At 47.9% G+C, this 144,179-nt stretch overlaps 2 protein-coding genes across 3 annotated transcripts; both read right to left on the bottom strand.

The window, feature by feature from the left end:
• Positions 1-4,738: 4,738 nt before the first annotated feature.
• ATP9A (ATPase phospholipid transporting 9A) lies at positions 4,739-120,011 on the bottom strand. 2 transcript variants are annotated; one of them, XM_087819167.1, is made up of 28 exons: positions 119,725-120,011; positions 93,807-93,951; positions 92,334-92,447; positions 83,176-83,284; positions 70,940-70,998; positions 69,157-69,208; positions 67,364-67,458; positions 64,238-64,318; positions 63,239-63,314; positions 58,204-58,280; positions 56,795-56,955; positions 53,947-54,089; positions 52,880-52,992; positions 46,708-46,920; positions 34,281-34,442; positions 25,652-25,744; positions 24,337-24,420; positions 22,819-22,989; positions 21,277-21,375; positions 19,156-19,245; positions 18,932-19,076; positions 18,053-18,117; positions 15,609-15,764; positions 12,179-12,243; positions 10,691-10,799; positions 9,938-9,995; positions 8,089-8,292; positions 4,739-6,694 (listed from the first exon to the last, which is right to left on the bottom strand). In XM_087819167.1, exons 1-28 carry the CDS (start codon positions 120,009-120,011, stop codon positions 6,558-6,560), a joined length of 3,363 nt encoding a protein of 1,120 aa, XP_087675293.1. In that variant the 3' UTR covers positions 4,739-6,557. The 2 variants fall into 2 exon arrangements, with proteins under 2 accessions (XP_087675293.1, XP_087675294.1); XM_087819168.1 differs by lacking the exon at positions 119,725-120,011 and adding an exon at positions 119,366-119,541.
• Positions 120,012-131,834: 11,823 nt separating this feature from the next.
• Positions 131,835-138,882, bottom strand: SALL4 (spalt like transcription factor 4). Its single transcript, XM_016211711.2, has 3 exons — positions 136,318-138,882; positions 135,226-135,503; positions 131,835-133,206 (listed from the first exon to the last, which is right to left on the bottom strand). The coding sequence occupies exons 1-3, from the start codon at positions 138,635-138,637 to the stop codon at positions 132,790-132,792; spliced, it is 3,015 nt and encodes a 1,004-aa protein (XP_016067197.2). The 5' UTR covers positions 138,638-138,882; the 3' UTR covers positions 131,835-132,789.
• Between the last annotated feature and the right edge of the window lie 5,297 nt (positions 138,883-144,179).

The following is a 144,179-nucleotide window of genomic DNA, read 5'->3' on the forward strand; positions in this document are numbered from 1 at the left end:
AACATAAATTTGAAATAATATATGAACCCCTATATTCAAGGCAGCATTATTTACAATAGCCAAGATATAAAAGCAACTCAAGTGCCCATCAATAGAGGAGTGGATAAAAAAGTGGTGGTACATAGACACCATGGAATATTACTGAGCCATAAAAAAGAAGGAAATCTTACCATTTGTGACAGCATGGATGGACTAGAGGGTATTATGCTAAGTGAAATAAATCAGTCAGAGAAAAACAAACATCATATGATTTCACTTATATGTGGAATCTAAAGAATAATATAAACAAAAAAACCACAGATTCACAGACACAGAGAACAGACTGATGGTTGCCAAAGGGGAGAGTGTTGGGGGACTGGGTGAAAAAGGTGAAGGGATTGAGAAGTACAGGTTGGTAGTTAAAGAACAGTCCTGGGGATGTAAAGTACACCATAGAGAACATAGTCAATAATATTATAATAACTATGTATGCTGCCAGGTGGATACTAGAAATATCAGGGGGAACACTTTGTAAAGTACATGATTGTCTGACCACTATGCCGTACACCTGAAATGAATACAAAATAATGCTGAATGTAAACTGTAACTGAGTAAAATAAAACAAAAACTTAAATACAAATATCCAAGGTCAAATAAATATTCATTTCCCACCCTCTACCCCATTTTTGTGTGTTGTTTTTTTTTAAGTTCAGCAAAATAGTCTGGTCAACAACATAAAAAGAAATGTCTGTTTTTAACAGAGCTGTTGGCCATGAAATGAATTCTGAAGCTATGAAAGCGGCGTCTTGGGTACACTGGGTCTGCCTGGTGGTTGAAACAGGAAACAGAAATGTCTTTCAGGCCCTGTCCGGGTAGCTCAGTTGGTTAGAGAGTTGTCCTGGTACATCAGCGTTGCGGGTTCGATCCCAGGTCAGGGCACATACAAGAATCAACCAATGAATGGATAAATAAGTAGAACAACAAATCTCTCTCTCCCCACCCCCCTTCCTCTCTCTCTAAAATCAATTTTAAAAAAGAAAGAAATGTCTTTCAATCCAGGAGCTTGACTGGAGGAGCGTTCGCACATTTACGGAATTTCACCGCCAGCAAATGCAGAGTCCGAGACTTCACACTGAGAGCACAGGTTTCAGGAAAAGTATTGTCCCGCTGCACCTCGAGCCCATGTCACAAGAGCTGAGAGCATGCGTCCCTGTTGCTCAGGGAGCCACTGTGGATGGAAACGGTTGACTGACAATTGATAAACTGAGAACGCCTTCCGGTTGAGAGCCGAGGAGAGGGAACCAGCAGCCCACACCACAGTAGCTACTAAGTAAAGCATCTGGCCAGGTGGATGCGTACGCGGCTGAAGCAGGAGTGTCAGATGCTGGGCTCCCTTGGAAATGAGGAAAGACGCCTATAAATGGTAAAACTGACATGTGCAGATTCTATTGGGGTTCCGCAACCTCAGCACTTTTGACACTTGGGGTGGAATAGCTGTTGTGGGGGCTTTGTGTGCCGCAGGGTGTCCCGCAGCATCCCTAGATTCTCCTCATTAGAAGCAGAGCAACCCCTCCTGCTGTGACAACTGAAAATGACTCCCCACATTGCTACATGTCCCCTAAGGGACAAAGTCACTCCTGGATGAGAATCATCAGATGGAATTGATAAAACGTCCTCTGCTTCCTACACAACAGCTCAGAAACCTCATCTGCCTGAAACTTCAGTGACCGAGTTCCTAAATCATCTATCACCTGATTTAAAAAAATACAAAGGTATCCGAAGCAATCAGGATATGGATCAGCAATCAGCAATATGGATCTTGTAGAATGCGTTTCTCCCTTTTTCCTATGTGTATCGATCACTTTTTGAAATTGACCTGCCTGGAATACACGAGAGCACAGGATAATAAATAATGCACGGGTTTGGGGTGGGTGGGTTCTGTTTAGTTTTGTGGCAAAATAAAAATAATTGTTTTAAATGGAGAAAAAGCTATTTACCATTTATATATCATGAGATCTGCGCAAAATAAAAGCATTAGCATAAAAAACCCTCATTTTGACACCAGAACTCGTGTTTCGGCACAAATTAAAACAACCCCCAAAGGCATAAAGTACACAAGCTTTATTGGGCAACAGTAATGGGCCACGCTGGCAGACAATGAAAGCAGAACCGCTCGGAAACACGCGGGATCACATGTGTGTCATCACAGGATTGAGAGTCTAAATCATCTGGGAGTTCCTGCTAAGTTAAAGCGCTCCAGAGCTCCCCTCTAATCAGAAAGCGCTGCCCAGTGAGGGTTACATACAGACCCACTGATGAGGAGCTCCTGGAATCCTAGGGGACTTTACGGTCAGCCCCATCGCAAGAAAATTAATTAGCCATGATTTTTTTTTTTTGGCAAACACTGCACCCCCACCTTTTCCCCACAAACACAATATTCAGTGACAGTGTCCAGCGACATGGACAGACTGCACCTCCAACCGCACTGGGCCGAAGGCAGTTTCGCAGGGAATGCTGCTTTGGCGTCAGGACATGCTACGGGCTCAAGGTCTTAGGAGCGCTGCTCACACAGTGCTGTGCTTTTCAGTTCCATCCAAAAGCATAACGTACATTTTTCCAAGGTGAAATGGACATAATTAATGAAAATATTTCCCAAGAAGTATGTACAAATGACAAAAAAGCTTTACATTAAAAGAAGGGGGAAGAAATAAAATCTGTTGTATTTACAAAGCTCGTTGTATTGTTTTTTTTAATGAATACAAAGCTGGGCATGACGGGATGTTAACCCAAACCAAATATCTCTTCCAAAACCTTGAGATGACATCATACATTCACACACACACACACACACACACATATTTCAAACACACACAAAAAGATCAAAAATAGCTGATAGGTGTTTGCCTTAAGAGGTCCCATTTGCAATTTTGGTAAAGGTTTAAAATGCTGCCCCTTAAAAGCATGAGAGTTTTGCCATCAGAACCCAGTAAAAACAAAAAATATGAAAACAAAATCTGGAGGAAGAAAAATAGGCATTATCATGTCAATTTCCAATGAGCACAAAACTCAAAATGCATTCCAAAGTTGTCAGAATGACCTTAGTTTTCAGCAAAGCTGGGGAAAGGGCGAGCAGATTCTGGTATCTAAGATTACTGCTACAAAAAAGGGTTACACGAGCTGATCGAAGCTTCTCTCTCACCATTGATGTTTCTCTCTCTCCCTCTCCCTTCCTCTCTATGAAATCAATAAAAGCTTATTTTTTTAAAAAAAGTTTTTTAAAAAATGGGTTGCACTAAAGGGAAGCTAGTGTGGGATCTGGCTATAATAATGCTAACAGTGGGCGAAATCCCAGCTCCTGGCCTCCTAGCCCCAGGTGGCTACAAACAGGTGATCTGCTCCGTGACGTTTGTTCCTGGGACGCCCTTCATTGCTTGGTGACAAAGGCCTTTGCCCCAAGCAGCCCGAGTCAGTGCAACCAGCCTCACCTAGAGCCTCACCTAGCACCACGGCAACACACAGGTGCGCATGCATGCTCTGGAAGTTAGAGCCAAAACTCAGACATAAGACGGATAAGCTCAAGACGGAGAAGCTTGTCTGGTCATTTTCTTAGAGAAAGGAAGGAAGGAGGGGGGAAAAAGAAAAACCAAACAGAAACCATCCCCCCCCCCATACACGCACACACCGATCACCAAAAGATATAATAAAAATAATCATAAATAATAAAAGTGCTTACTCTGACACAAATACCCAGTGTTGTCGGAGGGCGGAGGGAGTTGTCATTTTCACTTTAAGGAGTGTTTAAACAGCTGACTGTGGCCATGGGGCCCCGGCCTCGGAATAAATTGGCTCTTGGAGCCTGAGGTCCCACTGAGTTCCAAGGTGAAGGGAAGATCTTTCCAGACTGATGAACCAAGAACACAGTCAACAGAAGCCTCCTGGTTAAGGCTTACGGACTCGGGAGTCTTCCGCAAAATAGCCTGGGTGTTCTGTTTGTTTCCTGGTCTCCCCCACAACTACGATAACCCCAGAAGTGCGCAAGTGTGCACGGGCTCTCTGCTGGGATTAGTCTCAGGTGTGCAGGGAAGGATCGGGCACTCTCACTGGCCGAGTTTGAGAAGCATGTGTGGGCATTCCTAGACACCCGGGGACCCCAGCAGGGGCGTGAGCAGGCTGCCCACCGGCAGGGTGGCTGGCTTACCACACGGTGGTCTCCACTTGGGTTTCAGTCCCTCTCGCCCCTGACTGCCTCCACTAGAGTATGGCTGAGAATACAGAACAAGGACATTTTGGTGGCACTGACAAACATCCTTCACCTCCCAGGGATGGCCTATTTGGCCCCTCTTAGAAGCTTTCTCCCTTCAAGATGTCAAGCAGTATCTTAAAAGTCAACTCACACACCCTGATCAAAATCGGGAATTAAGGAAAAAACCAAAAGAGTCCACCTTCATCCCTGTGTCTGCTGGAAACAGCTGAAATTTCCTAACAAGGAATCCACGAGACCTACCTGCAGGAGCCACCACCTGTCTGAACAAGGCCAGGTGCCGGGTCTGCACACTCGGAGTGGAATTACTTAGGACTCCGGTGTTACGGGCTGACTCCCATCAGGACAGACGGGGGTGCAGACACCCGAGCACAACGTTCTCCCTCTGCCTTCAAAACTGCATAAAATAACACAGTGAAGAAGTCAGACCTGCTCGACCTCTCTGCAAGTTCTGGACAAAGACCCAGTTCCGAAATAACCATGCTCCACCGCAATACGGGGGCGGGGGGGGGGGTAGGTTTATAGTTGTGAGTACGCAAAACACAGAGTTTATTCTTGTACTATTATTTATTAATTATTGTATTACTTTTCCATATGAACTGTAAACCTACTTTTACCCCACCCTATATATATTCTCTAGATCTCTGTGGGAGGGCAGAAATGGCTGGAACAGAGAGGGGCAAATACTGTAGAACTGCAGAACCTTCAAACAAAATAGAAGTGATGTCAATAGCCAATTTACCAGTGCCTGCAACTTCCTGTCATTTTATAAATATGTAAAAGGGTAACCTAAATGCACGAGCATATATCAAGGGTGCTACAAAGGCAAGGGACGGCTGGCTCCTCCTGTCCCCGGCTCTCCAGGAGCAGGATTACCCTCAGATAGTGAGTGTCAGCCACAGGCCGGAGCTCACTCTCTGAAACACACACGGGAAGTGTCATGCTGACGGGTGGAAGGGTATGTACTCACAAGGAATTAATCACAAACCTAAGATCTCAAATACAGTTGGCTCTTGAAGATCGACCAACTGAACCCTTACGGCATGCATACGTGGCCGCTGCCAGAAGTGACCGCAGACCCGAGCGCGCCTTGCCCTGCCGCGTCCAGTGCCCGAAAACTCCTCTGCTGCCTCGAAACTAGAAGCCACAGCTGTGTAAGAAACACACACGCATGGACCGCATCTGGTGGGGAGGGGTCTCGGGCGCTAGCTGCTTTCTGGAAGTCCCCCTTAAAACCTGTGGGCCACAGGACAGAGCCCAGGCCCCAGCGCCGCAGGCTGGGCCTACTCCACGGAGGAGCTGCCGCCACCCGTGGGCACACGGCGAGACGCGATGCCTCTGTCCCTTCATCTTCAATCACTCCTACTAACAGGAAACAGGTCTCTGTGGAAGCGAAGAGCCCCAACCCCTGACCTTTCTGCTCTGGACCCAGGGTCCGAGCTGCACGAGCTACGTTGTCTAAAGAATTAGTTGCGTCTCTTATCACCCTGTCGACACATTTAGGGGCTGTTCGGTGGCACATTTCCTGCGAAAACAACGCTCCTGAAAATGTCTGAGGGTGTCCTCAGAGAGCCATGGGCTTTATAATTGTTACCAGGTCTGAACAAAGCAGAGTGACACCTTTGAGATTCTTTTACGAGGTGGCAGGTGACAGGAGCTCCAGTGCTGTGGACGTTGGGTCAGACGCAGGATAACATGGGATTTATGGTGCGCTCTCCCTCGCCTCGCGTTTGCTTTTTTATAATCCTAGGAAGCCCGTGTAGCTTCGATAAGCGGGATTGCCTTAGAGAGGATATCTGGCATTTCCAAATTGAGAGTAGTGTCTGGATAACTTTTTACCAAATGCCACTGTCTTTCCTCCCAAACCTCCATCGAGAGACAGCTTTGCATTTCTCTAAACCAGTTTTTAGGAGCAGGAAAGACTTAAAAAATGCACACACGTGAGGACTGTTGGGGGGTGGGGGAAGCCAACCCAAAAATCCTCTACAATCTTCAACTGGAAAGAAACTTTTATCACGTGACAACAAAATTCAAGTCATAAGGAAGCTTTGCACAGTGACCCACGTGCAAATCTCTCAGCTGAGCCACCCAGTAGGACACATTCACGTTCACGCTGTAGGAATCGGGGGTTCAAACAGGCCCGCGTGGCCACCTGCGGAACCTCCCTCCTGTCTATCCAGGGGCAGGACCCCGGGCGGAGCCTCTTCACGGTCGAGCTGCACGCGTCGGCAATTCCTGCAAAGTCCTCGGGTGGCGGTGAGACAAACGGAACCTGAACTCTGTCCGACGGGAAAGCGGAGCCCACCGAACGCACAGCCTACGACGTGAGCTTGGAGTAGCTGGGGGGCGAGAACCGTCTTCGCAGGTACTTGAGGATGTAGAGGGGCAGACAGCTGACCAGAGTGATGACAGAGACCTTCCACAAGAAGGACAGCGTGGCGATGAAGTACACATCTGCGAGCAAAAGGGAGACAGCGGTGAGCAGAGAGTGGGCAGGACGGTGCCACAGGCGGCCCGGCCACGGCCAGCACCGTGACCGCCCCGCCCGGCCACACACGCGGCCTGCTGGCCCCGGCCCCTTTCCTCCCCTCGGTCTTTGGGGGACACGTGCCACTGGCTAATAGCCCACAAAGGCTGCGGGCCTGACGTTCCTCACTCTCCTCTCCCCGACCCGCTTCTGAATTCCTGATACGAGACGGCTGCCCTTGTCCACACCAGGAGGAGACGCTGCGTGAGCCAGTTCCTGCAGGTGTTTCTGATTTGGGCTCTGATAGCTGGCATGTTTCTTTTTAAACACAGCTGCTGGGGAGCAGAAAGTGACCCTCACACACACATTTCTGCTTCCCAGTGGCTTTTCCCTTCGTCTGAGTGATGGTCACAGAAAGCCATGGGACGGGTCTGTGGGTGGCACGCGGCAGGCTGAGCCCCCCGGTCAGAAACAGTGTCAGCTCGGGGCTTTGACCCAAGAACAGGCTCGCTCCCTCTCCTGCAGGTCCGAGGTCTTGGTGGTAGGGAGACAGCTTGTGGCTTCAACAGTACGTGCAGTGGAGGGCACAGTAAACACCGTCCCCACTGCCTGAGCACAGGATGGGGAAAATGCAGTTGGCATTGATTAAGTACCTACTAAGTGCCAGCCGTAAGGCCCACCATATGCTGCCCACCCAGTCCTGTGGCGGGTCCACACGTAAGACGACCACCCACAGTTTCCTGAGGGCAGAGCTCACATCTTCCAAGTTTCTGGGACCCCCCCCTTCCAGCCTCAAGCCACTGAGCACACAGTAGGAACTCACAAAGCCCATTCTGAGAACTTTTGGGTACAAGTGTGAAACTGTTCTAAGACTTTTCACTTCTCACAAAGATAAACTTTACCAAAACCTTTTTAAGGAGTGTTTGCTGATACACAAGAGATGTGATCAAAGACACTTTCATGGTCAGGCAGTTTCTCAACAGAATAATGCTAAGTTCTGCCAACTGTCCTTCATTCGAGAGCAAGGCCTAGCTGCTGGACATCTCGATAGCTGCACAGAGCCCAGCACAGTGGTCAGCTCCCTGGACAAACCCACAGGGTCCTCAATGAATTAAACAGGATCCTCTCCTAAGCCAGCTAGCATGGCACAGTTCTAAAAGGAAACACTGCACCGAGATCTGCCCGCCGGGCTCAGTTCTGATGGCTGACTCACAGCCGCCGCTTGTCATCCCAAGGGGACACCGATAAGTAAATGGGGGCAGGCAAGAGCAGAGCCCTGCTGGACAAAGATCCCAGGACCCGAGTGCGGGAAGGCTGCTTCCTTCACAAGCTGTGACACCTCTGGACCTGACAGACAGGCTTCAAATGCAGGGGGTCTTACCGATGAATTCGTGTAGGAACACCAGGGAGGCGATGTAGCAGGCAAGGCTGAGCAACTCGGCCACCGTCATAAGCCAGTGCCAGGTCTGGATGGTCAGGGCCACCATCAGCAGCTCGGTGAGGATCAGCGATGTGAAGGAAATCGCCACGATGTGGACAAATTCTGACTCAAAGAGCAGCAGCGCCCCATACATGATGGTGCTCCCTGGAGATGCGGAGAGAGGTCCAGGTTGGGGGGGGGGGGGGGCGCTGGTCCCCTTGCAGCCCTCTCCCCACCAAGGGCGCACTCTGCTCACTCATATTAGATGCCTTTTCTTGATTTTTTTTTTTTTTTTTTTTGCGCATTTAGACATGAAAGGTACCACCTGTCAAATGAGCGGTGCTTTATGCAAGTTTCAAAGTGGCATCACATTCTAGTTTTTCCTAGTTTTCCAACTTCCCCTCTGACCTTATATAACATAGAACCTATAACTGCAGGGGGTTTTGGGGGGAAGCAGGAGGGAGGGAGAGGGTAACTATCTGAAGTGGGTTGAACAGGAAATAGAAATTTAAATATTTTATTTAAAATGATAGACGCAGGCAGTCACAAAAACAAATAGGTATGATTCCCCTTACACGGGGTATCTACACTAGTCACAGTCACTGAGACAGAAAGCCAAAGCCGACTGGGGTCCCTGCAGTTACCAGGGGCTGCCAGGAGGTGAAGAGAGGAGTTTGTGGTCGAATGGATACGGAGTTTTAATTTTGCCAGATGAAAACGTCCGGAGACCTGTCTCACAACAACGTCAATATATTGGACGCTACTGAACTGTACACTTCCAAGGAGTTAAGATGGTAAGTTTTATACCAAATGACAGAAGTGATCAAGAGAGGCACTAAAAGAATTATGCACCACTGAGGACAAAGGAAAGTGGGGGAGGGTATAGATCAGTTTTTATCCAGCATGGCGGGGACAGGACAGATGTGTGTCATGCTGATCAAGCACAAGAATAATTTGCAGAGACAGGGCCAGGTGGGGACGCCCTGGACTCCGCGAATGACTGCCCATTATAACCGGGCTGAAGGTGGAGGCATGGAAAGCAGCCCCACTGCGTATGACCAGGAACTTTCCTGCAGGGTTTGCTTTCTCCAACTAGATGTGTGTATTATGCCTTGATATACTCCTTAAAAATAACCTTTCATTTCCTAATGACAATTTAAACCCCCTGCCAACCACTGGGTCCCCACACTCTTTGCACACCCCCCCCAGTAGAAAGCACTAAAAATGAATCCCAATAGTCCGTGTATATTTGTAAATGATATATGCGCATTGCAATGGAGGGAGACCTTAGGGCCGCTGTATATTATGTACATTATAAAACATACATAAAAGTAGAAATTCTAAAAAGAGGAAAAATAAAAGCAAAGAGAGGCTTTGATACTTTCTTCTCAGGCTTCAGTAAGTGGTCTTACAAAGCCACTAGTCTCAGGGACCCTCTCTGGAGGCCGCTGAAATAAATAGGTTTTTCAAAAACTGCAACTTGACCTCAGAAGAAGTATCAGAACATTCCGGAAAGTAATCGCCTTCTGTTACGATGGCTCAAACAACCTCGGCAGGTTTTGATTAGTATCGGTTATTTTTTTCTCTGACTTCATCGCACTGAGCTGACAGCACCATCTCACATATGGGACTTTCACTGTGCGGATAGTCGAGCCCTTAGGACACGCTGAGTGGGGTTTCCCCAGGGGCTCACTGTCACGCTCCTTACTGCTATTTCAGGATTCCAGCTCCTACAGACAAGGGAATAGTAAAGCTGACCCGTGGGTCAAGGCCAGAGCACAGGAAAAGAGGTGGTTTCACCCTTCCTTACCTTGATAGATGCTAATCAGAACCCATATTAAGAATGTCTTGTAGGACAATGGTCGTCCCTAAATGAGAGAGAGACAGAACAAGTTAGTGTGCGGCGCCTCCAGGGTGCCCGCTGCCTCCATGCGACTCTTCCCCCAGTGAGACAAAGCCACCCAACTGTCCTCATCAAAAGAAGTTGCTTACGTGCATCTGAATACATTAAATTATGTTTTTAAAGAGAGCTGATCTTAGATAGGAATGAGTCTCACCTTTAGTAGAAACCCCTCGAGAACACAAATAAATGAAATTACACACGCATGCACGCACACACACTTTTCAGACATGCGCATAAACATTTCTAGGAGCAGACACAAGTTGCAGGTGCAAAATGGAATTGTCAGGGGCTTTTAAAAACGTTGTTAGTTGGGTTGTTTTCAGTCTTTATATTACTGTACTGTTTAATATTCTTTACGTGTACGTATGTTACTTTTTAAAGGAAAAATACAACTCTCATGCCCTCCTCACTAAAGCCACCAGTTCAAGTGTATTCAAATCCAGTACCTTCTATATGAGATGTAGAAGAAGGAGGGGTGGAGGACAGGAGGGAGGAAGAGAGAAGAGGGAGAGAGGAGAGGGAGGGAGGGAAGGAGGGAAAGGGGGAGGAGAGGGGGGAGGGGGAGGGAAGAGAGGGAGAAAAGGGAGGAGATGGAGGAGAGAAAGGGAGGGAGAGGGAGAGGGAAGAGGGAACGGGGAAGGGGGAAGGAGTTCAGTGAACCTTGAGGAGATCCTTGTAGAGCTCAGGATACAGCATGGCAACTTCTGACTTGACATCTTTGTCCAGGACCAGAGAAAACACAGGAAACATGGTGTAGATGGTGGAGTACCTAGAAGAGAATTGCCACAGGTAAGACCCAGCCACTGGAGCCCATTTCCATTCACCCATCAACTGTCATGTATTGAGTGTCTATAGGTGCCAGGACCAGCTCTAAGCACTGGAGATTCGAGATGAAACACTGACAAAAACGTCTGCCCTCTGAGTGCTAGTCAGTGAGTCAGTAAAAAAATTCCAGTAACTCTGTGTGTTGGAGGTAAGTGCTAAGGAGGAAAGTGTAATAGAAAAGAGGGAATAAGACACCGGGTGGGGGGTGCAATTTTAGAGAGGTGGCCAAGGGACGTGACATTTGTAAACAGCCACAAGAGGTGAGGGGGCAGCCATGCTGGTGTCAGAGGGAAGAGCATCCAGGCAGAGAGCACAGTGAGTGCAAAGGCCCTGAGGTAGGAATGTGTCTGTCCTGTTTGAAGAACAGTGAGGCGGTCGGTGTGGCTGGAGCTGAGTGGGCGGAGAGAGGAGGAGAGGACCGAGAGGGGATAGGGGACCAGATCACGGAAGGCCACGTGGAACACGGAAGCCCCTGGCTGTATTCAGGCTTTTTTTTTTTTTTACACTCTTCCAGGATCTGATAAAGGACAGTCCACTTTTCCAATGAGAATTCTAGTGCATACTCTTGGGCTGAACTGGCAAAACATAAAAAGATGGAAGGCGTACTTTGTCACACTGTCCCCTGGGGCCAGCCAGCCTTTCTGCGCCTCTTCAGACCCAGGAGTGCGCCCTGTGTGCCTCTCTATCTAGGGCATACGGTAACCAAAGAACACCTACCTGGGCAATTCAAAGACTGAGCACCTTCTCTGAAAAGGTCAAAAGGAATGTCATGAATTCCAGGTCACAAATGGGGGTGAGTTGGTGGCAGCAAATGTCTAAGTAACACCCTAACAGTTGAGTGGCATGCAGGGGTCAAGCTCTTAGGTCCATCCACCAACAGAGCGAGGCTCTGGCCTGCCCTGCAGACTGGACAGCAGGACGTCCCACTGGGTCAGCCCCAAAGGAAGAGTACTTTGTAGACCCCACTTTTCTCTTTGTCCAAGACCCCAGTGGAATCGCTGAGTCTGTGAACCTTCAATCTTGCTCTGGTTGCCAATCAGGCAATAACCTCAGACTCTCGTGGGCGAGCATTTTTCCTTCACCAGGTACAAACAGCCAAGTGCTGTGGACCACAAGCCTATCAGACTCTGCTTCCTCAACCTGGTTATGGGCTCAGCAGTTCAAAAACTTAGCAATTCCAAAAAATTTCTCAACTGCATTGCTGGACCTGGCTTGACTGGCAACTTGAGGACTGAAGGGCCTTTATACAACATTTCTTCTCTCTGTTGTGGCATTTCAGGGTGGTTTCATAAAAAAATCAATACCTTGCCTGGATTTCCTTACCCAATGATGAGGAATCCTTGGTATAGAGGAACGGAGGCAAAGTAAAACACGGAGGAAAAGACAGCCTGTGCCAAGTAGAAAGGAGAACGTTACTAAAAATCATGACCAAAGGCCCTTATGTTTATGTTTATAAAAACAACACCCAACTTACAAAGCCCTTATTTTATACCAACACTGGTCCAGTGCTTTAGGTGCATTAGCTCATTTAATTCTTACAACAACCTGGGTCCAGCTCATGGAACTTAATTAAATGTTCACAAAGGGGCTGAGAGTAGACTCTGGAGCTAAACTTCCTGGGTGATTCCTGGCTCTGTCACTTATGAGCTGTGTGATCTTCGGCAAGTCACTTAACCTCTCTGTGAATGAGCTCAGTGAATCTCCAGAACCACTCATGATCCAGTCCTGATGTCACCTGAATATTACAGATGAAGAAACTGAGCAGGAAAATGGCACTTCGGGACTCTAGCCCACCTGCCTCCAGGGCGCACACTCCTGACAGCTCAGAATGACCGCCTGTCTGGACATGCAGCTAGTAAACAAGTTGGCATATGTATGGAAACTGACATGGAAAATATTCTCCGCCACTTACCTGGAGGGTGGGGTTGAAAAGAAGGCTTTGCTTCTTTTTTTTTAATATATCTTTATTGATTTCAGAGAGAGGAAAGGAGAGGGAGAGAGAGAGAAACATCAATGATGAGAGAGTCATTGATCGAGCCTGCAGCCCGGGCATGTGCCCTGCCGGGGAATCAAACCCTGATCTCCTGGATCCTAGGCCAACGCTCAACCGCTGAGCCATGCCCGGCCTGACGGCTTTGCTTCTTTTACTACATGTTTTAATATTTCTGAAATTTTTACAAATTGCAATTTGACAAAAGCAATAAAGATATTTACAAACCCTTTCTGAAACTTCTTCCTCATTTGGAAACTACTAGCTACTGGGGGTGAAAATACAGACTGGGGAGCTCAAATCAGGCCTGATGCTATGCTACCTCCTTCTCTGGACATCTACAGGCCAACAGAAGGAAAGAGGCCTCCAAGCTCATTGCCATCAGTAGGAAATCGAAGGGAAGCCAGGGACAACTGTTGCCTGGAGGCTTTCTAAAAACGGAATGCGGAGAGAAAGGCTGAGCCAGCCTAGTGACTAGAAAGAGTGTGCACCCCAGACATCTCCCCGACAGCACCCGCTATGGGTGTCCACCTGGCACAGAGCTCAGAACACAGGTGTTACCTAAGGCCACAGTCATTGGTAGCCTGGTTGCACCCTGGCCGTGATTTCAGAATTGAAAGGTGAAAGTCACTTTTCAAATAACTTCTCACTCAGGCTGGGCTGCTGCAGAGAAAGGATGGTTGCAAAAATGTCAAAAATCTGGTGTTTAGTTTTGCAAATCGCCATGGAGAGGCTCTTTCTCCAAAAGCGCTGGGCTGGCCATAAAGAGATCTCCTTGAAAAGAGCACCTGGGGGGGCAGGAGGGGGCAAGACAAGGGGGTGGGAGGGGCAGGGGGGAGTCAACAGGGGAGAGGACATCCGCAATACTTTCAGCAATAAAGATTAAACCTATTTAAAACAAACAAACAGCCTGGCCGGGCGAGGCTCAGCAGTTGAGCATCGACCTAGGACCCAGGAGATGAGGTTCGATTCCCGGTCAGGGCACATGCCCAGGTTTCAGGCTCGATCCCCAGGCGAAGGCGTGCAGGAGGCAGCCGATCAATGACACTCTCATCATTGATGTTTCTACCTCTCTCTCCCTCTCCCTTCCTCTCTCTGAAATCAATAAAGACATATTAAAAAAATAAAAATAGAAAAAAATAAAACAAAAAACCCCACTGTGTCTGTATCTATCATAGCCAAAGTCAAGGTCCAATTCTAAAGGGACTTGCTCTGGGCCAGCCACTTTCAGCACAGTGGACAGGGGTCAAGAGCATTTTTCTAGCACAAAGAATTTCTCATCACGCAGGTTTTTTCCTGAAGGGATGTTCACGGTAACATGCGAGCCGTACAGAAGTCAGCTCACCCAGGCCAGCTTTTGTGTGCCTGCTCAGGGACGGGCTGATTAATCTCCCAGTGATTAAAACCACAGTCCTATCCAGTTCAATTGATGAGCGAACATAAATTAAAGTACAGATGTGGTCTGATGAACCACCAGCTGTGTGGCTTTAGATCATGTTGATGAAAATCACTTTAAGGCTCTTACACTCATAAATGTAGTAGATATTGAAAACATACAGTCACCCCCAAAAGGCATGCATGGAGGAGGCCGGTGAAGGGCAAATTCTCATAAACACAGAATAGTACCACCCGACTCACTCTAAGAGGCAGAAAGCCTTATGCCTTTCATATACGATTAAACACCTTCCCTACAAATTTAAATGTCACTTTACTTTATACGTCATCCTGTTTTGTTCTTATTAATAATGGTAAGGATCCCTCTAGCGCTTGATCCCTTATAAAATTCTCTGCTTTTCAAAAGAGCCCTGTCTGAGAGGCAAGGCAGGTCTTATCACCCCCATGTTACAGGTGGGAAGACTGAGGCCCAGAGTGATAAAGTGACTTGATCAAGGTATCACAGATACAGTAAGTCCTCACTTAACACTGTCAATAGGTTCTGTGACTAAGTAAAATGATGTATAATGAAACCAATTTTTACCATAATTTAACTGATTTAAAAAAGAGTTAAGTGGTTAGGGTTTGTCACCAACGTTATAATGAAACAATGTTGAACAATCAACATTATTCTAGGGCCTCCTGTACTTGGTGATTTGGTCAGAAAAAGACATGGGTTCCAAAGACATATCATATTTTTGCTTAAATGCCCATGGAGTAAAATCAGTAGATAGTTTTTCAATACCCAAAATGTTTTCCTTCATTCCCTTTGGCCTTCTTCCCAGTACACAATTAACTGCTACGGCCCTTCTGTATCGAGAGCACTGAGGAGGAGAGATCATGGCTAAGAGAACCGGCTTGGAGTTCCTGTCTGAGTAGGTTAAACCCGAGGGATACTACACAAATTCCTCATCTGAGCCTCAGGCTCCCCATCTGTGAAATGGGCACAGGATATTGTGAGGATTGAGACACTGCATTGTCAACACTCATACCGATGTCCAGTGTGCAGGAAGCGCTCAAGAAAAGCAAGTTATTCTCCACTGGCCCTCACTTCTGCATGTGGAAAACTCGGTACCCACTCAGCACTAAACTCTGCGTTTCTTCCTCTGGCAAACCAGTTATAACTCATTCTAATTCTAACAACTCCAGTCATTTACCTGACATCCCAAGAAAGGCCTTCACCACCTAAGGGGAAGGATCTGGGACAATCAGGTCTATCAGCTGCCATGTGGCCTGGAGGGGGTGGTCGCTCCAAGATATAGCCTAATTCCCAGGCTTTTTCCAGGACAGCCACACACACCTGTGCAGAGGTGCCAGGTGCCCACCCACCTGCATGGTGCTGATGCACAGGCTCCTATGGATCACGAACTGGCTGAGGGCAGCGGAGCGCTTGTAGCTGTTCCGGCCGTGCACCATGAGCAGCCGGCCGAGGTGCTTGAACTGCGTGATGGAGAAGTCTGCAGCCAGGGAGGCCTGCTTCCCTTCCTGAAATCCGATGAAATTGGGCACCGTCAGGAGCACGAGAGGTCAAGGCAGACACATTTGTTTTAATTGAAAAAGCAAGACCCTGTAAGGAGATCTTTGCAGAACTTCAATAAAGGGAGTCTTTGGTTTCGAGCTACACACAGTTGGTGGTCCACGGCGAAATTTGATTTAAAAAGAGGAATTGATTTAAACAAAAAACATTCCGAACCACAGATAGTTATAATTTGGAGGTCGAATGGATCTTGTATTAAGCCTTGGGGGTAAGGCCCACCCCGTAATGTGCATCAGAAGCAAAGCATCTTTCAAAGATAAGCGTTTATAATGCTCAGTTCCCTTAAATGTTAAACATGCCGGGGGGCATGGATCAGATGCTACTAACAATATTAAACAGAACATTCCTGAACATATATGAGGCTTTGCACGTTTATAGAAGTGGAAATGACTTACAGGGCAACAATATAACGGAATTTTATAATGTTAAAAGGTACGTGATGGATGCCATTCGTGGGACAGACGAAATGATTTCATCAACAGGAATACACAAGTTCCCCTTAGGTGCTACTCACACCAAAGCACAGAATGTGAATGAAATCACCCTCACCCACAGGTACCGTGGGACGCTCCACGACTATCCCAAATGCTTCAAAAATATCAATGTCATGAAAAACACGCCCCCAAAAAAAGATGGAGAAACTGTTCTACGTTAAACATGAGAGAGACATGAGCGCGTGCTAATAAATGCAATGTGTGAGCCTTCGTGGGTTCCGGGAGATATTTGTGTTAAACATTTTGAGGACAACGGGGGAAAACTGAACTATGAAAATTATGTAATATTATATCAACACGGCACTTGGGGGTGAGATGATGTTACTCTGCGCACGGAAAAGAATCCTTTTCTTAAGAGGTCCGTGCTGCAGTTCTCAGGGTGACGCGTTATACCCGCGACGGACTTGCATCAGATTCGGGGGTGGGCAGGAGACAGAGAACGAGGCAAATGCTGAGGCAAGGGGGAGACAGGTGCTCACTGTTCTATTTCAACTTTCCTGAGGAGTGACATTTTCAAAATAAAAAGCCAGAGGGGAGGTAAAAAATGATGGATCTACATGTTCTGATGTAGAAATTCAAAAAATAACAGATTTCAGCAAGTTGTATTACAAATGCATAGTGTTTCTAATTTAAAATCATACATGAAACTAATATATACACGTGTATAAGGTATGTGTATGTTTATACGCATGTGTGTATAAGTGTGTATGCAATATATATGCACATACATACACATAACCAATAATACGCACAAAAATTCTGAAGGATACCAATGTTGCTAGTTACATGAGGCTACCTAAAAGAAAGACACTTCATCCATCTCTAAATTGTTTTAATTTTTTACAGTGGCTCCCTCCTTTTATACTCCGAAAAACAAAGGCATCAGAGCATAATTTTAAGGGGAAATGTTTTAGTTCTACATAGACACTTGTAAAGAATTCTATCAAACTCAAGTGTGCTTCCTAAACCTGCACTGAAGGAGTCTCCACAGATTCAGACACAACATCTCATTCCAGGATCATTTAACTGCCACCTCAAGTAGCTGTCAACTTGGATGAAAACTCCAAAACCAGGAAGGGGGTAAAAAGGGCAATGGATTAGCCAAATTCATGAAGATATGGACCAAAATGTACAAGGGAGCCCCTCTGGCCCCCACTCAGGGCCTTGGACTCCTACTTTGCACCCAGCTCTAACAAAGTTGGTGACCACTAGTCTTGCGGATAGTCCCTGAGAAGGCACAAATTCGAGGGCAGAGTAAACAAAAGGAGGCAAGCACAGTCGACAAGGGAGGAAACAGAAAAACTGTTGTAACACACACACTGGAAATAACTGCAGCTGCCCAGGCCTCTCGGCGAGGGGCCGACCACGCCACATTCTCCCGTAATCCACACACAGTGTGACCACCATGCTGTTCCTGACACCACCCCCCCAAGGAAAAGTCTGAGTACATTCACTGTACCCTAAGAATATGGCAAAGACCTTTCTTTCCAATTTAGGTCTTAGCAAGAAAAAAATCCGTAAGACGCAGTGATACGGATTCTGACTCCCAGGTAGAAGGCCAGGCCATCAGGATACATGGTTCCTTCCAGTGTACAATTTCTAATGTACAATTGCCAGAAGCACTAAAGCTGTACCTCTGAGGGAAAAAGAAACTCCAGCTCGTGAAGCCGAGCAGCTCTCGCCAACCCCACGCCATCCGACACGGCCACACCCAGCACTCGGCACCCCCGTCACGTGCTCACCTTTCCCTCGACGCCCACGCCACAGTCAGACTCCTGAATCATACTGACGTCATTGCCTCCGTCACCTGCGGGTGACACAGGTCAGACAGAAAAGCAGGGAAGTTGGGGAGAGGCAATTGGTTACTTTCCAATCCTACCTGTTCTGAGTGCTTACTAACTGCCGCTTTTGCTCGGCTCCACTTAACACACCAACAACCTGCACTATCGGGTTCCTATTTTACAGCAGAGTCAGAGGGACCAGGTGACTGGCTGAGGGTCCCAGCCATCCAGCAGGGGCAGGAGGACTGTGTCCACACCCCACCAGTGTTTATGACCACCTGCCCTGCCTCTGAAGTGTGCTGTGTCGCTGTTTATCAGCAATGACTGGCACTGCCCTTATTGGACGTTGGGCACTACGGCACGTACTTTTAAAAACCTACCCCGTTTAACCTCATAAGCACCACTGGAGAAAAGCACTGTAATCCTCCCATTCGACCAACAAGGAGACTGAGGCTCAGGTGGGTGAAGGAAGCCACCCAGGCAGCCAGCCAGTAAAAACCAGCAGAGAGTGGGACCCAGAGCCAACTCCCTGGTGTGTGGTCTTCACCCCTCTGTAATGTTGCGTCCTGTGTCACTGGCACTGGCAAAGAAAGTGCAAGCTAAGGAGAGAAGCCCTTGGCATACTTATCTACTCTTTCTCAAAGGGAAACAGTAAAAATAATTATAGCAAAAATAAAGCCAAGTCCATGGGGGAAGAATGATCAGGACCCGAGCAAAGTGGCCTGGGGAGTCTGAAGAACACAGCAGCGGGATCCAATTATCCAGCCAAAAAACGGACCCAATGTACCAGTGGGACAGGCTGGGCCACTGCCTACCTACTGCCCAGGTGAGCTTGCCTACCAACTGCACAGGTGAGCTTTCCGGTGCGTTCTTGCAGCAGGCGCACGATCTGGGCCTTCTGGGTGGGGGCACAGCGACAGCAGACCACGGCCGGGCACTGGCAGGCCAGCTCCATGAACTCATACTCATAGTACTTGAGGCAAATCTGTTAGGGGGAGGGAGGGGGTGGGTCAGCCAAGGTCACTTCCACCATGGCTACAGGAAGGGGCACCATTCGATCCTACCTCCAGGGAGTCTCCAGAGATGACCAGGGCGCAGTCATGTTTCCTGCGGAAGGCGTTCAGTTCGAGGTGGGCCTCGCCGCGGTTGGTCACCTGGAAGGGAACGGAGGGGTGAGGAGGCCTTGCTCTTTGGAGACTGCAGAACAACAAACAGTGGCTTCCTGGAGCCCGTGTGAAGACAATGGCCACCCAGGCCAAGGACCCCGGCCCCTCCCCTGCCACCAGACCCAGAGCCAAATTAAATCCTGTTTGTGATGACTCTGTGGGAATCGGAGAGGCCGTATACCAGCCTCACCTTGCATTTCCCCAGGACGGCTGTGACCACATAACAAAAATGTGCTAAGAATGACTGCACAGTTCCCTGTGCCCGGCCCTGCGCTCAGCACTCTTCACGGATTTTCCCATGTATTCCTCACAAGGACTCCACGAGGTGCAAACCATAACAGCTCTTTACATGTAAGGAAACCGAAGAGGACAAGGTCTGTTAGCCTGCCTAAAATGACACAGCTAGAATGCCGTGGGGCAGGCATAGCAGGGGAGGCTGGCTTTTCGAGAAAGGACCAGATGTTAACCACTGTAGGATCCGCAGACCAAAAAGCAGCCTCCATGTAAACAAATGGGTGTATCTGCGTTTAAATAAAACTTTATTTACCAAAACACGGGGCCAGCACAAGAGCCACAGTTTGCAACCCCTGAATTCCAGAACATACAGTCGATTCTCATGATCTGTGATAGTTATGTTCTGTCTATATGGTTGCACTGAAAGCTGAATTAGCAAACATGGGACCACTGTTCCTAGGGTGAACACAGGGGCTAGGTTCCTGCAAGCCTCTGCTCACAATATTTTTGTCAATTGATCAATATATAACCTCCTGTTATGTGTGTTTCCGCTTAACAACATCTTTTTAAATACATATTTGTTGACTCATGAACAGTGAACTCATGGCCAACAGCACTGAACTCATGCCTAGGAGAAGTTTATCTAATCCACATATTTTCTCCATGGGGCACATCACAGCTTTCCTGTGCTTAGGAACAGTAGCTGGCACCTCATCACTGTGCTGGGGACCATTTTAAACACTGAAATAGTTCACAAAAAGCACAAAAATGCAAAAAAGGTGGCATTTAATAGGCCGTGAAAAGGACACTTGTGTACAGTGTGAGAGCTGAAACAGGCCAGCGAAGCACCACTTTGTTCGACCTCAGCAGGGAACATGCACGCCGGCGGACTGAGACTTTACACCACGTGCACCTGTCCACAGATAACTCTGAAAGCACCTTGAGTATTGATTTTCAGGTTACAGATAAGTTTTAGTGAGTAGGCAAATTTGTAAATACAGACTCCGGGAACAATGAGAATCGCCAGTATCTGCCTCTAAAGAATGCTGTTTGCGCTGTTCTCCAAACGGCCGGATTTATTGAAGCTTCTATGTGTTATGGACCAAAGGCACGGGTGAGGGGGAGACCCCCCAAAACATCTAGAGTCCCTGCAGTTGTTTAACATGGCAGCTCTGACTTCAGATAGGTGGCACATCCTGCCCCAGAGGGGACCCAGGGCTCACCTCCCAACTCAATAAGGCCAGTCACAGCCCTTGGAGTCCACTTTGGAGTAGCTCCTAGGGCCTGCACTATGTGGGGCAAGTGCCTGCCACACGGTCAGGAAATTTCTCCTATGCCCACCCAGCACACCTCCTTCTAAAGGCTCCTAAAGGTCTTCCTTCAGGGGGGCAAATAGGGCAGTATCTAAGATCTGGGATGTACTTCTTATCCAAGGACTTGACCTTCAAGCGTTCAGTGAAATCCTGGATTTGTGTGTGCAATCTCACGGGTACAAGTTTATCTGCATCCTTCACGCCACCATGTTTAACTTTCGTCAGCTTCTCAAAGGGACCACGACCCAACCAGGTTAAGAACACGATGTCAGCACAGGGCTGGAACGAGGTGCCCCTGAACCAGCAGCCTCACCTGGGCCACCCAGTAATTCCTCCCAAACCGACGACGTAAGCCCCCACCCAGGTGGTTAACGTGCTCCCCTCCCCACCCTGGGGCCCCCGCTCGAGGTTATGAGGTTACAGGTCAAACGGCAGCCACACCCCGGGAGGCCCAGCGCAGGGAGTGCTTTACCAGCCGAAACACGTGGATGTCTTGGTTTCTGGTCACCAGATGTGCATTCTTCGCTGTGCACGTCGCTGTCTCCAGCTTGTCCCCCGTCAGCATCCAAACCTAGAATCACAGCATGAAGGAGGTCCCCTTTGTGAGTGTTTGAGGCGGCTGTCACCTGCGTCAGCCGAGTTTCCAAGAACATCAAGCTGAACTTACTGTGTCCCATTTACCTCCTCAAGGCTCATGGTGTCCCCCACACACCCCAGGAAATGCCCAGTTCAAGGGCTTCAGGACGCTGAACAACCACATCTGGGGGCAGCATACACTAGTGCGACACTTTCAGAGAACGGCTGGGCCACACGCTTCAGCAGACATCACGAAGCTCGGCCTCTGACCTCAAAATCCCCCTTCTGGGAATTTTTCTTAAAGTAGTAACTACTCTCTAAGAAAGGGAAGCCTGTATGGATGAGGGGTCACTCCCGTAACACTGATTTGTCACGTTACACATGGTCTTTCTACCTGGATGCCTGTCAGGAATCTCGCTGGATTAACCCTAACTATAAACTGCTGGTGGTAAACGTGCCAGGTTCTAACCCCGTAACAGATCATTCATTGCTGTGGGTCAGAAAGGTGACCTGCCTCAAAGCCACACAGCTAGGTCCCAAGAGGAGAGGTCTTAGAAATGGCCCACAAACAAAGTTTAAACACCACAGTGCAATACAAAAAGGCCCTCCGACATCATTTCTTTTCCAAATATGGAATCTCAGCAATTTCCTGTGAACCAAAGTTACACGACAGCATTTGGTTTACAAAAACCCATGCACACACACGTGTGAACCACCCCCCCATGGGCATGGACACGCCCAGGGCTCCCTTACTGCAGGTCTAATCCCCAAGCTCACATGGCCCACATCACATGCAATGTTGCCAATGCAGGCCCAAGGACACAGCCCAGAGTTGCTTTTGGGTGGAGGCAGGTGGCAAACACATACGTGTTCTCGGGAGCTTTAAGCAAATGAGTTTGCTGATCCTTTGCTAGGGTCCATTAAGGTGCAGCCCGCTCCTCAGACGCCCTCTACTGGCCTCTCCTGATTAAAGTACTGGATATATATTTGGGGGCCCAAACAGTCGAGTACAAAATGTAAACACGGCAGTTCGTTGGGGCATGAAGACACTCTGTTGGGTGGTCACCATTCACTCAGACCAACAGACGGCTGGCTGGTCACTCAAGAACATAAGGAACACACTTGGTTCTGAGGAATAAGGAGACACCTGCGGTCCTGCCTTCATGGAGCCCGGCATGCTCAGGAAGGCCAGCCAGGAAAAGCAAACACTCGAGCCAGCTTTCAAAAACCAGGGCTATGAGGGCGGGAAGTGACGACAGTGGCCCACCTGAGCCAGGGCTAGAGGCCCCACATGCTTGGCTTCCACCATTACAACTTCCACCTCTCTCCCGTCTCTCACTCTTCCACCCCCACTCATGGGATAAGTGGTATAATTCTGGAGCTCACTACCCCTGGGGGCAGTTATTTCCGCGGCCAGGTCCCAGGCAGGCTCACCTACCTTGATGCCGGCGTTGCGCAGCGTCTCCAGGGTGGGCCTCACGTCCGCCTGCAGCTGGTCTTCCACCCCCGTCAGGCACAGCAGCTCCATCTCCATTTCCAGGCTCTCGATCACGGTGGCAACCTTGAGAGAGCGGTCGTGCACGCTCAGCTTGGCCTGGACATAGCGGGCCTGGGAGACAGCAGAGACACATTCACTAATTAGGGCGGGGAGGCGCAAGGCTGTCTGACACCGAGAGTGGAACGGGCCATGCCTGATCCCACCACAGCATGCGGTGTAGACCTCAAAGGGATGAACTGAGGCTTCCAGTCCCCTTCCAGGTTCATCAGTCCAGACATTGGAGTTCGGCAGAGCTGAGTTCCACCCTTTGCTCTACACTCACCTGCTGTGCAACTTCCAGCAAGTTGCTTAACTTCTCTGAGCCTCTATTGTTTTCATCATTGGGGTGTTGCAAGGATTGGCACAACTCAAGATCTCAAAAAAAAACAGCAGGTTCTCCCACACAAAACATACACCTCATAGGCACAGATCCTTGACAAAGTCCCACTTCTGAAAACCATCGGCCCAACCCTTCTGTTTATCCCCTCTCGACAGTGTTGGCAAAGACCTAGAAGAAAATCACAACCCCCTCATGGGCCAACTCAAAATTGATGCCTTCACAATGGAAAGGAAGGTAGAACTGATCAGGGCTAGAACTTGTGTGAATTAAAACTTTACAAAGAACTCAAACGTAAAAGAGACAGAGACGAGCATGGCTTCTCCGGGTGGACAGGACAAGGGCCCAGAGTCTGTCCCCTGACCTCACCTCTCTCCCTTCCCATCACACATGCATGTGTGGACTTGGCTTTATGCCAGGACTGGGGATGTAATGAGGACACTTCCCTTCAAGGGACACACAATCTAAGGGACAAGATGACATTTATGTTGGAACCCTTGGCCATGAAAATCAATGATCTGGTTCAACACTAACATTTTTTACAGCTTAAAAAAAGTAGGGCCCCTAGAGGGCGATTCATTCCAAATTTTCCAGGACGTATACTCTGTGCCAATGACCATCCTAAATGTTGAGGATACAACTGCCAAACAGACTGACAAAGTGCTCTCAGAAAGATTTTATTCCAGAAAGGAGATATTAAGAATGTTAACACACACACACACACACACACACACACATATATAAGGTCATCATAGATGTTGATAAGTCCAATCAAGAAAGTTAAGTGGGGTGATGGGTAGAGAGTTGCCTTAGATGAGGAGTCCAGGAAGACTTCTCATAGGAGGTGGCATGTGAGCTGAGAGCAAAAGGAAACAAGGGAGTGGGCCATGGAACAATGTGAGCGAAGAGAGAGTTCCATGCAGACTGAAGAGCAAGTGCAAAGGACAAAAGTGAAGCTGATTGTGCTCAGAAATGACGTCAGGATGGCTAGAGCAGAATGACCAAGGGCGAGCTGGGAGGAGGTATGTCTGGGGAGGCAGACAGGGCTGAAAAAGTAACAAAAAAGTCATAGAACCACTTACTTCAAAGTCCTGATACTGCTCCTCTGCGAGAGACTTCTTTGCCACCACGAGCACCCGCAGCCCCTCTCGGGCCATGTTTCCACACTGCAAAGCAGATGGTGGTCAGGGGGAGCCTCGCTGAGGGCTCTGCCTGAGTCCCTGACTCTCGCTGAGGAGGGCTGGACAGGCCCCTTCCAGGGGGACAGCGGAATGACAAATCAGACCACTGCTTTCCCCAAAGCCATCTTCCCTGAGTAAACGCTCTATAGGGGAGGTCATGGCATGACAGCCTGCAGGCCACACGGCCCACACATAGTTTTCTGTGACTGGCACCTTTTGTTACAAAATTTAAGACAAATCTGGATTCCTGGCTTGTTGGAAAAACTGAACCTCTGACCACACCGGGCGTGCTTTCCCAAATAACTACAGTCGATGATGGTGATATGTGGCCACTTCCATGTGCTGTCAGAAAACACAGGTGTCAAGCTGAGAACATGCTGGTGCATTTAACACATGAAATGTAACCGTCAGGAAACACATTCAGGCCAGTTTGTTCAAGTCACCTGCCTGGCCCCTGTTGGCATTTGCAAACTCCCTAATTGAAGATATAACATTGCTGAAAGTAGCACATGAATCCCTACCCAGAGCTGAGGGGTGAGAAGAGAATGGCCTGCGGAACCTGAGAGCCCCTCCCTCCCTGCACTGCCCATTCCCCATGTCATAACCAGGGACAGCACCCTGTGACGTGGTCCCGATGATCCCCACCTCCTGGTATCCACACCCTTGTATAATCACCTCCCTTGAGTGTGTGCTGGACCTAGTGACCTGTTCCCAGCAAAGAATGTGGCGACAGTGAGGGGAGGTCACTTCCAAGAACAGGTGACGTCTGTCTCTCTGCCCCGTCCTGCTCCCTCACTTGCCCACTCTGACAAAGCCAGTTGTGACATTGGGAGCTGTCCTATGGAGAGGTCCACATGGCAAGGAATGTGGCATCCTCCAGCCAGTAGCCACCAAGTTGCTGAATCCTGCCCATGACCACTGAGTGAGTCTGGAATGGGTCCTGCCCAGGCTGAGGCTTCAGGTGGGACCTCAGCCCCAGTCATCCCCTTGACTGTGGCCTGTGAGAGGCCCTGGGTGGAGGACCCAGCCAAGCTGTGCCCAGATTCCTGACCCACAGAAACTACGAGAACTAAATGCGTTATGCAAAGCTGCAGCATTCTGGGGTGATGTGCTATGCAGCCATGGATAGCGGACACAGAGACCCACCTCCCCTCCGTGCCAGGGAAGGCCTGCAGACATGCTAGCAAGGCCTTTCCACGCCCCGCGCCACGCTCACCTCTTCCTCCAGCCAGTCGTTGTACTGCACGATGCCAGCCATGACCACGTCGGCTCCCTTAATGTAGAATGTAATTTCCCCCGTTGATTCATCCTAGAGAGAAGGCCGGCAGGAAAGGGTAACCGAGAGGAACTCCCACCCTGGGCTCCCGTGCCTGCTTCCCTTGACAGATGGTGCACAAAGTGTATTCAGCAGATGCCAATGTTTTCTCACTTGGCCAGAGATAAAAAGCAGAGGGGGCTTTGCTTTGGGGCAAAGGCCACAGAAAATAGAAGCAGACTCAAAGAACTTGAAAAATTATTAAATGATGAAAGCAAGATCAAAAGGATTTGAGAACTTTGTGTGTGTGTGTTTTTTAAAGTAACTACCATTCCAACAGGGACAACTCCCACGCCGTAAGATAACTGTACACTGACACACTGGCCACACTGGACTGCAGTGTCACCAGGCCACGGTCCCCCGCAGACTTGGGAAGGCAGTGACCCAGATCAGGGTTTCTCAGTCACGCCCTCTGACATTCAGCGGGAGAAGTCTTTGCTGGGGGCCAGCCTGTGCATGGCCAGGTTCCTGCAGCATCCCTGGCCCTCTACCCACCAGATGCCATCAACACCCCCGGGATGGCAAAATGTCTCCAGACATTAACGCATGTCCCCTGGGAGGCAAAACCTCAGTTGAAAACCACCGATCTAGATCATTCCAAACCCCTACGTGTACCTGAGCACTTAGCTAGATTTTCAGTTTGGCCAGGTTTTCTGAGGAGAGGATAACCCACTGTACAAGCACCAAATGCCTGAACCTGGCACCAGCCCCAGCTCATGCCCCACTGGACAAGCTAATTCTTTTCTCTAAACCTCAGTATCCTCACCTATAAAATAGGATACTAACAACTCCTACTGCATAGGTTTTGGTGGCTTAAATGAGACCATCTACATAAAGCAGATAGCAAAGGGCCACAGCAAATGCCCACTCAGTGTACCTTTCTGTTTGAGTGGCAGTAACTCCACAAGCCCCTCAGTCACACTGTATGTGGAGAACAGGCTTACTGGCCCAGAGGTTCTCAACGGGGGCAATTTTTCCCACAGGGGACATGTGGTAATGTCTGGAGACATTTTTGGTTGTCTGGGGTGGCAGTGCTGGAATCTAGTGGGTAGAGACCAGGGATGCTGCTAACATCCTATAGTGCACAGGACAGACTCACAACCAAGAACATCCAACCTCAAAGATCCACAGGGCCAAGGCTGAGACACCCTGGCTTTGAGGAATGATGGGGCAATCGCTGGTTCTTGTCCCTTCCACGGCTCTTTCCTCAATGATGCCCATGATGGGGAGCCTGGAGGCAGTGAGATGGGCAAGGGAACCGGGCATGGCCATCACCACCCCGCGCCTACATTTTACCACCCGGGGAAACCCAGAATGGGTGCCTGTAAACTCTTCATACAAAATAAAGACACAAAGCAGAATTAGTGGCACAGCTTCCTCTCTTAAAATAGCTTTCAAATGCGCTCTATCACTGACAGTCTTTTGGAACAACACGCTTCCTCATAAAAGCCCCGGCCGGCCGAGGAGGCCCCTGCGTTTTTAGAGCACGGTGGTTGCATGCTTTATCTGACAGATCACACCCGTGCCTGCTGGTGGCTCAGGCCGAGGAGGGTTGTGGGGTCTGAACATGAAAGCGTCGGACGTTTTTTCCTTTCCTCTTCACCCAAAAGGTGCTGAACAACAGAGCTGTAGGAAATGAGGTCCCCTCCCCGGCTTCCTCTGCTCCAGAAAGGACTCGAGAGAGTAGACATCTCGTCCAATATAAATACTGTGTTGACTGTCTCCTCCCATTAGTCATTTCCTCCCACCGAGTTCATCACGAGGTTACTTCGTTCCCATATCATGGCAAGATGACGCTATAAGCTGCAGAGATCTGCTGGTGGTGTGGCATCGTTTGGGGGCCTCAGCCTTTCCCACTGTGGTCTGGTTCTGGCACCTGTTCAAAGGCCTCTTCTACTCAAACAATGACAAGGACGCCACTTTATCGCTCCACGTGGGGAGGGCCATGGAACATCTTGTGCACAAAAAAAGCAAAACGGGCGACACAGCCTCCCTTCAAAAGGGCAAGAACACGAGCCCCCGAGAAACTGGCTTCTCTGAGCCTTCCTGACCATCTGAGAAGACTCACGCAGAGACCAGACCTCGCTTTGTGAGCGTGAGAAGGTACCGCCACGTCCTGCCCACGAGCCCACACGTGTGTGAGAGGGCTGATGCACCAGGCGAGAGCAAAGCCCCAACTGTCAACAGTCGCCAAACAAGCCAAGAGCCTTTATCCCTGAGCGAAAACGTCCTCGCATCGGGTAACAGACAGTTATTTTCAAATAACAGACAGGATATATGGACACATCAGAACTAATTTCTGGGCCCCGACACAATGAACACTGGCGGTGCCTTCTTTGTGAGGAGGCTTCTTGGCCTCTACCCACTAGATGCCAGTAGCACCACCCTCAGAGTTGTGACAACCAAGACTGTCTCCAGGTATTTTCAGATGTCCCCTGCGGGCAAGGTGGCCCCGGGATGAGAGCCACTTCATTAGAGGAGCAGAGTGAGATTTGTGCAAAATGCAAAACTGCTCCAAACGCCCTGGATGCTGCCTTCCGCCCATTAAAAGCAAAGAGAAAGAAGAAAACAGGTCAGAACCAAGAAAAATTAGCCAAGTGAGATGCATTCCATCAAAGACAGCCTAGCAAGGATGGCCGCCCACAGATGTATCTTTAGCAGTGAGAGATGAAAAACAACCTAAAGCATCCATAATACATATATTTAAAGAAATAATACATTTTTCCCAACAAAACAGCATGTACACATTACAATCATTTTTAAAAATCATGTTCTAATAATGAGAATATTTTCACCATATATATAGTTCCCTGGAGAGGAGCAGTTTAGGAAGCTTATGTGGAGTTCAATGTGAATTTTATAAAAACGTTTACAGGTATTTACACTCATATGCTTAGAAAATAACTAAAGGGAAATTCTCTGAGAAGGTACCCATGGCCATCTCTGGTGGAAAATAAAGACAAATAGTTCTGATCTTCTTTACATATTCATTTGTTCCAAATGTCTTAACTTAATGTTGATTTTTTTTTTTTTTTATAACCTGGGTAGGAGGGAGCGGTATTTTAAGATGATGTACTTGCCCGCCCAACAATATCCCACACTTCCAGGCATGAGTCCTGTTGTTGCTGTGGGAAGACGGGGGACCACATCTGATAAAGTGCGACGCGTGTCTGGGAATGAGAGACCATTACAACGAAAGGAAGGGTGGGGTGCACTGTTGCCACTCGCTCTAGGAGGCTGATACAGGGACTATTCCGTGATGATTCAACCCTGGAGTGACTTTAGCAGAGCCCACGGCCCTCAAACTTGGAACAGTAAAGGCTGGGACAAAATTAAAGTGATTCCATAGGAGATAATGACTCTAACTGCCCAGGAAACACCCACCCCTAGGATGTATGCTGCTGCTCCCAAGGCCACAGATGTTCCTGACATCAGATGTGCGCTGAGATATGGAAGCCATGGGTTGGGCCTGACGAGGGCCGGTGACAGCAGCAGCTGTGTGGGAGGAAGAGCTCCCTTCCAGCCCCTCAGGTGCCAAGAACACAGCCCCTACGGAATCTAAAGTACCTGCTGGCGTCAGGGCTGTAACAATCCCTTAACGTGCATGTTCCTGTCACTGAATCATCAGATCAGCAGCTCAGGGAGCTGTTTCTGCCCCTTCCCTGGGCTCCCAGGGACCCCCACATCCTGACTGTCACACCCTCAGGTGATCTACTCGCACTGAGTCAAGAGTTGGACCCAGTGATTTGCCTCTAATGAGAGAGTAAGGAAAATATAATGGGAGGTCAGTTCCGAGATTAGGTTACAGAAGACTGTGGCTTCCGTCTTGCTCACACTCACTTCTCACTTGCTAACTGTGATGAGGCCCGTGGGCATGGGAGCTGACCCACAGAGCGGCCCATGTGGCAGGGAATGAGGGTGGCCTCTGCCAATACCAGTAAAGAACTAAGGCCCTCAGTCCAACAACCACAAGGAACTAAACCCTGCCAACAACACTGATTTTACCTGGACGTGGATCCTGCCCCTGTTGAACCTTGGATGACTGCAGCCCCAGCTACGCCCTTGACCACACCTGTGAGGGACCCTGAGCCAGGGATCCAGAGCCAAGCCTGGCCCACAGAAACCGTGAGGCAATACCTAGTGTTGTTTTAAGCCACTAAGTGTGGGGTAATCTGCTACATAACGATATATAATCAATACACTACCCCAACATAACTCTGGGAGCTCTCATTACACCCAAATTCCCAGGCCCTAGTGGTAAAGAGCCTGGACCTGGGTACCAGATGGCCTGGGGTCAAATCCCAGCTCCACCATTTTTTCCAGCTCTGCTCTGCAAACTTGGGGAGATTTCTTAGCCTCTCTATACCTCAATTTCCTCCTCTCTCAACTGCCAATCATAATGGTACCTATCACATTGGGCTGCGGTGAGAATTAAATATATTAGTTTATGCAAATATCTAGAAGAGTTAATGGCACACAATAAACACTATTTAAATGTTACCTACTGTTACTGTTATTGTTCCTACTGCTGCTCCTGTTACTACTGCTGCTAGTACTACACCTACTAATTACAACTATTACTAATTACTAGAAGAGAATCGACAACTTGGCTCCTAAGGCAAGACAGGCTTGCGTAGATAGGGTGGTGGAGATCCTCATTTGTTTTTTAAAAAAATCCAGAAAAGATTAAAGGCTTTTACTCCAAAGATTCTCACGATCTGAGGCCAAGTTTTCTCTAGTGACACCAAATAGTGAGCGGAACCTTAAAACATACGGGAGGGAACCCCTGCCCCCACCCTCACCCCAATACCAAAACAGGGCTGGGACGGAACCAGGTAATCTGCACTCAACAGGCTCCCTTGGAAATTCTGATGATCAGCCGAGTTTAAGAACAGAGTGGCCTATCAACCCAGGTAGTTACCAGGCTGCCCAGGATGGAAAGTGTGGTCTCTACGAGTAAAAGAGCAAGGAGGAAAACAAGACGTTAATTCAGACACTCCAGATAGGTGAAATTTTAAAGTCTGACACTATCCAATGGTGGTGAGCACGCGGGGGGACTGAGGTCAGTACAAGCACTGTGGACAAAGAGTGAGCAGTACCTGGCCGAGTTAAAGACGTACATATTCCACAGCCCAGCCACTCTCCCTCTGGGAATACTGCACAGAGACACCGACATCCGCACAACAGAGCCCGGAGCAGACAGGGCTACGCACGGCGGTGCCCCTGCTAGAGGCAGCCAGCTAGTGTCTATCAAGAGAGAACTGAAAGGCCAAAGGCAGAGAGGCACACTCACCGGGCAGTCCCAAAATCAGCTACGCTTACGGAAGTGGGTGTAAGTGTTCAGCATTAAGTTGATTTAATGTTAAACAAAAGACGGAGTGGAAAAATGATGCAATACTACAATGCCACTTACATAGAGAATTAGCGGTGTTAACACCATGATGCACATTATTTATCCTCAAACACGGCTGATAAGCGTATTTTAAAGCTCGTAAGAACGAGGAACTTGGTGGGGGAGGCACATCTAGAAGAGGCAGAGGGAGGGCTAAAACTGAACGCATGCTTTATTTCTCTAAGAAATGTTCTGAGCCCTGCCAGGCGTGGCTCAGCGGTGGAGCATCGACCTAGGATCCAGGCGATCAAGGTACGATTCCCAGTCAGGGCACATGCCCGGGTTGCGGGCTCAGTCCCCAGTCAGGGGCCGTGCAGGAGGCGGCCGATCAGTGACTCTCTCATCATTGATATTTATATCTCTCTCCCCCTCTCCCTTCCTCTCTCTGAAATCAATAAAGACATATTAAAAAAAAAAACGTTCTGAGCTACAATGCATGCAAAACTATGGGTGAATCTTAGAAATAAACATTTGAGCAAATGAATTCAAACACAAAAGGGTATCCACTGTACAATTTTCTTTACATAAAGAAAAGGTAAACAAGAAGTAAAATTAATCAATGACAGAAAGGGGGCAGTGGTTATACCCTTGCAGGGAAGAGGCATAGCAACCAGAAATGAGGCACAAGGGAGCCAAAGGGTGGTGATGGTGGCGCTTCTGTTCCTTGCTCTGGAGGCTGGTTACTACATGGGTGTGTTAACTTTGTAAACACTTGAGGTGTATACACTTAGGATGTTTGTGCTTTTCTCTGTGTATGCTGTAGTTCAAAAGTCTCAAAACTATAAAAAGAAATTCTGAGATAAATATGGCAAAATGATGATGCTGAGTGAACACTGTATTTTTTTTTCAGTAATTTTGTGATTGTACAAATGAAAACCCATCAAAAATATTTCATTACAACAAGAGTGTCAAGGCTATTCAATGTGGAAACAATAGTCTCTTCAATAAATAGTGCTGGGACAACTGGATACCCACACTCAAAAGAATGAAGATGAACCTCTACCTCACACCATATACAAAAAAATAACCCCAAAGGGATGAGTGGCCTAAAAAGCAAAACCTACAAAACCCTTGAAAGGAAATATAGGAGTAAATTCATGACCTTGCATTTAGCAATGAACTCTTAGATAATGACACCTAGTCAAGGTCAACAAAAGAAAAAACTGACAAGTTCAGCTTGTCATCAAAATTAGTAACTTCTGTGTACCAAAGGAATTTTATCAATAAAGTAAAAAGACAATCTATAGAATGAGAGAAAATATTTGCATAGCATATGTTTGATAAAGCTCTAGTAATCAGACTATACAAAGAACTATTACAACTCAACAACAAAAAAAGACAGACAAACCAATTAAAAAGTGAGCAAAGGGCCCGGCTGGCGTGGCTCAGCAGTTGAGCATCGACCTAGGATCCAAGAGATCGTGGTTCAATTCCTGGTCAGGGCACATGCTTGGGTTGCGGGCTCGATCCTCAGCCGGGGGCTTGCAAAAGGCAGCCAATCAATGACTCTCATCATTGGTGTTTTTATCTCTCTCCCTTTCCCTTCCTCTCTCTGAAATCAATAAAGACATGTTTAAAAAAAATTTTTAAAAAGTGAGCAAAGGGCTAGACATTTCCCCGTGGAAGATACATAAGTGGCCGATAAGCATATGAAGATGTCCAACATCATCAGGCACTAGGGGAACACAAAGCAAAACCACAATGAAATGCCAGCTTCATAACCACTAGGCTGGCGATAACTTAAAAAGTGGGAAATAGCCCGGCCGGGTGTGGCTCAGCGGTTGAGCGTCAACCTAGGATCCAGGCGATCGGGGTTTGATTCCCAGTCAGGGCACATGCCCAGGTTGTGGGCTCGATCAATGACTCTCTCATCACTGATGTTTCTATCTCTCTCTCCTTCTCCTTTCCTCTCTCTGAAATCAATAAAGATATATTTAAAAAAAAAAAAAAAAGTGGGAAATAACAAGTGTTGGTGAGCATGTGGAGAAATTGGAACCTTCATATACTACTGGCTGGAATGTGAAATCATGCAGTGTTGTAGAAAGAGTCTGGACACTCCTCATAAGTTTAAAAGACAGAATTACCCAGCAATTGAGTAACTGACCTAGCAATTCCACCCCGAGGTTTATACCCAAAAGAACTGAAAAGAGGTGCTCAAATTTTTGTACATGCACGTCCACGGCAGCATCATTCATGATAGCCAAAAAGTGGAAACAACCCAAATGCCCACGAACGGATGAATGGATAAGCAACGTGGAATATTATTCAGCCATCAAAAGGAATGAAGTACCGATACCTATTACAACACAGATGAACCTCGAAAACATGCTAAGTGAATGGAACCAGACCCAAAAAGTCACATACTGTGTGATTCCATTTATGTGAAATATCCAAAAGAGGTAAATCCATAGAGACAGAAAGCAGATTGGTGACTGCCAGGGACTAAGGGAAAGAAGGTAAAGGGGGTGACTGCTTAATGGGTACACGGTTTCCTTTTGGGGCAATAAAAATGTTTTGAAACTTGATAGAAGTGTGCACAGGGTGTGAATATACTAAATGCCACTGAATTATACATTTAAAATAGTTCATTTGTGTTATGTGAATTTCACCTCAATAAAAGATACACATTTAATTAATCAAAAGAGCATTCAGTGAGAAGTGTGTTCTTACCAAGAAGTGTCCAATCTACATTCTTTTTTAGTTTACTTTTTTTATATATCTTTATTGATTTCAGAGAGAGGAAAGTAGAAGGAGACAGAGAGAGAGAAACACTAATGATGAGAGTCATTGGAGATTGAGCCCTCAACCCGGGCATGTGCCCTGACCAGGAATCGAACCTTGATCTCCTGGATCCTAGGTCAGTGCTCAACCGCTGAGCCCCACCCGGCTGGGCCCAATCTACATTCTTAGACCTTTTACTCTAGAGCTAGGTTAACCAGGAGCTCATCAGCTGTCCGGTTCCGTCTGGTACATGAACTAATTTTCTTTCTGCTTAGAGAATTACATTCTCTTGTTAGTTTGGGCAACAGGCGATATAACAAAGGTGGTTAGAAAGGGGTAAGAAAGAACGTCACAGGGACATGCAGAGTCCTTGGGGGTTCTGAACCACTCTTGAGTCGTAAACAAACAAGGACTCACCCTCACGATGATGCCCATGCGCTTGCTTTCGTAGGTGAAAGGGAAGATCTGCAAGATGGTGAAGTTCAGGATCTGGTCGCCAGGGGTCCTCAGCTGCATGGAAGACTGGTCTCGGCCCACCAGGGTTAAGCCCACACTTTCCGTCCACTGCACCAAGGCCACCTACAGGTACACAGGGTCGGAGGTCAGACACACGGGTGAGGGGCCCGGTTCACAGGTCAACCAAACGAACACAAAGGTGGAAGGGGAAGCAGACAGGTGAAATGCAAGCAGTCACTGTGTCCCTGGGGAAGACACTGCTGAGGCAGTGCCCGCCTCCGCTCCTCCAGGCCTGCGGGGGCACTGCGCTCACAGCCGCCCCGATCAGGTGCTACTCACCTCCTCCTGGCCCCAGGGCAGGCCGAACGCCAGAGCCCTGGCAGGCAGAACAGCGCCCGATTAAAAGTGCTTAGGACAACCACAGATCACTTCCGGAAGAATCTGTACCGAGCCAAACAATTATCTGGGCAGGGTGGTTTGACCTTCAGGCTCCTGTTTAAAATCTCTCGGGTACTCAGGTGGGTATTTACAGCAGTTATCAACCAGTCAATTATGCCCCCCAAGGGACATTTTTTGGTTGTCACAACTGGGTGAGGGTGTCCTACTGGCATATAGTGGGTAGAGACCAGAGATGCTGCTAAACACAACAGAAAATTATCCCCCAAATGTCAGTCCTGTGGAGGCTGAGACACTAGTCATACAGATGAGGAAGCCCAGACTCAGAGAAGCTAAGGTGCCTGAGGTGATGGGGACTGAGTGACAAAGGCCAGGCCAGGGGCAGGCCTGGCTCTCCTGGAGGCATGTGATTTGTCAGGCGTGCACCCTGACACAAGGCCACCATTAGAAAGTTGATGGGAGGTGCAGTAGGCAGAAGAACAGCCCCCAAATATGCCTACGTCCTAATCTCCAGAATCTGTGACTTAATTACAGGGCAAAATGGACTTTGCAGATGTGATTAAGATTGAGGGCCTTGAAATGGGACAACTGTCCTGGCTGTGGCCAGAGAAAAAAGTGAGGGCAGGTGGAGAGTCAGAGACAGGTGACATCACTGCCTTTGAAGGTGGAGGAAGGGACCCTAGACCCAGGAACGTAAGCAGCCTCTAGGAGCTGGACACCAAAGGACACAGGCTGTCCCTGGGACCTCCAGGAGCAACGCAGCCCTGCCGATGCCCTGACCACAGCTTGGCGAGACCTCTGATCTATAGCACTGTAACAGAGTAAATTGTGATGTTGTAAAACTCCATTTACAGCAATCTGCTACAGCAGCAATAGGAAACAAACATAGGAGGCGTCCAGGTTTAATGCCAAACAAGCTGCCGTTTGACTCCGATCCAAGTTCAAGGGCATGGTGCCTACAAAGAAAAAGAAAAGGTACCCCTCCCCCTTTGCTCTTATAAAACAATCTTTAGGCCCTGGGCGGGTAGCTCAGTTGGTTAGAGTGTCATCCGATACGCCAAGTCTGTGGGTTTGATCCCAAGTCAGGACACAGAAAGAATCAACCAATGATGCATCAATAAGTGGAACAACAAATCTATGTTTCTCTCTCTCTTCCTCTCTCTAAAATCAATCAATAAAAATGTTTTAAAAAACATGAGTATTTATATTTAAACAAACAATCTTTAGGGAAAGAAAAGGGAATGGGTTTTAGGAGAATGTTGACTTGAGGAATGAGGGAAGCTGACAAAGGGGATAGGAGACATCAGTTCTGTCTTTCAGCCTGGTTGTGGGTATGTGGTGTGCATTATATTACTCTCTGTAACTGTCTCCATATCTGAGATGTTTCGTAATGGTGATTTTTTCATTGAGGGGGTGGCAGGTAAAGGGTCACTTTTCCAGGAAACCTGGTAGCAGCCACTGCCAACAGCTCCTCTATTTCATCAGGGTTCACCCTGAGTCCCCATTCCTTTCACCGAGAGACTCTGTGAAAGCCATGAGCAAGCTGCCCACACTTGGCACCCCTGGGCATCACCTGGGCTGAAGTGCTACACCCAGAAGGGGTGGGAGGATCAAACAGGAGCTCAAGCCCAGGGTTCCAGCCCCGCTCCACCACCCACCTCACCACCTACCTCCCTGGGCCTCTGAAATTCGGGGCCTGAAGCAGATTATTTCTCATTTCTGTTCCAGCTCCAAACGTTTTGTGTTTATAGGCGCTCAGAGATCTAATTAGGTTTCTGTTGCTGATATTAACTGAATTTACATTAGAAAGAAGTTATTCAAGAATGGGAAACTCTACCCTGTTTCAATTATGTCACAGCAAGTCAACCAGGGTGAACAGGAACTAGCTTTCAAATCTGACCGATGGAAGGAGCTGCCACACTGATCCCCACCCCCAAAGCAAGAGCTAATCAAGTAATGATGTTTTCTTATGTTTTCTTCCTTTTTGCTATTAGCCTGCGTCAGTCCCTGTAAAAGCATTTGTTTACTTGTTTCATTCAATGACTTTCAATATCCCGTCTTCCCTGCTAACAATCTTCTTTCGAAGTTTAAAATTAACAAAGCAGTAAAGATCTGTATATATAAAGTAGTCCCATCGTATATAAGATGTTTCTGGGGTGGCCCCCGTGAAGAGAAATACTTTTAGCTTATACTTTTATGTTGCCACACTGCTGAAGCATGTTTAGCACGTACATGCATTTCTTTTCTTTTTAGTTGCGTAAATAAACATCCCAACACAATACAAACACCTAGGTATACGCAAGCCCCAAAGAGGTTAGCCAAATTTACATCCTTTGCATACCAATTTTATGTAAAAAGAAAAATTCTTCTTTGCATGTTTTCAAACATGATTGTTACTAAAAGCATTTTTTTCACTATTTTCAAACTGCTGTTACTTCACCCCTTAACAATCTAATTTCTTTGTTCTGTGAAGATGTGAAAAGCCTGTGATACTGGGACACCTACTAATTCCCCAAAGCCTGCTCTTAACTTCACTGAGGAAGAATCTCTAACTCCAGGACCAGAGGGACGTTCGGCCCAGCCCAGCCCCCACTCCTGGACCCCACAGGACTGTGTCAGGGGGGTAGCCGAACTATAAATCTGAAATGATCAACACTGGCAAATGTTCCCGACGAAGGACACAAAGCGCCACTGTACGCTAACATCTCTTAACAGTGCTTTATTTTACGGTGAATCTCTCAGCAGAGTTAAGGGACCTACATAAGCCTGTTGTCCCCTCACCGCCAAGGGTCCTTCATCCTAATCAAAACCTCATTGGCTCCTCGGGGGCTGATTCCAACAGGATATGAGCCCTGCGGGGGGTCCTTCATTTTTACCTTCCACTCTCTTACTCCAACTCTGTCAGCTTTAATTTAGAGCTACTTTCTAACAGAACACAGAAGAGCCCCGAGGTCCCACTGAGAAGGGACAGGCTTGGAATCCGGGCGCTCACTAACCCTTCTCGACTGCGGCAGGACAAACTCTTCAGGGGTAAGGTGAGCAGACCACACTCCTTTATGAAACAAGATGACATAAAATCAGGCTACTTCTCATTCTAGTGGGTCCGAGCCTCCCTTCAATGAATCATTGCACATCATCAAATTATAAAGGACTTCAGGGTCTTGAGTCTCACTGTCCTTAACATCCAGAATTGGGGTCTCAGGGAGTCTCAGGTCAGAGTATTAGGAGGTCAGAGCAGCGGCAGGAAAAGAACTCTCATTAAAGTGAATGAATGAATGAAATCCAAACTTCATCCAATGCTAGAAACTAAAAAGGGGGCAGGGAGGGGCAGGGATCTCAGTTCATGAGTTGGGCTGCGCGTTGTGGACTGGTCAGGAAACTCCTCCCTAAAATGCCCTTCGGAGGAATTCACGCCAGAGCTGTCCATGAAGAGTCTTTTTCAACACTGGTGGGTCAGCAACAGACTACCTGTGACAGGTTTCAATGATTTTCCCCTTGTGCCTGGGAATGTGTGCCTGGGATAGTCGCCGGGTCGGGCTAAAGAAAGAGCCTGGAATTTCTGTAAAAGCAGGGTAGTGCTGGAAGGAGCATGCATGACTCTGACATCTGACGAAAAGGGTTCTTCGGTGGCCATCAACAAGATAAACACTCTCGCTCACAAAGAGTAGCCAGGTCACCCTAATCCAGCCTTTCACATTGTAAATCTACCCACAGCCCTAGCGTACTCTTTACCTATTTAGGAAACAGAGTCCACGGTGCGCCACAGGGTGGTTGCAGGTTTGAGTGCCGGCAGGGGTGGGCAGGCCATGCAGGGGCTAGGGGTAAACTGAGGCAGCAGCCACCTAGCTCACAGATTTTTTTTTTTTTTTTTAAATACAGCATGGAACAAACAAAACAGCCCGCTGTGTTTAAAACTCAGAGAAATTAGATGGTGGAATAAAAGGTCACCCATGAGCCCAATTTCCTTGATTCTGTGTCTGAACTTCAGGCTATTACTGAGCTCTGATAAAAATTAATATTTGAGAAGGAAGAACGGTGCCATCGACATGGAAGTTGAGCTGTTAGGAACGACTATTCACCAAGTCCATTCTGGGCCAACACTAATACACGGGACAGAACTTGGTGGCCCAAGGGTGAGCCAAGTCCAAAGCTCCTTCGACAGTTTTCTACTGTGTCCCCAAACCACTGTCTTGCCTTACCCAGCCCCCCTCACTTCTGTTTTTAGACTCCACCCCGGTAGTTAATAAACAGCACCGATGGAGGAATTTCTCCTTACGTTCCCACCTCTGTGCTCTGACCTCACCCTCGGGTCCGGGGGCATCGCAGCGTGGCCTCCTAAATCTTTGCGTCAACACTCTGCGCACATCTGTGCCCACGTCTGAATACTGTCACCGTCCAAGGGCCCGGGATGGGAGCTCGGGACCCGAGGAGGCAGCAGGGGCCCCGCACACACCTGAAAGGTGCACGTGGTCGTGGAGGGAACAAATAAACTTAGATTCCCCGGCCCACCTCACAGCCATGTGCTCACTTGTGCCCACTGGTTCTCATCACTCTCTGCCGCAGGTTTATGAAAATGCAAAATGTGACAACTGGGGCCTTCCACGTACACGCCCAGGGATGTGCGGTGGGGTTGCACGCAGAAGGCTGTCTATCAGGATGGTATATATGACGCCTGGGAGACAGAATCAACCACCTGTGGTGGAGCCAAGCGGCGAACGCAGTGCAGCCACTGCCAGTCTCCCTGTCGCAGGCGGTTGCTGGAAAGGGAGCGTGTAATCTGTTTCTAAGGGAACAAATCAAGAGGGGATCTGCGGAACGACACTGAGCATTTAAATTACAGGTACGGAAGAGAGACGGAAGCAACACATCGGAATGTTTTTGCCGGTTTTCCTTAATTTTATACTTTTTCTATAACAAGCCATATTGCTCTTAGAATCGGGCGGACACGCTGAAACTAAAATCTGCTCCCGAGTTGGCTGCATCTTCACTGTCCTTTCTGCCACCCCGTCTGTAGCACTCCCAGCACCCAGGCGTTTCAGATGGACGCACGAACGCTTTCCACGCGTGGACTCCTCCCGGGAGAGACCTGCTGGCACAAGTCCATGCCCAGTTCACATGGCCAGTGGCCAGGGGGCTGTTTCAAGGTTCCTGTGACCAGAGGAGAAGCACGCCCTTTGGGTTTTCCTTTCTAAGGGCGGGGTCCTAGAGAGGTGAATGGTGAAGGCAGGACACTGAGGAGAGGGTAGGCTTCCCGGGGCCGGTAGAAGAAGGTTTATTATCAGCAAGCTTGGAAGTTTCCCAAGATGAGAAAAGAGGGAAGGGATAAAAAAAAAAAGTTCCACTGAGCTGGGAGAACCCAGACTCTGGACGCTGGCTCTGAACAGGGCACACAGGGGCTGGAGAAGGTGAGACTACCCGGGCCCCCGGGAACCTCACCCAGTGTGGGCCCGACTTCCCCGGGGCAGGCGCTTAACTCCCTGGAGCACTTCATCGTTTAGAAAGCACGTTGGAGCCGCTGTCCTCGGGTGAAAAAGCAGGGCTAGGAGGCCAGCCTCTGGGCACGAGCAGCCGGGCTATAATCTTGCCAACCGTGTGGGCTTGCCCAACGACGTCACTGGCAAAATGGCACAATCATAACTGGGTGGCAAGGAATGTAGAGGGGCCGGTGCTGGCAGAGCAGGGATGCAGCAGGGGCCCATCCCTTGCTGCTGCCAGGACCACAGCCGCCCTTACTCTCTCCTCTGAAGGCCTGCGAGCTCAGTGCTGTCAGGCCCCCTTCAACTTCAGGAGGGCGGGGTCAGCGAAGGTTTCCCTAAAATCACAGCTCATGAGTGAGGCCCTGGAAGGGCGCCACAGCCAGCTCTGCACTCGGAGGGTGAGGAATGGCGATGCGACGCCCTCAGCATTCACGGAATGAGTGGGAAGGAGGGTCTTGAAAGGCAGACTTTCACTGATGCCCTCGACCGACTACAAGAACACAAAGCAACCCAGCGTTTCACTAACGCTCAGCCCTCTGCTGATGTCACAACGCAACGGTGCTCCATTACCGACACGTGTTAAAAGACGGGTTACCAAAAGCAAGGTGCAAAACTGTATCTACAGCTTGTAATTGTGCTTTTGAAATTTTTAAACTATTCCTTAAAGGGTGAGGAAGATTCTGATATATACAAATAATTATCTCTGCAAGAGTGCTCAGATATCAGTAACAGTGGGTGACTCAGAGGGAGAGGTTTGGGCGAGGAGGACCTACGCAGAGACTTCGAGAACGGAGGTCTTCGGGTGGGAGAGAGACAGGCTTCCCACTCTGTGCCATGAGCAAGGGCAGCCACATAGAACATCCTGTACATGACGGAGAATTTGTAATTAGTGGCTCTGAAATTACTGAGCTAGTCAAGGCATAGCCAAGTACATGAAGAAACTTTGACTGATACTCTCACATATATGCACACCCATGTGCAAACACCCATGTGCGTCCCCACACACATACATGCTCACACGGCACACATGCACGCACACACCACATGCACATGTTGACACCCACACATGTGCACGCATGTATAGATACAAACACATGTACATGGCACACAAACACATGCACCCACACATAAGTCCTACAGGACTCTGAAAACCACATGACTTTCTAACGGATGCTCCTTCACTCACTTCGCCCTCACCCTGTTCAGTGGTTTGCACTGCAGAACGATTATGTGTCACAGAAACATAAAATTATATTTCTACGTATATGCATAAGTTTAGGAAAACTGGGAAAATCTACACCAAAACATAAATAGCAATTATTATCGTTGGGTGGTAAGAATTACAGGTTATGTTTATCAGCTTCTTTTTGAATCTACAATGTCTACTTTTTCTAGAGAGAACATTAGTATTTGTGATTTTAAAAGTTTAAGAAATTTTTGTAATATGACAGGATTCAGAGAAAAGACAATAAATGAATCAAAGGGTTGCTTCTACCTCCTTCTAAGAGAGCACCTCCTTGAGCGCTCACACCAAGAAACACATATATTAAACACTGCGTCACCGCCACAATCTCCCCTGTACCCACTGTCCGCCCCCCTCCAGGGCTCCCCAATGTCCTGGAAATGACGAATGTCATCAGGGCTGAAACCTGCCTGTTCGAGCACCTCAGGAGTGCTTCTCTCAGCCAGATTAGGTCTTTCCTTTCCCCTGGGAGCTACTGTACGGGGCGCCCCTTGGGCTGTAACCAATAGCTGAATAAAGACCCTTCAGGCGTCCAAAACAGAACGTGCACAGGAAACAAATTTAGGAAATCCTGCTTTCTGTTACAGGAAACGAACGCTACCCCAACTGGTAGAAATTACCCCGGCAGCTCCGAAGTACAACGCATCCTGGCTCCTATATGTATTTCATAAGCTGGCCTTGCCTGGACCAGCAACGTTTCATTGATATAGAATTTCAAAGGGAGGATTCCAGACGCAGCCACGTCCACGTGGACTCCCACAGGGATTTAGAAACAGCAGAGCCTTCTGCAAGATTTCACTGTAAGGGGACTTCGCCTGCTGTCACGTGAGTGTCTATATACACACACATTTTATACAGCTTTTGACATGGTCGAGAAAGCTGGTCAGTAAAATATTAGCAGTGGTTGTACCTTTTGTTAGTAGGATTATGGTTTACTTTATTTTCTTATCTATATTTTCACACATTCCACCATAAACACAAGATAACTGTGCAACACGAAATAACAACGTGGGGGGGGGGGGGGGGAGGAAGGTACCAGTAAGGTAATACCTCTGTGATGGCACCAAAAGGCCAAAAGAAAATACCTCTTTTTTTCCCATTATTCAGGATCTTAGAAAAGCAAGAGAAATCTGAACCCCAGGACAAATTCATGGACAGAAGAAAAACGAGCTAAGCAGCGGAAAGCATTCCATGGAAGGTTTATCCTCATGGAAAAATCCTTGCACAGGCCTAAAACAAATACCTCAAAGTTTGGTGGGAGCCAAGGGGTGTGGGACAGGCACTAAAGACCCCCACGTAGGCATCTCAATCACCAGTCGGTGTATTAGGGGCTCGGAGGCACAGTGAGGGCTGATCAGATCCCCAACATCTGGAACTTGTTCAGATTCCACCAAACACCCATAAGCTGCTGGTTCCCAGTCCGTAACTACCAGAATCGGGTCCTTTCTCATGTCTACCGCTCAGTGGCATCGCCCTCCCACTCCACAATGGAAAACAGAGATCAAACTGACAAAGCCTGGTGAAGAAATGACGACAAACCCGCAGCACTGGTTCCTAGGGCCCAAGTCCAAGCAGATCAGTAGCCCCGGCCATCCCTACTCGCCCCCCTCCGCCCCTCTTGCTCTGCAGACAATTCTCGCAGAATTCGGCCAAGGGGGAGCACACCTTTCACCCTTAAAAAGCCTGGTTCAGATGTCAGTGGTCACAGCTGAAGCCGGCGTCAGAGCCTTAGCTGCTCCACAAACGCCAAGCGGGCTGGAAGGAGGGGTCTCCTGGGGGACACATTCCATTGCCCCCCAAAAGGAGAAAGAAGTGACAAGAGGGAAAGATACATCCAAGAGTCCTTTCATTTCTGAGCTCTGGAAAAGATTCTCTCTGTGCTATTCCCCCAACTACCATGAACCAGTGGCCCACTGACATTCTCAAATTAGTCCAGACCTTTATAACACTTAGTTTACTAGGAAAGCCCCCTCCCTAAAATGAACAAAATAATCATTGGGAGTCCTTGTAACACCGGTGGAAGAGTAAAATGGTTTACTTTTATTTTCCTGGGAAGCACTCTGGTAATTTATATCACATGCCTTAAAAATACTCATTCCACTTGACCCATGGGATTTACTGACTGCCTACCAAGGGCCCCGCCATACCCTCTCGTGGGTCCCATGTCACAGGGTGGGCCCAGGTGTGGAGCTGGGACCCAAGATGCAGGCGCTCAACTGTCTCCTACCAACTCCGTGGGGCTTGGGCTGCAGTCCTGTCCAACGCTGGCATCACCTAGCCCATCGTAGGCACTCAAATATGCCTGCTGAACTCATGAGCCCAACCACACCATTTCTAGATACATTAGCTGTAAGGATGCTCGCCGAAATGTTTACAAATATCATTGCTAAGAATTAGAAAGAACCTAAGTTCCAGTCATATGAGAACAGTTAAAGATATTAGGATACATACATATGCAGTAATTCTGAAAAACTGGTTTTTTGATTAATATTCAAGAGAGCTGAGAAACAGGCATGATAAAATATTAAGTGAAACAGAAGACTACAAAACCATACCTATATGAAAATTCCCATTTTTTAAGGAAAAAAAACAACAAAACATAAGGTACTGGAAGGCTATCAAAAATGTTCTTAATGGCTTCTGAAAAAAATGGTTTAGTTAAAGGACTAAATTTGGGCTCTGAAAACTCCCTAGGTCCGAACCCTGGCCCTGCCACTTAGGGGCCTGGGGTCATAAGATGAAAGAGCAAAGGAAAATGGTAACTTTACCACAAAGAAACCTTGGAGGCATCACCTTGGCCAAGTGACCAAAGTTAACATCTCCAAGAGTGGGACACGCCACTATCACGGGTCTCCCAAAAACACACAGAGAGGACTATACCGAAAATGCATAGCCCGAGTCTGCACCACAGGAAAATGTCAGGCAGACCCAAACTGAGCGACGTTCTACAAAGAAATTGGCCTGTATTCTGTGGAAGTGTCAAGGGCGTGAAAGTCAAGGGAAGCGGGGGCACTGTCCCTGGACTGACAAGGGCTTAAGGGCGTGACAACTGAACACAGTGTGGGCTCCCCGACTGGCTCCTAACCTGGGGAAAATTCTTTTTTGGGGTAAAAATGTAAGTTAGCAGCACCATAGATGAAAATCTGAGTAAGATCTGCGGGTTAGATAATAGAACTGCATAGATGTTCATTCCCTCATCCATGTCCTCAGTTTTTAAAAAAGAAAAAAGGAAATTTTTAAAAGAGGATCATGTCTGCAGCTTACTCTTCAAAGATGAAAGAGAGAATGAAAAACAAAAAGTGGGAAAATATTAACATCTGAGGAATGTGAGTAAAGTCTGGGTAAAGAGGAATTCTTCGTACAACTTTTCTGTAAGTCTGAAATTATTTTGAAATAAGAAAGTTTTTTAAAAATTTTAAGGGACTTTAGGCTGAATCTCTCTATCTTGGAATTTTCTTTTCTGAAAATGGCAACAATAGCAATGTGTCTCAGGTGCTGGGAAGATTAAATGAGATATTACATAGAACATGCTTCAGATGGAACCTGATTCGAGCCAAATGCTCCAGGAAAGTTGCCTGCTGTTCTTTACAGATAAGATTGCAATTGACCCATTTTCTTTATTGTCTTCTGAAATTCCCAAATGTTCTACACTAAAAAAAAAAAAATTGCTTCCATAATCGGGACAAAAGTTTTCTTGAAGAAGTAAGAAAATCTGGGAGGAGAAAAGACCAAAATGTTAACAGATTGGGGAAACACAGACCTGTGTCTGAATTACACTCAGTTGGGGGGGGACAAAGGCTATGATACTACTGTTTATATGCTGGGCGAGTTCTCTGCCTAAACATACGCAGAGGACCTTCCTATCATACAAAACCCTAAGAGAGAAAGCAATTGGATACTATTATAGAAAACATTAAAGGGGTAATGCTCTTGAACATGGAATCGCAGGAATCCCTTTTGGTTTTAGCAAGAGAATATGCTTAGATATACTCGAGTAGCAACTTAAAAATGTGTGGCTTATTGGACTTCATCAAAATCAGAAACTTTTGTGTTTCAAAGGACACCATCAAGAAAAAGAGAGCCTTCAGAATGGGAGAAAATATTTGCAAATCATATATCTGATTAGACCTATATAGGACGTATAAGGAATTCTTACAATTCAATAACAAAAAGATGCATAACACAATTAATACTGGGCAAAGGATATGGATGGACATTTCTCCAAAGAAGATACACAAAAAAGCACATGGCAGGCTGCCCAAGATTATAAGCCATCAGGGAAACGCAACTCAAAACCACAATGAGATTCCCCTTCACACCCATGGGATGGCTAGACTTAAAAGGCCTGACAATAACAAGTGTTGGCTAAGACGTGGAGAAACTAGAACCCTCATACCCTGCTGGTGGGAATGTAAAATGGTGCAGCCACTTTGGAAAACAGTCTGACGGTTCCTCAAATGGTTAAACATAGTCACCATGTGCCCCAGCAATTCTATTCCTAGGTACACAGCAAGAGAGATGAAACACAGGTGCACTCAGAAACTTGTACACAAATGTTCACAGCATTATCCATAACAGCAAACAAACAAAATACAGCCCAAATGTCCATCAACCAGTGAATGGGTAAACAAAATGTAGTGTTATCCATACAACAGAGTATTCATCCAAAGAAAGCCATGACGTTCTGACACACGCTACAAAGCGAATGAATCTTAAAAACGCGCTAAGTGAGAGGAGCCAGACACAAAAGGTCCCATAATGTGTTTCCATTTGTATGAAATGTCCAGAAAAGGCAATTCTGCAGACAGGAAGCAGGCTAATGGTTGCCAGAGGCTGGAGGCAGGGGGAGCCTAGGGGAAATGGGCATGGAGTACTTCCTTTTGGGGTAATGAAAATGTTGTATAACTCTGTGAATATACTGAAAATCCTCTGACCTTTACATGTTAAATACATAACTTATGGTATGTGAGCTTCATCTTAATAAAGCTGGGTGTGTTTTTTAAGGGGTGTGTTTTTTAAGGGGTGTGGTTTCAATGAGACCTTGTGTCCCTATGGGCTGGCCACCTGAATCACAAGCAAGACCTCGTGCTCTTTCCTAAGTCAGGACAGATCGCAAGTCGCCTACTCCTTCTAGGCAAGATCAATTCCTGCATGCATTTGAAAAGGTATCTGCCTACAGCCCTGCACCTTCCTGGCTTCCATCTGCCCTAGCAAGTGGGTCCCTCGGGAGCCACACCCGGAGCCTGTGGAAGACCGGCAGGGAGGGGTTTACCTCGTCGGGGCTGGACGCCTGGTACACACGGCACGAGTCTTCATACTGCTTCTCGGCCTCGGCCTGGTCAGTCACGCCGTTGGACTCGTACACGGGAGTCACATTGTGGCAGAGAGCGATGGCCTTCACGGCTTCGTGCACGCGGCTGCTCATGGTCCGCCGGACTTTGGTGGTGATCGTGGGGCCCTTCTGAGCAGGCGGGTCCTGGGACTGCTACAAGGGGGGGAAATGAACAAAGAAGATGACTAGGGGCACAGAAGGGTCTCGAAAGTGTGGAAGAACAGCCACGCGGAGCTTTGCTTTCCCTACTACGGGTCTAACGTCGTAACTCTAAGGGATATCTATGGTGACACTGCAATAAATGGCATGTGATTTTCGGGGATCCAATCATTTATGCTTGGCAAAAAAAAAAACAACCATGCAAAATAAATAGAAAAAAATATTACAAGTTAGTGAATGTGGGTGATTCTACCTGCTAACAGGTGAATCTGTGTTTCTTTGGGTGGTGTCAGGGGGCCTCCAACAGAGTGAGGGTCCCACTATGTTGCAAGTGATGCTGGTACTTTAGACCAGGGTTTCTCAACCTTGGCACTGCTGACATTTGGGGCAAACATTCTCCATGGTGGGGACAATCTTGTGCCTTGTAGGGCGTTTAGCCACCTCTCCGGCCTTACCTCCTAGATTCCAGAAGCACCTCTTTCCCCTCGTGGTACTGACAGATGTTGCCAAATGTCCCAGGGACACCAAACCCAGCCCTGGTTTAGAACCACTGTTTAAAATGTACACTCTTTGGTTTCAAAAAATGAGATGACAACTCTGGTGCTCTGTGACCATCAGTAACAAGCACCTTGAGGCAGGGCCAGGGACAGTAACAGAAGGAATGAAACTTGCCTAGATGAACATACCGCAAAAATGGTACCTAACACTGCACTTAAGGTAGCTTTTTCAAGGATAATTTTTTAAAACATGTTTTAAAAAGTAATTTCATTCATGCTCAATTTTTGCTTTCTAAGCTGACTTCAGACAGTGGCCGTGTCTAAGCAGCTGGTCCATTGCTGACACAGCCTCACCACCCCTCGTTCATACCTTTCAACATGCGGCTGAGCCTCCTGAGTGGGCTAAGTCTTAGGGAAAATGGTTTCAAGCAACATGATCAAAAGAGCATTGAAGGTTGACAAATCTGAGCTCCACTATTGGATGGGCTGGGAAAAGCTGTGTGACCTCAGGCAAGTCACATCTGTTCTCTGGGCCTGTTTCCTGCAAATGAGAGGAGTGGGCTAGAAGGGTGGGATTCAACCCATGCTCCACACCCAAGCAGCCCATTCCTATTTGTTATACATCGGGTGCCATGAAGGCCTTCCTTTGAAAAAGGGGCTCTATTGCTTTGAAATATAATTTAAAAAATGAAGACCACCAAAAAATGATGACTTGTTAACAGTTTATGGCTCAATGTTCAATAAAACTCAGATGCCCTCCCAAGGCCCACGGGGCCCACCTGAGCAGCCCTTACCCATCTCTGCAACCTCGCTTCAGAACATCTTCCTCCTAATTCACTCTGCTCCAGACACGCTGACCTTTTCTGGTCTTTGAATACTGCTGCTTCCTGCCACAGGGCCTTTGCACTTGCTGTGCCCTCTGCCTAGAACTCCATTTCCCAGATCTCTGCAGGGTTGGCTCACTCTGCTCATCAAGTTCTAAATTCAAATGTTACTTCCTCAAAGAAGGCTTCTCTTTGCCCCCTGATTCATATTACCCCACTTGCCCTCCCCACTGGAAGTCACTTTTCCTGTGGGTTATTGTCCTCACTGTCTACACTTGGCTTGTTGACCTGATGATTCTCCTGTTAGACCATGAGAACAGAGAGCTTGTCTGCTGCATCCCTAGGATCTAAAGCAGGAGGTATTTGCTGAACAAATAAACAATTTACTATTCTTAAGGTGATGGTGGGGGTCCTGATTTCACATGAATTTTTTTCCGTCTCCAAGAAGAAATAAATATCAAATGGACCAACATCAGTTCCAGATTTTAAATCACAGTTTTGGACAAAGGACCTGCAGTAGTCTTCCTGCCTCCACAGCTGAGTCCTGGGAGCTAGAGATGTTGTGGGCATACTGGATGCTACATTCCACTAAAATCCTATTTTACCCAACAGAGGAGAAGCGATCCAATCTTTGAGAATGAATCGCATTTTATACCCATGAACACATGGTTGCCCAAAATAGAGAACAGATGGGTTTTAAAAAACAAGAAAATGACTTTCGTTTAATTTTTTAATACTATTTTTAGCAGTGGCATTAGAGTCCTCAGGTAATTAGACAATTACTAAATTATTCTTGTCATGCAGGCACACACCGCTCTGGCTTCCTGCTCTGTTAACCTCTGGTGTCAAGAGGACACGAGTTTCACTTCCAGGCCAAAGGGCACTGCATGGTAACAATAATTAGAGTAATGAATCAGAACTACGGTTTAAATGAATCACTATTTGCCAAGCGCTTTTGATTATAGAGACTTTAACTCCAGCATTAAAATGAGGACCTAAGATTTACAAAAAGGTTCTCTCTAGGAGAGACTAAGTCAAGAACGCTCTTTCCTAAGTCCTGTAACGAATGTTCTAGGCATGGACGCGTCTTCATTGTTGCCCACCTTCCTCAGCACCTGGACCAAATTATGATTTAACACGAGGGGCCATAACAAGACCTTTGACAAAGTAATTGCTTTGGCTGGAAAGTTTTAGTAACAGTAGGCTTGAAGGAAAGGCCGCGTGAAGGGACCCTTCACAAACCTTTGGATTCTATAAGCAGTCTGACTTCGTGTCTACAGAAGTCAAATACTCCCACTAACATTTCTAATGTGGGATAACACAGACAGCCCAGATTTTTGCAAGGACCTCGCTTTCAGGTCAGGGAACCGCCTGACAACAAGTCAGAAGATAAAGGTGACTGGCCCCAACCAACAGGCAACTGGTTTAACATCTTCATGTTCATTTCTCTTTTAAATTAACACGCATCCCCTTTCCTGCTAAGGTGCTTCAGGGAGGAGGGGTCGTAACCACTGACTCTGAAATTCTGTTAATTTTCAAGTAAAAGACCCATTTGCACACCAAATGGTAATCCACGTCTATGGTTAAGGCCCTGGCAATTACAGGGGCTCTGCCAGCGTTAGTATTAGGCCCCGTCTTCAAACATCCTCACATTCGCCATATGGAAGAGTTTCACGTTGTACAGTGTTTATCTGCAGCCTCCTCCCCATAGGCCCTTTAACCTACACACATTTCTTCTTATTTAAAAAATACCAGGGGAAAATCAAAACAGATGTGGCATCCACAGAGGCAGGTTACAAGTCCTTGTGCCCTGGGGGAAAACCACTGGTCCGCCTAAGGAGGAAAGAGGTCAACGCAGCTCCCCACGAGGTCAGGAGTTGAGAGAGGAACCAAGACCTCCACAGACAAAGGCCTGTGACTGGGGCCCTTGGGTGGGGTGTCTCGTGCCATCTAATGCTTCTGAGTCATTCTACAGCAGCCCAGCCAACCAATGGGACATGGAGAATCAATGAAAATAGGCCCTGCTTCTCATGAATGATCCACGGCCCGGGCATTTCCCAGGGAGAACTCGTTTGTACAACAGGAAAAATTAATAAAAAATTAAATACTGAGTCGCCGTGAATATTAATTTTCTTTCTAAATGCGATTAACACTTCACTACCACTTAATGGACCTTCATAACATTAATGGACAGTATGGATGGATTGCACTTGGAGAGGAGGAATTCCTGTTTCCATAGTTCCAATTCACTCCCCAGGTAAAGCTCAAGCTGGTAACTCATTAACCTCAAAGGGGCACCCCACGGAGACAGGCCCAGGGCTGCTACTTCCAAGTGAATCAACTGAGTTACAGGCTAAGTGGCTGAATAAGTACAACAGGCACTACTGAACTGCAGACATCTTAGAGCTGACAAAGATGACAACTTTCAACTCCTTGATATTGAACCCCAGATAACAGGCATTCCCAACTTGAGTGATTTTGATTTTCCCACCATCTGGCAATATCTGGAGATTTTTTAAAAAATATATCTTTACTGATTTCAGAGAGAGGAAAGGAGAGGGAGAGAGAGAGAGAGAGAAACATCAATGATGAGAGAGTCACTGATCGAGCCTACAACCCGGGCATGTGCCTTGACCGGAATCGAACCCCAATTGCCTGGATCCTAGGTCGACACTCAACCGCTGAGCCATGTCCAGCCGGGCTGGAGATATTTTGGGTTGTCACCACTGGGGGAGGGGAGGGGATGAATGTGTGCTACAGACCCTAGAAGGCAAGGATGCTGCTAAAATCCCAGAATGCACAGGACGGCCCTCACAACATGGACTTAGCCAGCCCAGTATGTCACTGCTGAGACTGGAAACCACGGTAATAAGCCATCGACACTACAAAGCCAGGCCAGGAAGTGGGGGAGGCCTAACTGTACAGGTTGGATCCTGTCTTTTTAAAATTTCAGTACTGTGTTCATCATGGGTTTTTGCATGAATTTTGAGTTTTTAAAATGTTGCATTCTACTATGATTTATCTTGATTACTGCAATTTTGGGAAGTCATCCCATTACATTTGGCTCTCAAGGTGCATAATTAGCTCTGTACCTGTTATAAAACCATTAAAAATGATCAGAATCATTGACAGGAGTGAAAAAAGGAACTTGGATAGTGTATTCTGACAGTGCTTCTTAACCGGAAATGCTTCTCAAAATAACCAGTAAATATTTTAAGAATTTTAAGAACTAGAGATGCTTGGGACTCCCACACCTAAAGAATGCGAGAGAGTCCAGGCATATATATATATGTACATATATACATATTTTTTAACGTTACACAAAACTCTTAAGTTCAACTCTAGTTAAAAATAATTACAAAAATACAGTGCCTTCTTGTTGTAAAGAAAAAAAGAAACACACACACACACACACACACATAGAAGCAAAGCATCCATCTCTCCAGACACACAAAGGCAGAGAAATAGTTTGGCATTTTAAACACCGAGGTGTTAACACTGGTTTTATCTGAATGAGGTTAATACAGGTGATTTCAATGTTTTTGTTTGTACTTACCTATTGTATTTATTTACTTTCCAACAACAACAAAATGCAAGGGCAAACCTCAGGTAGGTGTTCTCAAACTGTTATCCTTTGGAACCACCTGGTTCACCCATTGAAACTGGGTCTAGAGATTCTGACCATGCCATGTGATCCGACCCAGGAGTTCCAAATACCATACTGTACAAAGCACTGTTATAAATTCCTAGTAATAAACTCTAAAGGTCAGGTGAATGATATCATGGGCTCGACGGAATCTTTCTGGGGTGGTGGGTGTATTCTAAGATTGAATTGTGATGATGGTTCCATAACTCAGTAATTTACTAAAAAGTCACCGAATTGTACATTTCACATAGCTGAATTTTATGGTATGTAAATTATACCTCAATAAAACCTGCCGAGCGGGGGGGGGGGGGGGGACCACAGGAAAGCCTTCACACCTCTCATCACAAAAGTATTCATATGTTTAATGCAGGACTTTTAGATGTCAGAGAAGGAAGCACACACGCCTTGGGGGAGGGAGAGGGGGAGCACTGTAATTTTGAGCTCACACCAACCTAGAGATGACCCAACCCTGTAACTCGTAGCTATTTTAAACCCAAGGCCAGGATATGGGCAAATCAATTTATGAGCTTACACTGGGGAAAAGTTAGGAGTTAAAGTTCAAGGTCATAAATGTCTTTTTCTGACTTTTAACACTTTATAGAGAATGTTATCTGCGCTAAACCAAAAATGGACCATAAAAGCTGAGCTACACAAATATCCTGAGAAGGAATGGCTTCTGCAAATACCATGAGCTCTTAAAAATACCACCAAAATGGGCAAGGGTGTGCCTCCCACCGGGGGGAACACACCTCGACCGCGAGACTGTCTGATAGTCATTGGCAGGCCCTCGCGGCTGAGGGCCCAGGGGTGTCCCGCCGGCGCCAATAAGCAAGACATTCCACACAGTGAACCCTCAGGATGGAAGTCTCAGTCCCCCAGAGGGAGTTGGACAGTAGAGGTGAATCATTCAGCGTTATGAACTATATCTCAATGGATGAATTCACAAGCATAAAGAACTGTTTGGGTATCGAAAGAGAAAGCGTTACCTGGGTGTAAATGCTGAAGATGTGGCTCTGGACTTCATCCATGGAGTCCAGGCCGTAGGCTACGGTGCCCAGATGGAGCCGCTTGAAAACCATCTCATTCTGGGTCAGGGTTCCTGAAACACAGACAAATGAGTCACTGTACCGACACCCTGGAGCTTTCGTTAGCATCAGCAGGAATGACAGCTAATTATTTCTTGAGAGTTTACTACAGTACACACTGGTTTTAGCACTGCCCCTCCTTTTGCTGTGCTGTTTTCTGGGCCTGGAATCCAATTCCTTTTCTTTTAAAAATGGTACCCTAGGTTTCCAGGGGCAAATGACCACCCTCATTTCCTGGGGTGGTCCAGAGGGAGTGTCCATCAGGGTGCCTGACTCATTCCATCGGCTAAGAGGGTGGCACACGACATACACGAGTTCAATCAGATTCTATCTTGGAAGGAACCTGAACCTCAAGCAGACAGAGACATGGACTGAAGATGAGTCCCGTCGAGTCACCCCAGTGACAGAACCCTGCAGAGACCATCCAGGGGTCCTGACGCTGACATATCCAGCACTTTCCTGGTTCCTCTCTTTCCTAAAACCCAGTTTTTCTCTCATTTGCTGAGCCGCTCCGGATCTCTGCATCGATTCCCCTTTATCCTGTGGACACTAACTGGTAGAGATGAAGCGGAAATGCACATCTCCCCACTCCCCGGTCCTTGCTCTCGACCACTATGATATTAAACTGCGGAGCAGTAATCTGGGGTGTGGTTATGAGGTCAGGACGCGAAGCCAGACTGCATGGGTTCGAAGCCTGCTTCTGCCACTATGTGCTTCCGACAAGCCAGTTAACGTGGGTTTCATTTCACCTGTGAGAATACAAAGTTAGGATGACAAATAACTAAGTAACTACGTACAAATACCCCAGCTCAGTGCTCTGTTGCTATTAATCATATCATCATTGCCAAATAATCAATCTCCATCAAAAGCTAAAGGAAATAAAAGAGCAGCGCAAATATCTCTATTAGCTCCAGAAGGAGGACCCCGCACCTTCTCTCACTTGACTCGAGGGGTGACAGGAAGCTCACCTGTCTTGTCTGTGAGTAGGTACGAGATCCTCCCCAGCTGCTCGGGAATCGTGCTGGAGCGAACCACAGTCCCCGGGATTTTCGAATCCCTTCGAATCACCCAGCTGTACACGATCTTGCCCATGTCCAGGTTCACACGCAAACTGGCAGGAAACCAGAGCAAACAGGTTAACAGAATATACACAAGGCTCCCTGTGTCTCTCTTGTAAACAGCAAGGACTCTAAAGACACATCATTTGTGCCACAGCATCTGGAGCCTCCCTACAGAAGCCACTGCTGGGCTGAACCCCCAGATGCAACACGGCTCATCCCCGCTATCAACCAGCACGAAAGCTCATCATAACCAAGGTCGCTTCACATACCGAAAGGGCAGCTGTTTCAGTCTGACTTTTTTTTAATTACTGGTCTTCTGAGCTAATCTATTTTTTGATACTATACTCATTTTTTTAATTGTGGTAAAATATACACAACATAAGTTTACCACTTAAACCATTTTAAGGGGACAGTTTGGTGGCATTGAGCACTTCACACTGTTGTGCAGGTGCCACCACCATCCACATCCACAACTTTCCCATCTCCCCAAACTGAAATTTCATACCCATTAAACAAGAATTCCCCCTGGAAACCACGATTCTACTTTCTGTTTCTAGGAACTTAACTATTTCTAGGTACCTCACGTAAGTGGAATCATACAGTATTTTTCCTTTGGTGACCTGGTTACTTCGCTCAGCCTGTCTTCAGGGTTCATCTATGTTGCAGCCTGTATCAGAATTTCCTTCCTTTTTAAGGCGGAATAATATTCCATTATACGTATTCTACTCAATTTTAAGTATTCTTTTATAGCAAAAAAATAAAAAGAAATCTTCAAATTCATTCATAATCCTTTAAACTAGTCAAACTGCTTACTGTTTTACTGGCTAGCCCTGGGCCATGTGAAGATTCAATTCACTCACTTTCTTTTTTTTTTCTTCTTTTTTTAATATATCTTTATTGATTTCAGAGAGAAAGGAGAGGGAGGGAGAGAGATAGAAACATCAATGATGAGAGAGTCATTGATCTAGCCCACAACCCGGGCATGTGCCCTGACCGGGAATCGAACCCTGATCGCCTGAATCCTAGGTTGATGCTCAACCGCTGAGCCACGCCCGGCCGGACTCAATTCACTCACTTTCAATCACGTTGTAGACAGAATTTTAAAGACTACAATTTTACTTAACATTACATCACAAACATTTTTTTTTAAATATATCTTTATTGATTTTAGAGAGAAGAAAAGTGAGGGAAGGAGAGGGAGAGAGAGAAACACCAATGATGAGAGAGTCACTGATCGGCTGCTTCCTGCACGCCCCCTGCTGGGGATCGAGCCTGCAACCCGGGCGTGTGCCCTGACCGGGAATGGAACAGCAATCTCCTGGATCCCAGGTCGATGCTCAACTGCTGAGCCACGCCCAGCCAGGCACCACAAACACTTTTTTGCTAGAAATAAGGTAGGCTTATTTATTCTTTGAAACCATATCCAGAGCACGTTGGCTAGGGGTTCAATTCCCCTGTACTGGTCATGCAGCTGTACCAAAACCACCATCTCTACCCTCAGAAAAAGACAAATTCTAGCTGGAATGACATAAATATACAAAAGAAAATGTAATATATCAAGTGTAAAACAGAGATGATAAGCACTAAAAGTTTCAGGGGAAAAGATATGGCTTATTTTAATAATTATTTACTGATTGCCCTGGCCGGGTAGCTCAGTTGGTTAGTTGTCCAGATATGCCAAGGTTGCAGGTTCAATCCCCAGTCAGGGCACATACAAGTACCAACCAGTGAATGCAAATAAGTGGAGCAACAAATCAGTTTTTTTCTCTCTCTCTTCCTTTCTCTCTCTCTAAAATCAATCAATCAATAAATTATTATTATTATTATTTACTGATCATTTACTATGGCAAAAAGTTGAAACAATTACCCAATAATATGGGACAAAATAAACTGTTAAACCTAGAATATATGTTAGGGCCGTTCTAAAAAATGATGGGGTACAAGTATATTTGATGTGGAAAGTTATTTGTGACACACTGCTGTTAAAAAGGGGGGGCAGGCCTAGAGGGTGCCACTCAGTCCTTGAGCATAGATCCAGGAACCAAGAGGTCACAGTTCAATCCCCTAGTAGGGAACTTGCAGGAAGCAGCCTATCGATATTTTTCTCTCATCCATGTTTTTCTCTATCCCTCTCCCTTCCTCTCTCTAAAATTCAATAAAAACATAATTTAAAAAGGGGGAAAGATTTTATGTAGAGCAGAATCTCTTTTCTAAAATAGAAAGCAGTCTAGAAAAAGATGCATCCCAAAATATTAACAGCAATTATCACTTAGTTGGGAGCTTAGAAGTGATTTTTATTTTAATCTTTTGCTACTGTGAATCTTTGTTTTTTTCCTACTATGATAATCTAAAACCATTTATTCAGCCTCCTAATAAAGCAAGCAAACAACTGGCATGTGCCATCCAGCTTCCACTGTTAATCAATTGCAATATTATCTCCTGTTGAGCCCAGACTCAGGCTCAGAATCCCTCTCAACACAGCACTCCCACAGCCACTACCAACCTCCTGGAGCTGGCATATGAGGTGCACTCCAATGGGCATCCCTATCGTAGACTGGGCAAGGCAAGATCTTTTGAACAGAGTCATTCGAGAAAGACTGGATCAACTAGGCATGTGCCCTTCCAATGCTGCAGCCACAAAGCGTAGCCCACACGCCTGACCCTGGCTGTTCTTGGTCATCACTTGGCAGAAGGTCCAGCCAGTAAAGAGAATAAACTGTCACGGCACCCAAACACAAGCTGGTTCTCTGCTTACCTGATGGGAATGATGTTGGAAAACAAGAGGAGGAAGCGGATGATCTGTAGGTACCAACGACCAGCAAAGTGCTGAAGGGCCACCATGACCAACGACACCACCACCAGAGCGCCAAAGAGGATCTTCGTGAGGCAGTTCACTTCCAGGTCAAACAGGCCAATCTGGGGGACAAGACACATAGGGGAGCTTGAGATTAGCTGGTGCAAACCCACAACCCACGTGGAGGACGGTCCTTCATCCAGGAACACCTCCACCCAGGTGAGACAGTGGGACCCTCCATCCCCATAGCTTTGGTTGAGAACACTGGGCACCATGGGCTGGAATCCATAGACATCTAAGGGACCTCAAAGAATTCTGCTTTCAGGTTTTTTAATGACTTAAGAAAACTCAGAAACACATATGCAGGTTACTATGCGCTCAGTGGGGCTATGTGCTGCATTGTCTCTGCCACCCTACCCAGTGACCTGCAGAATAACTCAGTCCTACACTTCTAGCATCGCCCATGCACTAAGTCAGATGTGCCTGAAAGTTTGGGGCACACACCTCTGGTGGCACCTGATTTTCAGGTGCTGCATTGATTAACATTATTATTTTAATAACTGCATAATTATTTCAGTGTGTATTTTTTTTCAATGTAACTAGCACAGCAAACCCGTAACTTCACAGAAATATAGCCTAATATAAGGCAAAAACATCAAATAAATGGCATTTATAGTTGTGATGGTGGGGTGAAAATGACTGGAGTTTGGGAAACATAGCATTGTTCATGGACTTGACAAAGGAAATTATTCTGCAATATTCTGACTTAGAAATTAAAGGAGGGGTGGGGCTTGGGAGAAGGGTCATGCTGTGAAATGAGCAATAACAGAGCCACTAGGCAGACAGTAGGTGTGAACCCGGGCCTGCCCCTTGCTCAATGCACACTCAGGCAGGCAGAGCATGGCAGGTTCAAGGCCACGTCCCCCTGATGAGGTGAGGCCCAGGAAACAATGTGCTCACCGGCCGGCGTAAGGATGAGACAAGATGCAAGTGGACACAGAATAACAATGGTTTGCTTTAACTTAAAAGCTTTCAAAACGTGATGTATTCAAGAATGGGAGTACAATGTTCTGGTCAAAAAAAATTTTTTAATTTTAAAAAGTAGAATTTTTTAATTTTATGTATTTGTGTGTGTATATATATATATACACATATATATATATGTGAATACCTACTTATGTATTATATGTGTTACACATGGATGTATATCTATACATGTATATATGAAAAGACAGTAGGTTTTTGTATAATGAAATAATACTGGTAGGTGTTCCAGTTTTTAAATCTAGCTCCTCACCCCCGCCGCCAATCATCCAAGCACATCAGGTGGATGGTGTGACAAGGAGACGGTCCCGAGACCGCGTACCCACCTTACTCCGAGGGTTTGAGGTGTTCATGACACTCCGGAGTTCTCTGCCGGTGTAAAGAACAACGCCCACAACAGTTCCTAAAATGAGACAAACACCATGCAAAGAAATGTCAGTGTGGACAGGGAGACGTACAACGGAAGGGCCTGAGCCACTCGCGAGGGAGGACAGACACCTCCTAAATCCCACACCCACACCGGAGAACGTCCTCGAGCTCACGTCGGGGCCGGCCCCCGACTGATGGCCACACCGGCCAGTACGGAAGCTGCTGGCTACGTGCAGCAATTTACATTTAAATTCAATTGCAGTGAAGTCGGATACAGTTCCCACTTCCACTGGCCACGTTTCAAGTGTCCAAGAGCCACGGGGGCTAGTTAATGCCCAGAACACTCCTACCTTCATACACGCTTATCAAAACTTAGGGACACACCCATCTTCTTCGGGCACGTTCTTGCCGCTGAGTGGATTCTGTTCAGATTCTGTGCCTCACTGGCATGTGTGTGGGGACCCTGTGCAGGTGGCAATCCTTTCCTGCAGACTCCCACCCCACTCCTGGCACAACAATGAAAGTCATCAATCCTTCTGAAACGCTTTAGAGGAGAAGTATAAGTAGCCAGCCAACACTAGAAGGGATCCTCGACCTAGTGATCAAAGAAACGCAAAGCCAGCCACTCCTATCTCCATCACAGTGACAAAAACCCCAAAGACTGGTGTCCAGTGCCAGCCAGGAGGTGGCAAAAAGGACCCTGTCACACATGCTGTTGGCTGGAGCATAAACTGGGACAACCTATTGGGGGGGGGGGACCGGCAACGTCTATCAAAAATTGACCTGTTCCCCTTTTCAGTGTGCGCCAAGAAAATGCCCAACGCAGTGAGGAAGACAGACAGTCAAGGAGGGAAGCAAGAAAGGCGGCAGCCAGGAGCGCCGGTGCTGTGACGGAAACAAGCCGGGGAAGGGGCAGGACAGGAGGCCCAGCGGGAGGCGGCGGAGGAGGGGGCTGCAGCCGGTGCTGGGTGTCAGAGAAGCTGTCTCTGCTTGAGAGCATCTGAGCTGAAACTTGAACATGAGGAGGGGCCTTTCCTGCCAGTTCTTGGGGAGGACCCCAGGAATACAAACAATCCAGTGTCTGCTGGGAACAGCAAACACCTAACCTTCTCTCCTCTGAATAGCACTGGTGCAGGAAGACACAAAAACTCCGAGACTCGAGCATAGTCTCGGGAAAAGAGCGGACCCCAGACGAAGTGCTGGGCCCGTGTTTCCTGGACAAAGAACCCGGGAGGAGGCACGGAAGTCCCTCCAGTTTAACGCACACGGTGCTCCGTCAAGGCGGTTCCCTTGCAGGGAGGCTGCCAGCAGATGGCAGGCCGGGGAGCTCGCTGGCCGCTCCCAGGCAGATGGCAGGCTCCGGTGCACACGGGCCCTGTCGCCACAGCAGATGGCAGGGCAGTGGGAGCCGAGCCATGGCTGAGCTCACTCATTCCACTCCTGGTCTCAATGTCCAAGTCCAGGGTTCGAGAGGTTTCACAGGAAATTCACAGAACTCTCTCGGGTTTCCTTCCACCTCTTCTGTAACCTGTGTTAATAAAAAGGGCTCCAGAAGGGAGGGTCCCCCGCTGGCACCAGCCAACCTCAATGCTTTGACCGATGTTGAAAATGGTCTTCCCTCCAACATCTCCCGGTGCGCAAGACCAAAACTGTCACCACGAGGTCCAAGCCCAGCCTCACCATCCAGAGTGTGCACGCACACACACGCCCGCAGGGGTGCCCTGGTTTGGTCTGCACGGCACTTTAAAAGTGTTGAATTTGCTGCCAACTTTTAAAGACAGGAGCTTTCATTTAAACAATTGAGATTTCTGGCTTCTCCCGGAAAACTGGAAGATCTAGTGACACTGGGTCCATGTACCTCATGTGACTCCAGCCTCTCCAGCCCAGACCTCGGACCCCCACCTCCTACGCTGTCCCCTCTGTCCCTCTCTTCCTCTGCAGCCTGCAGACCACGGAACCCTCTCTGTCCTGCCAGCCCCCAGCAGGCCCCCAGCCGCTTTCTCCAAGGAGCCAGGCTGTCGTGGTCAGCATTTCACAAAGTTCTTCCTAACTCTGCACAACAGTGTGGTCCTGGGGTCAGACCTCACTGTGACCCCTTTGTTCCCCGTCGGCAACAAGATAAATGCTGAACCCTAGAGGGCGAGTGTTCAGAAATGTTTATGGCAATTAGGCACCACTGTGACACCCGAGCATGTGGTCACTGGACAAGCCCCACTGAAAAGGGGACGGACCAGCCGGGCATTATCCAAAAAGGTACACGTGGCATGACCTGCGCGCTGGTCACACACAGCAGGGCACTGATCGATCTGCTACAGATCTGGGGGGAGGGTCGAGGGAGGCCAACAAACCGGTCCCTCACCACTGAGAGTCCGGGAAAAACTGGACTAGAATACCAGGACTCTGTCACATCCAGGTCACCTTCTCTTCTACCACCCTGGTGACTCCTCAGCCTCGCAGCACCAGGTTGGGTTACCATGGCAACTGTATCCTCTACAGATTGATGCTGGACCCCTAGCACCTACCCTAGCAAGCTAGATTTTTTTTTTTTTTTAAAGAGAGAGAGGGAGAGAGAGAAACATCGATGTGAGAGCAGAACATAGATCAGCTGCCTCCTGCCCGCCCCCTACCTGGAATCCGAGCCCTCCACCCGGGCATGTGCCCTGACCGGGAATCGAACCAGCAACCTTTCCGAGTGCACAGGAGGATGTCCAACCATCTGAGCCACACCGGCCAGAGCAAGCTTTATTAGTTTTTAAACTTTCAACTGAGAAGAACGGAGTGACCAAGACACAGGAGTTAGATTCTAAAAGGAACACAGAAGCCACATGCCATATAATTAATATTATTCTTGGTGGCTGTTTCTTGAGTTGAGCACCAGAATGAAATGGCCTGCTTTTAACTCTGTGTTTGCATTAGAATCATACTGCAGTGAGAAGACGGGGAAACAGAGGCCAGCTACTGAAATGCTGAATGCCCAGCTCCTCAGACTCCAAAACATACGCCTGCTGAAGGGCATGGCAGGCAATGCCACCATGGCACTGGAATCCCTGCTCTCTCTTCCCACCACCAAGCACAGAGAGTAACTGAAACCAATGAAAGATGCATGCTTCAATCCCACAATGCATTTCCCATGAACTGTTTCGACATATTTTCCCCCATCTTCAAGATCTCCATTTGCCTTCCACCCTCCTCCCGGAGAGGCTGTGTGGCCTTAGGCAAGTTGTTTAACCTCTCTGAGTCTCCATTCTGCTTTCGGTTAAACGTCCTCACTTAATGTCAAGACCGAAAAAAGCGAATGGCAGCAAAGCACTTTGTAAATCAAAAGTGCCTGATAAGTAAGATTACTGTTAACCTCTGAGCTTAAGGACAACCACAAGACTTTTACGACCAACCCTACTCCCTCCACCTCAGAATTCCCTGCATCTTCACCTAATCCGTTTGCTTCTTTACTGGTTTCAGAGGAAATTCACAGAACTCTCTCCTGTTTCCTCCCCTCTCCTCTTTAACTTACATTAAATGTATAGTAAACTGTAAGTCCCAGGAGAGTGGAGTCCAGGGTTCCCTGGCACACCCCACGGTGCCAGGACCTAGCAATGGAGCGTGGCGTTATTAAATATAGAAGTTCAACCAAGGTCTGCTTCATGGAAAGAAGGAAAGCAGAAAGGAAGGAGAGGAGGAAATCACCAGAATGACAACCAAACAGACGGAGGCACAGGTGCTTATCACTGAGATACTAACATTATCAAAACAAGTGCAGAACTAAACAAAGCCAGGCCAGCAGGAGCCAAGGCGTGGCCGGGTGGTGGCTGTGCAGAATCTTAAGCACCAAGTTCTCACTTCTTTGGTCATCAGGGGAACTGAGAGACATTCCAGGTTATGTTGCCAATACAGGCAGGCAGAAGAAAACAAACATGGCAAGAACCACAGACACCATTTGACCGACGATTAATTTTCCCAACTGACATTTCCCAACATCCATCTGCATTAAGCAGTGCGTCCGTGGATGGTGACGCCAGGCGGCATGGGCTCTCACTTGTGCTGGTCATTCCCTCCCCTTGTCATAGAGAATCTGGATTGAGTGTCTGTTGTACTAGGAGCCACGAAGAACCATCAAGCAGAGGAAAATGAGTTGATTGGAGAAAAAATGGATTCCCCCAATAGTAAACATAGAAAGTTGCCGGCAGCGTAATTATACGTGAATGAAAGCATGTTACTACATACTATACACTAATAGCTGCACAGTGAGTTCTGCTTCTGGAGCACCGGGCCTGGGTTGAAGTCCCAGCTCACCTTTCCCCTGCTGTGTGACCTTGGGCAAGTTACTTAACCTCACTGAGCCTTGGTTTCCTCACCCACAGAATAGGACAACACTAGCACCTACCCTCATGGTACCTTTGGGAGGGTTGAGTGAAGCGATTCAAGCACACGAAGGGCTTGTCACACCGCATGACAGATGGGCGGAACCCCACTGATACGAACCAGGGGTGCTGCAGACCGTGCTCCACCGTGGGACCCCTTCAGTTCAGTTTCAGACCCATGCTCAAAACTGAAAGGCACCAATTCGCATGCCACATGGGTGTTTTCAGTACTGAGGCTCCAGCGCAGGCCTAAGGCCCCTTCCTGTGCACGGGGCCCCTGTACCCACAGGACCAGCCCGGCAGCCCTCACAGACACGACTTGCAGCCAGCACGTCAGGCCGGCCCAACCTCTGGGACAGATTAGAACATCAATCTGCAGCAGCAATTAAGGGCTATTCCCGGAGTGGGCGCTGCGGAGAGGTCCGCAGGCCAGAGCTGCTTCTCTTCTCAACGTCTCTAAGTGTCTGAGGGGTAATTAGATGTCAGTTGAATTCCCTGGAGGTGCTGGAACAAGTGGAAACACCATTTGACCGACGACTAATTTTCCCAACTGACAGATGATTATTCTAATTACTCGAGAGGATTTTCTTTCCTTTTCAAATTGCTAACACATTCCTCACAGAGGGCCCCTCACCTGAGGCGATGACGGTGCCAGCCCAGAGCGCGTTCTCTATGCTCAAGCTCTCGCTGATCGAAGGGTCGCTGTCCTCCTAGAAGACACCAAACAGACACACATTTAGGGAGCAAGGTTTTGGAAAAACACACAAGCTGTCTCTCCCATGTCCTCAAGACAGGGAGAGAAGGATGACCCCTAGTGAGAAGCCCACAGCTCAGCCAGGAGAGAGAGGCCAAGGTCACCACCAACTCCTGTCCTTGGGGTCTCCATGCCCATGGAAAACACCTGAAAATGCTGGCTCTCAATTTAAGAAGGACAAGCCTGGAACACTGAAGGAGTGTTTCATAATGTGAGAGCTAAAACATAGAAGCCGATCAAACAGTCACAGTCTTATGACTCAAAAAGACAACACAAACAATTTAATTTGGGTTCTATAAACCTTTTGTCCCAGATTCCTAAAGTCACTTAAATCCAAACTTAATTTCTATTCTGAATGGTTGAAAAGTGGCTTAAAAAGTGTAACAACAGCCCTGGCTGGGTGGCTCGGTTGGAGCATCGTCTCGTACACCAAAAGGCTGCAGGTTCAGTTCCTCGTCAGGGCACATACCTAGGTTGCAGGTTTGATCCCCGGTTGGGGCTCATACAGGAGGCAACCTATCCATGTTTCTCTCCCTCCCTCTCCCTTCCTCTCTCTCTAAAATCAATAAAAACATATATATTTTTAAAAGTATAACAATGGTAGGCAGGACTTGTCAAAATAATAGAAGATGTGGGCCCATCTGAGGGAGACCGAGTAACTTTCAGACATCAGCATTAACATGAATTAGAACAACACGCAGCTCTAAGTTGTCAGGCAATTCCAGCTGTTCAGAGGCTGAAGACAATCCCAGTTGTGTGGCCCCTACTGAGAAACAGTGTGTCAGCTCTCCAGGTGGGGCCCCCCTAAGGGAATTGCACCCCCACCCCAGCACCGGCGCAGGCTTTCGTCAGGAGTCTGCGCAAGCTGAGCTTACTCACCCTGGTAAACGTTCCCACAAAATTGTGGATGTCGATACTTGGCTCTTCGGCGTAGATATATGATCGAATCTGAAGAAGATCCTGTGCAACAGAGGTAACATCTGGGAGTTAGAACAAGGTCCATTTAGGATTAGAGAGACTTCAGGAGGCAGCCGCTCTTTTTCAAAAGCAACTGTACTTCCCGAACAGGGCAAACAGGCTCTTAAAATTATGGAGCAGGTGGAAAAGAGAGGGGAAGCCTTCCATTAAGATTAGTAAGTGCCACATGTGATAACCCAAGACGCTGGGAGACGCTCCAGGGGAGATACTGGCTCCCAAACTGTCAGATGGCGCAGAGCCCGTCTGCTGCACTCTGGTCTAGGGAACCGTTCATAGCAATGAAAATACTCACTCATTCAACAAATGGCTCGACCCTGCGCAAAGCCCTGGGAAGCGCAGAGGTGCCAGTGAATGAGAACACCTCACACCCATCAGGATGGCTACGCAAAAAGCAGTAAGCGTCGGGGAGGACACGGAGAAACTGGATCCCTCGGGCACTGTTGATGGGAAGGTAAAATGGAACTACTGTGGAAATCAGTATGGCAGTTCCCCCAAAATTAAACACAGAATTCCTATTTGAGTGGCAATTCCACTTGCTGGAAACTGAAAGCAAGGTCTCAAAGAAGTACATGTACGCCTGTGTTCAGAGCATTATTTGCAACAGCCGAAAGGTGAAGGCAACCCACGCGCCCACTGACGAATGACCGGGTGCACAGAAGGTGGGGCGTCACTCAGCCTTAAAAAGGAAAGGCATCTGACACAGGCTACGGCATGGATGAACCCTGACGACATTCTGCTCAGCGCAGTAGGCCAGTCTCACAGAAACAAATACCGTATGATTCCACTTACACGAGGGACCTAGTAGACAGGAGACAGAAAGTAGAACGGTGGTGGCGAGGGGCCGGGGGAGGGGCCCGGTGTGGACAGAGTTTCAGTTTTGCGTGATGAAGGGTTGTGGAGATGGCTACACAGCAACGTGAAGGTGTTTAACACCACTGAACTGTCCGCTTAAAAATAAAATGGCCAATTTTATGTTATATTTTACCACAATTTTTTTTTAATTGGAAAAAACCCTAATCAGGTTGTCAGGCAAGTTCGGGCCCCAATACCCCTTGGCAACCAGGGTCTGAACTGGAAGCTACTGGCCACCCCTCAGGCAAGGTGGGGCTTTCTGCTCACTGCCGAGGAGCCCTGTATGCAGACGTGTTCATCCTGTGGCCTCTGTGTTCTTATAAGAAAAGGCCCAGAGACCCATCCACAGTGAAGGGGGAAAAGCTGCAGAATAATAAATACATTTATGTACAACCACACTCAACCAAGTTCGCAGCTATTTGTTAGAAAGTTTGCTGAGAAAGGCCTGAGAAGATCACCACTGACTTTCCCTGATTCCCAAGGGGAGGGGAGGTCCGGGCAGAGGCTGTGAGCAGGATTCCTCCAGAGCTTTCGCACAGTTTGATTTTTTTAAAACCAAAACAAAACAAAAAAACAAGAATATATTCCCATATTCCTCTTTTCATACAATCATTTAATCTACAACTTGTTAAAATGCTGCTCCCCACTCAGAGCCCTTTGGCCACAAAGGCTGAGAGCTCCCTAACAGAGAGTTCGCTGGGCCCCACCCAGGCCCAAACCAGACGAAGGGCAAAGAATGTTTATTAAACTGGGTGATGCATCCAAAACACGCGTGGGGAGATGCAACTCTCTGCTGCAGAGCAGGCAGGCATCCTCATGACTCCAGGCTCTAGACTAGCTCTTAAAGAGAGTCCTTCCAATGATTTTGAGGATCAGGAATGTTTTTGCAGAAACCTTACCAGAAAGTAGAACATGTCGTCCAGATAAAGTCAGAACCCCCTTATCTCAGGGGCACAATGGTGCCTTCTACAGATCCCCAGGAGTGCCTAACCAGTTAGAAACTCACTGCTCTAGAACTCCTGCTTTAAAAAATAGTCATGATGGTACCATTTCACTTGTTATTGGCAATGAAAAACCATACGTACCATGGGCACACTTATTGTTACGCTATCTCCACTAAGACACAGAACTCTCTCCTGCCCACTCCTTCCTTACAGGGTGAGGAAAGTAATGGCATCAACTAATGTGACCGCAAGCCCAGGAGAAGCGTAGATGTTCTGCTTCATCATCTCAGACCACTCATGGGGCATATGCTGACCTCTGGAGATTTGAATTGCTTCTGTGATCTTTTAACCGAGTCCACAGACCACATCCAACCCACATGGCTTGTGTTTAAACTTACTCTTTGGCTACCTTCTTCCTCCCTGACTCTACAAATTGTGGTGTGACGTGGGGAACTTTAGGACCCCAGGGAGCTTTGGGCACCTGTTGGTTCCAACTACTTAGATCACCTCTTAAGAGAAGGCCCATGGGCTGTTCCACACAGTTCTAGATGCTGTTCCACACACTGGGTATTCAGCAGTGAACACACTGGGCAGAACCCTGCTCTCAGAGGCACTGCCTTGAAGTGAATGGGGAGGGCATGCAGGGAGGGGGTGGTCAGAAGATGCCTCTCAGACAAGGACACCTAAGGACGTGGTGGAGATGCCCAGCCAGCAGACAAGAGGGTATGACTGTTCCCAGTAGAGGACACGGCAAGGACAAATACTGGGAGGCAGAAGCATGCCTGAGGGCGAGGCCGGTGAGGCTGCAGCGGGGGGGGGGGGGGGGGCCGAAGCGGAGGTCAGGGCCTCAGCAGAGACAGATTGTGCGGGGTTTAAGGCTGACAGCAAGGACTGTGGGACCGATTCTCAGCAAGCTGAGAGGCCTTCGGAGGCTTGGAGCAGAGGAAGGACATGCTCTGGCTCACCTTTCACTCTTACGCTAGGTACCTGGCCAAGGTTTCTTAAGATTTCGAGCTTCCATTGGAGGAGCTCTGTCCCACACACCGAATCTGCACTTCACAGGGCCAGAGTACTAGGAACCAACCAGCACTCAAGGCTCCCCAGGACCCCAAAACACCTCACTAGCCCCACTTCACCTCTGACATCCATGTCTGGCCCCCGAGGGCATCTGAGTTGGAGAGCCGTGCCATGACAGTCGCCAGTTTGTGCCACTTCAGGGAAAGCTACTCACAGCGGCCGTGGGGAGCCTCTGGGTGCAGGCCACAGGGAGCCGCAGCTTCCAGTCCGTCTCCCCATCCAGCTGATCCGTCCGCAGGAAGCAAGACCCTGCGGAAGAAAGTTGGGTGCATCTATTCACAGGCAGTTCAAGAAGCCTTCCCTTGGCAGCTCTGGGCAGCCCCAGCTCTGCTCCTTGTAAAAACGGCCAACAAATAGCCAACCACGGGAAGGGAAAGTAAATACCCGATTTCCCACTTCCTCCTGAAGCTCTAGGGTCAGAAAGATCTGGTTCAAACCCTCGCTCCCCCACTCCCTGACAGTGGGAGCCTGGGCTAGCATCTTGACCTTGCTAACCCTCAGTGTGTCCTTGCTGTAAAATGGGAAGAAACGTAGACCTCACAAGCTTGCTGTCAGGATTCAGTGGGTGACAGAGCCCCCAGAAGGTGGCTGGCATGGGATAACCAGCGTTTGAGTCCATTCTGGGCAGGGGTCCAAAGCACCTTCTCAGGAACCAGACCTCCGGGGTTCAAGTCCAGGCTCCACCACTTACTAGCTACACACCCTGAACCTCAGTTTCCTCGAACGTGAAAATGGAGATAACAACAGGACTGACCTCGTACTGTGAAAACTATAGAGCTGATCCACGCAAACCAGAGAGTGCTCTGTAAGCCTGCTGTTATTACCGGCTTGCCCTTTGAATGGACCCATATTTGGGCCTGGCGTACAAGTCGAAGCCACTGGTCAGTTGTGTATTTCATCACAGAGAGTGTAGTGATCTCACCAGTGCTGCAGCTCAGGCTTCTGGGAACGCTTCGGGAAGGCTGCTTCTAATCTTTTTGGGGGGCTTGGGGGTATTTTTTTTAAGGAAAGGAGAGCACTTCAGGGAACCTAATCCCCAACACTCCGTTTTCATGGACCAGGACACAAGAACCGATGTGAGCACAAAGCTGCAGTTTTTCAAAGAAGGCTGCTTTCATCTAGTGCCTTCCACCCCCCACCCCTCCGCATTACTTCATATATTATTAGTATAAAGTTTCATCCGTACTTTTATTCAATTTGTAATAAAATAGGCTGCAGCAACCTCAAAGGAATATAAATGCGAATTTTTCAGGGGTTCAAAGATCTCTGATTGTGCCTGATAGGAGAGAGAAAAACAGCCTTGTTTCCTCAGAGCAGCTTAAATATCAAAAAATAAAGAGAGGAGATGTGAGCCAGCTGATGGGGTGGGTAGGCGGCAATGGCAGCCACTGGGGGGGACCTGCAGTGAAAAGGGTCTTACAAAGACAGGAGCAGTACTCAGGCCCCAAGGGGCTGTAACAACAAAGCAATGGATGGGCGAGGGTGGGCGTGGCCCCGCCACTCATGACTCAAGGGCCCAAAGGGCCACCTACCTCTCTCTCCCCTTTCTCTCCTGCCCCGCCTCATCACCATCTCCTGGTATTTTCTCGGGAGAGAAAGGATTTCTGTGTGCTCCTGTTTGTCAGACACCCTTCCCCCTCCCACCAGCTCCTGAAGCTGTGCTTCAGGCAGCCCCGGGAGGAAAAGCATCTTCCCCCTGTGTGACTTCACCAGCTGGGACTCAGCAGGGGTCCAACTAACTGTATCTTTGTAATGATCAACATCTACTGACCTTCGAGCACTGAAAACATATTTTTTTTGAAGACTGCTCTATTAAAAGGGCTGTTTGGATTCGCCTCCGTGGCTCCAAAATGATCATCTACTTCTGTTACATTTTCGAATGATTATTTTGCCAAATTACCACTGAAAGGTTAATGGTTATTTCCAAAATTGATCCCAGATGTTTACCGTTTTTTTCTGATGTCCTCAGGAAGATCATGTCAGCAGGCACCCGCTGGTTCTGTTATGAAAAGAAAGACTGTTACTGTGGCTACCCATGTGTGGGGCTTCCGCCCCCCAGCCCCCAGCCCCCTTCCGCAGGGAGGGAGCCACCGAAACCCACAGCCTCTTTTCAGTGTTTGCCTCTGTCAAAGACAGATTGGGGGATTTATTTTGTTTTGAATCTGAAAAACCTTGCATGCTGCTGCTATGTTTCTAATCCCCTGTTGAAATCTTATCTCGGAAAGAGAGTTTCTAGTTTTCTGGCGAATCCAACCATTACCTCCCGAAATTCCAGCCAGGGGACCCAGGGCCTAAGACCCGCGACCCTAGCTGGCGCTGGTCCAGGCTGTCTGCCGAAACGAGAGACACGCACACTGCTCACGCTTTCTGCTTCTACCAATTTCCCGGCTGGATGTTTGGCTTCCAGTGGGATTTTAATAAGGAAGTCAAGTCACAGGAAGGAACAAAAGCCATTCTCAAAAAGAGAGAGAAAGGCCAACAGCAGCCCTCATTTAATTATGAACAGAAAGAACTGTGTAAAAACATAAGGGGTGTGTGGTTCTGCAATGCCGCCCAGAAGAGCTTCACTTTACCGCAAACCAACTTTGAGTTCTTGGATTCAATCCTTTTAAAGGAGCATAGTTCACTTCCAACAGAACCCAGTAAAGACACAATCCTTTCCTAATCAAATATTATTCGAAGACTTTCCAGGACCACCCCCAAAATCCAATACTTTCCAAATAGAAACAGTAAAAAGAGATGTGTCTGCTAAAGTAATAAACAAATTAGCAGTGAAATTTTTCTTAATATCTTTATTGATTTGAGAGAGAGGAAAAGAGAGGGAGCGAGATAGAAGCATCAATGATGAGAGAGTCATTGATTGGCTGCCTCCTGCACGCCCCCTACTGGGGATCGAGCCAGCAACCCAGGCATGTGTCCTGACCGGGGATCAAACCCGATCTCCTGGATCCTAGGTCGATGCTCATCCACTGAGCCACACCAGTCAGGCAACAGTGTGATTTTTTTTAAATGCATTTTCGGTCTTTTTACTGTTCTCATATTAATCTCTACTCCCCATAAAGTTTAAGTCAAAAAATGCAATGTTTAGGTCAAAAACACAATGTTTAAGTCAAAAAATGCAAAGCAAGCCCCTTCTGGCTCAGTTAGTTGGGTATCCTCCCATGCACAGAGGTGACCAGTTCTATTCTGGGTCCAGGTACATGCCTGGGTTGTGGGCTTGATCTCCAGTAAGGGGCACGCAGGACGCAGCCAGCCAATCAACATTTCGCTCTCACATCAATGTTTCTCTTTCTCTCTCTCCCCCCCTTCCTCTCCCTCCAAAAATCAAGAAAACACATATTTAATAAAAAAATACAAGCTAAAATTGCTCAAAAAATAAATGACAAACATTTTTACATGCTTATATAGTTAACAGATTTCTAAGAAAGACTACGGTAAGTGAAAATTTTTAAGAAAGACTCCAAAAGAACAACAGACGCTTCCAACAGGAAATCAAAACTTGTGTTTGCCAGCAGGATTTCTGGCTAACATCACACGTAAACCTGGAAAAATGCTTTGTGTGTGTGTCTCGTGGGAAGAAGAGTTTTCTCCCCAGGCAGAGCTGTTGACTAGAACTGCAAGCGGCAAACATTCAATTAGTGTATCACATCCACAAAAGTACGCGTTAGGATCATGAAGGGGTGGCAGGGACGTCCCATCTACATGCGCACAGCGGTGGGGCCCCACTCACCTTTTCAACAATGATGAGATCTCCAACCTGGATGTTGGCGCTCTTCACCTTCACGGTCCCTGCAAAGAAACAGGTCCAATGCACATCACGACTGAACTCATTTTGATTCCACATCTTTTTTTTTTTTTTTTCCGTTCTCACCTGGGGATATTTTTTCCATTGATTTTTAGAGAGAGTAGAAGGGACAGTGAGAGGGTGAGAGAAACATTGATGTGAGAGACACACATCAATCGGCTGCCTCCGCCTCCCACACATGCCCCAACAGGGGCTGGGGATAGAACCTGCAACCCAGGTACATGCCCTTGGCTGGGAATCAAACCGGTGACCCTTCAGTGGGCGGCTGACGCTCTAACACTGAGCCACACTGGCCAGGGCTCCACATGTCTTCATAGAGTGTCCACCAGCCTTCAAAGTCGATGCTGTACCCTACCCCCAGCATCATCACCTCCCGCCCCTCTGAAAAAAAGGTGCACCTGCAGCAGAGCCGGTTCCAGAAGCTAACCCTCCTGACAGCTCTGGGAAGTTCTCACATCCCTCAAGTGAGATCTTCTATCTTAATGGTGCCTCAGAAGCTTTTCTAAGTCTGCACCTTAAGAGGTTCCTTCAGCCTCAAAAAAACAACAGAAAAAAAACAAAAACACACAACACACCAGAAATGGGGAAGAAAATTAAGAGTTAGGACCATGGACAGAAAGGCAACTCTTATTTTTCAATACCACCAAAAGAAAGAAGCTAATCCAAAATGACTGATTTTTTTTTTTTAACTTGCAACTGCTATATAGTTTGCTTTATATGATTATGATCAGATTGCTTTTGCTGAATGTTTATCTGGAAAAAAAACAACAGCTAACATTAAATGCCAAGTCTGTGCTGTCCTGGCCGGGTGGCTCACTTAGGTGGAGCAGTCCCATACACCAAAAGGTTTCGGGTTCAGTTCCTGGTCAGGACACATACCTAGGTTGCAGGTTAAATCCCCAGTTGGGCTGTGTACAAGAGACAACCAATCAGTGTTTCTGTCTCACATCAATGTTTCTCTCTCACTCCCTTCCTCATTCTCTAAAAATCAATTTTTAAAAAAATCCTTCAAGATTTAAAAAAATAAAAATAAATAAATTTTTTAAATGCTAATTCTGTGCTAAGCACTGGATAGATATTGACTATGGATGGCTTCATGTACTCCTCACGACTGCCATTGGAGAAGGCATGACTACCTCGTCTTTAGATAAGAACAGGGTCAAAGATGCCCTATATTAGTCTCACGGTTACAAGAGGTCAGCACCAGGATTCAAAGCCACATCCGACTCCAGAGGAAGAAATAAAAAACAGAAAAGTTCAGTTCAACTCAAAAACCATTTATTGAGTGCTGTATCCTAGGAATTCAAAGATGAAAGTGGGTCCCCGTATCCTAGAAACACTCAGTCTCAGGCAGGAGTAAACAAACATGTTTTTCATAAGGGCCCAAAAATAAACAGTTTAGGCTGTCCGGGCCAAGAGGCAATGTTTGCAACTCTCCCAACCACTGTCTCCCTGCCAAAGGCTAATAGTCTTTGGTCTATATTTTATATTTTAAAATGCAAAAACCATCCTCAGCTCCCAAGCCATACCAAAAAATTAAATTAAAATAAAAGGTAGTGGGCTGACTTTGGCCCACCAGCTCTAGTTTGCTAACCCATGAGCTGGTGAGAAAGACAGACAGACAGGTGCTGTCCATGCAAAATAGAGGGCAAAGTGGTGGGAGTAAGTCCAGTGAGTGAAGGGAGCAGAAAGGAGGGAAAGCTCCCCCTCTGAAGAAGGATCTAAAACAGTGCCCGGCGCATCCAAGGCCCTGACTATTCAACATTCAAGCACCATACACTGAGTCAGCTGCATGCCAGGCACAGTCTAAGGGCGGGAATCCATGGGACCCACCTTCGCGTGGAGGCGAGAATCAAAGAATGAGTGAATGGGGTGGGGCGCAGAGGAGTCAACAAATGCTTCACAGGAGAGGCGAGGCCAGAATTAACCAGATGAAGGATACTGGTTACCAGTAATAGAAGAAAGGCAGGCACAGGCGTGAGAAAGCACATCAGTAGTACACATATGTGCTCCTTCAGCCAGCCCAAATGCACGGCATCAAGGCAGCGAACAGAGAGAGACGGAGGCGGAGTTGGCTGGTCTGCGCCGGTGTCCAGCACCACACCCTGGTCACGGGTCAAATTCTCACACAAGGGAGCAACACCTTAAAATCTTTAGGTTACTGGTATCTTGTAATAGCCCATTTAACTCACAGCATTCAGCCAAGAGAGAGAAAATAGTACTAATGACTCATTCATTCAACAAAGACCCAACATTACCAATGACGATGTCTAGCTTTTGTTTCTTCAGCATTAAAAGGAACTTAAAGACACTACAAAGTAATCTGTACAACTCTAGATTTTTACAACTTTTCACAATATTTCACATAATACCATGTGTCTTTTTAGCAACTTGGCACCATTGAGGCGTTTCAAAGCGTTCCAATTATTCCTATTGAAACAACTGTAATAGATGCCATTGGATTTGATTTTCACTAGGTTTTGTATTTAATTTTGTCATAATAAGTAGAACTGGCACTAAAAGAACTGTCCATGAACACTAATGACTTCTAGAAAGCACGCAGCAGATGGTGACGGGCTGGACAAACCCTTAGTTCCTCTCCAAGAATGAGTATCTCGCCCTACAAAGGGAGCATTTAATAGTGTCCCAGTCTCATAAGACACGGTGCTAAACTTCAGTCCAATGACCTGAGCCCTGACGTGCTAGACACCCTGGATTCATTATGTCTTGGGCCTTGGTCAATATATTTACAGAGGGAGTAAAGAACATCCATTGATCCAAACAGTCAGATCATTAGAAATGGGCCAAGAGAGGGTCCAACGTGCAGAATTCTTTTCCTGCCCGAACAATTCTCCTTGAGCCACGAGGGGGCGACAGGACAACCGCGAGCAGGCAGGCGGCTTTCTGGGGAGCTTATCAAGGCATTCCTGGAAGGAAGGTCGTAAATTCAACCCGGCCCTCTGCGCCAATGAACTTTTCCTTCCCTGGAGCTTGCCCTAACTTTCCCAAACATAAATTTACACGTTGTCTTTGGTTTTATGACTCAAATTTATGCCAGTGGCCTGACCCAAACTATCACGCTGGAGTTCCGATCTTCGAGACCTAGTTACAACCTTCTTTTAATATCTAGGTGAAAGAGCATGTGTTTTATTCTCATTAAATAATAATTGCGTGCGTATGTGTGCACTTGTTAGCAGGACAGAGGGCAGAATCAGAAGGATTGGAGCGAAAGGGGTGACAGCGATTCTTTATGGGGATGTGGAGTTTATCTTCTTGTCTAGTACGTGTATTTGCTAAATTCTTCTCCTTTATTTATTATTTTCAATAAGCATGAGGTGCTTTTCTAATAAGGAAAAAAATAATAAATGAAATGAGGGCAAATGTTGAAGTGCCCGGGCTCTGATTTTTCCCTTCTTACCAGGGCGTCCTGATTTATGGTGGGTTAATTTGAACTCTGCCTGTCTCTGTCCATCTGCTCTACCTCAACAGAAACCCCTTTAATCCGCCGTGTTTGCAGAGCAGTCTGTGCTCACCCGGCAGGCCACCCCGCACACGGGCACTCCTACTATGGGACCCGCAGCCAGCAGGCCCGGCTCCATCTCAGGAGGGCCACAGGGCCGCTCCGCCAACAGGTCGCTTGTGTCCCTTCATCAAGGCTCCCCTCCTAGCATGTTAGTATTTGGGGGTAGAAAGGGGGTGAGTCCCGGCTTTGCAGCTTCAACAAAGGGAGACCGGCAGACCCTCCCACTCTACTGAGCTTACGTGCAGTCCTGACCATAACTGCGGACTTCCCTGTCCCTCACTGTCACTTTTTGGCGATCAAAACATAGGGAGTCCAGGGGCCCACGTTCCGCGTGTGTCTGTGTATGTGCATGTCCTGGTTGAGAAATAACAAAAACAAAAGAATGAAACGGAGAAAAAACGGCAGGAAGAGGAGAGAAGGGAGAGCAAATACTGATACTCACGTGCCAACATTTGCCGGTTTTTCCAGCGAGGCTGAATAAAACGTCCCTGCCCAGGGCACAGAGGGTGGCAGGGAGGAAGGAGAGGCAGGGAGGGGACCAGAGGAGGTGGAGAGCCGAGCATTCAATGGCTGCAATCAACTCGCAGGATGAAAAAACTCTTCAGTCGTGGAAAGGACCCAGAACGCAGTTTCTAACCTTAATCTAACCACTGTTGTGAGTTTTCTACCATCACTCTTGCAGAAACAAGGAAGGACAAGGTACAGATGCTCTCGGGCAGAGCTCCTCCCCCCCGTCTTCCTAACAAAGAAATATAAGAAATAAAAACAGCGCATTTACAGTGATTCTCCCCTGTCTCCCCCCAGATTCTCCCAACACCCCCCTGAGAAGTTAGACATACTTCCCAGGTTTCATTTCTTCCCCTCGCCTACCCCAGGGGCTCCTGAAACAGAAGTGTGGCCTGTGGACTCACACAGCCCCGCCCGCCCTTGGGTGCTGGCTGTCATCCTACAGTTCTTAGAAGCCTCTGAACAAGGGCCCCCACGTTTTCATCTGCACTGGGCCCCAAGGACTACATAGCTGGTCCTGAATAGCTGCGGGCAACACCCAGTAACATCATCTTTGCAAAGTGCACAGGAAAACTTGGCCCGGATCTAAGAGCTAAAGCCACAGAGCCCCCATCTCTCCTCTCATCTGAACGCTGCAACAGCCATCTCCGACCTCTAGGTGCTGGGCATTTTAAATGCTTCTGCAGAAACTCTATAGAAGTTGGCTACGAGATTGTCACAAAGGGTAAGTGGAAAATTCTCCACCGGCCGGCCACGCCCGCCATCATTAAATGCTTTCTATAAAATAAATGTATTCCTTTCGGCTTTCTCCACTTTGCCCAAGCCACCTCTGAGCCGGGGTTTATAACAGGGCACAAACTTCCAATTACTCGAGCTGTTTATTTCTGTAGAGATGGACCCCAAGCCTTTCATAAGCAAACCTATTGAGCCCAAACCATGCTTTTCATGGATGACAGCTTCAGAATAAGAGCAGTTTGTCTACAATGGGGACAGAAACCAGATGTTTCCCTTGAGTGGAAACAAGCAAATGACAATTCAGTCAAAATGCAGAACAGCCTGCCAAAAAAAAAAAAATTGTTTTCGACTAAATTCTGGGCGCTGGTATGTGTGGGCCTATTTTTTGACCCCGAACCCCACCAGTTATACTCTGTTTTTCACCCCGCGTGCAGGGCATAGCTTGCTTTTGTAGATCTAAAGCAGCGGTCTCCCTGCGCTAACCCTGGTTAATGTTTGACTCTTGAGCTCCGCGCTAATCTGACGGTGACAGTGATGAGTTGTAAATTCTGCAGCGTGTGTACACTTCCTGAGGTTGACACTAAAACGCCTCCGCAGACCCAGCAGAGGGCACAGGGTTTAAAGCTGAAATTTTCATGTTCCAATAGAGTTGTCTGGGCTCCCCACAGCCCAAGAAAAGACTGTTACTTGAAAACAGGCAAAGGGTTAAAAAGTATTATTGGAAATTCCACGGCCGCTTCCTAGGGCTTTTGTTTAAAATAGTGGGAACTTAAAAATGAAAGGCTGAAGTTTCGACGTGACAAGTTTATACCCAACAGAGGCTTTTAAAATAAATATATAAACGGCCCTCCTTGCTTCTGGTGCCCAGTAACGATGAAATAAGCAAACCCCCCCTCCCCCAGGGGAGGGGGTACCTTCTGGGAAAGATAAGAGCACAATTTGCATGTGAGGTTTTTTTTCAGGGTGCTGTTTTGTTTTGTTTTAATTAAACAATAGATCAATTCACCAATATTTGTAATAAAGTGAAACTGAGTACTATGGAAGGAAAAAAAAAAAAAAGAACCTTAGGGGTCTAAAATAAGAACTCTGCAAACGTCAGAGAATTAGAAAGTTTGGCGAGATCCATTCTAAAAAGACTCGTAAAAGCAGATGCTCTGAATCTGAGCGAGAGGAGCTCGGGAAGAGCTCTTTGCTTACGGAACTGCATTTGTAATCCTCAGTAAAGGACCTTTGTTGCAATAACACAAAGAAGACCACACCGTCGCTCTGCTCTCTAAAAAACGTATAAAGCGCATCTTAGTGTTCTCCCAGGTCTGAACAGAGTTTATACTTTGAAAACATAAATGGTACTTCCGTTTAGGAACAGAGAGTTCCCATTTAGTTAATTAACTAGCAGCACTACTCCTCGTTAACGAGCGCGTCTTCCCTACGCCAGCCATCCTATGCCGATGAACGCCAACAAAATATAATTCCCAGAAAGAAGCACGTCTGTGTCCTTTGACCTCAAAATTTAGTCGCATCCATGGCGATCCCAAACAATGGTCCCAAGTGGATTTCCAACTGAACTGAAAAGAAGATACCCCTCTCAAATCGAGGGGAAATCCTTGCGGTGACTCTGGAACTCTGGATCTGTCTGGAAAGAACTGGGGAGCATGAAAGACTCCTCTGTTTTTTTACACCCCACACACACATACTGAAAAGCTCGAGACGGGGGAGATTCTCTGGCTTTTGTCTGCATAGGCCTCTGGTTTGTGACTTATGGTTCACGGTGTGCCCAGATGTCCCCAGCAGGAAAGACACATCAGCAATTGTGTTAATTATGCTTCTGTTTGCAGTTTCTTTCCAGGCTAATTATCCGCTGGCTTCATGTAGCCCTTGATCACAAGTCAGGCTGGGAAAACAATGCTGCTGGAAGACCCTGGAATTCATCCCGTGAAAATGCAAATCCAATTGCCCTCACCACCTGTGATAATCAAGGCAGACCCCTCTCCCGGAACTGAACTTTTGGTTTGGGAAAGACAAATATAATGAGAAATCATTCCTTTAAGCGCCGTTCCTGACCCAACCCAAATCTTTCCTGTAACTAAGTGTTGCTGGGTCTGCTCCAACTTCAAGATCCTCGCCTCGCTGCCTTTGGGATTTCCAGTGACACTGAATGGTGGTAATTTGGGCAGACAGCTCTATAATTAGAACCATAAAATTCATAAGGGTCCAGGAACCTCTCTTAAGCTCTGATCATGCTGAAATGTGGATTTCAAGTGGGAGGAAAGGGAAAGGAAAGGCGCTCATTTATCTGAAAGCATCGTCCTGATGTGGCTTTCAACAGTTTGTCCACCTTAGAATGAGAAAGCTGGATTGACAGGTTTCTCTGGACTCAGAAACAGGTGTTGGCTGGGTATTAAGGTGGTCAGAGCATTGTCCCAGCACATCAAGGTTGTGGATTCAATCCCCGGTCAGGGCACATACAAGAATCAACCAACGAATGCATAAATAAGTGGAACAGCAAACCAGTGTTTCTCTCTATCTCTCTCCCCCTTGCTCTCCTTCTAAAATAAATTTTTAAAAAAATTAATGTGTTTTAAAATGACTTAAATCTTAAAAGTCTTGCCCGGCCGGGCGTGGCTCAGCGGTTGAGCGTTGACCTGGGATCCAGGTGATCGGGGTTCGATTCCCGGTCAGGGCACATGCCTGGGTTGCGGGCTCGATCAATGACTCTCTCATCATTGATGTTTCTATCTCTCTCCCTCTCCTTTCCTCTCTCTGAAAGCAATAAAGATATAAAAAAATAAATAAATAAGTAAAAATAAAAAAGTCTTTCTGCAGCATCTGTATTAAAGTGGAACACTATGGCAATCGCTGAGACAGTCTATGGCAAAGTGCTGAGCTCAGCTCCTGGCACACAGTAGGTGCCTGGACTTACAAGCTTAAGATTTACATTCAGACAAGCTGGGGTTCAAGACAATGACTAGCTACATCATCTCAGACTTTCCCTCTCTGAGCCTCAGTTCCCAGTAAAAGCTCCCTCCGCAGGTCTGTTTAAAACAGACAGATCTGACCTACGCTGGCACCTGGGCCGGCTCATGGTTGGTCATCTTCCCTCATTTCTCTTTTCCTTCTGCTGTCCAATGTGGACAGCATTCTCCAAACAGCTCCCGAGTCACCTTCTCCCCAGAGCATGCCTTGAATACAGATTTCCTGGACCACAGCGTCAGCTTTCAAATGTCCCAGGGTCTCAGGTCCTCCCTGGCCTACATGGTCTTATCTTCTGTTTTCCCAGGAGGGCGAGGCTCAGGAAAGGCGGCCTCATCGGGAGATGGAGCCAGGACCTGGCGTTCTGTCCGCCACACTCCTCGCCATGACGACAGGGCCTCTGGGGAACTTTATCGGGGCAACTTCACAGGCACGTGATACTGGTACTGATCAGAAGGGTCCCTTACTTGGTGTAATGCTCTACTCTCACCATCTTGAAAATCTTCAGTTTTGAACAAGGGCCCCATGTGTTCACTTTGCACTGGGCACCACAAAGCATGTAGCCAGGCCTGTTCTCTGCCATCCTGTAAGACTCAAGATGAAGGTCATCTCTTCTGGGAAGACATCCTCAGCTCCTCTCTGATGTGCCCCCATAACCTCCCATCACCCCTGGCTAATACCTCCCTGGATTCATCCACCAGCACTTAATGAACCCCTGCTGCAATACCACCAGCACTGCCTCTCTTGAGCACACATCAAATCGCAGGCACAGTCCTACGGTCTCCTCACGCAAGAGTTACATTTAAGCAGCTCTCTTGGGTAGGTACTACTATAATCCCCAATTACTGACAGGTTAAGGCATCTGCCCACACAGCAGGGAAGAGGCAGGCACAGGAGTTTTGAATCCAGGCCCAGCACAAGCTCAGAACCAGGAGTGGGGTGGTCAAGAGAGGGGACATTCCTCATAAGGGCCCCACGCTCACACCCATAATCTAAAATGTCGGAAGCAGCTGAGATCTTTGCATAGGTATATTCACCATTTGTTTGTTTGTTTTCTGTGAATTTTCATATACTTCAGGTATTTTTGCTATCTTTTTTATTGTTTTATAGAAATTAAAGCCCGGGTTTGAGTCACCGAAAAAAATAAAATGTTGGAAGCAGCTGTTAAAAAAAGCATCAAAGTGACTGTCGTCCGTGTTTCCTCCCGATGGTGAGGCTCCTTATTATCAGGGTTTTCGGTCAATTGTTCAAATTTAAATTCTTTTATCTCAAAGATTGAAATTTTTTCAATTTGATTAACATAATGCCTCTAAAACTTTGGCAACATCCTGACTAAAGTCCGTGCCCCTGACATTCTCAAAACCATACTAATTCCTGCCAAAAACGCACACGGTGAATCTCATTTTCAGACATCCAAGGAACACAAGTTGAGGCATAAGCTACAAAGTAACTGGCCTAACACTGGCCCGTCCTTTTAAAAAACGTCAGTGTCATGACAAAGCTCACTCAGGAGCTATGCCAGGCCAGAGGGGGCGCAGGAGAGAGGCCGGCAAACGTAACTGGCAAACCTGGATTGGTGCCTGGGCCAGGAAAAAGACAGTGCTACAGGCCTGGCGGGTAGCTCAGCTGGTCGGAGCACCATCCCCACACGCCAAGGTCGAGGGTTCGGTCCCCGGTCAGGGCACATACAAGAAGCAACCGACGAAGGCATGAATAAGTGGGGCAACGAATCGATCTCTCTTCCTTCCTCGCTCTCGTCCCTCTCTCCCTTCCTCTCTCTCTAAAATCAATTTTTTTAAAATGCGACTCAAGGATATTTTCGGGACAAATGGCAGGGTTTGAGTAAGGACTGTAGGTTAGATTAATAGTAATGCCTCAAGGTTAAGCTTCCTGACTGGCTCATTGTAGTGTGTTACGGAAGAGCTGTGTCCTCTTAGGGACTAAACTCTGAAGTGTTCTGGGGCAAGACGGGTGATGTCCACACCTTAATTCTCCACGGGCTGAGAGAGAGAGGCTCGCGAAGCCAAGGCGGCAAAGCGCCAGCAGCTGAGGAGCCTGGGCGACGGGCTGCATGAGTTCTCTGCGTGAGATCTGCAGCTTTTTTATTAGTTAGAAATTATTACCAAAAAAATTTACACTATCGTACTTGGTACAAGCCCTGTTTTATTAACCAGGAAATGATGCAGAATGTAGGGAAATCCAACGGCCTACCATCTAGTGGTCGAGGGCTTGATATTCTGGTTTCTAAACGTTTCTGAACTCGAGAGACAGTGTTGAAAAGTCCATTTGAAGATGTCATGTGACCAAAAAGAGAAAGCAGTCCTGCGTGGACACACAGGTCCGTGTCTGTTTCATTTCGCTTTTGAAATGAGCTCACTGCAATTCTTGGTGGTGAAATGCCTCACTCAAGAAATATCACTAAGTAATTAAACAGTAAGGTAAGGTCAAAAAAGGCTTCTTTCTTTCTCTCTCCCTCTGAAATCTTCCAGTTTGGGATTCTTTCTCTGGCCCTTCCCCTCCCCCCCCCCAAAGTATATCAAATAACTAAACTGACCTCCATCACTTTCCAGCTGACAGTTTCTTCGGTGCCCTTTGGGGGAGGGGGGCTCTCAAAACAAAGTGCGGGGCTGGGGCCTGGGTTAATATTCAGAGCTCTGCTCCCGGGGCCCCCACGGCCGCATTGGCATGACAATGGAAACCGCGGGCCACAGAAGGAGACGGACAAAGGAAGACACGTTTTTTACTGCTAGAGCCATCTGCCAATTCTCCTCAGGACCTTTTCAAGTACTGAGTGGAGTTCAAGCAGCGGCTGAGAAGGGGATCTTCAGGGGAGACAGAAAAATCATTCCCGGGAAAAGCAATCGCAGTGCGAAAAAAATCAAAGGAGGGTAGGCGTCTGGGCGGGTGAATGGAGGGCATCCCAAGGCCCCTCCTCGCCAGCTCTAAATAGAGCCACCGACCCTCTCACATGAGGCTTTCGTCGGTTGCCAAGCATTTTAAATGTTATAGTCGGAGCATGTTTAAGGGAAGATTTAATATACAGGAACCACAACGCCTTCCAGAGGGATCTTCTGAGTACCCACATGGAAAGCCCAAGCCACCTGCCTTTGCAAAGATTACACTGGGTTTTCATTCTTTAGTTCACAAAATGTCCTAAACACAGTGGTTTAGCAATAAAAAGACATTTGTTTCTATACCAACTCTAAAGTCCCCCTTCTCCAAGAGACTTGAGAAGTGTTAAGACCGCCAACTATGAAAATCTACAGTGCACAGAAAAAAAAAAACACTTTCATGCCCTCAAGGAATTCTGTCAAATTTTCAAAAAGAAAATTTGGGGGGCGGGGGAGGGGGTCAAAACATATTCCTCTGACCTTTTTCCCAAAAGGAAAATTCTACTCAAAACCCTGAAACCACGGGTGGCCAGCCTCTTCAGAAGACTAAAGCGCTGAACACACACAGTTCCCGCCCCGGCTCAGGGTCAGCTCTCACCCGCATCCATCCAGTCACTTTCCAAATTCTCCATTTCCCCGCAGGCGAGGCACAGCTCTTATCCCCGCAGCCTCTCCTAAAACATTCTCAATCCCTGGGGCATCAGTGACCTTAGGGAACTGCACCCAGTAACTCTCCTTTCTGACGACAACCTCACAGGAAATCTACTGTAGACTTGGAAGCTGGAAACGAGTCAACCTTGGCTGGGTTGTTTCGCCGGGTTTGGGGTGGGTTTTAAATTCCACCATTTAACATGCAGGTGTCCTGTGAGGGGCTCAACGACTAAAGGCTACCTGGTCACTTCTCTTTGGGTCAGATTCTCCACTCTTCAGTTCTGAGGATTTAGAAATCTTCACAGATGCAGTATCTGTGTAACTCTGGTGCCTTTTTAAAAACGAATGTAGCTAATCTTGTATGTCAATAAAAATTCAATCTAAAAGTATATAAATAAATAAATGAAACTAATGTTGCAAAGTTGTAACATTAGTCTTTTAATGTTGAAAGAGTATCTCTGAAAGCTGTGCTCCCTTGGAAAGAGATGTAGGACAAAGTTCGCAGCCTCCCACATGAAGGGGGCCGGGGCGCACTCCTTCCTTCCAAAGCCAGGCCCCATAAGGGTAAGGAATTAGCAAGCAGAGGATGCCAAAAGCACAGAATTCAATTCCGGGCTGATGATGGGCAAGTCAGTGGACAGGAGCATCTCTGAGAGTGCCTGGCAACCTGGGGATGCAGCCCCCCCATCTCCCCATGCCCCGGGGGAGCATGCTGACCTCCCTGGTTTGGGCAACTGAGTGACTGTCCCGCCACGAGGCACCCACACCCCCCGCCGGCCCGAGGCCTTGAACTCTGCTCCCTGACTGTCAGGACCTATGATTGAGTTGCAAGCCTGCAGCCCAGGCCCGGCAGCAGCCGGCAGCCCCGCGGAGCCCACGCTGACCTCTCACTGTGAGCCGGCTGTAGACCTGGGAGTTCACTTCCTTGTCTCGCAGGTAGCATCGGATTTCCTCCACCGCCTCCCGGATGACAGTGACGGCCAGCACGAAGCCCTGCGGAAAGAGGGCACAGGGGGTGAGCCCCGATGAAACCCACCTTCCTCTCCTGGGGCCAGGGGACAGGAAAGGCCAGAGGGCAGCAGGGCAGGGCCCGTTAATTATCCCAAATGCACACGCCCCACCCAGCAAGCCCCCTTCTCGGAGCGTCTCCAAACACACACCCTGGAGGAACACTCTCCAACGCACGTGTACAAGGACACCCCCCTCGCCACCTCCACGGGGTTTCTAAGAGAAACACCCACACTGTCCACCCACAGGCAATGGCTGAGGGATGGTGACCACTAACATTTGTATCTCACTCGCCACGTGCTGGGCGCCCTCTGAAGTGCTTTCCATCCACTAGTGCATTCCGCCCTCAAACACTGCGAGGTTCGCCATACGAGGTTACCTGTTACTGAGATCACTGTGCTACACAGATGAGGAAACTGAGGCACAGAGAGGCTCAGTAACAAAGTTCCCAGGAGATAAGCAGGAATTTTAAAGACAGGAAATCTGGCTCGAGAGTCCTCGCTCTTAACAGCCATATTGTTCTGCATCTAGAGAAACCCAGGTGGGCAGGGACTGTGAGATGGACACCAGGATGCGTGTTTGGGCGGGGGGGCCAGAGGGGGGATCAGCCCCCAGAGCACACAATGCAACACCGCTCACAGAAACAACAGATTCCACGCTGGTTAGAGTCCTCTGCCAGGCAGGGGCAAGGAAGGGTGGGCAGGGACTGAAGGAGACTTCTATCTGTCCTAAATTTTTATAAAGAAAACATTACAAACTATTCACTGTGTGAGTGCCAACTAATAAAAAGAAAATTTAAGAGTGCCTGGTCTTCCTGAGTCAGGCACCCCAAGTCATAAACTCTAGTGGGGGCTGGTGTGTGTGTCACCCACAGCAAGGACGTATTTCCACCCGGACTTTTCTTCCCGTATCCACAAAGGGAAGAGCATTCATTCGTTCTTCTGTTTTTCTTTTTTTAAGATAATTTTTTTAATTTATTGTATTTTAGAGAAAGGGGGAAGGGAAAGAGAAGGAGAGAGAGCGAGAAACACTGTTTTGCTGTTCTTATTTATGTATTCACTGGTTGCTTCTTGTATGTGCCCTGACCCGGGATCGCACTCAACACCTTGGCGTATCAGGACCACGTTCTAACCAACTGAGCCACTCGGCCAGGGCCTCATTCATTTTTCTTACAAAATGCCCTTGTCATCCCTCCTTTTAAAGTCATTTTCTTAAAATCACAGAGAGCAGCCCGGCCAGCGTGGCTCAGTGATTGAGCATCGACCTAGGATCCAGGAGATCGTGGTTCGATTCCTGGTCAAGGCACACGCCTGGGTTGCCGGCTCAGTTCCCAGTGGGGGGCTTGCAGGAGGCCGGCAATCAATGACTCTCTCTCATCACTGTTTCTCTCTCTAAAATCAAAAAAACTTTTAAAAATAATTAAAAAAAAACAAAACCACAGAGAGCAAAACCACCACAGAGGTTAGGAGTAGGGATTCCTTGTTCATTTCATTTTCATCCTGTTGACCCCGTGAAATACGTTAACTTAGATTCAAAGGACTTTAAGTCTCTTTACAGATTCCCTACTATGTAAATCTAGCCAGAGAGGTGCTGCTCTGTGAACCGCCTCCAAAGCCCCAGACATCTTTACAATCAGACTCCTCCTGCCTCCCGCTTCCAATCTGATATGAAGGACACTCTTGCAGGGCCCATTTCAGAACGAAAGCATAACCAGATCACGTATGGAGGAGAGAGAGAGCCGGGCCCAGCAGAGCACAGGCCCGGCCTGCAGAGCCCCACCCTCCACCCTGCTGTCTTGTTCTGGGCCAGAACCCAGGTTTTTGTTGCTGTTTGTGTTTTCAAACGTTCCGGTTTCTCTTTTCTCCCTGCCTGGGCCTGGCTGAGTCCCACCGATGTCAGTGGGAGGGGTGTGCTCATACGAAGACAGAAGCTGCTAACCTCCCTGCTGCAAATGAATCCGGCCTCCTAAGTTTATCCTACCCACCTACCCCCCCGCCCCCAAACACGCAGTTCTCATTAATTCTAGAGGACTCGCCATCCCCTGGGCTAGAAGCTGATTTACAAAGAGATGCAAATGCAGTCCAGAAATGAATTCCAACCATCCAACTTCGGAGCTCCTCCACACGCACAGATATTTAGAAAGAGGCTTGGGGGGGGGGGTTGGGTTTACTAGCTGAGCTTGTAAAGGAAACCACTGGCGATCAGAACGCACACACAAGCAATTGTGAAGGTGCTAATAAGCCTTTTGGGAACGTTGTACATCAAAGATAGATTTACGAAAAAGAAAACTAACCCTAAGATAGGAATCAGAAAAGCAGGTGTCTCTGGTTGGGGAAGAGTTAGCAGGAAAGGGGCACAAGGAACTTTCTGGGGTGATGGAAATGTTCTCTGTTTTGACTCCTGAGGTGGTATTCGGACAGGTGCTGACGAAGGTCAGCGCTCACTGAATCGAAAATTTCGTGCCTGTGCGTTTTATGGTGTATAGATTATACCATAGTAACAAAGACCTAGATTTATTACTTGATGCTTCTGTCTCTCCCTCTCCCTTTCTCTCCCTGAAATCAATAAGGATATATATATTTTTTTAAAGAAAATAGATTTATGGAAAAACAAGACAGCGACGTAGGTGACAGCCGCACCCGCCGCCTCTCGCAGCCACATCAAAATCACAACTAAAATACAGACCCACCGTCGCTCAGAGCCTCCTGAGATCTGGCTGCACAGAAGGCCCACAACCAGGGCACTAAAGGAGCACCGAGAGCGGGCGGATGGGGGAGATGCAGGTGGATCGGGGCTGAATCACAGAGATGTGGCCTCAAGCCACACCCGGTGCTGCGGGTTAAGCCCAGGAGGGCATCTCAGCGGCGGAGGTTTTCCGGAGGACTGAGGGGTCCCAGACCCACAGCAGGCCCCAGCCCAGGGCTCCAGGGCTAGGAAGATAAATTCCCACAACTCCGGGCTGTGAAACCAGGGGGACTGTCCCTGAGGGTCGCGGAGGCTGCGGGAGCCCAGCAGCTCCTCCTAAAGGGCCCGGCACGGACTCACTCGGACGCTCCCTCTGAGCCCAGCGCCGGGCAGCAGCCTGAAAGGACCCGGGACACTCGGGGAGGAACTAACCTGCCTGGAGCCGGGGGAGAGCTGGAGGGCGGCTTCCTCCCGGGCAGAAGGGCTGGCGGAGGCCGTTGCCCCTTTGGCGAGTCCTCCCGGCACAGCCGGCAGGCAGGAGCCATATTTGAATCGCCAGCTCCCGACTCACACCTTTGGCCCCGCCCCGTGGTTCCCGGAGGCCCCGCCCCTCCCCACCTGCAGCTCATCCAGGCCCTTTCCAGGGGCTTTTCTGTGCAAGTGGCCTCTCGAGCCTCATGCTTAGGACTTTCTTAAAATCTCTCAAACAAGCAGCAGCTGCCCCATACAGTTCGATAAGTGGCCCCAGGCCTGGCACTAGCGGCAGCTGCACTGGCTCATAGCTTCGCCTCTCCTGGGCACCTCCAAGCCCAGCACAAGTAGCAGCCAGCTATGGTTTGCTGTGTGGCTCATGCTGGGCGGCCCTGGGCAGGGCACTGGCACAGGCTGACTGTGCACCTCCCGGGAGGCCCCAGAGACAGTGCACCCAATGGTCAGACTTGACCTCACTGGATTACAACCCTACCACATCCACAAGTGACACACTCAAGGGGCGCACCTGGTGAACATCAAAGCTCCACTGAAGTAAATCCTGCTCAATAGGGGTGTCTCCAGCACAGCAGCTCTCTGGCCGTAGTTGCAGCTGGTCCTCACAGCCGATTGGCCTGGGGGTCAGTTCCTCCCAGTGACGCCAACAGCAACCAAGGCTCAACTACAACAGGACAGTGCACACAGCCCACACAGGGGAGCACCCAGAAGGCCCAGCTCAGGTGACTGGGGGGCTGAGCCACTGAACCCTACAGGACACCTACTACACAAAGCCACTCTACAAATTCCAGGAGACACAGCAGCTCTACCTAATACATAGAAACAAACACCTGGAAGCAGCCAAAATGTGGAGGCAAAGAAACATGTCGCAAAGGAAAGACAAGAAGAAATCTCTAGAAGAGGAACTAAATGAAATAGATCCAAGCAAGCAAACAGAGTTCAGAATTTTGTTTATAAGGATGCTCAAGGATATTAGTAAGAGTATGACGAAAATAATTGAGAAAATCAATGACATAATAAAGGACCAATTTGAAATGAAGGCGACATGAACTGAAATGAAGAATAATTTACAAGGAATCAACAGTAGAGTAGAGGACGCCAAGAATCAAATCAGCTATTTGGAACATGAGGAAACAAAAAACACCCAACCAGAAGAGCAAAAAGGAAAGAGAATCCAGAAATATGAAAATAGTATAAGGAGCCTCTGGGACAACTTCAAGAGGCCCAACATTCATATTATTGGGGTGCCAGAAGGGGAAGAAAGAGACCAAGGAATTGAAAACCTATTTGAAAATATAATTACAGAAAACTTCCCCTACCTGGGGAAAGAAATAGACTTACAAGTCCAGGAAGCACAGAGAGTCCCAAACAAGAGGAACCCAAAGAGGCCCACACCCAGACACATCATAATTAAAATGCCAAAGGTTAAAGACAAAGAGAAAACCTTAAAAGCAGCAGGAAAAAAGCAGTTAGTTACCTACAAGGGAGCACCCATATGACTGTCAGCTGATTTCTCAACAGAAACTTTGCAGGCCAGAAGGGAGTGGCAAGAAATATTCAAAGTGATGAAAAGCAAGAACCTACAACCAAGATTGCTCTACCCAGCAAAGCTATCATTTAGAATTGAAGGTCAGATAAAGAGCTTCACAGATAAGAAAAAGCTAAAGGAGTTCATCACCACCAGACCAGCACTACAGGAAAGTTGAAGGGTCTTCTCTAAGAAGAAGCTAATGAACAAAAGACTCTGATGAACTAAATAGATCCAAAGACACTGACGCAGGCAACAGACGATCATATTTCAGAGGGATGAGCGAAGGGGGGTGGAGGGTGGGAAGAGATTAACCAAAGAAGTTATATGCATAACCCATGGACACAGTCAAAAATGGGGTGATGGCCTGGGGAAGGGGTTGGAGCGAAGTGGAGGGGATCAATTAGGGGGGAAAATGGGATACCTGTAATACTCTCAACAATAAAGATAAATAAATTTTTTAAAAAAAAGAAAATAGATTTATTACTGGGACGTCATACAATGTTACGGATTATTTCAGCTATCTCCGGAAGAAATTCTCCCTCTAATATATTAGTACCAAGAAAAAAGTTATTAAAAGCTAAAACTTACTCCAGACAACGAACATCAGTGTCACTGGTGCAGAATTTAAAAATTAAAGTGAGACCACTATATGCCAGGAGCTCCAGGAAGCACTTCACCTGCATCATTTCATTCAATCTTCCCAAAAGCCAAGAAAACAGACATACATGATCGCCCCTGTTTTACAGGTGTGGAAACTGAGGCTCAGAAAAACTTGTTCAAATTACACAACTTCTCGTCAAAGTGCAGCCAAGACCTGCACCTCAACCACTGGGCTCCGCAGCCCTCTCTCTGAGCCACTGCATTCAGCTGGCTTTGAGATGAAAGGACTTTCAGGGTGGCCAGAGGCACTTCAAGATGTATTCTAGCCAAGAACTGTAAACTGATTCCCTGCACAGAAATCCAGGGCATTTAGGGGCAGTCAGCTATAGTCACCTAGAAAGAGATGGCATCTAATTCATCTTTGACCCCAAACTCCCTCCTCTGCAGTCCCTGGAAAGAAAGCCAGAACTACTACAAGACAAACATCCCCTCCAGGTCTTAAACTATCACTGGTAAAGGCTGGCTAAAGGGGCCATGATGCAATTAGAAACCTCGGGACGGCAGAAGCTGCTGTTACCCTGCCAGGCTTCTATTTATGGCCACAGTCCCAGGAAAACCAGGTGAGTTAGCAGCTTCCATTGAAAGTCAGGCCTTCTGCCTTCTCCTAGAAAATCCAAGCAACTGTTTCAGCAAGGAGACAGGGCTGGAACTGGGTGGGAGCCCGCCAGGTCGTCCCAGACCCTCCCCACCCCAACGCCTGCCCTCTTGCCTCGCCCCACTGTGATCCCTGAAGGCTTCGGCAGACCCTGGAGTTTGCCATCACAGGCTCCAGTGGAAGAAAAGGGGTGGCACCTGCAATCGAGTCACGTTCAACCCCAAGTACCCATCTGGTCTCCCCCTGCAGTAGGGAGCAACTTTGTTCTAGAGGGTTTCAAACCTCTGACCCATTTGGATTCCTGTAACTCTCCGGCTTCTAGAAAGGTCTGGAGGTGACTTAAGACAGATGTCTCTGTATTGTAAAACCAAAAGCAAAAATAAAAGGCTACTCCCAGCTCCAGAGATAACCACTGGCTTTAGTGAAGAAACTTCCGGACTAAGTATGTAGAAATACTGTCTTTGTTGGGGGGTAGGGAGGCGGTCATAAAAACTGGAGCACACTGTCAGCCCATGGGCTAAAGGGGGGGTAAAGGGTCCCGGGGCGTTCGATTCTAGTCAAGGGCACACACCTGATCCCCGACCCCGGTCAGGGCACGTGCTGGAGGCAACCATTCAATGTGTCTCTCTCACATCAATGTTTCTCTCTCTCTCTCCCTCCCTTCCACTCTCACTCTCTCTGAAAAGCAATGGAAAAAATATCCTCAGGTGATAATTTTTTAACATGCTTAAAAATAATAACTATACTTTTAAAAGGTGATGATAAATGATATTTTATATACAGTACGGATTAACTTTTTTAAAATAAGTAGCTTACAGTGTTGACGTTTAAGTAAGTATGTAATAAATAGTCGTAGAACTAAAAAACTAAATAAAATTAGGGTATTTCATGTAAACCTCTAAAGTTTCTAACTCTCGGGTCAGGCAACTCCAGGTCCACGTTTGCACCGGATGGAACAGAGTGGCACCTCCCACTTCTGGACGGGACAGGAGCTCCCCACTTCTCCCAGTGCTCGATTCCATCAGCGCAGCCTCCGAGTTCGCAACGCTGGGGTGTAAGAGGGCAGGAAGCAGGCGGAATGTCCTATCTGAGGGACGGTGCTGGACAGCCGTTTGCTCAGCTCCCAGCACATCTCAGCCACAAATGACTCAGGCCGGAAAGAACTATCCTCATATTCCAAAAGCACCTTCATTGCTCGTGTGGAAGAAATAAAACCCCATCTCTTCTCAGGGCCAGAGCTGCTGGCCTGACTTGTTTGATACTGTGGTCCTCACAGGGTGTGGACACCCACTCACGGCTCCCTTAGCAACTGGCTCCCTCTACCCCATAAACCCCTGTGCAGCAACTCCTCATCGTTTCCCACACACCACCAATAAAAATGCTTCTTTCTGCCCGGCCGGGCGTGGCTCAGCGGTTGAGCGTCGACCTAGGATCCAGGCGATTGGGGTTCGATTCCTGGTCAGGGCACATGCCCGGGTTGTGGGCTAGGCAGCCGATCAATGACTCTCTCATCATTGATGTTTCTCTCTCTCTCTCTCCCTCTCCTTTCCTCTCTGAAATCAATAAAGATATATTTAACAAAAAAAAGTTTCTTTCTGACCCGGCCAGTGTGGCCCAGTGGATTAAGCGTCATCCCAGCCCCAAGAGGTTACTGGTTTGACTCTCAGTAGGCACATGCCCAGGTTGTGGGCTTGATTCCCAGCAGGAGGTGCGCAGGAGGCAGCCGATCAATGATGTTCCTCTCTCTCTCTCCCTCTCCCTTCCTCTCTCTCTCAACTCAATAAAAAAAATATTTTAAAGAAAATGTTTCTGTTTCTTTAAGGGGGACTTAAATCTTTTCTACTTTAACAATCTTCTTCTGCCCTGGCCGGGTAGCTCAGTTGGTCAGAGCATCGTCCCAATAGGCCCAGGTTGCAGGTTCGATCCCCGGTCAGGGCACATACAAAAAGCAACCAACATACACATGAATAAGTGGAACAGCAAATCGAAGTTTCTCTCTCTCCCCCTTGCTCCCTCTCTCTAAAATCAATTTTTAAAAAAACACCCATCTTCTTCCAATTAAAAACTTAACCATATTTGTGAAAAGAGAATCTAAGTATTCCCGAGTCCGGCTTAGAGAGAAATAAGGAGAAGTTACATTTCATAATGTCTCTGGAGAAGAAGAGACGTCAGTTCTGCCCTCTCCACATCCCAGTCATGCTGAGCTGCTTTCTGTTCTCCCAATGCTCTGAGCTCATGGCCACCACAGGGCCTTTGCATGGCTGCTCCCTGTGCCGGGGATACTCCCACCCTCCTACTCGCCGTGCCATCACCTCCTGAAGAGGCCTTCCATGGCCACCTGGCTCGGCTGCCCCTCCACACCTCCCACCGCACCTTCATCCACTCCGCAAACGCTCAGTGTGCCTGGGACACTCCGCCTGTGCTATAACCTTATTTTGTTACCTTCACAGCACTTCCCACAATTTGAAACAATTTCATTAATCTGCTTATTGTCTATCCCCTCTGAAAATCAACTCCACGAGGGCAGGCATTTGTATGTTTTGCTCATTGCTGCACCCCCAGCATCCAGCACAGCGCGGGGCACACAGTAGGTGCTCCGTCACCACTTGCCAAAGGTAAGGAAGAAAGAAAAGGCAAGGGAAGGGACAGAGGGGCATTCTGGTCGGTTCTGTGACACTGGTACACGTGAAAGCACCGAATCTGTTACTTTGTAAAGCCCTCACATTAAATACTCTACAGAGAATAAACAGAAAACGGGATCTTAGAAAACAATGCAAATAGCACAATCCACGAAGACGGAGGCCTTGTCCTCCTCACCTGCCACTGTATTTGCTGAGACGACTGAGGAGCTGCGTCACAGAGGGATGGACGGCCCAGGCCTCACTGCCGTCTGACCCTGCTGATGCAGGAAATGCAGCTTCAACCTTAAAATTTTGGGGAGTCCCAATGTGTTAGCCTGAGGGTGTCCCCTCCCTTCAAAGGTTGCTCTCCCATCCACACGCGGGAGGGAGAGAGACAAAGGGCTGTCTGTCCCCAAAGCCCTGAGGTCCCTGAGCAAACAACGCCGAGCTACTCACCAGGGGAACCCAGTAGGTATAGAGTGCACCGAGTCTCATTTCAGGTACAAACTGGGAGCAGGCAAGGAGTAAGAAATAGAGGTTGAAAAAGTACTTGAACTGGTTAAACAGCACCTGGAACGCAGAGAGGAGAGAAAGGGCACAGTCAAGGCTTGCTGATGAGGCCGGGCAGGTCGAGTGGGGGGTGAAGACTGTTAAAAAACGTTCCTGCCGAAGAGCTCAGCTTACATGATACCTTTCATGTAACGTTTCAACAGTTCTACACGTAACAAAAATACAATTTTAAACGTAAAAATGTAAATGACGATACACGTGGACATTGAAAACACCGAATCCAAGACAGTGGATACCTCTGGGGTGGGGAGGGCTTGCTGGCAGCTTCAGCCGTATCGTCTATGTTTTATTTCTTAAACCATCTATTTTGTAAGCACAGGTAGGCCACTCAAAATGTTGTTTTTAGGGATAGGTTTTAGTGGGAAATGCTTACGATGTAAATTGATCAAAAAAGCAGGTATTAAAAAAGATTTTTTTTTAAATTTAAAGTAAGCCCTAGCCAGTTTGGCTCGGTGGTTAGAGCGTCAGCCCATGGGATGAAGGGTCCCAGGTTCAACTCCAACCAAGGGCATGTACCTCGGTCACAGGCTCGATCCCCAGCCCTGGTCAGGGCACCTGTGGGAGGCAACCAATCGATGTGTTTCTCACATCGATGCTTCTCTCTCTTCCCCCACCCCTTCTACTCTCTCTGAAAAGCAACAGTAAAAATATCCTCAGGTGAGGATTTAAAAAGAAAAAGTTAAAGTAAGATAAATTGTCATTCCCACAATATGATCTCAATGCCATAAAACATACAGAAGACTCCGAGCCCATGTGACAGGTGGATTCTGGCAGCTTTGGCCGCTCCCATGCACCCAGGCAGGGCTCAGCCACTGGGCGGTGAGTGAACATGGCCTGTCACTCGTAGGCTGTGGCAGCTAAGTCATTGCTCAGCCACACGCTCCTGGAAGGTATGAGCAGTACCTGTCCATGGATGCGAATAGGTTAACGTGAAAGTGCTACGACTGCAGAGTAACATACCAAGCAAAATGGAAACATTCATTAGCAAAAATGTTAACAGAAATTCTTTTTCTGGATGATAGGATTTAAAATGCATTTTTTTTATTTCTCTATACTCTCATCCCCCAACTTTCCTACAGCTCAGTATATGTTTTGTGATGATGGGGGGGAAATTTATAGTGTTCTGGTTATAATGCCAGGTCCCCATAATATATTTTTGTCTCTCATACACAACACACCAAATAACCGTGAAGTTACTCTAACTAATCAGGTAGCCTCACTGCCTTACAGACAGAAAGCAGCCACCTCCAGCAGTATATTCACAAAATCTGCCACACAACCTCAGTCTTCTAAGACGGGCACCATTGCATATATTTGGTGTGGGAAGAAAAAATGAGTGTGGTCCCTGCCCATACATACCCCAGGTAGAAAGGTGAAGAAGTTGTACTTCTGATTGTTGATGACATTTCGAGGGTACCTCTGGTCCCTCTTCTCGGGGTGCCCCAACCAGACCGTGCGGGGCCTGGGCTCTCCTCCACCACAGCATCGCAGCCACTCACAGCACCTGCGGGAAAGACAAGCACCCAGCATCAAGGCCACGCCCACAGGGTCACGGCCACGCCCACAGGGTCACGGCCACGCCCACATCGTCCCACCCTCCTCCAAACGCTTTTCTCCAAGGCATCTTCACTGGGTCAGGAGCACAGCCACATCTGGAGCCCCATCCTTCAGGGAGATGGGACACAGCACTGAGGCTCCTAAGAAGCTGGGGTCACAATCAAAGATGCTTTGTCCTCAAGCCCAATTTATTTATTTGGCTGTTATTACTGGTAAGACTGTTATTACTTTTACATTTTACAGATGTGAAAAGCAAGCTCAGGACAGTTGTATAAAGCACCCAGGTTTGCTGAGATGTGAGAAACAGCCGAGTCTGGCCTTGAACCATACCCATCTTATTAGAAACCTAGTCTCTTTCCAACACCCCTGCTGCGAAGGTTGCTGGTTACACCCAGATTACTATGCAAAGGGGAGGGGAAAAATCTCCCTTCACCCCAGCTCTCCTCTTCAGCAATACAGAAAGACGGTGACTCAAAGCCCAGCATGGCCTGAAGATGGGTCAGTGTGCAACCTGGGGGCACACTGGCCCTGAATGCCACCCCCGACCTGGCTGTCCTGAGACGGCAGCTCATAGCTACCAGGACACCAACGTACAAGGCAAGGGAACATCTGGGAATGTCGCCGGCTCTGGCAAAACAAAGCCACTCTGAGAACCTCCCCCCCAGCCCCGCCAAGGCGGCTTGTCCTTCAAGAGAGTCCGTAATAAAGGTGTTGGGAGAATTACAAGTCCTTGTGGGCGCTGCAGTAGAAACACCCCACATTCACCTCACTGCCCTGCACACACAGGCTGGCGGGAGGAGCCCAGCCCTGTCGGCCCGAGACACCGCCAGCCGAAGTGAAACCAACCAGACAGGACTCACATAATTATGACTCATCTGCCGAGGACCTCCCTTCTCCACTCGTCCTACAGGCCAGGCAGGCCCTGGTGGGGTGCTGGGGTCCACAGCTGAGCAAACACGGTCCCTGGGCATCAGGACTCCAAAGATTAGCAAGCCAGCAAGCCGCCCGCTCAGACGCTCAAAATTTCCATGCTGAAACCCGATGCTGCTCCTTAAAAATAGCATCTTCATTCCAGTAAACTGGTGCTCGGGTGCAGAGCGGCTCTGATAAGGACAGGTTTCTCTTCTAGTAAGTCATTCGTGTTGGCACCCCTCTAAGTTGTCCAAAGGCCAGAGACACACAGGAGCCTCAAGGAGTCCAACCCCATTCCTGCTCTTGGGTGTGATGTTAATTACCCAAGCTGGCCCTCGTGGGCTCTCTAAGGATTGAAGGAGGGAGGGAGAGGGTTCATGTAACAGGAAGCACACCCTTCTATTTGCAGGAGGAGTCATGACTGACTCCTCTGTGAACCAGGAGTTCTCTCCCCATCCTATAATAACCCTGATGGATCCTGCTGTTGTCTGTTTCTAATGAAGCTAAAGAACGGATATAGCCCGGCCGGGCGTGGCTCAGCGGTTGAGCGTCGACCTAGGATCCAGGCGATCGGGGTTCGATTCCCGGTCAGGGCACATGCCCGGGTTGCGGGCTGCAGCCGATCAATGACTCTCTCATCACTGATGTTTCTATCTCTCTCTCTCCTTTCCTCTCTCTGAAATCAATAAAGATATATTTAAAAAAAAAAAAAAAAAAAAAAAGAATGGATTTAAGGGAACCGCACACAGTCAGGCTGACTGTTTACAGAAGTTTTGTCGGTTCTGTTGCAGCACAAGGCTCCCCACAGCAAGCTGCCGGGTGAAACTGCTCGGCACTTCGTGTGCAGGTGTGTGCGTGCCTGAAGCAGGTGCGGCCGGCACTGTGGTGGCAACAGGCTGGCAACAAGCCTGACCGGGCGTCAACCTGGCTGGTTAAATGAACAGGGAACGTCCACAGAATGGAATTCCCAGCAATCTCTGAAGGCTGAGAGCTGTTCTCACCAAATGACCCTAGTGCTAGAGATGCTAAATCGAAAAGCAAGGAGCCCTGGGCGGTGTGGCACAGCTGGTTGAGCGTCGTCGCCTGCGCTGGGAGGCTGATTCCTGGTCAGGGCACAGGCCGTGTGACAGGCTCGGTCCCCAGTAGAGGGCGTGCAGGACGCAGCCAAACGGCGATTCTCTCTCATCAATGTTTCTCTCTCTCTCTCTCTCTCTCAAATCAATAAAAACATATTTTAAAAAAAGAAAGAAAAAGGAAAGCAAGGAGCTGAGAGGTGTGTCCAGGATGCTATTCTCTGCATGAAAACAAGAGCACACACGTGCAGACACAGCCTTACACATGCGGAAAATCTCCACCATCTGTCCGTTTCCTGGGCTCTCTGGCCTAGGAATCAATAAATTAGTTTTGTTTCATTTTACTTTGCCCAAGCCAATTTTAGCTGGGTATCTGTTAGCCCCCACCCCCAAACCTCCCAGCCGGCAGTCCTGCCTGCCACGTGGCTGGACCCTCCTTAACGATGTATCCCTACTGGCTTTGTGTGTCTGCCACTCTAAGCTTCTGGAGTGCCAGCTACACCGTAAAGCCTAAATTAATTACAATAAGAGAACTCAGTTCCTCACTCTCACTGGCCACATTTCCAGGGCTCCAGAGCCCCACGTGGCTACGGACTGGACTGTGCAGATACAGAACGTTCCAGCGTGAGAGGACGTGCTGCTGGACAACATCCCTTTCAGCATCCCTGTCAAGACACCTCCTCCCTGACTCTCAAACCAATGTCAGTGCCAAAGAAAGTACATGAGACCTTGATGGTAAGTGGACCCCACACCCGAAGGAAATTTCCTAAGCAGTTTCCCAAACTTCAGCCATTTCCATACACACACAGGGTTTCCATGATATCCAACTACCTCTACTTTCTAAATTCATGTTTTTGCCTAAATTTGCATACCTTAAATCAGTGATTCTCAACCAGGGGTGGAGCTTAGCCATTGGTATGTAGTAGACAGGAGGCCAGGATGCTGCTAAATGTCATCCAACGCACAGGACAGCCCCCACGACAGAGAATGACCCGGCCCCAAATGGCAGGAGTGCCCCAGCCGAGAACTCCATGTACGTAAATGCATTTAATTTCACACCCCTACCTAAATGGAAAACCAGCATCACCTGTCATACAGAGACGGTAAATATCAAAATCAACGCCATGGAGAGCTAACAAGTCCTAGTAAATTCCCACTGGACACAGCGGCTCTGAGCCCGCCGGCTGCTTCTCCTTCCTGCACTGTGAAGGTGTTAGCAAGTGTCTGCTGTTAAAAAGTGGGCCCTGGCAGGGTTAGCGATATTGAAGGAAAAGCGAAAAAGGAAGTGACTGTCTTGCGACACGTCTCAATGTGACTTAGTTCCTGCCCCTGAACTGCTTTGATTTTACCACTGCAGCACCTACAAGCATCGCCCGCCCGTATTTCAGGAACTCATGTTCTGCGGTAGAAGCCTTGGGCTTGGTGGCAAATTTACAAGTGGCCAAGTTTCCTCCCACCCGCCCAAACAGAAGAGGCGGCAGCTAGGCTCCTTCTCAACTTCTGGATTTATAACCTGCCTATCTCCCTTCCCCTCACGGCTGCTGCCACACCCCGTCTGTCTGTCCAGTGGGTGGACTTCAGGCCTCCCACCCCTCCAAGGTCTGGGAGGGGAGGTGCCCAGAGCCATGTTGTGACAGCCGTCACCGGGCGTCATGGATTGCTAGTGCTACTTTTTTTTCTTTTTTTAATTTACCTTTGTTGTTGAAAGTATTACAGATGTCCCCTTTTTTCCCCACATTGATCACCTCCAACCCACCCCCAGGCCTTCCCGATATTATTGTCTGTGTCCACGGGTTACGCTTACAAACATGTAAGTTCTTTGATTAATCTCTCCCCGCACGCTCCCCACTCGCCCCTCCCCACCTTCCCTCTGAGATCCCTCAGTCTGATTCATGCTTCTGTGTCTCTGGATCTAATTTATTCGTCAGTTTATTTTGTTCTTTACATTCCACATATGAGTGAGATCATGTGGTACTTGTGTTTCTCTGCCTGGCTTATTTCCCTTAGCATAATACTCTCCAGATTCCTCCACGCTGTCCCAAAGGGTAAGAGCTCCTCCTTCTTTACAGCTGCGTAGTATTCCATGGTGTGAATGTCCCACAGCTTTCTCTCCATCATCTACTGACGGGCACTTGGGCTGTTTCCAGATCTTAGCTCTTATAAACTGCACTGCTATAAACATAGGGGTACATAAGTTCTTTCTGATTAGTGATTCGGATGTCTTAGGATATATTCCTAGAAGTGGGATCCCTGGGTCAAATGGCAGTCCCATATTTAATTTTTTGAGGAAACTCCACACTTTTCCACAGTGGCTGCACCAGTCTGCATTCCCACCAGCAGTGTAGCTAGTGCTGTTTCTTAATACCGACTGAGCTATCTGTCACGTGCCAGGACAAAGTAACTCCTACCCCACATTCTAGACAGGCAGGGGAGACAGGCTAAGGACAGAATCCCCAGAGGGAGAAATTAACGGAGAGGCTGAAAAAGAAGTAACGAGCGAGGGCCACTGTTTCAGAAGAGCAGGGCTACGTGGCCACAGGTAGGAACACTGGCTCCCAGGCCCGCGGGACCTGGGCGCACATCCCAGCCCCGCCCCACACCTGCTGCGTGCCTTCCGGCTACTCATCCTGAGACCCCACTTCTTCCCGTAAAAAGATAGGAGTAAGGCCTGCCTTGCTGAATTACTACAAGGATTAAAGATTTTATATAGAAAAAGTATAGGACAGGACCTCGCACACAGCAGACAATTAATATTGAGCCCTGCCAGGTAGCTCAGTTGGTTAGAGCATTGTTCTGATACAGCAAGGTTGTGGGTTCGATCCTCAGTCAGGGCACACACAAGAATCAACCAAGGAATGGATAAATAAGTGGAACAACAAATCGATGTTTCCCTCTCTCGTCCTCTCTCTAAAATCAATAAATTTTTTTTTTTTAAATGGTAGATATTTCTCGAGTTATTTTTCTAGAATAAAAAAGTGAAACAGCCTGGCCAGCTTGGTTCAGTGGTTGAGCATCAACCTATGACCCAGGAGACAGCGATTTAATTCCCGGTCAGGGCACATGCCCGGGTTTCACGCTCAATCCCCAGGGCAGGGTGTGCAGGAGGCAGCTGTTCAATGACCCTCTCATCATTGATGTTTCTGTCTCTCCCTCTTCCTTCCATTCTCTGAAATCAATAAAAATATATTTTTTAAAAATCAAAGACATATTTTTTTTAAAAAAAATGAAACAATTTTCTCACCTGTTGATATGAACACATATCCAACTAGGTTAAAACATAAGGCCAGAGATAATTTAGTTTGCACTGCTTCAGCTTAGATCATTTAAACAAAGAAAAACCAAAGTCGATTTTTCTTATGATTTGACTCTAAAACAAACAACGGTTATGACAGCCAATGTGCAGTTGTTTCGCACAATCAGGCCAAAAGCAAGGGAAAAGCAAACATTATAGGGGACAGTGCCAAGGCAACGATGTTTCTGGAAAGTGACTACTGTAACAAGGAGTTGCCCTCCAAAGAAATGATTGTCTCTGTTCCCGGTGCCACAGCAATTAGCACCCTCAGTAAATATTTGCTGAACTGCCTGTGTGACCCACCAACCTTTCCAGAAGCCAAGGTCCAGGGAGCGCTCGGCTCAGTGTTGACACTGGGAAGATCCGGGAAGAATGTAAAGAAAAACTGAGAGCAATATGGAAAAAATAGTCTACAGCACTGGGAGGGGGAATTTGCCCCCCACGCCAGGGACACTTTGCAATATCTAGAGGGCTGTTTAGTTGCCACAACTGCAGGTGTAGGAAAGGGCAGTGCTACTGGCATCTAGTGGGTGAGGCCAGGATGCTGCTAAACATCCTGCAACGTACAAGACAGCCCTACACAGGATGATCCAGCCCCAAATGTCAATCAGTCCTACACAGGGTGATGAGGCCCCAAATGTAAATCACCCAGGATCTTTGGGAACCTGGTCCAGAGCAGCACCCTCCCACACACTTCTGCGATGATGGAAATGTTCTACATCTGAGTTGTCAAAGAGCAGCCACTGAGCCACATGTGACTATTGAGTACTCAAAATATAAAATTTAAATGTTGTTCCATCAATTTAATTTCTTTAAATAGCCACATGTATCTAGTGCCTACAATACTGGACTGCAGGTCTAGAAGGATGTAACCCAAATTGTTAAGCACAGGTGCCTGGGGGTGGGGGTGAAAAGTGGAAGTGAGGTACAAAGCAAAACTTTTACTCTTTGTTCTAAAAACATCTAAGTGGCCCTAGCCAGTTTGGCTCAGTGGTTAAAGCATCGGCCTGTGGACTAAAGGGTCCTGGGTTCGATTCCAGCCAAGGGCAGGCTCAATCCCCGGCCCCAGTCGGGGCATGTGCAGGAGGCAGCCAATCCATGTCTCTCTCACATCGATGTTTCTCTCTTTCTCTCCCTTCCACTCTCTCTCTAAAAAAAGCAATGGGAAAAAATATCCTCAGGTGAGGATTAACATTAATTAATTAATAATAAAAACATCTAAGTGCCTAGATTTTTTTCCCCCCCTAGGAGAATGCAAAAACCTCAAGTCAGAAAGAATGCAAAGAAGGAAGCTAGTTCACTGACGTCTAACCATATCTCTGGCCACAGGGTGCTGCTGGCTAGAGGAGAAATGGAACTGTATCAGTGAAAAAAGTCAATGTGGCACTTTCTCTTTCTTAAATGGAGAGCTCAGGTCCTCTGACCTAGCATGTCTACCTGGAGGGATGTATCCCAGGCAAATACGGGCACAGGTGAGCAACAGGAAATGCACAAGGATGCTCAAAACTGCACTGAGAGAACAAAACCTGGAAGGGCCCAGACGTCCATTAGGGAGGGACACCCTGTGCCATGAGCCTGTGGCCATAAGAGAATGAGGTCACACTGGCAGGACCAGAGCCAAGTGACGAGGTGGGAAGGAGAAAACATAAAGCTAAAGACATGCCATTTATTACGCTATATTCTAATTCAAAGTACATGCTACTATCCTACCCAGGGGAAAATCACTGGGAAGCAAACACACACCCCCCAGCCGGTTATCTCTGGTTCTCCTGGGGGGAGGGGTCAGACGTGGAGGGTAGGAACTGTCGTCTGTCCCTACTTCTGCTGCGTTAGTCTGTCCCTACTGGTCTCTGCCTGCCCAGCAGTGCACCATGACTCACATCGCGTCCCACCCCCACCAGGATTCAGTAATTAAAGCTCAAGTCCCAGCCTCTGACCTCTGTACCCCAGGTCCTCCATTCTCAAGCCACGGGCCGCAGCCAAGGCAGGTGAGCTCCGAACGCGGGTGCCCAGTCCCCCCCTCGCTCGTCCACTTTTCTCCAACTTCAAACCCTCTGCAAGACTCATTCGCACCAGACTTCCTGCAGCAAGGCCCCCCATCTACTGACCCTTCAAAACCCAACTCTGTGCTTCTGAAAGAGAAAAGGAAGCAGCTCTGGGCACCCCTACACTGCACTTGTCGGTTTCTCTCTAGGCAAGGACGGGCAAGCTCACATCTACAGGAGCCTCGCAAGCAACACAAAGGAAAAAATAAACAAAAATCAGCACAGGGCCTGGTGGGATGGGCGCACTGTGGAAGGCAAGTGGCCACCCCCAGCGCCTGCCAAGATATGTTCCTACGAAAAGCCCAGCACGACAGACCATCCGATTCTTCAAGACAGAGACGAAAACAAGACTTTAATGTGCAAACACTCAGTGTTTGGCAACTGATTCAATTTTTCTTAATGTTTTTTATTGATTTCAGAGAGAGGAAGGGAGAAGGGGAGAGAGACTGAAACATCAATGATGAGAGTCACTGATCGGCTGCCTCCTGCACACCCCCTACTGGGGAACAAGCCCACAACCCGGGCATGTGCCCTGACCAGGAATCCAACCGTGACCTCCTGGTTCATAGGTTCACGCTCAACCACTGAGCCACACCAGCCAGCTTTCATTTTTAAATTTAGTGCAAAACAAAATCTGCATGGAGATACCGTTTTTTATTTAGCAGGATGATCAAGATCAAAAAGCACAGAAATACCTGCGTTGGTCAGAGTGGGCAAACGGATACTTTCACAGCTGGGAGGGGTCTAAATCAGGATTATCTTGAAGGAGGGTCACCTGCTGATAACATCAAAATTACAAATGCACTATGACTCATTGAGTCCCCTCCGAGATATTCCCACATGTTCTAACATGGACACAAAGACTTATGTTCACGATATTCACCGTAGCACTGTGAGCAAAAGCAAACCACTAGAAGTAACCTGAACGTCCATCAGGGGTAGACTGGTTCAAATGTGGTATTTTTATTCAATAGACTCCTATAAAGCCATTAAGAAGGGGGGATGGGGAGTGAAGCTTTTTATGTATTAAAATGGAACAAGCCCAGGATGTATTATAAAGTTAAAAAACATATATACATATATACATACATATATATAGTACTGTGTAAGGTATATTAACACTTGAGTAAAATAGAGGAAAGTCTATATGTGTGTGTAGCTAGACAGATAGGTAGGAAATAAATAAATAAATGCATGGGCTTTTTTGATAAATGCTCTTAAAATTCTCTAGAATGGCCCCGCCAGTGTGGCTCAGTGGTTGAGCATTGACCTAGGATCCAGGAGATCCCGGTTTCATTCCCAGTCAGGGCCCATGCCCAGGTTGCAGGCTTGATCCCCAGTAGGGGACGTGCAGGAGGCAGCCGATCAATGACTGACTCATTGATGTTTCTATCTCTCTCCTCCCCTCTCTCCCTTCCTCTCTGTGAAATCAATAAACATTTTGTAGCCCGGCCAGGCGTGGCTCAGCGTTTGAGCGTCGACCTGGGATCCAGACGATCGGGGTTCGATTCCCGGTCAGGGCACATGCCTGGGTTGCGGGCTCGATCAGTGACACTCTCATCATTGATGTTTCTATCTCTCTCTCTCCCTCTCCTTTCCTCTCTCTGAAATCCATAAAGATATTTATATAAATAAATAAATATTTTTTAAAATACTTTATAAAGAATAATAATAATAAATAAAATGAAATAAAATTCTCTAGAATGACCGTCACAAACTGAGTGGTTGCCTCAGGAGGGGCGCGGGGTAGCTGAACAGGGGGTGGGATGATGACTGAGTTTGCAATAGACATACTTCTGTACCTTTTAAACATTGAACTACGTGACTCTGTGCTGACCAAATTTTAAATTTAAAAACAGAAACCCCTACCCTGCCACGCAAACAGCACACAGCTGTGTGCAGCCTCAGATCTCAGCGATGAGCTCGTGGGTCAGGGACCAGACACTACTCACCTCGCACCCAGGCCTGGTATACAGAAGGTGCTCCCTTACTCTGTGAGGGCTGGTGACTCTCTCCCGGGCTGTCCCAGGCCCCAGGCACCAAGCACTCGTGGACCTTCTGCCTTACCCCGAGCATTTGCAGTGAATCTAGGTCACTGGCTCGTGGGTTTTAAAACAGATCTGGTGCCACAGCACCTTGCCAGCACGAGCAGCCCATAAAATGCCAGAGAATGGAATCAAACGACTCAATAGAAGGCAATTCCTCAGACACCAAAAGAATAAGAATATTTTTAAAGTGCTCAGTGTGGGCGGGGCGCTGTGGCGAAGCCCTCGGTGTGAATTACTTCCTTTAATGCTCACAACAGTCCTACAGGCAGAGCTCGAAGATGGGGACACAGCACCTCGGACGGTCCTGCAGCTGGGGAGGGGCAGAGCCAGCTGTGGGTCCGGCGCTCTTAACCACAGGGTTTGGAGACCTCATCCCACAGCAGAATATGAAAGCTGCCTCTGAATCATCTAGATAGCCACCTAGAGAAAAATCCAATGACAGGGACACAGCAGGAGCACAGCAAGAGTCCCCAGTGACACCTGGCTCCTCCCTCCAACCCCCCTTAGCCTTAACAATGGCTAACACTAAACATACAAACATATACGCAGTCGAATTTCCTCCCATTTAGAAAGTCCCCTTGCGACTCTTGGTAGTTAAGTCTCTCTACCTTTAGTCTAGGCCAAGCACCAATCTATGTCTGCTATTCTTAGCTTTTATTGTTCTATTTTTTTCTTATGTGTTTTAAGTTTCGTAGACAATATGAGGTAAGCGTTGAGAATAATTTTTAAATTTCATACAGTTTTATTTTTGAAAAGACTATGCTTTCTTCACTAACTTACATTAGCATTATTATAAAAAATTGTTATAAAATAAACTCAGAGACACGAACAACAGAAGGGTGATACTGTTGGGGGCAGAAATATTAACCATGCTCCGTTAACCATGATTTTAGCTGTACTTGTAAGAAATGCTGATCACGCTCTGCTAACCATGATTGTTCTGTTCTGATTAGAGAAAGCACATTCTGACCTGGCTGAGAGTCGTACACCCCGGGACATGGGAGTTAACTTCTTCTTTTATAAGAAGTCTGTACTTCTTTTATCAACATGGGAAGATTAACAGCCTGTTCCCCAAACAATGGAATCCCCGAGGCCCCCGCCCTTTGCTCCCCCCAGCCTCCACTGCCTGTAACCTGTTAGCATTAACCTTGCCTACTACCCCATGCCTGTAATTCCTACTTTCCCATGTAATCTTTGTCCTTCTAGCCAATATGTGGGGAGGGCAGAACAGATTTTCGTGGATGACCATTACTTCTCTCCCAATTTGCAGGCAATATTGGAATAAACGCTCATATACGATTCAAAACAAACAAACAAACAAAAACGGTGGCTAACACCGCTATTGTGCTTTCCTTGGGCCGCAGGCTTTGGGGCCTAAGCATTCGACATACTTTAACTGATCGTGTCCTCAAAACTGCTGAGCTCTCCAATCATGCCCACTTCAAAGAGGTGAACTCACTCGCCCAAGGTCATACAGCAAGAAGCATGTGGCACAGCCCAAACTTGAACAGAGACGGTCTTGCTTAAATCTGCACTCTCAACCCCTCCAGATCCGCAGCAGCCAGCCCTGGCCGTAAGGGAGCCACCACTCTGTTGGTGACCTTTCCTTCCCAGACTCCCATGCAGACCCCCTCCCCACCCCGGAGACCTGGGCTGCAGCCCCTGCCACAGCAGGCCCCGCCTCGGGTGTAGCTTCGGTACTGAGACAGCCCCAGGAAGGCCATGGGAGATGTTTCCAAGGAAGGTGCTGAGGGTCAAGTACATTGACAGCTGAGGCACCGGGGGGCACTCCCCAGGTAGCAGCCCCTTTTCCGATGTGAGCGCTGCAAGGGAATGCCACCCTGGGCTCCCACCACGGTGTTGCCAACCTCCACCCTCTGCAGGGAAGCCAGACCTTATGCTCTTGGCCCTGTTATCTACACACAGCTTTATCATGAGGAACTCCATGTAGCCTTTCTTTTCAACAAAGAACGCATACAGACTCCCAAACATCTTACACAGCTACCAAACAGGCCGCCACGAGGGGCTGAGGTCACCCAGCGCATCTACAGAGCACCTACTGTGTCCTCAGTCAGCCACAGGCTCCTCTCCTCCACCCCCACCCACCTCACTCAATACACAGAAAGCCCAACTGTGCAAAAACAAAGGAAAGCCTATGTTTTTACTTCTTTCTCTCTCTTTTTTAAAACTTTCCCAATCTCATGGGCACGCACTGGGCATAAGCAAACTGAAAATGCCAGGCGGGGGCACTGCCCATATCCTGACCCTGGAACACAGGGCAATTCTGGGTCCCACAGGGCGTAAAATAACAGAAAACCCTGGAACGCTCACGTGGTCCACTTAACCCAGTGACCTGAGATTCTAGCCTATGAAAACTCTCCAAGTGGAATCAAGTTCATGCATCAAACTATCCTCTCTAGACTAAGTGCTAATTCATAATGAACTTATTAAATCATGTCACTTCGTGGCCATTCAGAAAAACATACACAGAAGGAAACATACCTCAATGCTAACAAGAGGAAGGAAGGCTTTAAATAACTCTAGCCACTGCATCTTTAAGTTTTCTACAACAGGAACGACTACTTTTTTTTTTTTTTTAAAGAAATTATTACTTTCAGCCCAGCCGAGCGTGGCTCAGCAGTTCAGCATCAACCTAGGATCCGGGCAACTGGGGTTCAATTCCTGGTCAGGGCTCAATCCCCAGTTGGGGGCGTGCAGGAGGCAGCCGATCGATGACTCTCATCACTGATGTTTCCGTATCTCTCTCCCTCTCCTCTCTCTAAAAACAATAAAGATATACTTTTAAAAAAAAAACAACAAATTATTACTTTCATAATGGAAAAAATAAAGCTCTAGAGCTCGAAAGTCCTGTGCAGGGCCTCAGAGCTGGGGAGGGCACTCTGGCAGGGCTCTGAGTGGGTGGGTACCCACCTGGGCCACACGGGCCCTCTCTGGCTTGGCCAGGCTTTTACTAGCAAGAGCTGCTAGTATCATCGTTTAGCACAAAGCAGCCCACTGACTGCTACTGAGGGGGATGTTCCTGACTATCTGACAAAGACTCAGCCCCAGTTAATGCAACTGCTCGGAGGGGTTAGAAATCTCGGTGACGTAGCAGAAGTCGCCGGTAGCAGAAGTCGCCGGGAGCCTGCGAGGACTGACAGGGGCAGCTCCAGCCAAGTAGCAAATCTGGGATCAATTTGAGATCTGTGACCCAGACCTTGGACAAGCTGCTTCTGTGGCTAATTCCTTAAAGCAATAGGCTAAGTGAATGACGGGGGAGGGGGAGGGGGAGGGAGGAAAAGGCCTCCCTTTTCTTTCTGTGCAGGTTGTTCGATTACTTCTCCCAGCACTCAGCACACACCTGCACCGCAAGCCCACCGTGTGCCCTCAACACCACCTATCCCCCCCGATGAATTAGGAACGCAGAGTCCCTTGGGGATTTTGATGTTTTCGAATAAAACTACGGGAACTGGGAGCAGGCAGACCTAACTGGAACTGTGGCCCCTGGTTCTCATCATTCACGTAACAAATATTTATTGAGCACCTATTACGTGCCAGTCTCTGCTGGGGACTGGCACATGAAAACAAGACAGAGGGAGGTGCTGCTTTTACGAAGCCTACTATTTTACAAGTGGACAGGGTGGCAACAGAGAAGTAGCAAAATCATAAGACACGGGGACACATCACTGGGTGGGAGGTGGCTCCTTCAGAGTGGGTGGTCCTGGAGGCCTGTCTGAAGAAGAGACTATTGAGACCTGTGAGAGGAGACAGCAGCAGCTCAAGAGCTGCGTGGCCCTGGGCTGCTTGGTTGTTGACCCCTCTAAGCCTCAGCTTTCTGGGAAACGGAGTGTGTGTGGGGCTCTGTGTCGATGCCACAAGACAATCCACGGACGCTGCCCAGGGCAGTGGGGCTGGCATCAACGAAACCAACCGAGTTAAAATCCTATGATGTCACGAGATGAAAGCTCCCTGAGAGCGGGGATTACTGCCTGATGCTTACTGCTCTATCCCCAACGTTAACACTGTGCCTCCCCTGGCAGGGTAGGTCGGTGGGTTAGAACGTGATCCCGATACGCCAAGGTTGTGGGTTCAATCCCCAGTCAGGGCACATACAAGAATCAAACAATGAATGCATAAATAAGTGGAACAACAAATTGATGTTTTTCTCTCTCTCCCCCTCCCTCCCTTCCTTCTCTAAAATCAATTTTTTAAAAATTCTTTAAAACTGTGCCAGTGTGGCTCCGTTGGCTGGGTGTCATCCCATGCACTGAAAGGCTGCAGGCTCAATCCCTGGTCAGGGGCATGCAGGAGGCAGCCGATCGATGTTCCACCCTCACGTCAACGTTTCTCTCTCTCCTTCTCCCTTCTTCTCACTTTAAAAATCAATTTAAAATATTTCTTAAAAAACTGCGCCAGGGACAGAGTAAGTGCTCAGCAAATGTTTATGGGGTGAGTGGCAGGCCTCTGAAATGTGCAAACACCGAGGCTACGACTCTGCTGCTCTAGGGTGAGATAAGCACAGCTGTTTGGTGAGTGTCGAGCTGCAGATGGAGCTCATCCCACCCCAAACAGGTGACTGCTCTGGTCTGGGGGTCTGTACCCCCCTTTGGGTGTCTTTAAGGTGACTCTGCTTTGGAGAGCCAGCGTTCAGAAAGAAAACATTATTTAAAAAGTGAAAACAGAAATCAACTTGTGAAAATATAGGGCCTGGGGTTAAGTAAATAAGCGAAGTCTACTCAAAGAAATATTCTGTTGCCATTTCAAGTGTCCTTTACAAAGAACCTCATGATACAGAAAAGACCTTGGTTACAATGCTAAGTGGAAAAGGTAGGGAACAAAACCACAGGGGCTACATGGTTATAATTTGTAAGACAATGTACACACAGAAACACAGCATAGGCTAAAATGTTTGTGTTAGTTGTGGTTGTCTTTGTTTAATTGATTTGAGAGAGAGAGAGAAGCGGGGGTGGGAGAAAGGGGGGGAGAGAGGGAGAGAGAGAGAGAGAAACATCCATTTGTTATTCCACTTACTCATGTGCCCTGACCAGGAATCAAACCCACAACCTTTGTCTATCAGGACGACACGGTAACCCACTGAGCAGGACAGGGCAGCTGTGGGTGTCTCTGAAGGGAAAGCTAATGCCAGGATTTCATTCTGCACTTTTCTCTGTTCTAGTTTTCAATACACACGCACACATTTAACTTTCACATTTTACACTTATAAAGTACAAGTAAACATAAATATATTTCATGAACATGTGATACACCAAAATTTATATAAATGAAAAATAGAAATACATATAAATGAATTTTACACTGTTTTACAGTTTCCCCTATAATGTAAACTACTCAAGAACAGGGTGCTGGCTGCTGTGATGTGACTGTTTTGCCCGGTTTCCGTTCAGGGTTCCCATGACTTCGCTGACTGTATGTCTACAACTTAACCTCAGATCAAGAAAAGGAAGCCTCTCTCAAATAAATAATTCAAAAATTAATTTCTTGCCTGGCCAACATGGCTCAGCGGTTGAGCACCGACCTAGGATCCAGGAGACCGAGGTTCGATTCCTAGTTGGGGCACATGCCGGGGGTTGCGGGCTCAATCCCCGGGGAGGGGGTACAGGAGGCTGCCGATCAACGTCTCTCTCATCATTGATGCTTCTATCTCTCTCTCCCTCTCCCTTCCTCTCTCTGAAATCAATAAAGATTTTTTTTTAAAGATTTTTTAAAAAAATGAATTTCTTGTGATACTACTATGCTCCCACGAGGATGGCTGAAATGAAAGGAGACAGACAATACCAAGTGTCAGTGAGGATATGGGGCAACACCGATGACACTAACACAGTGGGAAACTATGAATTTCTACTAAAGCTAACACAAATATACCACAGGGCCCAGCACAGCCACACAGTGCACAGACCCAAAGAGATGTCCACAGCAGCACCGAAACGGGAAACAGCCCCCATGTCCAGCCACAGGGACGAACAAACTACAAGGTAGGGCAAACGTGGGTTTACAGTTGTGAGTACTCGAAACCCAGAGCTTATTCTTGTATTACTATGTATTAAGTATTGTATCATTTTCCATACAAACAACAGCAAACCTACTTTTGCCCCACCCCGTATAGTACACATGCAACGCGATCTAATCTTATAAATAGAAGGCTGAGCCAGAAAAGCCAGGCACCAGGGAGCCTGTGCTGTTTGCCGGCATCTGTTCAAAATCAGGCAAAAGGAATCTGCTTTTAGCAGTCAGGGTGCAGGTCAGGGGGGCGGGCCGGGGGCAGGGGGTGGCTTCGGAGGAACAGCCTGTTTCTTTAGCTGCAGCTGGCTGCAGGGCTGTGTTCTCTTTATGAAAACCCACCGAGCTGTGCGTGCATGAGCTGTGCCCTCTGTGGGTGCGGATATACGTGTATATATGGGAACCCGTGCATCACCTTTTAAAATCAGCTTATTTGCGGGGGGGAAACCTGGCCAGATGGGACAAGTGGTCTTACCCGTTTACTACCTGGTCCTTTGATTTACCGCGACACAGCTGTCATGCCCTGTAAGAGGGTTTCTAACTGCCTTTAATTTGGGGAGTAGAGAAATGAGGAGAGAAGATGGGGGGTGACGTTCTCCAGTTCTAAATTTCATTTGAACTTTTATGGAGACTGACTGTATAAAAGCTAACAAGTATTCAGACCCAAATAATCTCCTTTTTCAGGGCAGGGACAGGCACTCTAGAAATAGCTGTTCTGCACTCTCTCCCCCATTAGCGTGAACGGGTCTCCTACAGGGGGGGTGAGAAAGAAAACACAGATCAATACGTAACTCTGAAAACAGACGCCATGTTTCTGAAGAACGTGCACTCACTGGGATAATCTGAAGTTTCTAGAATTTTCCTCTGTCCTATCATTTCGGCCAATAATCAGCTTTCACTAGGAACAAGGGGATACGTACCTACTTACCTGCAGATCACAGAGGCCTCAAAAAGCCCCAACCCCTTTCCCCTCGACAAACACGGCCTGCTCGAAATAGTACAGGAAAACTCACACAGGAAGGGGCACGGAGACCGGCCCTAACATGCAATTTGCTGCCTACGTTCAAATTCAGGGAAAACGAGTCTTTCTAAAAACTGAAATGAGTCTTTGTCATTCTAAAGCAAAACCGTTCTAAAGGGGGCGGGAAAACCTCCGGTCCCTCAGCTTTGCTGTCTGTCACGTAGGGCTGTCAGGTGGACTAAACGGGGTGATGGTCCACCTAAAACTCTCAGAACAGTGCCGGCCACCTAAGAAACGGTCAGTGACGCTTACAGTGCTCGTCAGATTCATCTACACAACCCAAGGGACAAGAGCTAACCACCACCGCTCAGAGTGCGGCCTGGAAACGTGACCACTGCAAACTCATTAAGCAAAAGGAAACATCTGGGGACGGTGCCCACCCAGTGCCTCCATCCTCCCTGCAGAGCACGTGGTGTTTTAGGTGGAGGGGGGCGGGGGGCCGGGGCAGCTCCAGTCCACTCGACTTTGCAACATGCTTACCGAGAGCTCTCGAGACTGGGCCGCCTGAAGAAAACTGCTGAGAAGCTCTTATTATTATTTATTAATAATTCCAAGAGCTACCACACCTGCTGAAATAGCCATACATGAGATGCTTTCTGCATTAATGTCCTGGGGCTGCCATAAAAAAAGGGCACAGACTGGGTGGCTTAAACAATAGAAATTTATTTTCTCAAAGTTCTGGAAAGTCCAAGATCGAGGTACAGGCAGGTTTGGTTCTTCCGGACACCTGTCCCCACGGCCTGCAGATAGACGGCTGCCTTCTCCCCGTGTCCTCAGATGGCCTTTCCTCCCGCCCTTGTCTCTCTCTGCATCTTAATCTCTTCCCATAAGGCAACCAGTGAGGCTGAATTAGGGTTCACCCGAACAGCCTCATTTTAACTTGTCTTTTCTTCAAAGGGTCTACCTCCAAATACAGTCACATTCTGAGGTGCTGGGGGGTCAGGACTTCAACATATGGATGCGGGGGGGGGGGGGGGGGACAAGTCAGCCCATAACACTTCCCAAATGCTCTCTTCCAAAAGCTCCAGGCCTCCTTGTTATTAAATCAGAAAGCTGACCTCATAGCTAACAAGACTCCAAACATGAATTTCTTGCTCAACAGGATTTTCTTTTTTTTTTTTAAAGACAGAATGAGTCACCTTAAAAAGACAATAAGGGACACGGCCACTCAGTGCACATTCATTCCATTAATCCAGTGGTTCCTAACAGGTGCGATTTCACCCACTCCCCCTTCCCACTCCTCACCCCCCATGTCCCCCTCCACAAGCCAGGGGACGCTTGGCAATGTCTGGAGACATCTATGGTTGTCACAGCTGGAGGGAGGGTGCTGCTGGCATCCAGTGGGTGGGGGCCAGGGATGCTGCTAACATCGCAGGGTGGACACATCAGCCCCACAGCAGAGAATGATCCCACCCAAAATACCAAGAGTGCCGAGGCTGGGGCTCCCCAAGGTCTAACCAGGCCAAGTCTGACTTCACCTCCGTCGCAGCGGACGGCCCAGCGGAGGCTGGGAGACCCTGCCAGGCCCAGCTCCATGAGGAGGGCACTGTCCACACTCACACGGCTTCCTCCTCAGGGAGCGCAGCCAAGAGGCTGGTCCCTGGCATGCGGCAAATGCCACAGAGCTCTGACTGGGAGGAAGCAACATCACCTGCCCCCTCCTCCCAATTCCCTCAAGAAGCCTTTCTTTCCATGGGACCCCTCCAACTGGACTCTCCCATAGCCCCTCCAACTGTTTAGGCAAGGACAGAAACAATATTAATCCCCAATTAATCTGGTAAACAAACCATTGTGTTTTTGTGTGTGTTTTTTTTAATATTTATTGATTTTAGAGGGGGAGAAAGGGGGGAGAGAGAGAGAGAGAGAGAGAGAGAGAGAGAGAGAGAGAGAGAGAGAGACATCAATTTGTTGTTCCACTTATTTATGCATCACTGGTTGCTTCTTGTATGTGCCCCGACCGGGGATCGAACCCACAACCTTGGTGTATCAGGACAATGCTCTAATCAACTGAGCTACCTGGCCAGGCTTAACCACTGTTTAAAAATCATGTATTTCAGATAACTTGGCAAAATAAAATTTTTTAAATCTATTAGCACCACCAGATTCTCCCCTATAGCAAAAATATTATATTTTTAAAGAGACAGCACCATTTTAGCACAGGCCATGGCTTCCTAAATGTCAGGCTTGACTTGGGGCCCATCTGCAAACCTCATCATTTGTGGTTTCGTAGGAACTATTACCGGCTTCCTACTTTTCTTCAAGTCCATACTCCTTTTTACTTAAACGAGAGGAAACTTCCTATCAGTACTACAAGGAGAAAACAAGTATCATTTGGAACAAACAGAAGGAACCATAAAAATAATTGCTAACCTTTCAACGTTTGGCCCTGAGCCAAGTACAGGATCTCTGGAGAGGTTTCCCGCAGGCCAAGCTTGAGTGCCTGTCTCGGCCTCTCAAAGCGACACAAAAGCAAGCAGGCCCGGCTTAAAATCAACACCATCCTAACTCTTTAGGTAAAAGTCATTGACAAAAACCTCACCACTAGCCTTTTTTTCCCTAAATTAAACCAAAGTCCACTCACTGTCATGGGCGAAGCGGGAGAAACTTTGTGCCCATTTCCAAAGGTGGCCATAAAATACGGTCAGCCCTAAGGAGTGATGTTCATCATCTGCATCCGGGTAAACACAGTAAAAGAAGGTTCTGGAAAGTAACAGACGGAAGTCCAAAGATGGATTGCTCACCGCTTTGCTTCCTCCTTCCGACTTGTGCCTGCAGCCGAGGTCAAGGTCAAATGGCTGCCCTCTTGCCCTCCTTCCTTGGGGACTGGCGTGCAGGGCCACTCTTCACTGGCCTTCCTGGGGGAAGCCCTGCAAGCCTGGTTCTGTACCCAGGCTCTACCCTTCAGTGTCCCTGCCTGGGTTTGTAATTCCACAGCCCTGGTGTCACTGCCGGTGACAGTCAGCACAGGGCAGGGCCCGTGGCAGAGAGGCTGTACCAGGAAACCATGGCACAAGTGCAGCTGGGCTGGCAGGCAGGGGACGCAGAGAGCACTACCTGACGGGCACTGCCACGGCTGGTCTAACTGTTCTCATCCGAGGGAGCAAAGAGCTGCTTAAGCGATCGTACGTCACGTCCACCGTGGCCGGGGGAAGGCCTGGGGTCTCTGCATTTCACCCACGAGCAGGATTCCCCCAAAGCGCCCCCTAAACACACCCCTATCCGCTGCATACCTAACCCCACCTCCACTGTGTCAATGGAAAGACACTGTCTACAGTCAGTCCTCAGCAGTTGCGGTTTCGGTACCGCGAATTCCCCTTCTGCCTCAAAGGCGTCAACTCCACATCAGCACCCACGGCACCCTCGTGGCCACTTACAGACGCGCAGAGTGCGAAACATTCGAGTCCCGAGTGGGGTGGGAAAGGTGACGCCTGCCTCGTCTCCGCACTCACGCGGCACGCGGTGTCCTCTTCGCGGTCTACTTAGTGCCCGGTTTTTCACACTATTGTCCTTTCGTTAGTAATTTCACTGCCTCAGTGGCCCCCACACTGTGCTGTCTAGTGCTCCCGAGAATAAGAGCCTGTGACGTGCCTCACGAAGAAAACACGCGTGTTTGTCTGATAAGCTTCCTTCGGGTGTGAGTGCAGCGCCGTGGGCTGTGAGTTCACTGTTAATGAACCGACCTCACGTATCAAATACGGTGTCTTTAAACAGAAACAGACCTAAAACAAAGTTCTGTGTTGATCAGCTGACAAAAACGCAGCGAGCAGAGGCTCACGGGCACCCAGCCCTGCATCCTTCCTCGGGGTGGTAATTCACTGCTCGCTAATTCACAGTTGGCAGGGACCTGACACACGTACCTGCTGTGACCGATGAGGGTCGCCAGTGCTATACGCCTGACACGACCTCCACCGCATCTAAAGAGAAAGGGCGTTTTAATGCCACAAATTAGAAGTGAGAGCTTCAATGAAAAGTTCAGACTGTTGAGCTGAGTATGCATATCTGCACGAAGAACTCCCTACAGTGGCCTTCGTTTCCTCGGTTCCTTTCAACGATGACATCCAGATCAGGGACCATGCTCCTGGGCTGGCACCGAGGGCAGCTACAGGGGAGCACACGCCTGACACCGCCCTGTCACTAGACACTGGTAATCTGAGGTATGCAACAGCTTCTACCAAAGTCAAGCACCCTGGGGGCATTTGCCAGCCTGAGTTCTTATTCCACAACACCTTCTACAAAGAGCCAGAAGAGATGCCATCCAGTGCAAGAGTCCACCTGAGGCCCAGCCCCACCCTCCAGTCGGAGGAACAATTTCTGATGTTTTCCAAGGACTCATGTGCTACTTTGCATAGATTATGCCAACCACACAGACACTCTCACAGAAGAGGAAACTGAAGCACAACAGAGGGGAAAAGACAGTGGCCTGGAGTTATACAAGCAGTAAAATGGCAAAGCTGGTACATGAACCTGCATCTGTGTGACCTTGGGATCCAAACACTTCACCGCAGAGCAACGAAGCCAGCATCCTGTGCCAGGGATTTCAAAGGAGAGCCTACCCCCTGGCCAGGTGGCCCAGTTGGTTGGAGCATCATCCCACACACCAGAAGGTGGCAGGTTCAATTCCCGGTCAGGGCACACACCCAGGTTGCGGGTTCGATCCCCAGTCAAAGCAGGTGCTGAAGGCGACCAATTGATGTTCCTCTCTTGCATCAATGTTTCTCCCTCTCCCTTCCTCTCTCTAAAACTCAATAAAATCAATAAAACAATAGCCTACAATATTCTTATCTTTACTCTCACACCAGTTTTCGAAATGAGATATACCTTGACTGCAAGTCCCACGGGAGAGGAAATGACACAAATGCACCGAGAAAAACGGCATTGAGGACACAGCCGATTAAACGCCATCCAGCTGCCAGCCCTGGCTGCTCCAGGAAACCCTCCCCACTTCTCTTACTTTGGAGTCAGGTTCACCAGAGTTCTTATCAGTTTCTGCCATGCATTCTTGGCCCCAAATCACTGCTTCATCTTCCTGGGCCTCAGTTTCCTTATCAGTGAGACAAGAATAAAAAATAAAACGAACCCAACATCAAAGGGCCATCCTGCAGCACGGTTCAGAGCAAAACACTCAGGTCCCAAATACATATCCGTGCTCCTCCTCAGTGGTCAGGGTATGTCCTGCAGCGTGCCAGCTTAAATTCTGAACCCTCGAGCCCCGAGATGCCCCTGCTGCACCCACCAGGGAGGTGGCCCCAGTCGCCCCAGCGGGATGGGAAGCCCAGGCCCCTTCCTGCTGCAACAAATGACCACAAATGCATTCTTTTACACTTCTAGAGGTCAGGAAGTGGGGCTAACATCAAGGCGTTGGCAGGGCCGGTTCCTTCTGGAGGCTCCAGGGGAGAATCTGTTTCCTTGGCTGTTCTGGGCGCCCCCTGTACTCCTTTACTTGGGGCCACGCATCCATCTCCAGGCCACAGGCTTGGCATCCTCCGTTCTCTCTCCAGCTCTGAGACTCACTCTCCTGCCCCCCTCTTTTTGAAATTTATCTTTACTGTTCAGAGCATTATAAATGTCCCCTTTTCCCCCCATTGATTCCCTCCCCCCGTACCCCTTTCCCCAGGCCTTCCCCCCATTACTGTCTGTGTCTATGGGATATGCATATATGCACATAAATTCTTATGTTAACCTCTCCCCACCCCCTCACCCATCCACCCTCACCTTCCCTCTGGGACTCCTCAGTCTGCTTCATGCTTCTATGCCTCTGGATCTATTTCATTCATCAGTTTATTTTGTTCATTAGATTCCACATATGAGCGAGATCATGTGGTGCTTGTCTTTCTCTGACTGGCTTATTTCCCTTAGCATAATACTCTCCAGGTCCCTCCATGTTATCTCACAGGGTAAGGAAATCCTTCATTTTTCACAGCTGCATAGTGTTCCATGGTGTAAATGTCTGAGAAGATGCTTAATATGAAGACATACCACATGCTAGGACACAAACTAGTCTCTACAAGTTCTCCTGCTCCTTTCAAGGACACTTGTGATTGTACTGGGCCCACCTGAGTCATCCAGAATAGTCGCCCATCTCAAAATCAACTTCATCACATCTGAAAAGGCCCTTTTGCCATGTAAAGTAACATATTCACAGGTCACACATGGACATCCTGGGGGGGGTTATTCTGCCCACTACACCAGTAAATACTAAGGTGTATTGAGTCCTTAGCCTTCTAAACTTTACATGGACTAGTCTCAAAACAATCCTTATAGGTATATGTAATTGTCATTCCCAGAGAGATAAAGTAATTTTCCCAAGTCACACAGATAGTAAGGAGAGGAGGCTGGGCTTGAACTCAGCTCCTCAACTCCCAAACCCACACTTTTAACAACCAATCTCTGGTGTTTCACCAAGAAGAAAGGAATTCCATTTAGCCAGAAGCAAAGCACATGAAGCCAGAAACTGGTTCCCAGCCATATGGAGCAAATGTCTTGTTTTCTAACTAAAACCACAGCAACAGTTTTCTCAGCAGCAGGATGTGGAACTTTCTCAAGAGAGAATGAGCACCGGGGCCACGGATTCCTTCAGCAAATGATCTTCACCTCTTTGCAACATGACGTAATTAACACTGAGCAATACTGACTCCTTGGACTCCTGGCACCTGTGGTTTTGTTTTTTTAACCACAAAAACTCCCAACCACCGGTACGCTTAGAGCCAGTAGGGGAAAAGAGGTGGTTGCGTTCAAATCCAGCCCCTCACAATGACTCTATGATCTGCAGCACATTATTTAACATCACTGAATCTTAGTTTTCTTGTCTATAAAATGGGGGAACTCACACAGTCGTTATGAAGATTAAAACAGGGCCATTTAATCTCAAGTGCCCAGCAGAGAGCCCCACCCATCACATACTAGTTTCTTCCTTTAACTTCCCCGCCCCCCCCATTATATTTCAGGAAGCCTCCCCATCCCAAGATTCCCACTTCGACATGGCTACTTCTAAAACTGCAGAATAAATACAAGAACACATTTGCACATGCCTGGCTCTCTGATACATGATTTAAACCCAAATCTGTGTCACTATTTAGGAAATAAATTCGTTCCAAAGTAACAAATTCTAAAGGTGTGAACCTCCATTCTGATACCACACAGAAATCTTTTTTTTTTTTTAAACTGTCTGTACCACTCCCTCTAGATCCCCACATTAGCAGTGCATTTTCTTTCTTGGTAACTACCACTTTTATTTTATTTTTAATTTTTTCATTAATTATTTGAAAGAGAGAGGGGAACAGAAACATCCATTTGGTGTTTCGCTCATTTAGGCGTCATTGGTTGATTCTTGTATGTGCCCTGACCAGGGACTGAACCCGCAACCCTGGCTTATCAGGACGACCCTCTAACCAACTGAGCTACCCGGCCAGGGCAGTAACTATCACCTTCAAATCATCATTAGCATTTTCTCTCATGCACTGAATCAGAGGTTCTCAGCAACGGCTACAATTAAAATCACCTGGGAACTTTGAAAAATTAAATACATACCTAGGTCCCACCCCCGATTCCTATTTCAAAGGTCTAAAATGGGGCGGGGAGGTAGCTGTTGAAGCTCCCCGGGGGGTTCCAACTCACAGGCAGGGCCAGGACACCTGCACCTGTCGGGCAGGTCTTGTTTAATTCCTCTTTGCGTCCCGGTAACCCGGCAGGGACTCTGCACACAGGAGGCAAAATTTCATAATTGTTTGCTCCATGAATTAATAACTACACTTCAGAGTCCACTGATCGTATAAACTCATTAAAATATTTACTAAGGGTGCGTATTACACGCAGGCACCACGCCAGGCATAAGCTCACGTCACGATTCTTTAGCCTTGGCTGGTCAGGAATAAAGCACAGGGCAGTGAAGGAAGGGGTGCAGGGCGGTCTGTCTTTGGGTCAGACCCCCTAAATTCCGCCTCCCTCTGCGGCACAGCCCTTGTCCTAGCTCTTTCCTCCTGAGTTACATGCGTGGGGCCTCCTCGCCGGAAGACTCCAGGAAGGCAGGACAAAGACCCCACAAAATGGCAGCGGGCATCATCCCTTTTTTTTATTCCCCAGGGACACCTGATGAAGCCACCCTGGGCATTCCCCCTGCCCACCCCTGCACAGAGCAACTGACCCTGCAAGAAGCCTGGGCCGAGGGAGGTGCCAGGGAGCACAGGGCTGCGGGGCAAGGGCTGGTCCAGGCCGCAGCCCCGCCCAGCTGTCCCTCGGGGGCCTCGGCCTCACCTGGGCGCCTGGGCGAATGCGCATTTCCAGGCCCCGCAGCAACCCCAGGAACTCTGGCGGGTCTGGGCGGGGGCCTGGGAATCTGCATTTTACCCAGCTCCCCTCACCCCCAGGGAAATCTGCCGCAGTTGGTGCCAGACCCGCAAAACCTCAACAAGTGAAGGCCTCCGAACAGGCCTGGCGCAGACTTCAACCGGCCCCTCCCCAGGCGAGGGGCGCCCACCCCGGGCAGCCCTGGCCCTGCCGCTGCGGGGGCCGCCGGGGCGCTGCAACTGTGGGGGCGACGGAGGGTCTCAAAGCAGCCAGCCGGCGCCCCTCCCTCCCTCCCGGGCTGCTGGTTCGCGTCCACCCAGGGCCGGGAGCTGAAGGTGGGCGCTTTGGAGCCGGGACCCCGGGGCGCGCAGGACCCGAGCCCCACCCCGCAGGCCCCGCACACCAGGCGGCCGCCGTGGGACCCCGGGGCGCGCAGGGCCCGAGCCCCACCCCGCAGGCCCCGCACACCAGGCGGCCGCCGTGGGACCCCGGGGCGCGCGCAGGGCCCGAGCCCCACCCCGCAGGCCCCGCACACCAGGCGGCCGCCGTGGGACCCCGGGGCGCGCGCCGGGCCCGAGCCCCACCCCGCAGGCCCCGCACACCAGGCGGCCGCCGTGGGACCCCGGGGCGCGCGCAGGGCCCGAGCCCCACCCCGCAGGCCCCGCACACCAGGCGGCCGGGCGCGCTCCACGCGCGGAGCACGGCTTGGTATCAACCACCGTCATCACGACGACGAGGAGCGGTCAGAAAACAATAAAACAGCCGAAGGCAGGGCCGACGCTAATTCCACGCGCGGATAAACAGCGCCGGGCCGGCCCGGCTCCTGCGGGTTTCCAAGGGAGGGTGCACCGCGCGCGAGGCGGCCAGGCGCCTGGGCCCAGGACGCGATCGCGCGGGGACCGGCCCGGCCCGAGCGGAGAGGAGCCTCGCTCCCGGCCGCCCCCCCGCCGCCCGGCCGCGCGCTCATGGCGCCGGGCGGCCAACCCGCCGGCCCGCCGCGCCGACAAAGAGGCGGCCGCGCTGCTCACCCGGCGCGGGGCCTGCTGTCCATCCGCTTCTTCTGGCGCACCGGCTGCAGCGGGATGTTGTCCGTCATGTCGCCCGCGCCGCCCGCCTTGCCGGCCGCGCCCCCCGCGCCGCCTGGGCCGCCGCCCGGTCCGGCCTCCGCGCCGCCGCCCGCCGGCGCCGCACCGCCCCGGGGGAGGAGGCGGCGGCAGCGGGCGGGCCGGGCCCGCTGCGAGGGGGCGAGCTCGCGAGCGCCGGGCCACGCGCGGAGCCGCCCGCGCGGCCCGACCGACGGACACGGGCGCACCATGGGCCCGGGCTCCGCGCTGCGCCCACTCGCCCCGCGCCGCGCCTGCCACGGGGGGCGGCCGCCGTGTCCGCGCCGCCGCCTCCGCAGCGTCCCCGCCCCCGGCCCGCGCCGCGCGCCCCCCACGCGCGCCCCCCGCCCACGCCCCGCCGTGCGCGCGCCAGCGGCCGACAGCCGCCGGCACACACGCAGCCCCCGTCACGGTCACCCCATCGAATTACACGCACTCTCTCGCGCGCTCACTCCCGCACCAGATGCGGTCACCCGCAAGCCCCGCACTCACTCTCATTCCCCCCGCCCCCTCCCCACCATCGGTCACCCGAGCACACCTTCCCACCCCCTCCCAGCACTGACATTCACACTCACACGCGCACACCTGCACCCCCCCATCAGTCACCCTCATTACCCACCCTGGGCCTCAGGCACCACACACGTGTGCCCCCAGGAATCGCGATCACACAGGGGCACACCCCGCCTCGCTTCCCTCGCCCACCACCCTTCACCATCGCTCACCCTCACTCTCCCTCCTGGATCCCTGGGGTCAAATCGCACACGTGCACACACACAAACCTGCACACTCATTCTCAGTCATTCAGTCAACCACACTGACTCACATCTCACACACCCCACTCCTTCACCCAGGCCCTCGGCCACGCTCACTCGCCCACACGCTCCCACAGTGTCTAGGACCCACCAGGTTTCCCAGGGCCTGACACAAGTTAGTGAAAGGAAAAGAAAACGGATAGTGGTTTACACCTGTATCATTCCCGTGGTCTTAGACGTTGCTGCATTGCACCTTTTACCGGACAAGAGCATTCTTTGGCTAACAGACCTGGGCTGCTTTGCTTTGTTTTCTCTCTACATCTAGGGCGGGATTGGTGTATCTCACACAGCACGCCCTCAGTGTGTGCTGTGGAGTGGAGGAAATGCTAACACCCTGATCCCCAATTATGGCACCAGAGTAGGCCCCACCCCCTACCACCTGTCCCCTCTCAAACCCCCCCACCTCAAATCAGTTGTAGACCCTCTTCTCCAACCCACTACACATAAGGTAACAAGACCGAGGAGATGGTAACCCTTTAACCCAGGGTCCCCCACACAGCTGGGGTTCAATAACCGTGAGCTATGTTTTTCCTTTTTATCAAGCACATAAAACATACATGGAGTTCCACACTTAATCCTTCCAACAGCCTTGCCAGCTAAATCTAAATAATCACACCCATTTTACAGGTGAGGAACTAGCAGCTCAGAGTGGCCTGCACAAAGCCCACGACGTGGTTAAGAACAGGTTGGGCTCCAGACCTGGTTTTTCAGGCTCCAGAAGGCAGGAAAAACAGCCTCCCGTGACCCATCGAATCAATGATCCTGACACTCCAGGTACCTACTAATCCAGGTTCTGAATACCTTCAAGCTTCCTGTAGCCTTTGTGGAGCCCACCTGTGGCCACCCGGATCAGACTGGGCCCTCGTTTCCTAAAATATGGAGTAATAATCGTGGCTTCCTCATCTGGGATCCTAGTCACTTAGAAACTAGCAGGCCAATTTCCTCATCTGTAAAATGGACTCGTTGGATTGTTGGATTACATGAGTTAATCATTAAAGCAGGTGGAAGAGTGCCTTCTCAGAGGAAGCAGTGTGTAAGGGTCATTATCACAGGGGTGCTGGAAGGATTCAGAGCGGTCACTGGAGCAGATGAAGCGCTTAGTACAATGCATGCGGGGTACTGAATACTCATCAAAAGGTAGCAATTCCTCCCCCTCCTAAGAATATCATTTTACCTGAATTAAAGAATGAAAACTGTAGTGTTATCAAATGGTTGTCTCTGGACAAAAAAAATATTTTTTTAAATATAATTTAATTAATAGATTATTTTTCATAGTTTTCAGTAATAGAAAACTTGAGCAGATAGTATGGAGAGCTCTGTTTACCCACCCCGTGTCCACCCTCACCCCAAACTCAGCAGTCTCCCTTATTTTTTTTAAAATACGCCTTTATTGATTTCAGAGACAGGAGGGGAGAGGGAGAGATAAAAACATCAACGATGAGTCATTGATCAGCTGCTTCCTGCACCCCCACCCCCACTGGGGATCAAGACCAAAACCCCAGCATGCGCCCTGACTGGGAATCGAACAGGGATCTCCTGGATCCGAGGTCAGTGCTCATCCACTGAGCCACACCAGCCAGACAGCAGCCTCCCTTATTACTAACATTTTGCATTCGTGTGGTCCAGCAGCTGAATCTTTCCATTCTCCTTCTTTTTCTGTTGTCTACACTTTCTACTTTTTTTTTCTAGTGAACATGGCTCAATTTTACAGTGTTTTTCTTTAAATTAATACACTGTTTTTAAGCCCAAAGAGCCCCCTCTTAATCTCCAAAGGCAATAACATTTTCATAGAGAGAGGTGATTTTTTATTGCCTTTGCACTTTCCAAATTTTCTTCAGTGCACTTTTATTAATTGTTGGAAAAGATACTTTTTAAGACTCCCTTTCAGCAAAGCAATCCCTCAGGACAAGAGGCACTTAAAGGCTTTTATTTCATCTTTTATTTTATTATTTTTTAATTGATTAGAGGGAGAGGGAGAAACATCGATGTGTTGTTCCACTTATTTATGCGTTCACTGGTTATTCTTGTATGTGCCCTGACCTGGGTACAGCCTTGGAGTATTGGGGCGATGCTCTAATCCACTGAGCTACCTAACCAGGGCTTTATCTCACCTTGAGAGATCCAGATACTTGTGTGAAATAGGAGACAGGCCCATGGGGCCATCAGAAACAGTGCCACAGTTCAGGAGAGGAATAGAGCAGGATCAGTGATGAGGTGAGAGGTAATACCAGGTCATACTCAGGGGGGCACAGCACCCCTCTCCTGGCCCAGCCCTGCCTTCTCCCCATGGTGCTAGGACTGGTCACCTGAGGGTTCTGATTTCTGAGGAGCAACTGCTTTCAGTGGCCTTGTCAGCGCTCACTCTCCATCAGGTCCTGGGTGCAGTAAGCTGCCAATTCCTAGATACCCAGGGTGGCAAGGGCTTTAAGAGGTAAACCAATAGCCCTGGCCGGTCTGGCTCAGTGGTTAGAGTGTCAGGTTCCTGGTTTGATTCCGGTCAAAGGCACATGTGGAAGGCAATCAGTTGATGTGTCTTTCTCATGTTGATGTTTCCCTTCCACTCTCTCTAAAAATCAATGGAGCACTGGCTGGTGTGGCTCAGTTGGTTGGGTCACATCCTATGCACCAAAAGGTTGCTGGTTCGATTCCCAGTCAGGGCACATGCCCAGGCTCAGTTCCCCTGGTGGGGGTCATGCAGGAGGCAGCCAGTCGGTGTTTCACTCTCACATTGATGTTTCTCTCGCTCTAGAAATCAATAAAAAAAATTTTAAAAAATCAATGAAAAACATATCCTTAGATGAGGATTGAAAAATAAAGAGCCCGGCCGGCGTGGCTCAGCGGTTAAGCATCAGCCTAGGATCCAGGAGATTGGGGTTCGATTCCCAGTCAGGGCACATGCCAAGGTTGCGGGCTACAGCCGATCAATAACTCTCTCATCATTGATGTTTCTATCTCTCTCCCTTCCTGTCTCTGAAATCGATAAAGATATATTTTTTAAAAAAACCTGGGATTCAATTCTGGCCAAGGCAACATACCTCAGCTGCAGGCTCAATCCCCGGCCCTGGTCCGAGTGTGTGTGGGAGGGAACCAATCGATGTGTCTTTCTCACATTGATGTTTCTCTCTCTCTCTCTCTCTCTCCCCCCCCCCCCACTCTCTGAAAAGCAATGGAAAAATATTTCTGTGAAGATTTAAAAAAAAAAAAGAGGTAAACCAACATAGTCCAGAAATCAGAGAAACTGAGGCGCACAGAAGTTGCCCACCCTCACCAACAGGTGGCAGACCCAGGCCGTTACCTGTCTTGAGGCTCAGCGAGGCCCACCACTTAGCCCTATTTTCACAGGCTGCTCCTGTGTATGGGGGGCAGGAGGACAAGAAGTCAGGGGCGCCCGCTGGGACGAAATGGGGGCAGGGAAAATGTGAACTCAATTAATAAAAATATTTTGGGAAAACTCAGGCTGGGCAGTGAAATAACAAAGTCCTTTTGTTGTCTAGAATCTTCTCTCTGAATGAATGCTCTAGGTAGTCCCTAGAGCAGTTTCTCAACCTTGGCTCTACTGACATTTGGGCTGAATATTTCTTCATTGTAGGGCCATCCTGAGTTAGCAGCATCCCTGGCCTCCACCCACCAGATGCCAGAAGCAGTCCCACACCCCTTTCAGACAAACACAGATGTCTTCAGACGTTGCAAAATGATTCCTGGAGGGCAAAATTGTTCCTGGCTGACACACACTGCACTAGAGTGTGATATGAAATAATTTTTAAACCCTTAGTAAGGCTGTCTCTGACCCTAATCTCAGACGGCCAACCCTCCTTTCTGGAAAAAGAACTCCTCGGCAAGGCCCTGACCTCGGAGCTCATTTGGTTAGTGTCATCCTGGTACGCCAAGGTTTCGGGTTCAGTCCTCAGGGCACATACAAGAAGCAGCCAATGAACGCATAAATAATTGGAACAACAAATCAATGCTTTTCTCTCTCTAAAAATCAATCAATTAAAAAAAAGAAAGAAAAAGGAGTGTTTCACAGCAACAATATCCTCCAAAAAGACACCAGGGAGTTTAGGGAAAATTCCTCGGAACGGTCATTCATTCCTGTAATCTTCACTGAAGACCTACAATGTTCCAGGCGCCGGGGAGACAGTTAACAAGACCTTCCTAGTGTCTAGGATTCTGCTGGTTCCTAGAAAAGGTTATAAATGACTTTGAAAAGGGCAAGAAGAAGGACTGACTGCAGGAGTCTACCCTCTCTTCTAGGTTACCGGGGCCTTTCATCATCTTTGCTCAATTTCACAACTCTTTTCAGGTGAAGAAAACTGATAGTAATACAAAGGATTCTTGTCCATAGAAATGCAAATGATTTCTGCCGGTGGAATGCAGAGGATTACTGCCCTGTGGCTATTGACCTCGATTGGTGTAAATTCACTCCAACATTCCCGATTGCCTATCTTTTGGGAGTTCTTGCAATTCTTTGAATCAGTTGTAAATCTGTTAATAAAATCTTTGACAGACATTCATTTTACATTTGTAGGAGTCATGATTTACCCTTTTAAAAATATGGTATGTTAACAGGGTAGAAAGAAAATAAACATGTCAACATTTTAGAGTACAGAGCGCCATGTGGCTAATAAAACAAGGTAATGTGAGAGAGATGCTTGTTAATCACCCTAACTTTCGAGAAATAAAAAATTGACAACCCTAAACAGATCCCTATTTCATCCCCCCCTATTTTTTAAAAAATGTATTGATTGATTTTAGAGAGAAAGAGGAAGGGGCAGAGAGAGAGAGAAACATCCATTTTTGTTGTTAGACTTACTTATTCATTCATTGGTTGATTCTTGTATGGAGCCTGACCAGGGATCGAAACTGCAACCTTGGCGATGCTCTAACCAACTGAGCCAGGGCCATGTCCCTATCTTTTTTTTTTTTAAAAAAAGTATGTCTTTATTGATTTCAGAGAGAGGAAGGGAGAGGGGGAGAGAGATAGAAACATCAATGATGAGAGAGTCATTGATCGGCTGCCTTCTGCACGCCCCCTGCTGGGGATTGAGCCCACAACCCAGGCATGTGCCTGACCGGGAATCGAACCGCGATCTCCTGGACCACAGTCAATGTTCCACCGCTGAGCCACACCGGCCAGGCCAAAAAACAATTTCACTAGCCTGTGCAATCCCAAAGATTAGCAATCTTAAATTCCATTAGCTTCTCCCTCTTCTGTGGTCTTCGCCATATGAGAAAATGAAGATGATAGAATCATCTCTGACACAAATTACTTAGGACATTTAAGGAGGTCAGTGAAAATAATTTCTCCCTTCAGGATGGCCTGAAAGCCATCTGAGTAGTCAGCAAGCATTAGGAAAGACAAACAAACAAAGTGATTTATGTGAATCAGAAGGGGAAAAGCTTCTCCAACACCAGGTACACCCAACACCAGGTGTACTAACAGCTCTACCACCGGCTGAAATGGAAGGTCATTTGTTTCGCTGTTTTTAAAGACCCCCAGTTATCCCATCAGGATAAAATGAAACTTCTTATCCTTTGCTTTTCATGCCTTAGTCTTTAGGACACTGGTATTCCTTTAGATTTACTTCTGCTTTAAAACAATAGGTGGTTTGCTAAGTTTTGAGGGTGGAAATGGAATAAGACGGGGGAAGAAATGCAAGTCATCTGGGAAGTTCGTGCTTCTCCCAGGAAGGTCACTTTCAAATCTCCTTTCGACTTTAAAATGCAGAGCTTGAAGCTGTTTTTGAACACATTTGCAAGGTATTACCTTGTCTCAATTGTGAAGGACACTTCTGAGAGGTGATTTTCTATCTCATTTTAGCCTAGTTTAGCTAATGCTCCATTTTTCTTTTGATATTTAGAAATTGTTGGAATTGGTTACAGCAAAGTGATAAGGACCTGAGGGGGTTGTTTGTTTAAGGCAAAAGTCTGACTCTTCATGGGTACCAAGAACACATATATCCCTAGACAACAGCCATACTTCACCAAAAGCAATTGCTTCTCTGGGCATATTAGTTGACTTTGATAGCTTTCAAAGCCAATCAAATCATTACGCTGCACACCTGAAATTAATGTTATGTCCAATATACCTCAATTTTTAAAAATTCAATCTAATCATAATTCATATTTGGGTTCATGCAGCTTTAACAGTTACATTTTATGGCAAAATGTACTTTAATTTTATACTTGAATATTTACCAGCTTTTCTTAGAGAATTCACTTTTTAATTCACTTGTTCAATTCAAGCTTCATTCACTTTTAGATACTTTGGGGAAAAAGAAAACAGACATACTCTGCCATGAGTAATGTATTGCCTGTAACTTAACAAAGTAAGTATCCAAAGAGATGCATTTGTTATGTACAAGTAATAAAATAACAGTAAGTATTTTAAAAAGAAACGGGCATTCCTTACTTAAGTGTTTAATGATTTTACTTAAAAACGAGAGAACTGGGGGAACAGACAGGACCAAGGATAATGAATTACTCCACAGGAAGCATATGCTCCCTTTATGTGAATACATAATAGGTGCAGAATCCATAAAATAAATGAATGATACCAAAGAGAAGAAAGGCACAAATTAGCAGCTGTAGTGTTTAGATCTGAACTTAATCAATACAAGATCAGAAACACAGGTTTAGCCAAATAGAGCTTTTGGATAGACACAAAATGGGCTTCTTACCAAGGAAGAGCCTAGAACCAGGGGGGTTCTGCCATTTTGAAACTTCCAATCACCTGCATTCCAATGCCCTGGGGTGTTTGTCGATGGCAGTGGTGAGAAATGCACAGGGGGGAATCAATAAAATTCCCCTGCCGAAATAGACATTCAGTTGTTTATGTGACCTTATTCGAAGACACATGGAAAACTCACCTTAAAAATCACCTCTAGGCCGCCAGGTGTGGCTCAGTGGTTGAGCGTCGACCTAGGATCCAGGAGATCGAGGTTCAATTCCCAGTCAGGGCACACGCCCATGTTTCGGGCTCGATCCCCAGCAGGGGGCATGCAGGAGGCAGCCGATCAATGACTCTCTCATCACTGATGATTCTCTCCCTCTCCCTTCCTCTCTGAAATCAGTAAACATACATTAAAAAAGAAAAAATCACCTCTAATAGCTTACTTTGTTTTTTGCATTTTATAACACACTTCTAAAGCAATCAGGGAATGATGAAACATGCTACTGCATGCATGCCCACCTAGTTTCTGAGATGCAAAATCGGACGTTATCTTAGAGACAAAGGAGCTGCCCATCAGACGGTACCTCCTGACCTATGTGAACCTTCTTCAGTCTTGAGAGATTGAACCAAGAGAATCCACCTGATCCAGAATTGGAACAAAATTAACTAAATTAGGACAGTGCAGGTTTTCTGAGCCAAACAGGAGAAGCATTGAGAGCTACCATATTTGCATGTTCCCGGCACCCTAGATCAAGTGCTTTCAACACTCTCATGTAATATCACCATGCTGGGATCCAGATATTATCCCCACTTTGCAGATGAGTTGTTTGAGGTTCCACAATTATATTGCCCGAGGGCACCCAGCCACAGTGCTGACGGAGACTCCTTTCTCAAATGAAGGGCCAGTTATCGCATCATGAACCCATCCTTTCCAGATTTGAAACGTACCTGTATCATCTAACTCCTTACTAACCTGTTGCTGGACTTCCTACCTGTGCTGACATGTGTTAACTTTCCTGTCTGGGCTCAAGCCATCTGCTGAGTTGCAAACAATAGGTCTTGTTGCCGTGAGAGCTGCCTCTGAAACTCTATTGAAGAGCTTCCGGTAAATGAGCAGATATTTCAACACCTTCCTTGTGGCTTAACTATACTGTCCCCTGGGTCAACCTGGCACAGCCAGATTTAACCGAACCTCCACCTTCCCCATTCTCTTTTTCTAATCGTCACCCAAAGATATGTTATTATTGACTTCTTTGTTTAGAGGGAGGGAGAAACATAGATGTGAGAGAAACATCAACCGGTTGCTTCCTGTACATGCTCGGACCTGGGATCAAACCTGAAACCTGGGGATGTGCCCTGATGGAGTCAAACCGGCAACCTTCTGGTGTACGGGATGGCGCTCCAACCAACTGAGCCACTGGGCCAGAGCCACCTTCCCCATTCTTGATGGCTCTTAGGTAAGTTCTACTGCCAAAAAAGTACAACTTCTCCACCTGGGCAGGGGCGCACCCCAAGCTTTCTCCAGGCCTTCTCTCCAAATGCATGTACACTATGCAAACAATTCCTTTCCCAGAACACTTAAGTTTAAACAGGTTCTAGGGGTACCAACTAAAGCAGCAGGCCAGGGGAAAAGGGGGAAGTCTGGCCCCCTCCCAGTTTTACTGAGATGTAACTGGCCATTTATTCAAGTCAAGACGTTGACATTCCCTTAAATCATCCATCAAGTATCAAAACAGAGTTCTGACTACGCGAGACCCAGAAAGACGCAGGGCAGGCGGGTCTCAAGTTCAAAGAGCAAGTTCTACAGCAGCTGTATTGCCTGCCTCCTGTGCTCCATAAACTCGGAGGACTCGCTATACGATGGTGGTGCACTACCATCACAACCCACCCTTCAAGAATGGGCTTCAAAACCCGAAACACTAATTCAAAGAACATACACACTCCTATGTTCATCGCAGCATTATTTACAATGGCCACGATTTGGAAGCAATCCGGTGTCCATAAGATGAGTGGATAAAAAAGCTGTGGTACATATACAATGGAATATTACTCAGCCGCAAAAAAAAAAAAAAAAAAAAAGAGGAAATCTTACCCTTTGCCACAGCATGGATGGACCTGGAGAGCTAAGTAAAGTAAGCCAGTCAAAGACAAGTCCACATGACCTCACCCACGTCAAACAGGACAGACTCATAGAGAGCAGGCTGACAGCCGTGGTGGGGAAGGGGCAACTGGGTGTGGGGGTGTGCATTGAGCAAAAAATGAAAATAAAGAGAAAAAAACTCATGGACAGGGACAACGCTGTGATGACTGCCTGGAGGTGGGGGGGGGTGAAGGAGAGTTTAAGGGGTGAATGGTGATGGACGGAGATTTGACTTGGGATGCCGAACACATAATAGTGTACAGATGATGTGTTGTAGAATTGTGCACCTGAAACCCCTATAATTTTACCAAGTGTCATCCCAGTAAATTCAATAAAAAATAAAATGGAAAGCTTTTATAAAAAGAAAAAAGAAAAAAAAAAAAGAAAAAAGGGTTTTAAAGATTAGCGCTGAGTAAATAGACACACACCACACTTATGGAATCAATCACAATCTTTGTGCTAGCAATCCCGCACGCACAAATTTACCGAGTTAATTCAAATGCCTAAAAAAACTATGCCACAGCCCAGCCAGTGTGGCTCAGTGGTCGAGCACTGACCCATGAACCAAGAGGTCACCCGTTCAATTCCCCATCAGGGCACATGCCCAGGTTGCAGGCTTGATCCCCAGTAGGGAGCATGCACGAAGTAGCCAACCCATGATGTTTCTCTCATTGATGTTTCTCTCTCCTCCCTCCCTCTAAAAATCAATGAAACATTTAAAAAAACTTCTTTAACAAAATAGTTTGAGGGAAACAGTAGTCTATCAATAGCTAATTAGACATTTTTATAGTATTGCAGATTTAGAATTAGCCAGAAACGGGCTTTACCTTGGAAAGATGTCTAAAACATGTTGGAGAGGGGCAAAGACATATATTTTTGTTTTTAAGCAAAATAATTACCATACATTTGAATCTAAAAAGACATAAAACCTAACCATGGGTTAATATTAAGAGAGAGAAAAGGTAAAAACTGTAGACACCAGGGCATACTAGCTTAAATTAGGTACTTTCCATTTCAGTTATCTGAAGGACTGGCTTAATCTGGCTGAGTCAGTAGAGTGGCTGCTTAACCCTAAATTTAGAGCTGAGGCAAAAGGACAGACCTTGAGAGTCGGGGGAAGGGGGGACCTCCCACTTGCAAAGGGGTTGACATGCAGAGCTCATCAGGTCAAAGGTCATCAGCACACAACCGCCAGCCCTTTCCTGGATGTCAAGCGAATACAATACACTCCAGGACATCGTGGGGTCCACACCCATGAAGGTTCTCCCAGGACCTCATGCTGGTTCTCGGGGATTCGCAAAGACAAACACAGCAAAAGGTGGGCAAGATCCTTACCCTGTTCTTGCCCTGACTCCCTCCAATGCCCACTTTTTCCACTACCCTAAGAAGTTTCCCTTGGAATTAAGTGCCACCTCCTATTTGGCTCTCAGCCCATTCCCTTCTAAGCAGCCCATAAGTATGAAATGGTTAAAAATATTGTCTCCCTGCCCAATGACTTGTGCCAGGTTAGGATGGGTTGAAATGTGGGGTCATCTAGGGTATGATAAGCCCTCTATAGTCATAAGTGAACACAAGCAAAAGTCCTCTAGCGAGGTCACTCTGATAAAACTTTTATGCCTTAAAAAGGAACGATTCCAACCAGCTAGTATCTGGTTATGTGCTTGGGAAGTGGGTCAGGCATGGAGGTAACCGACATACAGCTTCATTCTAGGACCTAGAGGGTCAGGAGGCACCTGGAAATCATTCAGTCAGGTAAGGATTACTAGAAAAACTTACAGACACACCTGGTGGGGGGAAAATATCCAAAATTTATTCTCCAACAGTCAGCATCAGCAGGTAAAACTACAGGGTTTTCTCCGTAGATCATACATTCACAAGGCATAACAGTGAGAGAGCCTCCGGCATGTCCTCTGTAACAATATCCACTTCACAGTGTAAACAGGTACTATATTGTGTTCACTTACAATTCCAGAAGGAAAGGCACAACTTGGCAAAAAAAAAAAAAATAATTTTTTTTTGGATCCTAAAGTCAGGTGCAATAACTCAGAGACCAACTTTTGATCGAAGTCTTGACCTACATTTCCACACTGAGGGGGAAAGGCTCCTCCACCCGGAAATTAGGGTCTTTCCTTCTTCCTAGTTAAACCTTAGAGCAGTTTCATTGTTGGATTGATATTACACACACAAAAAGGGCACTAAAAAAAATCAGACACCTGGAACGTCCAGCTGCTCCCAACAATACATCGACTCTTAGGTTTAAGACCGGGACTAGGAACACTTTCAGCGGTCACAGAACAGGAAGAGAGATTCTAAGGCTACAAAAATAAAAAATAAATGAGGTAGATAAATTAAAGCTTTCATACCCAGGACTCGCCTGTTCCAACTTCGTAGCCTTCATGCAATACTCGGGGGGGGGGGGGGGGGGGGATTTTCATAATTACTTGGCATAAGTCCTATCAGGGAGACTTTTATAAAAATTAGTATGTGAACCTCTTATAAGAACCATGCCCTCCTGAGTGTCTTCAAGAATGAAAAGCCCATTTCTTCGCTCGAGTAGGCACTGGTGAACTCAGTCAAGTCACCTGAGGTCCCTGCTCAGGGGCCCGCCTGCCCCGGTGTTCTGGACATGGCGGCATCTGGAAAGCACTCTCGGGGCTCCAACTGAACTGTATTTCAATAAGCAGCAGCACACATCGACTCCCTACGGACTGAATCAGTCCATTGGAGGGCACCCTACTTAAGGTTCCAAGGTTGAAGGAATTCTGTAATTCTACAACCTTAGTTTTTTAAAAAAAAATACATTCAAAAGAGAAAACAAAACAAAAAGATGGGTGCAGGGTTGGGGGGGGCATACCAAGCAGGTCCCGAAAGATGACAGACCTAGCCCATCTACCCGCATACAGTCACCGCAGAAGTCCACAGCACCCCTCCCCCCACTGGGCTGAGCAGTGGTCTGTCCATCGTGGGTCAGGAAGTCCCAACCTGAAACAGGGCGGTCTTTGGGAACAGTTCCTCCAGCCTGTACAAAGTCTGCATGTACAGTTCGTCTCAAGTAACAAAGCTACTTTGCAAGACCCGCTTCTTTCCAAAATTCAAAAAAAATACTAGTCTGTATTCGTTTTAGTATAATTTTTGTGTTTTTTTTTTTGTTGTTTTTTTGCAAAGCAGCATAGCAACATCGTGATTGTAGGATGTGCCTGAGGTTGTGGTTACAACTGTAAACATTTGCACGTCAGTAAAAAAACCAAACAGGAGAAGATAGGTTCTTTAAAAATCAAAATCAGCAACAACAAAAAAGGTCCAGTCGGAGAGCGGTCACTGCGCTTCTCCTTCGCACGGGCCCTCCTGTCGCACGGGCTGTCCTGCGCTTAGCTGACCGCGATCTTGTTTTCCTCTAGGAAGTGGGGGAACTGGTGTTTGGGGGCGCCGTCGGGAGCGCCCGGCTTTTCCGCGTCGGCGCTGACCGACTGAGAGCCGTCTATCTTGGAGGCCGTGGTGTTGCTGACGACGGAGCTGGCCCCCAGGGACACCGGGAGCGTGGGGATGCCTCCGCTCTGGATCACCGAGATCTCGTTGGTCTTCATGGCCAGCCCGCCGTTGAGCATGGTGGTGTACTGGTTCCACACAACAGGGTCCACGTTCACTGAAGGGGCCATGATTTCCTTGGGAAACACCTCTGGGACCCTCTTTGCATCTGTTCCTAGAAGAGCCATGGTGTTCTCGATGGCCAGCTTCCTCCCACGGCGTGCAGAGCTGTTGTTGGCACCATGTGTCATATAGTGGACCTATGGGAAGAGGGACAGAAAGGTTTCCATCCCGACAGATATGTGAGTGCATGTAGGCAAACCAGTCAGCCTGCATGTGGGTTTGGTTCTACCCAAACAGCAGTAACATAATTTATATTTAAAAATTAATTTCCTATGTAAAAACTCAGAAGATCATACTATCTACTGCTTCTTCAACTTGACCTCCTTCCTACAATTACCTTCCTGGCCTGCTTTTTAGTTTTCAAACCCTTTTCAGCTTCTTTTAAGAGCTGGAGGTACTGGGTTTTCTCAGGCATTCTCATTTCATCGTCACTGACACCCTCAGAAGTTAGCAATCACCTCATCGGGCTCAGAAGTGACTTGCTCTTGATCCCTCTGAGAAGCTGTTAAGATGTTGCAGACATAATTTGAAACACTTTACTATAACTCATTTAATTTCCAGGACAATCCTGAAGCCATCGTTACCAGGATCCCCACGTCTGGGAAACCGAGGTACAAGGAACATCTGCCTCAAGCCCCTTGTGCAGCCAGAGGAGCTCCAGGCCCTCTCCTGGTGGACGGCAAGGCCTGTGAACAAAATTAAGCTTTGTATTTTTGGGAGTCGGTATTAGAGGTGAAGTTATTTCATGTTCCTGCTCTTGCAGTTTTGCCAACTGGACTGAAAAGAATATGTTTTGCAATAAGTATTTTTAATTTGTAAAATGAAATATACAGTAGTCTTCTAGGTCAATGTTGAGATGAACTTCCAACCTTTATTCCAACTACAAAGAATCCCACTAGTGTTCTACTCACTGGGGAGGGAGAGAGAGAACCGAAGAGAAACAGGCCTTGCATAAAACTCGAGTTTCCCGTGGGTCCCCAATTCCCACCCTATGTTCTTACGTAGGCTGCTTTCAGTTCTTACACGGGAGGATCTCCTCTCCATCTCCCATGAAATCTTAGGTGGAACCAACTTATCAAATAACAATAGGCCATTCTCTGGAAGAACCCAGCTGCTCTATTTGTGAATGCACTGCTGATGACCTGCAGGTACACCCAGTGATACTGTATTAGACACGTTTAACTGACAGTATTTCCTTCAACCTAGTAGGCTCGGAAACCAAAACCAATGTACAGTAGAGTGGCCATCAAATCGGGAAGCATATGAATTTCACAAATGATCGATCAATTCTCCGTTACTACACATGACAGATACCATCCATTTCCAGACTTGACTTCATACATGTACTAAATGACTGTTGAAAGGCATCATGGTCAGCTCTAGAACCCAAGGGACAATGACCCATGTCAACTTGATGCTAAGACAGGAGCAGAAAGCTGACCGTGTCCTGCTCCCAGACACTCTTGTAAAATGCGTCATTATTTTATGTGCCGAGATTAGAAAAAAAAAAATTACCAATTACAGAAACTGACAGCAGGAAGCATCCAAACTCAGACGTAGTGACAGGAGGAAATATACTTCTTTTTCAAGATTATGGGGTGTCCCAAAAAAATGTATACACACTTTAACAGCTGACAACTCACTTAATTTTCACTCCTTTTCAGGTTTAACTGATTTAAAATAATTGGTGAAGCCAGACTAAGCTTTCTTTGAAAGAAGAAAATGTATCCTAAAGTGCCTCCAGGATTTTTTTATGGGGGTACATTTAAGATAAAGTTTATGGTACAACACCGTCAACAGTTGATGAATTGAGGGCGCAAAACAAAAGAAATGATTCTTGATGTTTGCAATTCCATTGTTTTATTAGCAGTGCCTGGACCAGAACAGTCCGTTTGAAAACAGGCATTGGCAAAAAAAAAAAAAAAACCCTTATCTGTATTCTTTTAAATTTTGAAAATGAACTGTACGTTAATAAACACTGACTTTATAATCATTCAAACTGTATACATTTTTGGGGGACATCCTGTATTTATTTGAAAAGCCAGTTGTGTGATATCCCACTTGCTCTTAGAAGAAGGTTCGTTATGGATGGAGAACACCAGGAGCTGCCCCTCAACGCCCAGCTCCCGTCCCTGCTGAAACCCTAAGAAACTCACCTTCAAGTTGCCTTTCGTGGTGAAAGCTCGCCCACATATGTTACACACGAAAGGCTTCTCCCCAGTGTGAGTCCGCTCATGGATCTGGAGGGCGCTGGCCGAGGAGAAGTTCTTCCCGCACCGCGTGCAGGCGTGCTGCTTGGCCTGGCGGCGTGGCTGAGCTGCGAGCAAAGGGGCCATGCCTGCGGACATGGTCGCCGCTCCAAACGCCCCTGGAACTTCGACTTTGACATAGGTTGGCTGGGCTCGGACAAATGTTGACGGGAGACCGCTCCGACCTAGTGAGAAGAGAAAAAAATCCCCGAACTTTATCATCCCACACTCATACTCTTCGAACCAAAACAAGGCTTTGAAAACAACTGCCCACTGCTCGCCTGGCCTGGAAATGGCTTCCAGGACATTTACACCTCGGAAGCAGCTTTCCTTTGACTTGTTTTCCTGTGCGGGGAATATCCATGTCTCCAACATTTAGGAAAATTTGCCACTTCGGGATAAAGTTATGGGCAACACATAAACTCCTGCCTCCAAGTTCAAATTCCTACATAAAGAGTTACCTTCAAAGTATGCCCAGGAAACCATCCTTCTCGGACTCTACGATGCAGCTGTTCCCCCATTTTACCATTAATGACATTAATAGGCACCCCACCATTTATATGTGTGTTTCAAATGGGTTGTATTATTTTCTACCCTGAGAGTTATTCAGTTGGGAACCTCACATTAGGGGGTGGGACCTCAGAATGGAGAAATTATGGTTTATCTCAGTGGCCAAAATCCAGTGCCAACTTTCTCAAAATTCCTCTACTCTTAAGATTACCCTTGTGTCCCCACGGGGCTAAAACACTGACACAAAAACCAACAAAGAAAGTGCGCTGTCCACAGCCAACGTGCATTAACTGTCATAAATCAGAGCAAGCCCTCACTGGGATAAAGGAAGTTACTCTCTCGCTCCACCCAGCAGCCCAGATCGGCCGCCTGCCCTACAGAGGAGCTGCTTCACATATACCACACTCTCCGTTTGTCACGTTCAACCCAGGTTCCTTTTGGATGACCTTGTGCCCAAAACGGACATAAGTAAATCCAAAGCTCTATCACCTTCCATCTCAGTGCGGCTGCTGTCCGAGCTGTCTGCTTTGCCGCCAGCATCAGGAGACTTGGACTTGACGCTTTCTGCTTGGCTGTTGGCCGGGGAGAGGGCCTGAAAGGACGTGGTCTCCAGGACGTCTGGACTTCGGCTCAGATACTCCTGGTCTCCCATCACAGAGGATGCCGAGTCGTTGGTCACACCGTCGCTCTCCACCGAACCATTTTCCCTGCTGCTCTGCCGCTGCAGGACCACAGGCACAGGGCCCACCTTCCCCGGGGCCTCCAGGGGGGCCCCTGTGGCGAACCCTGGCGTGGGCGATGCCGAGTGGATGCCGGGAAGAGGCACGGGCACCTTCGAGGAGCTGCCGGGGGCGTCCTGGGAGCAGACTTCCTCTACATCGATGCTTTCGACGTCATCGTGACAGATGGCACCGGCACTGCCATTCTCCCCCATCATCATCAGCTCAGGGCCCGTGAAGTCACAGGGACTCTCCGGCAGGGGGGTGTTGGGGATCTGACCACCCATGTGCATCCGAATATGCTGCTGCAACATGACCGCGTTGGTGAACTTCTTCTGGCAGATGGGGCATGAATGCTGTGTCTTTATGGATGTGTTGGTTCGGTGAACCCCGAAGTGTGTCTTCAGGTTGCCTTTGGTGGAGAAGGCGCGGTCACAGATCTTACACCGGAACGGCCTCTCCCCGGTGTGGGTGCGGTAATGCATTTTGAGGGAGCTTTGACAGCTTAAGACACGGTGGCAAATGAGACATTCGTTGGGGTCGGTGGTGGCCTTGTCAATGTTCTCCACCAGCTGCTGCAACTTCAGGGTCTCTGAGCCTGGCTCGGGTGTCCCTCTCCCTTGGAAGCCACCAACCCTTGGGGAATTATGGTTTGGCCCCACCCCAGAGAGTAGGGATCCATCCTCACTTTCTGAAGAAGGCCCGGGCTGCAGGTCGGGGGCTAGCGGGCCACCCATTAGGTCCTTGGGGTTAGTCCCCGTAGAGAGATTCTGAGGTAGCCCTACACTGGGGGTCCCTGTGACCAGGACAGGTTTGCTGTCTAAAGAGAGACTCGATTCATCTACGAGGACAGGGACAGAGAGTGCATAAGGAACACCATTGCCTGCTGTCATTTTGTCGTGGAACTCGGCAAACAGCTGGGGGTTTGCCTTCACCTGGGGGTGTCGATGAAAGTGTACCTTGAGGTTGCCCTTGGTGGTGAACCGGTGGCCACAGACAGAGCACACGAAGGGTCGCTCTCCAGTATGGGAACGGAGGTGGATCTGCAAGGAGCTATCAGTCCCAAAAACCTTGCTACAGTACTTACACTTGTGCCTGTAGAGGGTGGCTTCGTCTTTGGGTTTGACATCCACCGGGGACACGTTGGGTGGCTTCCCTTTCCCTTTCTTGGACGGGTCTAAAGCCACAGTGGAGAAAGGGCTCTGGAAGAGCACAGAGCTGGGGGCCGGGGGTATCAGAGCACCTGGGATGCGGTTCGGCAGCACCCTTGTCCCATCCGGCCTCAGGGCGAAGGACAGCAGACCCGGGGACACAGAGCTGGTGGTGGAAGGGATGTTGGCATGAGGTAGCTTGGCTTGTTTCAAGGTGTCCAGAGACAGACCCTGGCTTCCAGCTTTCTGGCTGAGCAGAGCCACGGCCGCAGAAACCTGCTGGGACACATGGCTGCCCAAGGTCTTCAGGGTGTCAGCTCCGGCCACGCCAGAGTGGAGGGCGTGCGCGGCCCACATGTTCACCTGGACGCGGATCTGCTCGGTGAGCTGGATCTGCTGTAGCTGCTGCTGCTGCAGACACAGGATCTGCTCCAGGACCCACGGGATGCTGTTGGCACCGGGCAGGGGGGCGGGCAGTGCGTCCGCGCTGCGCTGATTCACCGCCACCTTGGTGCCCCGTAGTGCTTGAAGAGTGACGTTAGTGTTGGCTACTTTGCCTTTGGGTAAATAGCTTAAGTCCTGGGGTGTGGGTGGCAGGGCGGTCTCCGCCTTTAAGTACAGGACAGACTCCGCCCCTGGCTTCTCCTTCATGTCCCCTGAGCTGCCGCCGTCCTCCCTGTGACTGTCCTTGCTGCTTGGACTGCGTGGGTGGTGGCTCAGCGCTGCCCCAGAGAAGTCTTCAGAAGGCACTGGCCCCTCACTGTCGTTCATGATGAGGACAGGTGGATGTTTAGTGCAATTTTTCTTATGTTCTACGAACTCTGAAATGCTGAAGAACTCTCCACAGCATTTCTCGCAGATGTGGGTCTCCTCCCGACGAGGCCTCTTTACTGCTGCTCGGTCCCCATTCATGTCATCGCCAGTCCCCGGGTGGTTCATTGGAGCACCTGTGACAAGAGACGAAAAGCTAAGTACTCTGCCCAAGGAAGGACAAGGGGCAATTTCTTGAAGAAGCGTGACCACATACAGTGCAATAATCTATGTAAGGGAACGAGGCATCCAGAGTGTAAATAACCAACCCCTTGTATAGTGGGTCAAAGAATATCCCCCCAAATGTGTCTATTACTTTTTTAAAAAATACATCTTTATTGATTTCACAGAGAGGAAAGGAGAGGAGAGAGACAGAAACATCAATGATGCGAGTCATTGATCGGCTGCCTCCTGCACGCCCCCAACTGGGGGGATAGAGCCCACAACATGGGCATGTGCCCTGAGAGGGTGGAAATTGAACCGGCCACCTCTTGGTGCACAGAGCCACACCGGCAGGCTATTTTTTTTTTCAAGAGAGCGACAGACAGAGAAGCATAGACATGTTGTTCCACATATCCATGCACTCGTTAGTTGCCTCTTGCATGTGCCCTGACCAGGGACTGAAACCTCAACCTTGGCTTATCAAGATGACACTCTAACCAACTAAGCAACATGGTCATGGCCCAAATATGCCTAAGTACTAACCCCAGCACCTGTGTATGCGACCTTCTTTGGAAGAGGAACCTTGCAAATGTAATTAGCGTGGGTCCCAACCCCAATGCCTAGTGTCTTTAAAAAGGAAAGGGAGATTTGAGACAGGGAATTAGGCCACACGAGGGAGTTATGTGGCCATAAACCAAAGGCTGCTGGGTTACAGAAGGTAGGGAGGCAGGAACCAATAGATAGCAGGAACCAAACCTGCCGACACCTTGACTTCGAACTTCTAGCCTCCAAAACTGTGACAGAATAAATTTCTGTTGTTAAGCTTCCCAGTTTGTGGCAAATGTTTCTGGCAGCCCTAGGAAACTCATACAACTTATTATAAATAATCCCCTCAGAGATATGCATCTTCACTCAAAGCAGGCTTCCAATGGCAAATGGATTTCATGCAGTGAATAAAAATGCTGTTGGAAATTAAAAAAGACGCTAACAAGGGCTCCTGGTGGCTAACTGGGCTCAAATTTTAAAAACACAGAGCCTAGCAGACATTTCTGCACATTTCGGACATCTCTCACACAAACTACACAAAGAAGCCTGAGCTGGACTGCCTACCTCTGCGCTGAACCGCATCCCTTCCTTATAAAGCAGTTCCTGGCTACCTATTTCAACCAATAGCACTGATGCTTTCCCCATCCAAGTAGCTCTGGCCAATCAGAATGGTGCCTTTTGGACCAATCAAACTGTGAGGATTTGGAGTCCTTGTTTGCATCAGGACAGGCCCATCAGGGACCAGGGGCAGGAACTTTGGTCCATATAAGCCAGCTCTCCTCAGAGCCAGAGACCCAATCCAGCACTTGCCTGTCAGTAACAGGCGTGCTCTGGTGGGCTTACCCCTAGTCAGCCCTGGCCGGGTAGCTCTGTTGGTTAGAGCATTGTTCCCAATAAGCCAAGCTTTCAGGTTTGATCCCAAGTCAGAGCACATATAAGAAGCAATCAATGAATGCATAAATAACTGGAAAGAAAAATCAATATCTGTCTCTCAAATCAATAAATTTTTTAATAACATGTATAATCACAACAACCTGGTAAGGAAGATGTCTGGGGTAAGTGAAATGCTTGAGCACGTACTATGTGCCCAGCACCAACCATCCTAGGACCAACTTTCCCCTAGGACCTGGGGAAAGCACATACTATAATATTCAGTGAACATTAGTTTCCCCACTTCTTCTATTTCTTTTTTTAAATCCTCACCCAAGGATATGTTTATTGATTTTAGAGAGGAGAGGAGAAAGGAACACTGATGGTAGAGAGAAACATCCATCGGCTGCCTCCCATACGTGCCGTGACTGGGAGTTGAACCCGCAACCTTTTTGGTGCATAGGATGAAACTCCAACCAGCCAAGCCACCTGCTGGGGACTCTTTTGTTTTGTTTTTTAATTCTTTTTTTATTTCTCTCCCCTCTCCTACCTCATTTACTTATAAAGGTTATAGCTGGGCTTCTAGGGCTGCTGACAAGACCACAGTCATTGACAAACTCATTTAACAATAATTCTCACCTTCTACTATGTGGAAGGTTGGGGCTGGGACCCCCATGGTGAAAAGATGAATCTATAGCCTCCAGTATTCTGACTAGGCACCTGTAGATGCCCCATACACACTATAATTAAAATCCAGGCAGGCAGCACCCAGATCTTCCATTTGAACTCTTTGTTCTTATACTTTCTACCATGTTTCTTCTATGTTTTCTCTCACAGAAACCCCAGGGAAGACAGGAATGCCTGAGGAGTCAGGTTGGGATGGGGGGGCTAGAACAGATTACCTTCCACCTCTTTGGGACATCCAGAAGTGACTTTAAAGTTAGGGTGCAGTGCAGCCCTGAACTGCCAGGTGGAGCTCAACAAGGGGGTGCCACCTTCCTTTTTACCCCAGTACTGCTCCACAAGTCATTTTTCAAGAATCAAGTTAAAAATATTTGTCAATTCTCAGAACATTGACAGATAGCATCTATGGTACGCTTCTCCAAGATGAAATGCAGTGCTGTGGGGTGTTAAGTAACATAAATCTTTCTGGAAAAGTAATTCTGGCAATGGTGTCAAGAACTTTAAAAAGTGGAACTTTTTTAAAAGTTGGGAGGGAAATACACACTATGGACAGGTGCATATAAATAGATACAGCTTCGTCAGAGGACGATCTGGCAACATCATAATTTTCGTGTAATTCTTCTTTGACCCAGCAATTCCCTTGTTAACAACAAAAACAAAAATGGATGTGCTTTGGTCCTTCACTAAGGTTCTGGTGAAATGAATGAGGGGACAGAAAAGACGATTACACCCTGGCCAGCGTGGCTCAGTTGGTTAAAGCATGGTCCCATACACTGAAAGGTGTCGGGTTCGATTCCCGGTCAGGGCACATACCCAGGTTGTGGGTTCAATCCCTGATGGGAGGGAACCGATGTCTGTCTGTCTCTCTCCCCCACCCCTAAAATCAATTAAAGAAAAAAACTTGTAGCCCAGCCAGCGTGGCTTAGCAGTTGAGCATCGACCTAGGATCCAGGAGATCGCAGTTCGATTCCCGGTCAGGGCACAGGCCCAGGTTGCGGGCTCGATCCCCAGTCGGAGGTGTGCAGGACGCAGCTGGTCAGTGATGATTCTCTCATCATTGATGTTTCTCTCTCTCTCTCTCTCTCCCTTCCTCTTTGAAATCAATAGATATATTTTTAAAAAATTGTAGCCTACAAAATTAGGCCTACATTATACATTCTACTCTATAGGACAACTGCCCAAGATATATTTCAAGAGAAAAAAAATAGGGTAGAACAGGATCTATATAATGTGTTGCAGATAAAGATATGAACATGTACATTGAAAACTTCTGAAATAAGAGAAATTACTGTGGCTGGTCTCTTGCTGTTGGAACATGGGCCAGTACTTTGACATGGATGAAAAACTTTAAACTGTATACTTTTTCTACTATGGTTTCTTTTTAATTAACATGTTTATACCTCTTGTCTCAAACATTTCCAGAGAAACCTCCAGGAAAGCCCACCCCAAAATGCCTATTCCACTTTGTTAAGGGTGAACAAAACCAACACCTCCTCCGAACAACAAAATACACACTTCGGACTCTTATACCTGAACTCATTTATCTTTGCAGCCACATAACCAAACAAGTCTTTGTCCCAAACTGAAACTGTGGAACCTGAGACTCAGAAACAATTAAGTGTCTCAATGGGACATACTGACAGTCAGAAAACAGAAGAGCAGGGCTTGTATTCTTAAAAACTATATGGACAGTAAAATTAGTGGCCTAATTTATCATGGTTTCTTCTAGAACAGAGTTTCTCAAACTTTGTTTTCATTTTACCTCTTTACGGGGGCTTATTTTTTTTTTAAGCTTTTGGGTTATTTTATTTTAGTTATTTTAATCCTTACCCCAGGATATTTTTCCATTGCTTTTCAGAAATAGAGAAACAGTGATGTGAAAGATGCATCAGTTAGTTGCCCCTCTCCCTGACCAGGGTCAGGGATGGAGCCTGCAATTGGAGGTCTATGCCCTCGGCCGGAATCGAACCTGGGACAGTACCTCTCAGTGCTCAGGCTGACACTCTAACCACTGAACAAAACCAGTAAGGGTCCTATGGAGGCTTTTAAAGCATTTTTTTCCTATCAGCCCCCACCATATTCAATGCCACAAATATATCGTATATCTGGTTTGTGCACTGCGGTACTTTGGAAGGCCACATAAAAGATTTTTTACTTTGCCCCCAAAACACTTTCCACCCCCTAAGGGGGTACTATTCCCTCACTGAAAATGCAGGTTTTCTAAAGCAGTCATTCTTAAACTGGGGTCCATAGAATTAGATAGGAAAAAAATTATCTTTCTTTTCACTAACTTGAACTAAAATTTAAAGTTTCTTTTAATCCTGAATGTAGGGAACACACCACACTATCACAGAACCTGTGAGTTTCTCATCAACAGAAAACAGATTTTTTTCATATGGTGTTAACGCTGTTGCATTACTGAAAATTCTGGTGGTTACCAGACCAGCTGCTAGATCTTATTGTGTTCCTACAGAAGCACGTGTCACTTTATCACAAATGTTTTTGTTTTTGAAAACTCTACCTCAATGCAATTTATTTCCCCGGAATTTCTATACATTTCCTTTTATGTATTTAAATACTTTCTGCTGAGAAGGGCTCTATGGCACAAAAAAGGTTAAGCTCCCCTGCTCTAGAAGGATCTAACAGTTCCAGGAGTGATTTACGACCTGAATACCAGCTTGCCTTCACTGTATACACAGGCTCGCCTCTTCTGTAGCCATACCAGCCACATCCCACTTGAATCTTAAAACAGCAGGAGCTCTGTTTGCTTGCGCAGTAAAAAGTACTTCTACATCCAGACCACCATTGGCAAATACCGAAACCGTATTTGCCAAAGAGCAAGGGGACTGTTATGAACAATTGCTGGGTACGCTGGAGTGAGCCCTTCCCAAAAGGAAAAAAAAAAGCAAAGTTCAGAGGATTACACAGCAAGTAGAGCTTGCATCCCTCCACCCCACCCCCACTCCGAATTTTAGGAATGTTATCTCCCAGCATCTAGTTATCCAATAAGTTGGAAGAATGCAGTAAACCCAGCAGGGGTCTTAGATTCAATCACTGCCAAATGGATAGAAAATACTCTTTCCATTGTAGAGGAAGAAAAGCTCATCTACCAGAGGCCAATCAAATGCTGGAGATGAGAAAATGCTTTTTAAAAAAGTTTATCTTGAGAAGCGCATTAGTACTCAAGCTGATCTCCGCCCCCATCCCTATATTAAAGGAACTACAATGAGTAGATTAAAGTATACAATCTCCACTACCCTCCCCCACCCGCAGGATAATTACCAAAAAACCAAAGGAAACTGAGAAGTCCTCAAGGATTGAACCAGTTGAAAGAAAGTGCCTCTTTACCAGTTTCATTTTACATCTGAATTCCACAATCTGAGAAACACTTAAGTAACAAGCCTTTAAC

The sequence above is a fragment of the Miniopterus natalensis genome, chromosome 7 (assembly GCF_054644295.1).
Source record: "Miniopterus natalensis isolate mMinNat1 chromosome 7, mMinNat1.hap1, whole genome shotgun sequence".
Taxonomy (NCBI): Eukaryota; Metazoa; Chordata; class Mammalia; order Chiroptera; family Miniopteridae; genus Miniopterus; species Miniopterus natalensis.

Bases quoted from the DNA above. Each gene is read 5' to 3' on its own strand.
- ATP9A (XM_087819167.1), bottom strand. From the start codon at position 120,011: ATGGTGCGCCCGTGTCCGTCGGTCGGGCCGCGCGGGCGGCTCCGCGCG. The intron at 92,448-93,806 runs GTATGTATGGGC...TCTGCGTTCCAG, and splicing joins TCTTCACCTTTCTACCTGGG to GTGCTGTTTAACCAGTTCAA. The intron at 19,246-21,276 runs GTAAAGCACTCC...GTTCCCTTCCAG, and splicing joins ACATCCACGTGTTTCGGCTG to GTGACCAACCGCGGCGAGGC.
- SALL4 (XM_016211711.2), bottom strand. From the start codon at position 138,637: ATGAACCACCCGGGGACTGGCGATGACATGAATGGGGACCGAGCAGCA. The intron at 135,504-136,317 runs GTGATAGAGCTT...TCTTCTCACTAG, and splicing joins CAGCCGCACTGAGATGGAAG to GTCGGAGCGGTCTCCCGTCA. The intron at 133,207-135,225 runs GTGAGTTTCTTA...CTCTTCCCATAG, and splicing joins CCACGAAAGGCAACTTGAAG to GTCCACTATATGACACATGG.